The 140,579-nt window shown below is 35.7% G+C and overlaps 16 protein-coding genes, 1 non-coding gene and 1 pseudogene across 26 annotated transcripts; 8 read left to right on the forward strand and 10 right to left on the reverse strand.

Annotated features, from left to right (window-relative positions):
* Positions 1–4,485: 4,485 nt before the first annotated feature.
* Positions 4,486–8,229, reverse strand: LOC117620074 (vesicle-associated protein 1-3-like). Its single transcript, XM_034350166.1, has 8 exons — positions 8,028–8,229; positions 7,539–7,609; positions 7,356–7,437; positions 6,942–7,057; positions 6,683–6,844; positions 6,536–6,577; positions 5,161–5,238; positions 4,486–4,850 (listed from the first exon to the last, which is right to left on the reverse strand). Exons 1-8 carry the CDS (start codon positions 8,077–8,079, stop codon positions 4,737–4,739), a joined length of 717 nt encoding a protein of 238 aa, XP_034206057.1. The 5' UTR covers positions 8,080–8,229; the 3' UTR covers positions 4,486–4,736.
* A 5,323-nt stretch (positions 8,230–13,552) lies between these two features.
* On the reverse strand, positions 13,553–15,628 carry LOC117619308. Its single transcript, XM_034349228.1, has 5 exons — positions 15,409–15,628; positions 15,071–15,250; positions 14,866–14,940; positions 14,329–14,469; positions 13,553–14,185 (listed from the first exon to the last, which is right to left on the reverse strand). Exons 1-5 carry the CDS (start codon positions 15,409–15,411, stop codon positions 13,844–13,846), a joined length of 741 nt encoding a protein of 246 aa, XP_034205119.1. The 5' UTR covers positions 15,412–15,628; the 3' UTR covers positions 13,553–13,843.
* Positions 15,629–28,030: 12,402 nt separating this feature from the next.
* Positions 28,031–30,213, forward strand: LOC117620361 (protein GRAVITROPIC IN THE LIGHT 1). Its single transcript, XM_034350540.1, has one exon. The coding sequence runs from the start codon at positions 28,262–28,264 to the stop codon at positions 29,759–29,761; it is 1,500 nt and encodes a 499-aa protein (XP_034206431.1). The 5' UTR covers positions 28,031–28,261; the 3' UTR covers positions 29,762–30,213.
* Positions 30,214–42,649: 12,436 nt separating this feature from the next.
* Positions 42,650–45,374, reverse strand: LOC117620184 (axial regulator YABBY 1). Of its 2 annotated transcripts, none has more exons than XM_034350321.1 (7): positions 44,912–45,374; positions 44,624–44,779; positions 44,242–44,383; positions 43,568–43,616; positions 43,385–43,460; positions 43,040–43,114; positions 42,650–42,941 (listed from the first exon to the last, which is right to left on the reverse strand). In XM_034350321.1, exons 1-7 carry the CDS (start codon positions 45,035–45,037, stop codon positions 42,870–42,872), a joined length of 696 nt encoding a protein of 231 aa, XP_034206212.1. In that variant the 5' UTR covers positions 45,038–45,374; the 3' UTR covers positions 42,650–42,869. The 2 variants fall into 2 exon arrangements, with proteins under 2 accessions (XP_034206212.1, XP_034206213.1); XM_034350322.1 differs by having other exon boundaries at positions 44,242–44,380; positions 44,912–45,368.
* A 7,951-nt stretch (positions 45,375–53,325) lies between these two features.
* LOC117620108 (Golgi SNAP receptor complex member 1-2) lies at positions 53,326–57,922 on the reverse strand. Its single transcript, XM_034350219.1, has 6 exons — positions 57,530–57,922; positions 56,201–56,397; positions 54,659–54,748; positions 54,480–54,551; positions 53,622–53,751; positions 53,326–53,544 (listed from the first exon to the last, which is right to left on the reverse strand). Exons 1-6 carry the CDS (start codon positions 57,663–57,665, stop codon positions 53,447–53,449), a joined length of 723 nt encoding a protein of 240 aa, XP_034206110.1. The 5' UTR covers positions 57,666–57,922; the 3' UTR covers positions 53,326–53,446.
* Positions 57,923–65,892: 7,970 nt separating this feature from the next.
* LOC117618796 (auxin-responsive protein SAUR36) lies at positions 65,893–67,135 on the forward strand. Its single transcript, XM_034348528.1, has one exon. The coding sequence runs from the start codon at positions 66,323–66,325 to the stop codon at positions 66,839–66,841; it is 519 nt and encodes a 172-aa protein (XP_034204419.1). The 5' UTR covers positions 65,893–66,322; the 3' UTR covers positions 66,842–67,135.
* Positions 67,136–71,155: 4,020 nt separating this feature from the next.
* Positions 71,156–73,491, reverse strand: LOC117617122. Its single transcript, XM_034346383.1, has 3 exons — positions 73,329–73,491; positions 71,922–72,309; positions 71,156–71,850 (listed from the first exon to the last, which is right to left on the reverse strand). The coding sequence occupies exons 2-3, from the start codon at positions 72,237–72,239 to the stop codon at positions 71,383–71,385; spliced, it is 786 nt and encodes a 261-aa protein (XP_034202274.1). The 5' UTR covers positions 72,240–72,309; positions 73,329–73,491; the 3' UTR covers positions 71,156–71,382.
* Positions 71,322–71,403, reverse strand: LOC117620450. The gene has a single exon (XR_004584786.1). It is a non-coding gene; the product is annotated as a small nucleolar RNA snoR8a (small nucleolar RNA).
* Positions 73,492–74,831: 1,340 nt separating the features above from the next.
* Positions 74,832–76,928, forward strand: LOC117619214 (plasmodesmata-located protein 8). Its single transcript, XM_034349108.1, has 3 exons — positions 74,832–75,702; positions 76,371–76,478; positions 76,573–76,928. Exons 1-3 carry the CDS (start codon positions 74,934–74,936, stop codon positions 76,575–76,577), a joined length of 882 nt encoding a protein of 293 aa, XP_034204999.1. The 5' UTR covers positions 74,832–74,933; the 3' UTR covers positions 76,578–76,928.
* Positions 76,929–78,328: 1,400 nt separating this feature from the next.
* On the reverse strand, positions 78,329–81,349 carry LOC117618998 (pectinesterase 2). Its single transcript, XM_034348815.1, has 2 exons — positions 80,393–81,349; positions 78,329–79,209 (listed from the first exon to the last, which is right to left on the reverse strand). Exons 1-2 carry the CDS (start codon positions 81,243–81,245, stop codon positions 78,527–78,529), a joined length of 1,536 nt encoding a protein of 511 aa, XP_034204706.1. The 5' UTR covers positions 81,246–81,349; the 3' UTR covers positions 78,329–78,526.
* A 5,496-nt stretch (positions 81,350–86,845) lies between these two features.
* Positions 86,846–87,974, forward strand: LOC117619003 (50S ribosomal protein L18-like). The gene is made up of 2 exons (XM_034348819.1): positions 86,846–87,046; positions 87,368–87,974. The coding sequence occupies exon 2, from the start codon at positions 87,374–87,376 to the stop codon at positions 87,713–87,715; it is 342 nt and encodes a 113-aa protein (XP_034204710.1). The 5' UTR covers positions 86,846–87,046; positions 87,368–87,373; the 3' UTR covers positions 87,716–87,974.
* Positions 87,975–89,274: 1,300 nt separating this feature from the next.
* Positions 89,275–92,052, forward strand: LOC117618999 (probable pectinesterase/pectinesterase inhibitor 36). Its single transcript, XM_034348816.1, has 3 exons — positions 89,275–89,862; positions 90,779–91,117; positions 91,248–92,052. Exons 1-3 carry the CDS (start codon positions 89,421–89,423, stop codon positions 91,937–91,939), a joined length of 1,473 nt encoding a protein of 490 aa, XP_034204707.1. The 5' UTR covers positions 89,275–89,420; the 3' UTR covers positions 91,940–92,052.
* A 691-nt stretch (positions 92,053–92,743) lies between these two features.
* LOC117619000 (methionine aminopeptidase 1A) lies at positions 92,744–98,570 on the forward strand. Its single transcript, XM_034348817.1, has 16 exons — positions 92,744–92,989; positions 93,279–93,329; positions 93,569–93,733; positions 94,016–94,091; positions 94,230–94,277; positions 94,421–94,465; positions 94,782–94,881; positions 95,189–95,240; positions 95,335–95,376; positions 95,861–95,922; positions 96,000–96,098; positions 96,918–96,991; positions 97,083–97,152; positions 97,240–97,305; positions 97,396–97,484; positions 98,056–98,570. The coding sequence occupies exons 1-16, from the start codon at positions 92,916–92,918 to the stop codon at positions 98,131–98,133; spliced, it is 1,191 nt and encodes a 396-aa protein (XP_034204708.1). The 5' UTR covers positions 92,744–92,915; the 3' UTR covers positions 98,134–98,570.
* Positions 98,571–114,883: 16,313 nt separating this feature from the next.
* On the reverse strand, positions 114,884–124,605 carry LOC117618997 (tubulin-folding cofactor D). 5 transcript variants are annotated; one of them, XR_004584517.1, is made up of 17 exons: positions 124,283–124,605; positions 123,250–123,797; positions 122,517–122,619; positions 121,952–122,128; positions 121,340–121,531; positions 120,774–120,890; positions 120,468–120,572; positions 119,742–119,912; positions 119,438–119,653; positions 118,407–118,605; positions 117,881–118,086; positions 117,559–117,783; positions 116,906–117,466; positions 116,553–116,760; positions 115,876–115,920; positions 115,575–115,760; positions 114,884–115,441 (listed from the first exon to the last, which is right to left on the reverse strand). XR_004584517.1 is itself a non-coding variant. In XM_034348811.1 (17 exons), exons 1-17 carry the CDS (start codon positions 124,502–124,504, stop codon positions 115,154–115,156), a joined length of 3,828 nt encoding a protein of 1,275 aa, XP_034204702.1. In that variant the 5' UTR covers positions 124,505–124,601; the 3' UTR covers positions 114,884–115,153. The 5 variants fall into 5 exon arrangements, 4 of the variants coding, with proteins under 4 accessions (XP_034204702.1, XP_034204704.1, XP_034204703.1 ...); XM_034348811.1 differs by having other exon boundaries at positions 116,553–116,819; positions 124,283–124,601; XM_034348813.1 differs by lacking the exon at positions 121,952–122,128 and having other exon boundaries at positions 116,553–116,819; positions 124,283–124,601.
* Positions 124,606–126,491: 1,886 nt separating this feature from the next.
* LOC117619002 (pectinesterase inhibitor 9-like) lies at positions 126,492–127,341 on the reverse strand. Its single transcript, XM_034348818.1, has one exon. It carries the CDS (start codon positions 127,295–127,297, stop codon positions 126,656–126,658), a length of 642 nt encoding a protein of 213 aa, XP_034204709.1. The 5' UTR covers positions 127,298–127,341; the 3' UTR covers positions 126,492–126,655.
* Positions 127,342–129,019: 1,678 nt separating this feature from the next.
* On the reverse strand, positions 129,020–132,626 carry LOC117617920 (protein GRAVITROPIC IN THE LIGHT 1). Of its 3 annotated transcripts, none has more exons than XM_034347542.1 (3): positions 132,398–132,626; positions 132,217–132,277; positions 129,020–130,600 (listed from the first exon to the last, which is right to left on the reverse strand). In XM_034347542.1, exon 3 carries the CDS (start codon positions 130,596–130,598, stop codon positions 129,336–129,338), a length of 1,263 nt encoding a protein of 420 aa, XP_034203433.1. In that variant the 5' UTR covers positions 130,599–130,600; positions 132,217–132,277; positions 132,398–132,626; the 3' UTR covers positions 129,020–129,335. The 3 variants fall into 3 exon arrangements, with proteins under 3 accessions (XP_034203433.1, XP_034203431.1, XP_034203432.1); XM_034347540.1 differs by having other exon boundaries at positions 129,020–130,661; XM_034347541.1 differs by having other exon boundaries at positions 129,020–130,668.
* A 929-nt stretch (positions 132,627–133,555) lies between these two features.
* On the forward strand, positions 133,556–138,364 carry LOC117620004 (ycf20-like protein). 3 transcript variants are annotated; one of them, XM_034350087.1, is made up of 6 exons: positions 133,556–133,760; positions 133,891–134,268; positions 134,716–134,782; positions 135,156–135,379; positions 135,683–136,392; positions 136,534–138,364. In XM_034350087.1, exons 4-5 carry the CDS (start codon positions 135,159–135,161, stop codon positions 136,152–136,154), a joined length of 693 nt encoding a protein of 230 aa, XP_034205978.1. In that variant the 5' UTR covers positions 133,556–133,760; positions 133,891–134,268; positions 134,716–134,782; positions 135,156–135,158; the 3' UTR covers positions 136,155–136,392; positions 136,534–138,364. The 3 variants fall into 3 exon arrangements, with proteins under 3 accessions (XP_034205978.1, XP_034205977.1, XP_034205976.1); XM_034350086.1 differs by lacking the exon at positions 134,716–134,782; XM_034350085.1 differs by lacking the exon at positions 134,716–134,782 and having other exon boundaries at positions 135,173–135,379.
* On the forward strand, positions 136,316–138,396 carry LOC117618244 (annotated as a pseudogene).
* Positions 138,397–140,579: the final 2,183 nt, after the last annotated feature.

Consider the following 140,579-nt stretch of genomic DNA (forward strand, 5'->3'; position numbering starts at 1 on the left):
TACCAAAATTATCGAGAAAATTATCGATAAATTGACGATAAATAAATGGAAACATACTAAAATATCGCAGCCCTTAAAAAACGATAATTTTGCCGAAATATTGGCGAAATTATCGATATTTTGTTCACTGGTCAAGACTTATGGGTGAAAACAGGCAATCCACCCATCAAACCTCCTGTGTAAGCAAGTTGGAAGGCCAAATAAATCTAAGGTAAGAGGGACAGAGGAGATTCCAAAAGGTGCCACAAAATTAAGGAGGTATGATATCATAATACACTGCAGAAGATGTGACCAAGAAGGGCACAATGCAACTAATTGTGGTCGAAACGATGGAGAATGGCAAGCTAGCAATTCACAAAGGCCAAGGCAAGCTGCAAATAGGCTAGGTAGAAGGCCAAGGCAAGCTGCAAATAGGCAAGATGCACCTACCGAACTTGCAAGAACCGAAACTGTTGCTAGCCAAACTCCCCACTCCAAACCAATGAGAAAGGCAAAACTAAGGGTATGATGTTGCTTGGTATTGTTTGATTTTATGCTTAGTATTATTTGATGTTGCTTGATATTATTTTATGATGATTGGTATTGATTTTGGTTTTACTTTATAGTTTTATGCTTGGTATTATTTGATGTTGGTGAATACGGATAAGGCATGCAGAGGCAGAGGCAGAGGCACTTCAACCGCAGGAATGGAAGGGAGAGGCACTGCTCCAAATGCAGGACTGGGAGGGAGGGGCATTGCTCCAACTATAGGAATGGGTGGGAGAAGCTCAGTTCCAACTGTACAAGTGGGTGGGACAAACCGCCAACCAAGTGTAACCTTTGTGTTTGCAAGTGGAACACAGGATGAGTCAATGGTTATCTCTTAATTCCCGAAGTTCAAATCACATGCAAAGAAGGCAAAGCCTTAGAGGCCGTGACACTAACCTTGTAATAGTGAAACTGTTTGATAATGCAACTGCGTTGTAAGGCCTTCTCCAACCCATAAAGGGCTAAACTCAAATTTTTCCCCTCCAAAAAGTGATTATTTGGGTTTTGCCCGGACTCAAATTGTTTTTTCTTCCAACCCTCCAGACTCAAATTTTAAGTCCGCAACTTTATTAAATTGTTTAAGAATGGTTTAAGTCTAATTTTTTTTTATGGATAACTTTTCTTCATTCAATCTTTTTAAATAACTTCATAATTAAATTTTTTGAACAATTTGACCTAAAAAAATTAAAATTCCACAAATATAATTTTATTTCAAAAGAAAACACACAACATAGTTCTAAAAGAAAACACACAATACTTCAAATTCACCATACATGAATGCCAATAGGAATGAACTAATAACCACCATCGTGGGGGCTTGGATAATAGTCCCCTGAGTTATCTTCAGGATTAACGGTAGACTGTTGACCCCCTGCATGTTCTTGCATAATTTCATCTTGTTTATCCCCCCAATACTTCTTCTTTCTTAGAGTAAATTTGGACACGTCCATAGACACTATTTTTTGTTCTTGGGCTTCCTTATCTTGTTGCTTCTAATACGCATAAGCATCAGCTTGATCTTGGACAAACTTGTCCAATATGTTGAGCTTTCGTCTCCTATCATCCTTGAAAGCAATACCTTGCTCCACCAATGTTTCCAAGTACTTATCCCTTTTTTGTTGAGAATGGTCAGCCATCTTCCCCTTTTTTCTTTTGCAACCTTTTGTTTATCTCGCCCATCAAGCCTTGGACTAGGCATGGTGATTTCGTCTGCATCGTTATCCAAATTCACCATACTTGCACTAGCTCCAGAAGAACGTTGTGTGGGAGGCTCATTTATATCGTTCCACTTTGGGCAATCTTTTAAGATTTCCTGAGCATGGTACAACTTGAAAGGCCTATTTGGAGGCTTATTATCATTAAGAAATATTGTTTTCGCATACACATCCTACGCTTGAAAAAATAAATTTAAGTTTGGAGTTGAATAAAATTACAAATATAAATTAAAAGCTTTAATAAGAATGGTTACTTACCACATCATGTAAATTTGAGCCACTTCATGGGTTCATATTGGCCTTAGTCAAGCATGCCTTCCAACGAGAACATTGTTAGTTGATAGTCTTGAACCGAGAAGCAATGGCTTGATATGTTCGTCGCTCAGGTCCACTAATGCCCAGATCATTTTCCAGAAACTTTTGATATACATGCTTCCAAAATTTGTCACTTGCTTGATTGGTGCCAATAGCCCCATCTTCACTGACAGAAATCCACCCTTTGCACAATGCCTCATCTTCTTCGGGCCTCCAATTCACAACTCTTTGAGATTTTGTGGACATCTTCAACAAGAATGAAAGGAGATTGATGAGATTGACAAAGGAAAAATAAATTGAGAAATAGATAAAATGTTTTTGGTAGATTATTTGAGAACTTGATGGGTATTTATAGAGTTTTGAGTGAGTTTTTGGGTTGGATCTGATCTAGATTAATTTAAAATATTATTTTGATCGTTGGATTTAAATTTCAGCCATTTGATCTTTTTTTTTAACGTTAAAATAGCTTAGATTTAATCTATATCGTTAATTTAAAGTTACTATTATAATTTATAAAATAATAAAATAAAATAAAAAATTAAAAAAAAAGAAGAGAAGATTTGAATTGCAACGTCTCTTTGAGCTGGAATAAGCCAGCATGTGGGCCCAGTCTCTTTTTAGAGATACTATTTGATTTATAAAATAAATAAATAAAGGAGACAGCCAAATTGCAACGGCTCTCTCACCTAGTGCCGACATGTGGCATGGGCAACAGACAAGCCCATCAAAGCTGATCCCAGCGCGAGTCCCAGTGTTTTTCTCATGCACATGGGCTCTGCTACCTCAGCGTGAGCTCCACTAAATAGTTTTGGGTCAGGGCAATAAGTGGATTGATATTTGGGTCCAAATTTGAATTTTTCCAAATTTTGGGTCCTTCATTTTCTTGGGTTGTGAGATATTTTTGGGGATATTTTGGGTTTAGGTCTTTGGGTTGGAGATGGCCTAATTGTGAACTTATTTGTTTTGGCAAGAATTTTATAATTATGAACTTGTTTGTTTTGGTAAATCTTTTGTAATGCGCTGCACTTGTGGTTTTTAACCAATCCTTTGTAATGCTCAGCACTAGTGATATTTAGCAAGTCTTTTGTAATTGTGCTATGGTTCAATACCAATGAAGAACGCAGTCACTGAGTGCTGGCCTATGATGGAATTGGACCTTGCCATAGAAAGAACGCAAATGCATATTGGACTTGAATGAGCAGCCGCATGCGCCAAAGGGACACGGTTTTCGTGAAGAACGAAGTCAATGAGTGCTGGCCTACTGGAATTAGACCTTGCCACAGCCAAATGCATAACGGAATTGAATGAGCCGCCGTATGCGCCAAGGGACACGCTTTCGTGAAGAACAGTCAATGAGTGCTGGCCCGCTGTGGCCCTTATCGGGTTTCCGTTATACAATTGTTTTGAGTTGTTGACCATTGAAGAAGGGGCTAAAAGGGTCTAGCCAATAGCCATATCCCATATGTGAACCTTACCCAACCAAAGTCTTGCCCAGCACTCAAAGTACCACTCCATACTCCAATATAAAACCCATCAAACTCTTCCGTTTTCCTCACACTTCCAATCCCAAAACTTTCTCACTATACTATTCTATTACCATCTAGCTTTGAGACCAACATAAATCCGAGAAAAAAGATGAGCCAAATGGGTGTTCTAAAACCTGGTGTAACGTTTGTGTTGGGGGCCATGGCTGGAGCTTTTATTACTAGACGTTGTCATCATCATGATCACGAAGGTCGCAAGCCTTGGTCTTGTCCTCGACAAGCCCATGACAAGAAAATTGAGTCAACTTCAAGCCCAGAGACAGTGGAAACTGCAACCACAGCAACAACTGCCAACCTGGCAAACTAGTCCTAAAAACCATCACTGCTTTTGCTTCATCTATGATTTTTTTAATTATGTATGTGTGTTTTATGTTTGTTGTTGTATTAATTACAGTAAGAAAAGATTTATCTCTGAAATTAAGAAGATTATGTATAGTATCATGTTAAGGAAGATTAGCCGCAATTCCTATAAATAATCTCTTATAAATCCGCAGTTTAGTCCATCTAATGACATTTATTCTCCACTTTGTTCAACGACGACCTAAGTTCATAGCATCTGCACCCCCACAACATCTATCTAATTTCCATGTCCGCGGAAATTAGTAAAGAGTTTGAACCATTAGTAATTTGATTGATAATCATTATCAGCAGGGTTTTTTCGGTGACTTGGGGAGCATGGATTTGGTTATTCTGGTAATGTTACATCAACACTTGCATCTGCCTAAAGGACTTATGACTGTCAAGTACCAAACAGAATGCGTATAATTTTGATTCGTGATTATCAAAACACCTCAAGACTTATGGCCCAAGGCAGCCCATAAGATCATTTTGTCAATTAATTTCCACTAGAATTAAAATAATTCAAACCAATGAACACCCAAATATTGGAGAAAAAGACTTGAAGCTGCTAAACCAATCCAATAACATATGTTATGTTTACATGGGTTCATTGAGCCCATCTGTCCAACTTTAACACAACAAAAAAATATTTGCTCAAAACAGAGTGTCAATTAATCAAAGACTAAATTTTTACAATAAGAGTAAGAGAGTCCCTAAAATGTTGAAAATTGTGGAGCACCACAGAATTATGCCGGAATCCAACTAATTAATTGACAAACAGCCTTCACTTCAGCTTCTATGTTTTCCTGATGAAGTAACCAACCAAGATGCCCAAAAGACCAAAGAGCACCACAAACAATAATGAAAATCCACCCCCGCCATTTTTGCTTAGTTCTTTTCTCAACAGGTCCTGATCAATGAAAATTTGTGTTATGCCAAAAAGGAATAGAGAAGAAAAAAAAATAGAAAAGAGAAGTAAATACATCAAGCGCCCATCTATTCAAAGAATAAAATAATACAACCATTAACAAAAGAACAAAACTTTTTCTCTCTCTTTTCTTCTGTTTCTGCTACAACTATTGACAGCTAACCAAGTTCAAAGGGTGGTAATACTATTGGCAGCCTAACTCGATAATCGAAAGCATGATTGGCAAGATGTTTACCAGAAAAAACACAAAAATAGAATGACAAATACCAACAATGCATATCATAAACAATACCAGTTCACGATGTAGTTTCTGACTTTGTTGCAAAGCACAGGTCTTCTCCTCAGTCAACTTGGAAATCATGGACCATGCCTGAGGAATGGATGTACATAAGAAATTGCAATATTGAAAATAAGGTAATCTAACTCAAGTGATCATATCAAATGCAAAGACAACAATAATTAGATAAAATGGATAGCAAAATAAATAAGAAAAATAAGTTTGAAAGAATTATAAATAAAAAATTAAAATTAATGAGTACAATGGGAAAGTTAAGGAAATTGTTAAACTGCTCTGGGCTTGTTAAGCGAAAAATTAAACACGAATAAGCTCCCCCTAGAGAATCGTGCAGACAAGTAGATGAAGTAGCATGGTAGTGAGGCATGGACTAAAAACTTATGTGGCAATTAAAATGTACCGATAAACAGCCCACGTGCTATGCTTTTTTACGAGAAACACGGATTTGAATAATAGGCTGTAATTAAATGTACAAGACATAATTGAGACAAGTTATCCACTGGACTGCATACAAGATCCCTAAACCAGAAAACAAGGTCCTAATAAACTAAGTAAAATTATTATAAAACAGCTAAGCTAACCATACGAGTGTTCAAGAAACCTCCACCTTCCAATCCACATGAATGAGGAAAAATGCTATATCCTCAAACTACGAGGAAATTGCAGCCCACGAAGAATCCCCAAAATGAACTCTATCCCACAATACTTCCATTTCCTTCCTCCTATTAAAATTTATTTTGTTTCATGCACTGTCATTAAAAAATTTCCCATCATGCTGATGATAAATCTCAAAATTGAAATTTATAACAGTGGTTCCACCTAAACAAAAGTGAACTTTACACTAAAGAAAACTAAGCATGCCTCCTGGGAAAGAAAGTCAAAAAATTACTGTTCGGAAACCTAGAAGTTCCTAAAATATTATGGAATTTTAGCTACCACCAAAGGCCTCTTAAGAACTAAGTGGTAGAAACGACATAAAATGACCAAAAACTTAGGTATCAACAATCTCTAATGACTGGTACTGACCCCTATGGTTACTATCATTCAATACATTCATGAACTTAGTACATTATGCTTGGTTATAACATTCTAGAAGCAAATCAAGCACTAAGATAAGAAACCTCCAAATAGACACTATTGGAGAATACCTTTTAGCAATGACATACTTAGTCTAGATGCTTTCTACAGAGAAAAAGAAAACGTTATAAAAGATAAAGTTGTCCCTTCACCATATATTCAAAGTTTAAGCACTCTACAGAATTCACGAAGATTAAATGCAAGAAAATAAACTAGATCTGTCAACTCCAAGGTAAATTCCCATGAAATTTAAAAGAAAGTATATTTGTTAAGGAGAATAGAAAGGACGTCTCACCTCTGATGACTTCTCTTTCGGTTCCTCAAGAGATCTTGATACCTGAGCTTTCCATATAAAATGAAAATGAATAACTATTCCACAAATTCAATTCATTTTCAAACTTTCCTGAAAGCTTGCATTAAAATAAATAAATAAAACCCTCACAGCATCAAACAAGGAAGTGTTTTGATTCCCATTATCAAGCACTGAAGCCCTGGGAGAAGAGCCTTCGTCAGATCCTTCAGGGACAGGTGATGGGGGATTCGCAGGAAAGTAGACTACCCGCAATTTGAACTCTCCCACAACTTTACCATCCTCCTTGTTGAACTATAAACAAGTTAGCATAAAAATCAAATCAACGAAAATAAACCCCAAAACAGAACCTTTACAACGAAAAGAAAATTTGCTGGCAGCATCATCCAACCATTTCAGGCGTTATGTCTTTCGGAGTTACACCATCTGGTGTAACAACACTTTGAAGGAGAAATTTGTCCTTGCACTGCATATCTGGGGGTGCCTCTTTTTGTGCTTGCATTGTAACTACAAAAATCAACTTTAAATCAGGAAACCATTAAGATAAACAAATTAATAGGTTAAACAATTATATCAATGCTTTCTCCCAAAAACAAAAACAAAAAACTAATGGAAGCAACCAGTTATAGCCTAAAAAAAATAGAGAAAAACAATTAAACACATTCTCAGCTAAAGCAGTGAACACTGACATCATTAAGCTCATGAAAGAAAATTCAGATTTCAAAAACTTGAAAATGCAAAAAAAGATGTGATAACTGAGAAATTAATATGAACCATTTATTATTTAAAGTGATTGAATATTCACCTGTAACATCACATGTTGTCCCAGGCAAAACAATTCCAGCATTGGGCCGGACGCAGTATTTTTTTGGATTGGTTGTTTTAACCTATTCAATCACATCATCCAAACAGTACGCATTATGAATCCATAGCTTAAATGTTCAGACCAAGTCAATTACCAATTGTAATGGGAAAACAAAAAAATTACCTTGAACGCCACATATTTATCTGTTTTGTTGGTCAATTGCAAGGAACACGAGCTCTGCTTCTTCACTTCAACTTTTCCACCACAAAAAAAGGAACCCAAAAATTAAATCAAACACTTGGACAATTTTCTCAATGGCAAAATCAAAATTACCATACCATTTAATCATACTGGACCACACACAAATTCATAATGTACCTAACTACAAAAATTTAAAGGCAATGAAAGAAAGGTAATTCATTTTCAAACAGAACGTTTTAGCGCAAGCATTCAAAGTTTAGAACCATAATTGACAGAAGAAATTCAATCCAACTCTACCCGGCCCCATACTTATTTGCAGAATTAAAATGTGTCACCGTAGTCCAGTAAAACCCAACATGGCATTCCAAATGTATATTTTTCTTTAATTTTCTCACCAACCAAACGGAAAATCATCTGACATACAAACGAAGGAAATTTAAATTTAAAGAAAGACGAAAGCAACAGACTTACATGGGAATTTGAGCTCTGTGGGCTGAATGCTAAGAAGATCTCCAGTACTCATGACTGCGAATCAAATTAATTCTTCTTCTTTTTTCACCTAAATTTTTTCAAACAAAAAATTGAAATAAAAATTTAGGGTTTGGGAGAAAATATATGATCCGAGTGAGAAGGAGAAAAGAGAGACGGGAAGAAGAAATAGCAGAAGAAACAGTTTCCGTGATTCAAAAAATATGGAGAGAGATAAACTCACCGAGTGTTTAATTTACGGTGACTAGTTTCAACCGTGAATCTGAATTGAGTTTATCTCAATCCAACGGTGAGAAAGTCACCTGTGATGTTCAATAAGTGAATGGCAGTTATGTTAGGTACTGGAATTAATTTTATTTCTGCTTTTTTCGTTCCATCCTTTTCTGGTTTAATGTTTTCTTCCATGGCCTGATTCAGAGGTTTTTATAATGTTGGGGAGCGTCGATGAAATGCAGTATGACTAAAATGCCCACGTAATTTCAAGCTCTTTACATGGTTTGACGGTAGTGTGAATTCATTTTACAAGGGTGTTTATGGCATGTTGAAAAATTGTGTCATTTTGTGAAACAAAAACGGTAACATATTTACACCAACTTTGCCGTTTCTAATAGAAATATAAGGAAAAATTGCAGCCACCTACCTCCATGTAAAAAAAGAAAACATTACGATATTTTTTCCTTTTTTGTAAAATTATTGAATTGGCAAGCTTTAATTAATTTGACCGAAGGGTTTACCTTAGAGCATTTCCAGCAGCTAAGGCTGGACTCGGGCTGGGGGGGGTTTGGGCAAAAAAATGGTTTCCAGCAACAAAATCCAGCCCGGGCAAATGATGGGACCCAGCAGACTGGGCTGGCCCGAGGGCAAGACTGGCCCGAGTGCTGGCCCGAGGGCAAGGCAGATTTTTTTTTTTCTCTATACCTTATTTCCATTTTCAACATTTAAGTAAATGTCTTTGTCCTTTTACTTTAATTTATTTTTATATTACTCCATTTACTTAAGTTTACAATGTAAATAAGGAAGTACCCCCTATTTGGATTCAAATAAAAATACTAGAAAATCAAATTCCCATCAAATCAAAATATGAAAAATCGGTTTTAGTGCAAAATACGATTTAAGCTAAAAATGATGGCTTATTAAGTCAATATATACTTCATATTAAAATTTCATAAAATCAAGTTTTCTTATTTGATGTGTAAGGAATAAAAGCCGCCAAAAATTATCTTGAGAAAATGATTATTCCAAAAAATCATTTTTCATACTTAGTCAATATTGCACATCTGCTACAAAAATTCTGGGTTCGCCAATGTCTATAAATACCAACCAATACTCTTCACTTTTAACACCAAATCCCCATAATTTTTTTTTCCTATAAATACCAACCAATACAACTAATAAAATAAAATCTTATCCGAAAATCTTATCCAATATGAATAGTATTGACACGTAGAAACCAAAAAATCTTATCCAAAAATATTATCCAAATTAATTGTTTAAGTAAAAAAAGTTGTGAAAAAAACAAAAAAATGAATAGTATTTGCCATGGCAAGCCCCAACTGCTGGAAACACATTTTGCTGGAGGGGGCTAGGGCAGCCACTATTCACGTGAATAGTGTCTGCCCTAAGGCTAATCTTGCCATGGCAAGAGGCAACTGGTGGAAATGCTCTTAGTGGTGAGGTGCCTCCCCCTTCCCCCCCCCCTGTCATCCGTTGGAATCCCAGGAAAAATTTTATCGCTAATTTTAAAATAAAAATAAAATTTATTTAAACCCCACACTTCTCTTAGTTCACCTCAATACTTAAATTATTAAGCTGTAAGTTTTATTATTGTGTAAAAAGACAAAAAAGGGCATCCAACTTAATACTTAACCCTAGTACATCTATATACACACCCCACCACTCTTCATATTAAGTTTTAGAAAAATACAAACTCATCTACATCGTATTGCCAGAGACGTAGAATATTGACGAGCATGCCTCTTTAAAATATGCATGAGAGATGATGGAAAGACTTGTTGATTGTTTGGCTGTAATGATCTTATTCTCTTCCCTTTGTTTGGAGAAGGACCCATACATATGCTCAAGATTTTCATCACTGAGATTCAAAAGAGTTGTCGATTTCGAATGCCAATGAAAATTGAATACCTCATTGTCATTATTAAATACTTACGAGAGAAAATGATAAAATGTCTAGCAATTAGCATTAGAGCTTGCAGAACGTACTTCCTCCTCTAAGGGTAGCTTGTAGGGTTTAAATAGAAAATTTCTTTTATTTCTTATTTTTTTCAGCTTGGGGTGTATTTAAGGGTAGTTTGGGAAGATAATGGGTTTTTTTAGAAATTGTGAAAATTTAAATTAAAAGTTGAGGTGACCTAAGAGAAGTGTGGGATTTAAATAAAAAATCACTTTAAATTAATTTAAAGAAAAACAAGAGCCAGGTTGGTGCCCCATGAATTAATATAAATCTAAACTGATTAATCTATAAAGTTGAATAGGATTCAATGTATGATGCAAAAGTCTATAATTCTATTCAAAAATAAATAAAAAGTCTTTAATTCTATCCATCAAAATATATATATATATATATATATATATATGTTCTGTTAAAATGGAGGTATTTGAAAGAAATTATTTAGATTTGATAACAAAGGGTTTAGGGCCCCCCCAACCTCAATGGGAGGGTAGCAAACCAAAAATATTGGCATTCATGGATTTTTTTTATTTTTTTTATTTTTCAGAACAAGCAAAATTTCATTAATAATAGGTAAATACAAGAGATATACAAGAAGAACACACCCCAAATGGAGGTTCTAATAGTCTAAACAAACAATTTAACCTTATAAGCAATATTTGGTGACTGGGATTGGATTGGATTATGAGGTAGAATGAGATTATATTGGATTACATTGAATTGGAAATAATAACACTAATCCAATAATATGTTTGGTACTACACGTGATTAATGTGTTGGATTAATTGAAATTTGCTATTACATAGCTTAGTAGGATTAGACATACACCAAATATAACTTAATCTCAACATTTTGGTAGGATTCATAACCCTATTATATTTGGCCCTAATAGAATTAGACAATCAATCCATGTTATTTTTAGGCCACCACAAATTTAACTAAGATTATGAATCCTATACAACTCACCAAACGAACAGTCATCTAAATTCCTAAATTTGAAATCGCTCGACCTAGATGTACCGGTACAAACAATTTGACATAATTTGACATGTACATATCCCTGTAGCACAAGAATTCAATACTTTACTATGTTAATTTTCACGTGCTACAAGTCACACAAAACCTTGATAAAAGCTAGTGCTAGGTCAAGAAGCCTATCACTATATAGACTGTAGAGTCTAGAGAGGAGGGAGGGAGGCTTTTATTTTCAGACATATGGAAATACAGATGAAGCCTATCTCTAAATAACCAGTTCATGGATACATGTAATATATTAAGGATCCTCCATGCACGGATGATGGTTCCCAAAAGAAATAGTTTATCTTCTCGAGTTAAGAGGCATTGGGGATGGAGATCTAAATAAGTAAACAATTGATTAGGATGGGTTTTGAAATTTGTCGCTTACTTTTTTTTGTTACATTTTTTGTCACTACTTTGTCATTGGAAGAAAACATAAGGGGGATGAAGAAACAAGAAAAGAAGAGACCATGGGGGCTTGCAAGTCTGGGATCTCTCCATCAAATACTTGATGGGGTCGTGGTGTTATCTATAGTTCTTTATAAGGAAAGATGAAATCGCCCACTTTATACGACTGTTTATTAAAAATAACTATTTTTAATTTAGAACTTTGAGCAATTTTTTGAACGAGACCTTAATACTTTTAAATAATCACACTCATGTAAGATTGAGAGAAACTTATTTACATCGGGATGTCACTCTGATAGTATCTTTTAAGTCAATTATGCATTGTCACGCATTTTAACTTTCTCACATTATAATACGTGATTGATTTATTATACCCTTTTGTGACATTCTCGTTACATAAAAATTCTTCTCATAAATCACGAATTTAGAATTCATGCTAAAAAACCAGAACTAACTCTCACACAATACCATAAAACTTATAAATATCAAAGGCTCATAGTCATATGTTTTTGCAAAAAGACAAAATATGAAAATGTTTTTTAATTTTCTTAGTAGCATAATTTGCTTTGGTTGATGTAACTTAAGTTTGTGGCCAAAATTAGATGAGGAAATGTAATAGCAAACGGAAATTAGACATTGCAAGTCGAACCGGGCCCGGTTTTCAAGAACTGGGAAGAAAGAACTTATCCAGCTGGGTTTCTTTCTTCTTTTGTTTAGTGAATTTGATGCCATATTAACAATTAACAATATAAAAAAAAAATTCCACAATCTATAATTTTAAAACAAATTCAAACAAAAAGAAGCAACAAAATTTGGTAGGCTTGTCGATCTTCTAGGGGCATACCAACTAGTCTACAACTACAAGAACACATGTATAAATTATTAGATGCATTCTCGATCTTGCAACCATTTTGCTCTAGCTCCACATAGCTTCTTCTATAGCTACTCAAAGCCATCTCAACTCAAGGGCTACTTGCTTGCTCATATCATGCATACTGCCACTCATTAGCCTTTTTGAGAGAGGATGTGCAATTTCTGATATATGGCTTCAATTTGTGTAACCTAACCATGCAATGGTAATCTTGTACAAGCTTATTTTCTCTTATTATGAATGTGAATGCATGATGAATGTTATCGAATCGAACCACGTTAAAATTTTAATTTAAACACTAGAATAAAGACAGAGTGATATGTTTGGAATGATAACTAATACAGTAGATATTAAAAAAATTTAACTTCCCGTGCGTTAACTAGCACATACATAATTAAATTTTATGTGAATTATGTATTACAATTCGTAATTCAATATCTGAAAAAAAAAATCAGAAATTAGATTGATTAGGTACTTGATCTCATAGCTATTTTTACTCTTCCCTATTTCTAACTTCGGCCATTAATAACTCCCCCAAATTCTTTTGGAAGGAAATATCAAAATTCATAATCAATCAAACCCAACAAGAAAAAAATTCGAAGGAAGCATTTAATCACACTCTTTCATTTCTGGCAGGTATTTGCACAAGTCCAACACCAAGATTTTTCTACTTTCTGTCGCTGAATTTAAGAAGCTTAAATTCAAATTGAGTCCCCCAAAATGGGAGGAAATAACACAGAGATAGGTATTAACTGATGCTGAACTTTTTCCAACTATTAGTCAGTGTTCACCATTACTCTCTGTAACCGTTCATCATTACTCTCCATGACTGTGTAAGGAAGAAAACGAGACAATTGAACCATTTAAATTAAGCCAACCGACCCACTCAATACAACAGAGAGAGACACACACAGAGCAAACGCCCCTCTACAAAATTGGTACATATTTTTCTTTCTCCACAAGAAAATCTTTCTTTTTCTTTGATACAAACGATATTAAGAGATCGATACATAAAACCTCGAGTACAAAGATAAATGCTCTCGATTCTTATCCCCTTACAAGTGGAGGAAAATCTACAACAACAAAATAAACGACACCTAATTTAATGGAACCATAACAATAATTAGATCCCACTAAATACGATTTATAGTGTCATCTTAATAATTAAATTGGTGACGGTCGTGCGGAAGACTTTCTCTCCAAGACAAAAAGTATGAAAATTACCAACTTTTACAAATTCATACCCCCTAAAATCCCTCTGCATTTAATTTTACTTACTAAAAATATTATCACTAAATCCATCCATGCACATATTCAATACAGCGGAGCCCGATGTGGCGTTCCCTTTCGCCGGTTCATCAACCCGGCCGAAATTTCGGATACTGGCGAAAAAACCGGCCGACAAGCTGTCCGATACGTTGACATGCTACTCCTCTTTTTCCTCACAATCTCGGTCGTGGCAGTACAGGCTAGGGCTAGACACCCCACCTCACCGAACCCGCATGACCCGGAAGATGTTCGGGTTGAACCGGCCGGTTCCAGAACCGAGTCAGGAGTCATCTGACCGTCGTCTAAACCGGATTCGGGTAAGGACATGAATTTGCACTCTAGAAGGTACTTGGACAGGCCACCTTCTGTTCTTAGAACGTAATCAATCTGCAGAGAAACAAAAATGAGCGAGACCCAAGTGAGGAGGTGGAGAATTGAAAAGGGTATTTGGGAAAATTGAGACAGAGTGAGAAATGAGAGAGAGAAAGCAGAAGAATTGAAATTTATTTTGGCTCTGGGCATGAGCAAACCTTGCAGTAGAGGGAGCAAAAGAGATATGGGTCTTGCAGGCTCCTGTCACAGGTGCTGCAGATGTTGCCTGAGCCTCTGCAATTCCTTGTTTGTGGCCTTTGGTTTAAAAACACCACTTTTGCACTGTTGCTTATGTATGACTGTAGAGAGAAAAAGTTCTTGAGAATATGCTCACACAAAGAATATCAGAACAGGGATTTAGAATCAAAGAATTGAATTCAAATATGGGTTCATTTCATGCTATTGTTTCGAGACCTTTTGAGCAAAGGCATAGTCCATCCATTTTTCAGCAAGCAAAAGAGAGAGAGAGAGAGAGAATGAAAGAGAAGCAGATACAGGAAGAAATTAACAGCTTTACTTTTTGGTCATGAAAAACTTTTTCACTTCTCTTTGTCAAGATGACTTTTTTAGGTGCTTGTAAACCAATCAAGGGCATATATACACTACATGATGATATGCATGTAGAATTTGTTTTACTAGGAAAAAAGAACCCAGAAAGTATAATTAAGCTTAGAAAGCTGGGAAATTTCACTTACTTGAACAGAAGAACAGTCAATTAGCTTGGCAGCATCATCCAGTCTTACAACGTCGTGGTAAACATACCTCCTTATCTGAAACATTTCAGAGAAAACAAGCATGATAAATAATCATAAAAAGATCAAAACTTTGATTGAATTTTCCAAAGAAAAGATGAGCTCTTCTGGTAAACTTTAGAATTTTGAAGGGAAATTAGTTAATTACCTGCAAAAGTCGGTGAGGGCGATGAGGATTCAAGCAGTGAGGGCAGAGGCTCATGCAACAGTCCAAGCAGTAGATGTTCTTCTCGTTCTTCTTTGCCTCCTCATGAATTATGCAAGCGTTGTAGAACTTTTCAGACAGCAGGACGTCAAGCCAGTGGGGTAGAAGATTTGAAGGAACAAACTATAATAAACACATGAATTTGAAAAATTAAAACAAAAAACAAATACTTCAAACAGAACATGAACAAAATTCAATTAGTTTTCATCAAAAAATGGCATGGAGAGAAAGAGAAGAGTTTGGAGAGCAAGAATCAGAGAGGAAAATTAAAGAAAACCCACCATTTTGCTTTTCTTAAAAGAGAAAGAGACAGTGGGTATGGGTGAGAATTCTGGTCAGGGCTTAAGAAGATATTGGTGGAGTAGCCATTATCATAGAGAGAGAAAACTTGGACTTTGGAGAGAGAGAGAAACGGCGCCTGGCTAAAACTGATACACTAGTATCACCCTAACCAATGAGAGAACAAAGAAAAATGAGAGAGAGAAGGGCTGGCCTCATTTATTGAGGTGGTACGCTATTTTTATTTTTATTTTCTGGTGTAATTATTGTTTGTGTGTTCTTGTAAGTTGTAAGCAAAGGGTTGGGAAATTTTAAAAAAAAAAAGTTTAGAAAATATAAAAGCTAAAATAAGCTCTTTCAAGCAAAACAAAAATGTAAGATTTTGATGGATATCACAAATCAAAATCTTTCCTTTTCTATTGCTGTTTACTAGGAGCCCATGTCCCGAAAACCCTAAAACCCTAACCAAATGGTTCTTTATTAATGGTCGGATTGTTGGTGCTCTCTCTCTCTCTCCCTCTCTCTCTCACTGAGTCACTGCTGCTAAGTGCTAAATGACAAGACAAGAAACAGTGACTTTTCTCAGTTCTCGGTGGAAAACGGTAAAAAAACAAAGGTGCAAGTGGGATTAGGGCCTTTATAAAAATCACAAATTTCAATATGACAGTTTTACCCACCTTGCTTTCTTTTGTGGACTCTGTTAATTTTGCAATCTTTGGGCAAAGCTGAGTGCATTTTTTTCATGTATTGACAGCACTAACCCATAATTCTTTTCCCCTTTTGTTGGCAGCAAAAGCTGTCCAAGAATATGATATGCTTTGAAAAAAATGGATGCAGGTCCCCCAGATTATATTTGTCCAATGTCAGTTGAAGCAAGTCATGTTTTGTATAAGAATGGGAATAATGTTTTAGAGTATTAATCTATAAAATCAAAATGTGACAACAAATGTAATACATAACAACTTTATTTGGATGGAATATACAATAATCGAGGGAGCGTTAAAATGCTAACCAGTTTTCAAACAACAAGAAACCGCTCATGAAATTATGTTAACGCATAAGCTAAAACGAGTGATTAGTATTATATTAGCTGACTGATTAGCGCTTCAGAGTTGTGGTACAATAGACATATGCGGCTGTATTATTATGCTGTACTGATTTTAGGTGAAGAGTTTTATTTGTTCACCCATACAATTACCATTATGTATGCACTTTGTAAAAGTGCTTTTATTACTGTCAGACAAATTTATGATCACAATCACTACTGTTTCTTTTTCCATAAGAAAATAATATTGCATTGCATTATCATGTCTGATATGGATAGGGTAGGCTAGCTTTGTTACTTGATTATTATGTTGAATTTTCATGTAAGTTAAGGTAACACTCTGAATTGTATTGTTGTTATTGGAATATAATTTCCTAATTTAGAGTGAAAGCAAAATTAAAATTGTGAAAACAATAACATAAGAATAAAATTTGTAAAGATCATATAATATAATCCAAAATTAACTTTCATGTTTTTGAACACACAGTTTTTTGTATGCTACCATTAATAGGGTTTAGGGTCCTAAACCCTAAAAATGGTTCCAAGTGAACATTGAAGCCAACATTGTTGTGCCACGTAGATGAGGTTAGAAATGTAACAAAAAGTGCCTCGCTTTTTTTTTTTCGAGTGGCAATTTCATGTGATGTCACAAATATATTCATCACGATTGAGACGTGTATTTACTTATTACTACTGTACTCTAAGTCGATGATATATGAATTCTGTCGTCACTCATACACGTGACTTTCTGATGATTACGCTATAAATTTCTATAACAAAAGGACATTTATGCTTTCTATGACTTTTGAAATTCACTTATAAATTATTAGTTGTCTTATCTACTGGAGTGACAAATTTTTGATGAAGCAATATATAAAACGTATTGTCACATAGGTTGTCAAATCACACATATGCCATAACTTTATAAAGATGCTATTCACATTATTATCATATAATTTTTTGTTAAATGATGCATTTTCAGATTTTTCCTAACTCGCTGTTTAATTTATTATATAGTCAAATAAAAAGGCCTTGAAGAGTGATGGGAAATTGAATTTTTTTTATTTTTTTTTTGAAATATTGACGAGAGATATGGAAAAAGACAAGAAAAAAGGCTCCAAAGGTACATGGACATGCTGGGCAGCTGCCGCTGCGATTCTGAGCTGCAGACAAAGAGGGATTAGGCAATGCCACAAACAACCGTACGCAATGTCATCAGCAGCCTCTAGGCTCGAGGCCACTGCGCAGCTTCAGATTATATACATATAGCAGCATTTAATAACAGCACCATAGCCATTAGCCATGCATGAGCAATGAGCAGCACATATTGATTTATTGATATCGTATCCCCCAACAACAGGTACATCAAGATCTCCTTCTTTATTACTTAGTTGACTAAAGTGAGTGCCCTTTTACTATGTCTAGCTAACGAAAAATTATTGTATGGGTATTGTACGGTACTGAAACACGGTTATGTGGTTTAATTTGTTTGCATATTATCGTATGAATAAACGATTTGATTGATATTTTTCATTTGTAAGATATAATATCAATAACACGCGAATAAATTATACCACACGACCGTAGTTTGTTAAGTTTGATTTGCAATCAATAGTGATTTTCTATGTATACAATTTTATATGTGTATCTAATATGATATGTATTTTGAAAGATTTTGGGTTTGACAAAAAAGAAAAAATAGATTTTGGGATCAAGCTTTATTGATTTTGATTCGAAATTTGGGATAACATCCCAGGCGTGGTCAAACTGTGATTACTCAGATTGGTGAGTACACAGAGTCTAATTCGAAAAGGGCCTTGTGTTTAGGACAGAAAAGGGCCAAAAGGGTATTTCCGAGATAGTGAAAGGTCAAAGATACCCCTTATGATCACCTACCATATATGAAAGGAACTTCTACTTTAGTACAAATCATTATTTGATATGTGTGTGGAGATTTTTCTTTTTATATTTTTTATAAATTATTTTTATATAAGTGTCAAGACTTGGTTTGAAGAAAGTAGCCTACTTCCAAGGAAGAAGAAAAGCATTGTCCTTTGCCAAATAAGTGTTGTATACATACCCATTAGTCTAATTTGATTAGGGGCCGGATTTTCTCTATCTAATTGATTCAAGTAGGTACTTGATGTTGGATTCATCCCTCCTTATGAGTAGCTTATGAAATATGTTGATCAATTCCTACATTGCTTTTAAGAATTTCTATGCTAGTATTTAATATGACTTTAGTAAGTCTAAAGTATAATCGTTGTGACTAGTTATTAGTCTCTTCCAAATGTTGAATAATGAAACTATTTCGAATACATGATGTGTATAATTTATGCGGATCAATTGAGTTTTTGAATTTCTACGCTAGTACTTATTATTGTTTGTTTCATGTATGACTTTAACGATCGTAACCAACTAGATAATTAAGTATAATCATCATAAATCTAGTTGCATTTCTCTTCTTAATGTTGAATAATGAAACTATTTTCAATACATTTGTATAATTTACGTGGGTTAATTGGCTTTTAGAATTTCTATGCTAGTACTTATTATGGTTGTTGCATGTGTAACTTTAACTATAATAATCAACTAGCTCTTGATCTAGCGATATCTACCGTCCTAATATTTAAAGAGATTCCAAGTTCAAAAGAAAAATATCAAATATCATGTGAGCCTGTAAAAGGAGAGAGATCTGGTCTCTAGCCATTGGAATTAAGGAAAGAAATAAATTTATGTAGACGATTTCATCTTCATTTTATTATCTTCTCCCCTTTTAATATATATATTCACTATATACATTCCAGCTGTTCATGGCAAACCGACCAAGCAAAATATCTGTCGCAAATTCCATTCCTTTTCTGTCATGTACAAACCAGATTATAATGAACTGAGATGATATGTTGGTATTGCAGCAGAGTTCAATAAGATAGGACTTCTCCTCTCTTGAAGAGCCTAAGCCTAAAATCTTAACTTTTTTAATACAAAAAATGTTTACGGTAGAAAACGCTTTTAACCACTTAGACTACAGTCCCCTTACAAATAGCGGTGGATCTACTTGTGGGGTAGTGAAGGTTGCTGCCTCTATTCGCCATTCTTGCTACATGTGAAGCTCTTGAGCAAAGTATGCTACGGGGGCGAACCATTTGATAAAAGTCCTCTAAGAGGCTAAGGCAGAGCTGAGAGGGGAAAAGTGACAAGGAATACAACTAGAGCCATAATGATTGCAGACTTGTATTTAGTACTCGCATTCTTTGTTACTTGATCAATATTTGAATAGTATGTGAGATGTTGAGTAAATTAATTCGGGCATAATCTATTATTTCTCGATTATATACCTATATATCTTTTGACTTACAATGGAGTACCAAAATATACTTGGGCTTACTTTCTTATTGCGATTTGGTTTTCATCTTGCCCAAAATAAGAAAAATTCATGGATTCACCGCCACTGTTTACAAATGCTTTTATATGCAATTTTTGTAATTTACATCACCCTAAACCTCAACCATCCACCCAAGAAGAAAAAGAAAATTTTACCTAAACCCAATTGAGGACCATTTAACATTCACCCCAAAGGTGAGTTGTAATTTTAGACACCCTGCCTGGGACCAGTTACGACCAGTACTTAGCCCCTTCACTTGGACTTGGACAAATCAAGCGAGAGAGGAAAAATACAAACAAATCATTGCATAATTGCATTTGCAAGATTTAGATGGTCCTAGAAGCAAAACAAATAGAAGGACAATAGGACATCAAAAACACACAACAGCTGCAGCTGCAGCACAAGCAACAACAGACAATACAAAAGTCCCAAGTTGCAGAGCCAAAACCAAATCCCAATTGCATACAACAGGTGCCTCAGGATATATCTAATTTTTTTCAAGTGTCATCACGGAAACATATAAAGACAAAAAGATATTGCTCAGGGAAGATATTCAAATGTTGTTATCTCATGCAAAAGTAAACATCAACCTGAATGCTGTGGTTAGGTTCATAAATGTTTTGGGGATACCAGACAACTTTAACCCCCAAATCTCCGGCAGTCCACAAGATCTCAAACCCATCCTAGTTTCTTGATCAAGACCAATTATTACTGCATGCCTGCGGCCTACTCATATTGCACTCAAATTGTCTCTTTCATGTGGCAATATATGTACCACAAATGCATGTGCCCTCATAAAATTTATGTCGTCCCATTGCAAATTTGAAGTATTAGGACTGTGACAGCTGACAGAGATAATTGGAGAATTTGGAATGTGTTATGTTATCGGATTGTCAATTTAAGTTATCGGATTGTCAATTTAAGTTTGGAACGTTGCATTTTAAGACATGTCAAACTATTTAGAGCTTATTTAGGATTGCTTCTAGATAAACTGAAGTGATTTCTTACAACTAAAAGCGATTTTCATAACATTTGGCAACGCACTTTGATTTTCAATAAATTTTTTGACATTCTAATATAAGCACTTCCAGAAAAAACACTTACGGGCATAAATGCTTGCTACATCAATATTTTCCGATCGAGCTCTTTTAATGTAGGCAAAAGTCTACACAGAACTAGCTTGATTAGCTGCACTTTCTCATGGACATCAAACTCATTGGTTGCGTTCTCTTAAAATTGAAAAGCTTTGCCGGGGGCTTCTTTACCTTGAGAGGATCTCTCTTTTCCTTTGTTGTTAAGAAGGCTTGCCTTCCAAGCTTTATGATGAGCGTTTGACGGAATGCAAGGGATTCTCTGTCCTCGTCCTGGCAGATCGACAGTGCCTCGGACATCTCGCTAAAGTCATAAGCACATGAGGCACTCTCGTCCTGCATAACAATGGAGCCTCTGCAATGATCCACTGCCTCTTGATTTAGGGAGTTTTGTGCTGAAGGTAGTGCCTCTGATATCTTGGTGAAGTCGAAACAGGAACCAGAAGCATGCTGCCTAGAGGATTGATCAATATTATTAGACTTTAGTCGTCCTTTAGATTGTGGCTTCATGGTATCAAGCAGTCAATAAACTGCACAACTGTCAACCTACATCAAGAAAAAAGAATAAACCAAATCACTCAATTAAAATTACCGAACATGAAAAATCCAATACCTTGATCACAAAATTTAGTGTGCCTAGCTACGCCTTGTAGCTACAGTGATTGTGAACTAGATAGGCACAAGAGTGTATGTCACCCGTGACACCGAAGTTATCTTCCACCCTCAATAGAAACAACTTCCGAAAACGAAAGGGGATAAACAGGAACAAGAGGGATTGACTAAACTATCTCATCCTTCAATGCCCTTAAATAAATAGGTACAAATTACATGATAAGTTGTTCTGCTTTTTTTTTTTTTTTTCCTGGTTTGTCTAAATTATGCCATGATTAAATTAGAGGTGTTATCGACATAATTTCAGGAATGAAAATAAAGAATCAAGAACCAAGAAAACGAGAATACCTGAGTTGTAAAATCTACGTGCAGGCAGGTGATTTTGGAAAGACGACTCAAAGTCCAGAAGATCACAAGCCTCCAACTCAATGATGGCTGCTGTCCCCTTTATATATACTACTACAAAATTAGGGCAACAAGTAAAAGCGTACAAAAATGCCTTGTAATAAAAAAACAGGTATGTTTGCATCAGAAAAAAGAAAACAGGTATGTTATTCCTGCGGTTTGAGCAAAAAAAACAAGAAAGAAAAAGAAAAGCAGGTATGTTATTCCTGCGGTTTGAACCAAAAAAAGAAAGAAGGAAAGCAAGTAAGTTGCTTAATGGTTAAGAAGCAAATACTTCTACGATTTTTGCGTGTACAAATTCTTGAAATTTGAGATTCCTAAATGGACAAACTTAGAGCTCGTTTTGGAGTGATTTTTGTGCTTCTCCATATAATCACTTTATATGGAGAAGTGATTCTCCATAGAAATACTTTTTGGCATATACCTTTTTATCCAGCATGTTATGATTAGCGAATCTTCACCATATATTATAATTGAAACTGTTCATTTTCTAAATCAAATGCAATCTAGGTTTTTTTTTAAGGTTACCTTTGACCCAATCTCTCAATAAAAATTTTAAAAAATAAAAGTTTTGTTTGAACCCAAATTGTGGGCAAGGCACAAGTTGGGCCATAGAAGTACCCATACTGAACCCTCTCGACCACAGTATGGACAGACTGAGAACAGTAATAGTATGGATCCAACCTCTCCAATATTTATCCCCATCTTGTAATCTTATAAGACTTTGCACTACTCCATGCCCAAAGTTCACTTTCTTGAGTGGCTTTGTGCCAAAAAAATAATGGTGTTTTCCTTTTTGCCAATCAAGAATTCATTAGATAGAGAAAAATTACAATAGAAAAAGTCTAGCAAGCTAGAATCGGCTGCACGGAGAGACTGTAATGGGGGTTTGTAGCTGCTAGATACACAATCTAATTTCAGAATACACACTTCTCTGGGCTCAGAAAGGGCCCCAAAAAAAAAAACCCACACACACGAAATACAACAGAGGCCCAACAAAAACAACTAAACGAGAGAGTCCAGTATATATATATATATATATATATATATATATTTTAATGTCCAAATGAAACAGGTTTGAGTCGTGTTCCTTTTGTTTCCAATATGAAAAAGCATGATCACTAAAATTATAATAATAATAATAATAATAATAATAATAATAATAATAATAAATAGTTATTATTATTGGGCTTTTCATTAATAGGTCATTCTAACATGACATATTATACAAGAGTGCTGCTAAACGAACTCTAAAATTAACTGAGTACACCATACTACCAAATTATTTATTAAATTACTAATTTATCCTAATATAAAATGACAAAAATGGATATATTGAATTATAAAACAAATGATTTTAATAAGTGCACTCTACTCACCATATTCAACCCTAATAAAGGCAAGGGAATGCCATGAAGTTGTTTGTTTGATACAGATCTTGGTCATTGGTGGTAGATAACACTCTAGCGGATACATGCTCCATAGAGTCCACTCCGACAGGTTCTTTAAGGGGTTGTGGATGATTCATAAGAGGAGGAAAAATAAATAAATAATTTATTGGATGAAAGTTGAGTCCTTCAAACTTAGAACATTCTCTTGTTTTCTTGTTTCTTTTTTTTTTCTATTTATTATTTGGTTCTTGAACTAAAAAAGGAAGAAGGAAGAGTAATTAAAAATAGGGACCTACGGAACAGATTTAGACGACTAGTATGATAGTATGAGCATTGGCTGCCTATGTAGAAATTTCAAAGGGTAGTAGGTTAATTTTAAATTCATCTAGTAATAACTAGAGATCGAAAAATAAATCCAAAACAACTTACAATGGCTGTAATATCTTCAACAAAATCATCTCCAGCTACAGAGGAGGCATTAGGTTTGGTGTTGTGTGATAGAGTGTATAGGTGTATTTTTGGTAATGAAATAAGGTGTGCTTAGTTAATTTTATATTTTGATTTAAATATTAGGGTGTACTTAGATTATAGAGTGTACTTATTTAATTTTAGGGTTCGTTTAGCAATACTCTTATACAAATACCCATATAAAACCTATTTGGAGAGAAAGCCCAAAACTCGCCACTGATGATTTTCTAATTGGTTCTTAGAAAATTTTAACACACCAGTTTGACATTGCTGTGCTGTGAAAATAATCTTTGTCAGATTTCCTTGAAAGAAATCAGCTCTGGGAGAAAGTAGTTGGGCGTTTGGTAAACTTTTTGTTAAAACTGTTGTTGGTACAATAATCAGTTTCTAAGTGTTTGGTAAATTTTTTTGTGAAAGTGCTGTGAGCTGGCATTATGTTGAAATGGCATTTTTGTTAAAGTGTTTGATAAAAGGGAAAACACTTTCACTTATATATATATATATATATATATATATATCAGTCCCGATCTCTTGGACCACAGGAGTCCAAGAGATTGTGGTCACCCACCGTTGGATATTAATCCAATGGTTCAAAATGATATATATAAATGCAATATGACATAAATGATTATTACCCGATTCAAGTCATAAATGAGTGAACCGTTGAATTTACATCCAACGGTGAGTGACCATAAATCTCTTGGACTACAGGGGTCCAAGAGATCAGGACTGATATATATATATATATATATTATATTAAATATGTTTCCATCACACCCTAAAAATTATTTTAATTACAAAATAAATAAAGTATTATGTTGAAAATTAAATATTTGTATCCAAATGCTCTAAACTAATGTTCCAAATCCAATATATCCCATTGAAAATAAATATTATGTCAAAGTAACAAAGAAACAAAAACAAGAACATAAGAAAAAAAAAAAAATTAAGAACAACAACAACAACTATTGAAGTTAATCCTAGAAATTAAAGAGAAAGAGGGAAGAATGAAATTGAGAAGAAATAAACGTAATATGCCTCTTACTTGAGTCTTGTGGCTTCTCATGAGTGTGCTTCAATTGATTCAACGAAAAAAAAAAAGAATAAAAGAGATTTAAGAGAAGGAGAACTTTGTGAAAGAGATGACATGAAGAGGCAAAGGGATGCGAAGGAGAAAATGCGCAAAGAGAAGAGATTGCGTGAAATAGATTGAGGTATTTTTAGAAGTTCGTAAATTTCATTAAACCCAATACCCATTCGAAACTGATTCTCACATAATCAGAAAATGAAAGTACCTTATTAGGTGTTTTTCCTTATAGCTTTCTCTCACGGCAATTTTTAATAATACGTTATTTTCTCATAGTTTACCAAACAAGTTGGGTTTCCCAAATTTTTTTTAAAATCACTTATCACCCTAAATAAGCAACGTCAAACGAACACTAAGAACTAATTAAAAAAATAACAATTGACTATTTTGAGTTTTTCTCTTCAATTTCGCCATTATTAATAAAATTGTCCAAATATTATAATGGTCAAATTGTTATTATTATATGAAAAAGCATGAGATGAGAGTCCTTGCACACCATTTGGCCATTATAATATTAGGACAGACGGAGACAGGCAGACTGCCCCGCATGCAAACAAACAAGTGGAGAGGGAGAGAGAGAGCATCATCATCTGTTGAGACAAGTTGAACAAAATCTCGGTCGCATGCTAAGTGCTGCTAATATTAATCACGACTTTTAGTTTAATAAAACTTTAAACTAAGTTTTGTATTAACACCAAAATGTCAAACACTCTACTACTTTCTAACTGCAAGGATTTAGACAGGATTAAGACAATTTTTTATTATTAAATGTGAGAAAATTGCTAAAATAATTAGAAAACCTTGTTAGGGAGGGTGATAAGTAAATTTTTCCTCTGACATTGACTTAATGCAATGACTGGCATAATCACAAATTATAGATTTAAAAAAAACATAAAAATCTTGTTGTTGGGGTTCTTGTCTGTTTGACCAGAAGTGGTGGAATATTTAGCACCAGCTAACTGTTTTATGGGTCATGCAGGAGCCAGCAGGCACCACCTATTCTTTTCTAATTGTCCGGTTAATCATGTTTTAGATAGAATTTAAGGAATCCATCAACTATAAAACATGACAATTAGGAAAAGAACAAAATAATCCTATTTTATTTTGTTTGAATATGGTTGTCATTTTCTGTAATATTACTAAAGTCGAGTGGTGGATTTTGATGCTTAATGATTTCCATCACTTTGCATATATGTTGATTTTCTTTTTCTTAATATATAAGAACTAAATTTGTTTTTTTTTTTGTTTTTTATTTTTGTTTTTGTTTTCAAAGCAAGGCCGACAGAGTAAGAAGATCAAGGATGGTAATCATTGTAGTGGAAAAGCAAGTCTTCAGTGCTTTGCTATTTCTCAGGTTTTTAATTAGGGCTCACTTTGACCAAGTTTAACAACCCATTACCTACCCTACCATACATTGCCCAAGTTTTCACCAAACAAAAGGGATCCCATTTTGGTTAAGTCAAAGGCTTTTTGACCCACTACTACTCTACTAAAGGGATCTCTTGGATGGTATTTGCAAGGTTGCACAAAATTGATCAAACTCACATCTCATACACAATTGGAAATTCTATATTTATGCCATTCGGGTATAGTCTAGTGGTCTCAGATTCGAACCTTTATAACATCATAGTAGTGTGTGAGTGAGAAACCCTCCGTCCCTCTAGTTTATACTATCGCTTGTACTAAAAAAAACTATTTATTTATGCTTGTTCTATAACCTTGAGCTTCCACTCATTCATTGGTTAGGCTACTTGGGTAGGACCAAATCCAACTTCTCACTTGAATTAGGGTTTATGGGGATTTTCTTTTTCATTTTGACAACTGAATTATGAATCTATATATTCCAAATCTATACTATAATCCATTTTGTACCTGAGTTTGGGAAGGTGAAGCCCACTACAAAGTGTCTGCCTAAAGAACAGCAGACACATTAAGGGTCCATAAAGCTATAATGATTGCTTTCCTGAACAGAGACTCAGAGGAGAGGGAAACTTGCAAGACATGCAAAGCCACTTTTGTAGTTTAGTTCACTCTTGTTCATCATCACACCAGTGAAAGTTTTGGTCCTCTACATTGTACAAGATACCATCACAATGACAGCAAGACTAAAGCCAGAATACTACTTTTTTTTTTTTTCTTTTCTTTCTTACTTTCTTTCTTCTTTTAATATAATAAAGCATTCACCTAGATGCTGAGAGAGTAAAGTGAAAGACCCAAAACATGGAAGCCAGAATTTCTGCTGCCTAATCTTTATCAATGATGGGGTCATGTCGCATAGCAAGGAAGATCCAAGATTGCATTTCATTTTCTTTTCTCTTTTATATTTAAGACAGGTAAGAAATAAATTTCCAACTCACTCCACACCCCACAAATCTATGAACTCAATCTTCTCTTTCAAACCATATCAACACATGTTGTGAATCAGAAGATTTTTCATACAGTTATTTTACTTGCTCAGAATTTGATATTCTTTCAGTTTAGTTAGAATAGCGACAGCGAAGGACAGGCAGCAAATGGCTCGCATAACATTCATAAATTCCTGCTATAAGTTACACTGTATCAACTGACCGCGCAGAAATTAAGTGCACCATTTAATCCAATAGAAAAATAATAAACACTGCGTCCTCTTTGATTCAACTGTAGCTGTCATTGTTAGTGATGGTTAGAAAATCAAACGTAAATATATCAATAGTTTTGAAATTCTCATAATGTAATATGTTCATTATTTTGTGAAATCGTTCTATTTTCTGGTGATAAAACATAAAGAAAGTAAGTAATTTGTAATTCAAATTATTAAAAATAGTTATTCTTATATTCGAGATTCTGTGTTCGAATCCCCCTCTTAATCTCTGGCTTGCATAAAAACGAAAAAATCACATAAAGAAAATGCATCTCACCAAAGAGCCTATGGTCTCCAACATTTCCAGCTAAACAAAATTAGCAATTGGTCTGTCACTGACCAAGGGTACCCATCATATTATTCTAGTCGTCATACTTATTACCGTTACCCAAATCTGGAAAAAGTCAGCATAACTAAGAGTCTAGGGAGGAGAGAAATTTGTTCTTCTTGTGAGGAAATAAAAAATAAAAAATAAAAAATGTGATTGATATACAGATAAATTGAATAGAAAAATGAAAATAAAAATACAAAGAAAGAAAAAGAGAAGCGCAAGCTTCCAGCACCAGCAAGCCAAACCCACACACAAATAATACCTTCCTTCCAAGACATTCAAAGCACCTCCGCGAGAAAAAGAGTAGAGCTCAAGAATTCTCGCTTCTTTGTACGGAGAGAAAGGAAAAGAAAGATTGAAACTTTCAATTCAATTCCATTTCAAAGCAAACTCAAGGCTGAAGGTGAGAAAGAAAAGAAAATGACAGAAATGGATGATGGCTCTTCGAGACCTCCACAAATCTCTGAAATGTTTCAGAAATTCGCTCTCGCTTTCAAGACCAAAACTTTCGAGTTCTTTGCTGAAGAGGAAGCTGAGGACTCCGATAGCTTAGCACTTCTCGACTCTGCTGAAGAGGTCATCACAGACCAGAAGGTCGTCGTCATCAAACCAGACGGAGCAGCGGCGGACCACATGGACTCACAGCTACAAATTACACCGAAGAAGCCTAATTTGAGCGAAACCCAAGTGAAGAAACCAGAGCTTGCGGCGGTTACAAGGTCTTTGAGCAGAACCCAGATCAGACCTATCAATACCCAGATGACCCAGACTCTGCTTTCGTCGATTTTTGCTACGGTTTCGTCGTTTGAAGCTTCGTACCTTCAATTACAGACTGCCCATGTGCCTTTTGTTGAAGAAAATCTCAAGGCAGCTGATCGAGCTCTGATCTCTCACCTTCAGAGGCTCTCAGAATTCAAGCATTTTTATAGAGATTTTTGTACAAGTTCTAATTTTGGTTCTGATATTCCAATTGGGTCTTGCTTGGAAGCTCAGGTGCAAGAGAATCAGAGCAAGCTTAGGACTTTGGGAACCATGTCCAACAGGTTACAGACAGAGATTGATCAAAAAGACAATGAAGTTATGGCTCTGAGGAAAAAATTGGGTGAGATTCAAAAGTCTAATTTGAAACTATCTAAGAGGTTATCTGCTACTTTGAATTCTCCTTGTGAAGTTTTGTTGTCCGTTAGAGTCTTTGATTCGGTTCTACATGATGCTTGTAGATTAACACACAGATTTACTAAAATTTTGGTAACTTTGATGGAGAAAGCTGGGTGGGATTTAGATTTGGCTGCTAATTTAGTTCATCCTGATATTGAGTATGTTAAAAAAGCGCATAACCGGTATGCTTTCTTGTCATATGTTTGTTTGGGAATGTTCAAAGGTTTTGATTCAAAAGGTTTTGGTTTAGATGAGAGTGAAATGTTGTGTAATGGGCATGGTCCGGAGTTGGATAAGAATAAGGCTTCTTTGAAGCAATTACTTGAGCACGCGTCAAGCAATCCAATGGAGTTGTTAAGTAGGAATCAAAACTGTGAATTTTCAAGATTTTGTGAGAGCAAGTATCAAGAGATTATCCACCCCACCGTGGAATCTTCAATTTTTAGTAATTTGGATAGAAACCAAGTTGTGTTGAGTTCATGGAGGTCTTTGAGTGTATTCTATGATTCATTCGTTAGCATGGCTAGCTCGATATGGATGCTCCAAAAGTTGGCCTACTCCTTTGATCCAGCGGTTGAGATATTCCAAGTGGAAAGAGGCATAGATTTTTCGATGGTATATATGGAAGATGTCACTAGGAGATTGTTGTTGCCAGGTACAACCAGGATGAAAGTTGGGTTTACAGTGGTTCCGGGTTTTAAGATTGGAAGGACAGTAATTCAATCCCAGGTTTATTTAAGTGGCCTGAAATGTACAGAGTAGTGGCAAGTCATTTTCTGCTGGTTAACATGTTAGTGGCAATGACATAGGCAAAGACAGGAGGTGATCAAGATTAGGCTGTTGATCTTTTGATCTTACATGCTTGGTTTCTTGTTCAATGCCAGATGGAATTCAGCGTATTTGTGTTGGAATATGTAAGTTAAAGGATGCATCAATTACTATGCTCAAGAAGGAAGCTCTGTAATATGCACTCAAAGAGATGCTGCTGAACCTCTTTTGACAGATACATGCTACCTGGTTTGTGACTTTGGTTTTTCTTTGTATATGGTTTTCTGTTGAGACCTATGTAGACTGAACTGTATAGAACCCTTTCTCTTCCATTTTTTGGTTTTTATCTGACACAATACACTTGCCAAGTTGTGTAGCCTAGTTTGTTTGTATGGACTTTGAAAAAAGCCACTAATGGATACTAACAATTGACATTTTTTTCTTTTCTTGTACATGGTCTAATGAATGTTGTAGATCCACCCTCACCTAGTAACAAAGCCCAACAGATCTATCTTTTAGTGGTTTTGCTAGTAAATAGATGTTAAAGACCTTGTGTTGTCTGGTCTGTTGGGTAGGAAAAACATCCCCTTATATACAACTGGTGAGGTACTTGTCCCAAACAGTCTACGTTTTGGCTCTCAGGTAAGAGTTTTTATGTGATCAAGTTTGTATATCAGCCTCCAAATGGGTGTTGCAAAGAAAGTCTCTTTTGATTGATTTAAATTCTGGTCAGGCCTGAGAAAGTCGCTACCTGAATAGAGAATCTCCATTAGAACCATTTGAATTTTTTTGTTCTAAAAGAGAATGCTAGGCTTTGGGCTTTTTTGCCTCCATTGTCCGGTCCACTGACTCTTGGGAAACCATTTTGCAGAGATAAAATAACAAAATAAAATACACTTGGGTCCAGGATGTAACTTTTTTCAAGCACTTCTCAACTTTTTCTTTTCAGTCAACAAAAGCTGCCACACCAGCCGGGAACTTCTCAAGTTTGGTCCAAAACCCATCATTAGACTGCATGGTTATTTTGTATTAGGCTATCACCAGCATGGGCTAAAAAAAAAAATTAGGAAACATTTATCTCTTTAGTCCTTCTTCAGGGCCACATGTAGCCTAACTGTAGCTCAGGTCAAATATATATTTTTTTTTTGGGGCTCAATACATGTGCTGCCCAACAGGAAGCAGACTGCGTGGGTGTGATTAGTGGATCATTTTGCGCAACTGGAAACTAACGGACAGATTCAAGGGCTGCTATTAAAAGTGTGATGACGTCAGCTAGTACTTAAATTTTTTTTCTTAATATTTTAAAAATAAGTTTATTTGAGAGATATATTTGTAGGGCTCACTATGTATTGTATTTCACTAATCCAAACCGTCTATTTTGTAGATATTCATTCAAATATCATATCTACGGAAAAAAAAAAAAACTTGAATCCGATATTATTTAACCACTCAATTGAAATATTAAAATTTTAGTACTTTCTTGAAGTACCGTGTTAATTGATTTTGTAGGACATAATTGAATGTCGAAACGGTTTCCAATTTGTCTAATTTTTTTGCTAGGATGATATATGAATGTAGAATTAAAAATAGATAGTTTGGATAGTTGAAAAAAAATTCATAGGGGACCCTAAATGGTGTCCCTCAATATTTGAGGTATCCCTTAATAAAAGGGAACTATATATATATATATATATATATATATATATAGATGAAGCTTCAGTTGAGGGATTCCTTAAATAAGCTTATTTGAGGGATACCCTTGTAGGGCTCATTCTACTGTATTTCACTAATATAAATTGTCTATTTTGTAGATATTCAAAGATCATCTGTACAAAAAAAAAAAAAAAAAAAAAAACACAATTGAATCTGATATCATTTGACCACTCAATTGAAATATTGAAATTTTAGTACTTTCTTGAAGTACCGTGTTCATTGATTTTGTATGACACAATTGGATGTTGAAACGTATATAATTTTTTGCTAGGATGATCTATAAATGTAGACTTAAAAATAGATGGTTTGGATCGTTGAAAAAAAATTCATAGGGGACCCTAAATGGTGTCCCTCAAATAAAATTATTTTAGAGATTCCTTAATATAAGGGGACTGTAGGAAGGTTCAGTTGAGGGATTCCTCAAATAAGCTATTTGAGAGACATTCTTGTAGGGCCCACTATATATTGTATTCACTAATCCAAATCGTCTATTTTGTAGATATTCATTCAAAGATAACCTCAACAAAAAAATCACTTGAATCCGATATCATTTGACCACTCAATTGAAATATTGAAAATTTTGTACTTTTAAAGCATCTTGTTCATTGATTTTGTAGGATGCAATTGGATGTTGACACGGTTTCGATTCGAGGGACACCTTTTAGGTACTCTAAATCCTAAATAATTTTATTTGAGGGATACCCTTTAGGGTACCCTACGAAATTTTTTTCCAACAATCCAAACCATCTATTTTTTAAGTTTTCATTCATAGATCATTCCTGCAAATAACTAGACAAATCGGAAACCGTTTAGATATCTAATTGTGTTATAAATGAACAAGGTGCTTCAAGAAAGTACTAAAATTTCAATAATTCTATTGAGTGGTCAAATGATATCGGATTTAAATAATTTTTTGTAAAGTGGTTGTGACTGTTAGAGTTGGAGATAAGAAGCACTTTGTGAGTGAGTGCTTCCTACTTTATGAAACAATTATTTTAACTATAGAGCATTATCTTAAGTTAAAATCCTAAATATTTTGACAATTTATGTAAACTCCCCAATAGATGCTTTTACATTCTTAATAGGGAAAACAAAAAGGATGAACTTGCTTTTGTGAAATTTGATGAAAAGGAGGTAAGGCCTGGAAAAAGGGAGAATGAGAGTCCAAATCTGACCTTGGGTCTAGGACTAATTATCTTATTTATTGCTCACATTGCTTGGTTATCTTCTTTAAATACTACTGATAACCAACATGGTCTTAATGATTTTTGCAAAGGTCTCCTTATTTGCCGGCAGATATGGGAAGCTCGCAACAACCTCATTTTTAAGGATATAGCACCCTATCCTGCGCGAGTTCTCTCCATTGCCAATCTCATTCACCTGGACTACTGGAAGGCGAATCACAAGCTCAAGAAACCCAAGCAGGTTGTTCCCTATATCAAATGGAAGCCTCCTCCCTTTGCTTGGATCAAGCTCAACTTCGATGGATTAGTCAAAAATGGTGTTGCTACCATTTGTTATTAGAAATGACAACACCCACGCCCTTCTCGCTGGAGCTAAAAATATTGGAGTCAATTCCATTACTGTGGTTGAATGCCTTGCTCTGAGGGATGGTCTAGCTCATGTAGTTCATCATGGCTGGCGTAATATCATAATTGAAGGTGACTCTAAAGTGGTCATTGATGTTGTGAACAAGAAATGCTCTACCCCTGGAGTATTCTGCAACTTCTACAAGATGTCTCACACTTGGCCTCTTTTTGTAATTTGATTAAATTAAAGCATGCTTTCAGAGAGGCTAACTCAGTTGCTGATGCTTTAGCTTCCTTGAGTCACTCTATGACCCCTTCCAAGCTTTGGGTCGATAGTCTCCCTCTTTCTGTTTTTAATTCCTTTTACCTTGACCTTTTCGGGCCTGCGTTCCCCTTTGGGTCTAGGTTTGTGTAATTTTCCTTTTTCCTCATAAAAAAAGAAAAAAGAAAAAAAGTAAAAGTAAAAGCACAAGAGCTTGTGTTTTAGTTTTGAGCTTATAGTGGATCCATGTTTGGATCGATCATGTTCGAAAGTCATTATTTTTTGGTCAATCTTATATTGAAGTCATATTTGTTATGTAATGAAACCCTTCATTTAGTTGGTGAGCTACCTGGTGCCTCAAGAGCAGGGGTTTGAAACCCGTTAGAAGCACTTTGTGGTTAAGGACGAGCCGAACTCCGAACGAAATTTAATCCCACCCTTCGAGTGTGGGAACACCTCGTGATATTTACCTTTATTAAAAAAATAAACAATAAAAAAACCTTCATTTTGGCATTAATAATTCTTATGCTAATTTTGACTACTTCGGTTCGGAATGACAAAATATTTGTGCTCTTGCAATTGTCCTCTTCGAATAACATTTTTATTTGATGGATCATAACTCTTGTGGCAGAGAACCCCACCCCAACAAAGAAATCTTAAAACTCTAGGCTCCTAGCTGAAGAAATAAATAAACCAGGCAGATGCAGATGAAGTTAGGGGCAATTATTGTACTTGAAAATCATATAACGCCTGTTCTCCTTCTACTTACCTGATTTACTCCCATGTGAATCCGATGGGCATGGGCATGGGCGTGCGCTCTCTCTCTCTCTCTCTCTCTCTCTCTCTCTCTCTCTCTCTCTCTCTCTCTCTCTCACACACACACATATAAAGCATGTTCTCCTTCAATTCATTCATTATTAAGTTTTCTTCCTAATTTGGAGAAGCAGAGACCCAAGCTTGGGTTTCTTCTTTTGTGAAAGAATCAAACGTGCATCGATTGAGAAAGTGCTAGAAAATTTAGAATGTTGTTAAATGAACCTTAAAATTAACTGAGTGCACTTTACCAAACTATTTATTGAATTACTAATTTACCCAAATATAAAATGACCAAAAAAGATATATTGAATTGTGAAACAAATATAATTTTAATAAGTACACCTTACTCATCATATCCAACCCTAATCAAACGTAGAGAAGTTTTCATTTTTGCTTGATGTCAACGGCAAAAAACGCAATGAGCATTGACGGTAGTGCAAAGAGGTGTCATTGAATGTTTGTTTGCTTGCCCCTTCCTTTGCCAACCAACAGCCCTCCATTGCTGCCCAACAACTCCTCCATTAGACATGAAGGTTAAAGGAACTATTAAGAGACGAAATCTGGAAGTGGAAGACCATCTAACTATTCATAACAATCATTGAAGATATTAGTTGGATCTAAAGTTCAAATATAAGAAGGCATTTGGGAATTAGTTTTCAAGTTTTCATTTGAATCAAGTTTGCAATAGCTATTAGACCCATATGGCGTGTTGTCGAACCAGTTTGAACAAATTCATTATTTGAAGACTAAATCAAAAAACCCCATTAAGATGATTATAAAAAAAAAAAGAAAAAAAAGAAGAAGGAATTTGCAGAAATAATAAAAACCCAAATTTGTTCAAATTGACACATTTTAATATGAAGAGCAAAAGCTTTATAATAAATTAAAATATGACATGGCAAATTAGATGTGATATAGTGTATTAGGGTGTACCAAAGGTATTTTTGGTCGTTAAATAGGGTGTACTTAGCTAATTTTACATTTTGTAAATGTTAGGGTGTACTCAGTTAATTTTAGAGTTCGTTTAGCCTCACTCAAAATTTATTAGAATTTTCTGAAATTAAATGAAAATTAAAATTGAAGAGATATGTACCTCTTCAAGTTTGAAATAATGCATCTTCTAAGTTAACAGATGCATCATTTGACTTTTCAAATAAAGTAACATATTTTGGGAAGACTCATCAACATATATAAGTAGGCAAGACCTACACGTGTTAGATAGACTAAGATATAACTTTTACATATACATATATATTCATTACATAAAGATCTTTGTAGAGTCTCATATATGAGTTCATATGAGAGAGTTCAACACCATCGTGGTTCGCTAGGGCCTTATGATTGGAATTGCTACTATTGTAAGGACGGGATCATTGAATTTAAGGAGACAAGCGTCGATCAACCATGAGCATTCTAATGGGGCGTAAATTGTCTTAAAGACAGAGTGTCTAGCACTTGTCTCGACCATTATTTCCAAATTTTTCTAATCCATATCATGTTAAGTTAGCATTGTGTGTGCTTGTAAGCATGCATGGTTTTTTTTAGCAAGAATTCGTTAAAATTATTTCTGAATTTTGTACGCATTGAATATAGCAATTAGACCCTGTTTTCAAATAGAAAGAAATATGATGTTGTTGACAAGAGTAAGAGTGATTCATCAATTATTAGAGCCTTTCCAGCGGCACAGCCCAGCCCGAGGCTAGGGGAGGAAAAAAAAAAAAAAGGTGTTCCAGCGCACAGCCCAGGCCCGAGGGCAAGGTGGGACCCAGCAACCTGGGCTGGCCCGAGGGCAAGGTTGGCCCGAACTCCAGCCCTCGTTTTGGTGCTACAGTGCCGAAGTGCTACAGTGATGCTACAGTACCACTAAAAGTCCACGTGTCGCACTCTGGGCTCTCCGATCAGATTTTTTTCTCCAATCCAACGGCAGCCAATTTTTGTGCAATAAAAAAATGAAAAAAATTGAATTTTTTTTTAAAAAAAAGAACCAAAAAAATACTCTTTTTTTTCTATAAATACCAAAATTTTATCTGATTGAGATATGAATTTTATAATAAATATTGATATGTACGAACCCAAAAATATTATCCGAAAATATTATATAAATTAATTTTTTTAATTAAAAAATTTGTGAAAAAAAAAAAGAATAGTAATTGCCCTTAGCCATGGCAATGGGTGGAAACACAAAATACTATTTGCAAGGGCAGCCACTATTCACGTGAATAGTGGTTGCCCTAGCTCCACCTTTACCATGGCTAAGGGCAAATGGGTGGAGTTGCTCTTATAGCATGCAATCGAGGAGAATTTGAACGATCACAACAGAGAATCTCTGAAACCTTAATGCAATGGCATTTCAGCCTTGTGAATGATGGAAATCCTGTCTCAAGAATATTCCTAGTTGGTATTTGGTTCCTGAGATTTGTTTAGTTGGCGAGGAATGTGAGAAAATTATATTCAAAAAATGGAAAATGAAATATAAAGAAAGTGACCCAATTCAATCGGGATTTAGATAATGGGGGATTTTGATTGGCAAGCTCAAGAATAGTGTTAGAGATAGTGTTGAATACTGAATTTCTCTAGTACTTTGACCCAATTCATCTAAGATTTGGGTCTTAGCGTTGGAGATCATCCAAAACACCTCAACAATGTTTCTGTTTCATATATTAATAAATACAATCCTTTCAACCATGCTGAAGTCACAAGAGATTAGTCATACAAATGCTTGAATGTATAGAACAAAACTTGTGCAAGTATAATAAAATTAATATTAGGAGGATTTTCCAAAGTAGATTAATTTCCTCATTCCAAAAAAACAAAACAAAAAACAAAAAACAAAAAAAAAACCAACAAATATCTATAATAGAGAAAAGAATAATTCCTCTCTAGCCAAAGATATTTGAAAGAAAATATTTGAATTTGACATCGAAGTTAAATTTGTTAAAAAAAAGTAGAAAACATTGATTGTATGAATTTGAAATAACTGGACATTATTTTATTTAATTTATTGGGCTATGGCAGAAACTGGACATAGTACATGTGGAATAAATTTCAAATTCCAAATGGCTCCTTGTAATGAGTCATTTGAAATTAATTTATTTTCTTCATTTCATTCTTATTCAAATTTAGCATGTATTGATTGTAGTAGTTTATATAAATGATTTAACCTTATAATATCATCTAAATCTCCTCATTTGAAATCACCAATTCTCATTTTGGGATTGTGGGATTTTAAGTAAAAGAAAATTTGAACAGTAAACAATGCATGTTTTAAGAAGTTTATGCTTTCTAATTAAGAAGTGCAAACTACATGATTAAAAATAAATAAATGCAAACGCAAGGCCACCAAGACTTCAACTCTAAATCAAAGATATGGCACCCTCATTATAGAATTTCGCATGGCTGGTCATGAAGCAAAGAAGAGCAAAGGTATCAGCCCAGTCCATACTGCTTGGGCCTTATTAAGCTTTTTCATTGGGCTTTTGCATATGTAACTCATTTGGATCTAACCCGTGACTTGCACGTGTCTTATTATGTCTGATTTGGGGCCCATCTCAATATATGCAGTTTTTGTTTTTGCCAAACATCTTTCATATACATAGTCGAATAATCGGAATAAGTTACAAAAGTTTTTAAGTGTATCTATGGGTATCTATTATAGGTATAATATTTATTATTCATAGTATCACGGTATAATGTGATTGATAATGATGTTGTAGATTGAGAAAAAAGTATATAATATTGGCAGGGAGCTGATTTTCCCACTCCCTTTTGTTTTTTAAATAATTTTTAATCAATTTAATTCTTTTTTGTTCTTTCTCTTTCCTATTCTACCCTTACCATATTCGCTGTTTCTCTTTCTTCTCCACTCTCCCTATTTCGATAGTGAGCCAAGAGCCCCATTTTGCATCATATTTGAATATGTGGACCTTGGCTGACATGCCTCCTCCATCCAGCACCACCCACCTCCGCCTCTAAAGTCACTGGCTCCTCCTCAAATCCTTCGATGATTTCAAACCATCGTCCCAACCCCCATAGTTCTCGGAATTACCACCCTTGCTGCCGCCTGCTCCATGGGCCGAAGGCGACTTCGATTTCCCGAACCCTGGGCTCTCCTTCACGACTGGTGGGTTGTTTTGTCGATTTCCCAAATCCGACGACAAAACAAGAAAATGTCGCACTTCCAATGCGACATTGTTTCACTCCACTTATTCTTCCACAAATACATCCATGAGACCGAAAACCTAATCAACCCAACGTGCAATCTCGCCTTATGATAATCCATGGGGTTGTGGGTTTTCTGGGTTCTAATCTCACCGGCGTCCACGAGATTGAATAATATGTTTTCTAGTTTATTATATAACCTTCATGAATACATTATTGGGAGAGAACAAAAGGGGTGAGAATTGGGAAATTCTCAACATTTAAGGTTGATGATTTTAACTTAATTGAATTTTCATTATCTGGGCTTGCTTAGGCTTTCAACTTCTTCTGCCTTGGCCATGTTATCACTTGTATAAGGATCATTGAATGATTGCTCTTGTTGTTCATGGTTATTAATTTGTTTCTTTGGGTAAGTCGAAGAGAGATATGGGGCAAGAGGGATTTCATGAGATTTTATAGGATAAGAGTAGAATAGGAAAGAGAAAGAGCAAAATTGATTAAAAAGTATTAAAAAGAAAAATTAAGTATAAGTGGAGAAAAGGGGAGTGGGAAAATCAGTTCCCTATTGGTGACAAATGTGTTTGCCAATGACGGATCCAGGATTTTTACCCTAAGCACTCATGATGCAAAAGTTTTGAAATTTTTTTTTATCGAAAATAACACTGTAATATTGACCTTAATTGCTAATAAAAAAAGTAGACAACCCAAATATTAACCTTTGATCAAGGTAAAAGAAGAAAAAAAAATATGAGAGAGAGAGAGAGAGAGAGAGAGAGAGAAGACATAAATTATCTAAACAAGTTTTCTTTTAGTAGAAAAGTTGATATAGATTCAAATTCCCATTAAGCAGTTGGGTTTAATTCTCGAATTTGGTTGACTTTGGAGAAATTATTAGGTAGTACCGTATTACCAAGTGGCATTTGCCATGTGGTAGTACGGACGAATAATAAAACGACACATGCACATCAATTAATGAGAAGGGAAGAATTAGGTTATATTAAGAGTGCTGCTAAATGAACCCTAAAATTAACTGAGTGCACCCTATTACCAAACATAGAGAAGTTTGCGTTTTTGCTTGATGCCGACGGCAAACAATGCAATGAGCATTGACGGTAGTGCAAAGAGGTGTCATTGAATGTTTGTTTGCTTGCCCCTTCCTTTGCCAACCAACAGCCCTCCATTGCTGCCCAACAACCATTAGACATGAAGGTTAAAGAAATTATTAAGAGACCAAATCTGAACGTGGAACACCATCTAACTATTCATAACAATCATTGAAGATATTAGTTGGATCTAAAGTTCAAATATAAGAAGGCATTTGGGAATTAGTTTTCAAGTTTTCATTTGAATCAAGTTTGTAGTAGCTATTAGACCCATATGGCGTGTTGTCGAACCAGTTTGAACAAATTCATTATTTGAAGACTAAATCAAAAAACCCCATTACGATGAGAAAAAATAAAAAAATAAAAAGAAGCAATTTGCAGAACAAATAAAAACCCAAATTTATTCAAATTGACACATTTTAATGTGAAGAACAAAAGCTTTAGAAGAAATTAAAATATGATGTGGCAAATTAGATGTGATATAGTGTATTAGGGTGTACCAATGGTATTTTTGGTAGTTAAATAGGGTGTACTTAGTTAATTTTACATTTTAATTTAAATATTAGGATGTAGTTAGATCAAAGAGATTAAATAGGGTGTACTCAGTTAATTTTAAGATTCGTTTAGCATCACTCTATATTAATGAACGTTAACCAAGAGAAATCTGAGAAGCCATGATCGTCTATTCTACGCGTAGGCATTGGTGTTTTTTTTAATATCCGTAGCCATGGGAGCATGATCAGAATAAGAAGCAATGTCCTCAAATTAACCACCACCACCCCCCACCCCCACCCCACCCCCCTCTCCGAAAATAATAAGAAAATTAATCCATGGTTTTCTTTATTGAAGTACACAAGAAAAGAATTGGGGCCCGATAATAATTTCAATTGAAATCTGTAGAGAGTGAAAAAAAGGAGTAGAATAAGAGGAAGATGCAGATCCAAGGCATCCCCAGCAATCGTACCAATCATCAAGTCAGCTTTTTCCTCATCTTAAAACATATCTCCAGATTTCCTCATCTAAGAAAAGGTAAACAGGGAGATTCGGCAATGTGTAATAGTATTTTATGTATAAAAATTTATAGATAACATAAAATTTTATTTGTCTATTTTTGTATCTGACTTATAGGTAGTATTTTAATTTATGTTTCTAATTTATAGGTAGTCTTGTAATTTATGTTCTTAGCTTATAGGTAACATGATTTATCAAGGAAAGAATTCAAAGTGGAAATAATGCATTAAATTTAGATTTTCAATGTGTTTTCCTTATTTACATCCAAAGGTAAAATTGACACAACAACAAAAAGTAACAAATATCAAAGAATCGACATCTAAAACCAAAAATGTGTGAACTAAGTCAAACAATAGCTAATCATTTTGGACCTAAATCTAAGAAGCCCTTCTTTTAATCTTTTGGAACCATGTGCAGGTATACAAGATGTGAACATTTCACTGGGAAGTTGAAATTGGAAAGTACTTGATCATTACTAGTGATATATGTGTAGTGACTGGTGAGAAGATGTTCTGGGCTTTGCTGTTATATTGATCAGACTACGTAGGTGAAGCCTATATAGCATCTTCAGCTAGCAATTGGCATGCCCAAGGCCTAAGCTCTATGAGTTTGAGCACTCAGTTTACGTGCCCATGGCCCTATGCCCTTGGGACAAAAGCCAATATTTATGTACAAGGTACAACAATATAGATGATATAGAGTGTCTTGGCCTAATATAGCAGACTTCAAATCAAAACTTGAAAGAAAATACTGAAAAGAAATTCAGAAACATTGGGGCGCTGGATAGATTGGGAAAGCATATGCATATGTAAAAAAGAGCTAGCTTCACGACATATGTTAAAAAAGAGGAAGAAGAAGCTGAATTTCATAAGTTTTTCTTGGGGTGAGCGCAGTCCAATTCGGTCTGGTTTCCAATTCACATTGAAATTGGAATCAGTAATATTCAACCGGTGCGACTCGGTCTGATTTTGGTGAAAAAAATGTATGAAACTAGTCTGTTTGATTTAAATTGGTTCTGATGCGGCTTTCGGTTTTTCCGATTTTGACCATGTATATATATATATATATTTTTTTATTTTTTTTTAATTTTTTTTTTTTTATAAATTCCAACTAAAATTTTATTTTTTGGGCTTAAAAATTCACAAATAATCCAATTTCACGCAAAGAGAGATGATTTGGCCTGGAAAAGAAAGGTGTTTTGAAGTTGGACTTGAGGAAATATTAGTTATGGGATTATAAATTTAGCATTGGACTTAAATAATTTTAAAAAAAATACGTAGCCAGTCCCGTATGGTTTTGTAAGATGTGAAACCGATACCGAAATTGGGTTGAACCGGTCCGATCCAGTTCGGTGCTAGTTTGTTCAACAAGGTTTTTTCCCCTTTTTTTCATCTGGTGCTGCTCGGTAGTTTGGTTTTCCAGTCTCGATGCCCACCCTTAAGTTTTTCTGGTGGAGTTGAGTTACAAAGACAAATCTTTCAAGTGTACTTGTATTATTTTTTCTTTTTTTCAAGTAAAAGGGATTCCAATCGGGGACGAATTCAGGATTTTAAAATGGACTGGGCTGGAATTACCTTACAAAGAAATTCGATGGTACAAGTGAATTTTATTGATAACAAAAAATGATACACCTAGTTAGGGAGGACATAAGATAGAAGCTAGCAAAAAAAGAAAATAATAAATAAACATGCAATGCAAATACCAAAAAAAAAAATTAAATAAATAAGTTTCAGAGTCTTTAAATTAAAATCATTAATTATTGATATTATCAACTTTTTTTTTATTTTATGCCAATGTGTTCCCACCACATAGGTGGTGGATTCCCTCTTCTCCCATGACACCCAAGATCGAACCTCAATGAGGTTTCTTTCCTCCAATATAATTATAAAAAATAAAAATAAAAACTAATTTTTTTTATCGAGTGTAAATATTACATCATATTTTTAAAAATTAAAGAAAAAATCCATATGGACTATAGCCCATATAGCCCCCAACATAAATTAGTCCCTAATTCCACTCTGATCTTGGGTGAAAGTATTGGTTAGTGTATCACTAGACCAAGAATTAACTAATGATATTCACATACTTAATAAGTTACTTATCTTGTTGGATGAAAATTGATCAACACTTCATATATTTACCCCAAAAAAACACAACCCTTAAAAATATGCACAAGCTTTTATTTATTAACTATGGGATTTTGGTTAGATAGTTTAGCATGTTAATTAAGTTAAAATGCTACCATAGGTCTTTGAACACGATTGATTCTTGAGATATATATAGATATATCTTCATAATTAAAACCCGTCCATTTTCATATGGGTTCTTCACCATTAGCATGTTCTAGATTCCAAAATGTTCCCCTTCAATAAACAATGACTATCTAGTAAATAACCATGCAACCCAAAGTTTTTAGAATCTAATATTAATTAAGAAAACTTAGGATAGTAATAAGATTATAGGATTCCCTTGTACTACTTAATGTTGAGAAATAAGAGAAACCCTAATCCTTAGTAGGGGGAGACACCCACATTTGCAGGAGTGCTGAAAAAGCCATCTTTCATGAGCATGTCCTCTCCTTCCTGCACAAATCCAATCACAAAAATTCATAAATAAGCCAATCAAAGAGATAACTAGCTAGCTAGTGTTTCCATCTAAGAAACTCGGATCGATTTAGTACCTGCTGGCGCATGTTTGTTTTCTTCACGGGCTGATCAGGCATAAGGCCGAAGTGGATGTGAGGGAAGTGGGCCCACTGAGAGAAAACAAAGCAAATGCAACAATAGCTCCTCATAAAATTAACAAGTAATTTAAATATATAAAAAATCCAAAACCTATAAAAGTCAAACAATAGCTCCTCATAAAATAATCATATAAATATATATGCATATGAATCCAATTTTTTTAAACAGAACCCTAACTAGCTATCTAGCTGGTTATCTGTATGTATGTATGTATGTGCTGGTACGGAAATGAAACCCTAGCTAGCTAAAGTAGAAGAAAGCTTAATTATAAAAGGGATTACATTCTTTGCAGCAGCACTAAAGGCCTCCCTGTGGCTTATATCAGGATTTCCAGCTTTAATACGTTGAATCTCATCCCTGCAGGTTAATTATGTTTATAATCTCATGGTCATGCATATTTGTAGAGAATTAAGAAAGTATAAAGGTAAATTTAATCATGTTAATTAGTTTAATTTGTCACTTACTTGATAAATCGGTTGTAGGCAGATGGCACTCTCTGTCTCTTCTCCGGAGCTGGCCATCGGACATAGACATTTCATAGACAGACAAAAACAGACAGATATACATTATAATCAATTCGCTGGCTTTTTTTTTTTCTTGTCAAAAATATTAATGTGTCTGTGTGGCAATGTTCTTAATTAGTATATCTTTTCTTGATCAGAACCATGATTTGAATACTACTGTTGAAGAATAGCGGAAAGAAGAGAAATGTATGGTTGTAGATCTAAAGTGGGCTTCAATTCTTGCCATTAGACTGAGAACTAAATCTGGAAGAACATGAAAGAAGAAAGCTGCACATGAATAAATGTGTGCTAAAGATTATTGTCTCTCTCTCTCTCTCTCGATCTTATAAACACCAAGCTATAGCTAGAAACCTTGGGAACTGTTCAAGAGTAAGCTCAAATATTCAAAAGTTAGCATGGCTTCTCTTTTCAAACTTTTTTCTGGATTGGCAAAGAGACTGCTGTTTACCAAAAAGGCTAAATAAAGTGATCGGATTCAGAAAGAAAAAAAAAAGAATCCACTACGCCAAAAGAGATATAAACTAAAGCAAACATGAAAAAAGTAGTGTAAACCAAGAAAGCCATTTCCTCAGCTGGGTTGTGGTGTGCTTATAGTACAAAAGAAAAAGACTCACGTCTATTGACAGCAGCAGGAGGCTTAGGTATCTCCTGATGATCAAGGCCTCCTCCCCGAATCGCCATGATTGATTCATTTGTGTAATTAGGCTGTTGATTTATCAATGTGTTTGATGACGGGGCATTTCTCATGTCCTCCTGCTATGTATAATTACACACGATCCCATCAGATCATCAATAGATAATAAATGCGCAAGGTTATTCGCACTCTCAGTTCATCATTTATGTACTTATTTAGTTAGTACATTGATTTTGAAGTGCAGAATGACGATACTTGAGAGTTTGAATAGCAGATTCCAAACAAATTCATACAAACTAAATGTGAGCATGAATGATACACTATTTGTGCATACATTTAATCACCCAGAAAAGAAAACCTACTAGGAGATTGTGAGGAGTATTGAAGAAAGGATGTGGAAGGTGTTGGTTATTTTGGGGAGGAAGAAGAAGGGCACGCATGTTGACTGAGAGAAGGTTGCTGCAGTGGCCACATCGAACAGTCACAGTCTTGAACAAACTGCTGCAAGGAACACTCACCTAATAATAGCAACACTAATATATGTTAACCAAGCAACTTATACATATATATCTGCACATAAATTAATAATAATTAAAACCAAAAAATTACTAATAGATTTTAATGCAAGGCAAGAGTAGTGAGATAAGTACAGCGAGGACAGTGTCACAGAAGTTGCAATGGACATAACAGAGCTGATCGGAGGGAGATAGGAGGTGTTGTTGTTGTTGCTGGTCCGGTGAATTAAAGGCAGTGGATGAGGCTGCAGCTGAAGACATTCTTTCTTTCTAATTTCTAGTGATGATGATACTGATTTGGTGATTTGATTGATGGGATTTTGACTGATCGATCTATCAGTCGGATTTTGATGAAGGGTAGTGGACAGATTTTGGATCTGATCTCTCTGCTTGAGTATTGTTGTTGTTGATGATGAGTTACTATTAAGAAACAAGGAGAGAGAGAGAGAGAGAGAGGGAGAGAGAGAGAGAGAGAGTGTGTGTGTGTGTGTGTGTGTGTGTGTGTGAAAGAGAGAGAAAAGAAAAAGAGAGATTGCACTAATTATATAGTTGGGCTGGGGATCGGATATGATGGAACATGTTCAGACCCAGAAAGTGTTTCTTTTTTATTTTAATTTCTTGCTCTCTTCAATTCAATGAATTATAGGGGAATTCTTGTTAAAATTTTCCCTATTATTTATATATATATATATATATATATATATATATATTGGCTAGATAGATACAGAGATAGATACAGACATAGATATAGCAACTAGCTGATCATGTACATGTATTTGGTTCGTACAAGTTGGTGATGTATCATAAGCAAGTAGGCCGCTGTACCAAGTTCTTTTTCTTTTTCATAATCAAATTTTAAAATAAAAAAGAAATAAATAAGAGAAGAGAAATGTATGGTTATAATTCCCAAAGGATGTGTATGAGAGAGGATGTGTATGAGAGAGAGAGAGAGAGAGAGAGAGAGAGAGAGAGAGGTGTGTGCAGAAGCGGCAGAGGTGGGGGAGAGGAAGAGGGAAAGGGACGTGTGCATGGGAGTGATTAGCTTTGGCTCATTCACCTGTTGTTTTCACACTTCAATATTTAGTCGTAAATATTTAAGAGAGAGAGAGAGAGAGAGAGAGATGAATTTAGAGCCTTTTGTTTTCTCTCATATTCCTCGGTTCTCTACAATTCCATACCGGATTTCCATTCTATCTATCAAATCAAATCTCATATATTTTGCTGATAAAAGTGTACATGTTGTGTTAAGTCTTTAGTGAGCCAGGCACCTATTTTCATTGGCTTTGTTTCTGGGTTTCCCGTTGAAGGTCCAATCTCAATTTGCCACATCAGACTTCTTTGGGATTGCTGTCTTGTCTTTGATAATGATGGAATTTTATTCGGTTCACTGGGTAGAATTCTATTCTATATAAGAATTTCTTACTAAGAAACCGCGTCCCTTTTCTTCAATCTATATAAATATATCCCGTGTATATAATTATGTCAATTTTAAGACTTACAAATTAAACTTGTGTGTGTAGTATCTCTTTTTAATTACCAAATTAATGCTGTACATAATTAAAGTTCAAAAACTTTAATTCAAGTGGCATATAAGAACGTGTGTGAGGAAATTATTGAGAAAGTTGTAAGTAATTATTTATTTATTTTTTTAATCAAAGAAATAAAAAAGTCATCATTCGTTTAATTAGTTTTCAAAAGAATATGATTGGCCGCGTATTGCAAAGACTCCCGACCGATCATATGTTCAATTAGGAGTGACCGATAGATTAAAATTTTAGAAATTATAATGAGTTGCTCAAATTTCTTTTTCCATAAGAGGAATCAAATCTATTATCTCACCCATCTATGTCATTTGAGTTAAAGCTCATGAGCTTTCTTAAACAATGAAAGAAAGCCATGGGTTTTGTCTCAAGTGGTGAAGTCAAGTAATTTAAGTTGAGTCCAAAACTATGTAATCCTTTCAAAATCAATCTTAAATGCTGAACACAAAAATTGAAAATCCACATTTTGTTGGCCATAATAAAAAAAGATGTCATATATTTATAAGTGGTAGCGGATCATAGAGGTGCAAGGAGATGTAATTGTATTTTCTTTGGCTGAAAAATTCTTGAGAGATGCCGAAATACACCCCTCTATTGGTGCTGGTGCCCACCATATGTTCAACTAAATGCCTTAGAGAGACTTTGATGTTCTAAGGGTATTTGGTTGTCTAAATTGTGTTTTTTTTAGCTTTTAACATTATAAATAGTGCCCCTTCCCTGAAAATTCTGAGCTCCGCCACTAGTTATAAGAAGCACTCATATCCACAAATATAATTAATAGCTTGTTAGTTTCATTAAAGTTAATTAACCCTCTTATGGAAATCTAGAATAGTCCCTTTTTGGTGAACATATGGAAATGACTATAAAAAAACAGAAAGAAAATTTAACAGATCTTCTCTTCTAATCTCAAACACACACACTAGCTTGCTCTATTAGGGTGACTTAATTCTTCCTCAAGCAAAACTGGAACAAATTAATTGAAGATGACTTGGTAGTTGGGTTACCAGATGACCTGGTAGTAACGGGAACTAAGACAAACACATATCCATAGGATAGATAGGAACACATATCCACCTCTGTGACTTTGTCTCCCATCCTTGGACGGAAATTCACCACCAAATTATTATCGCAATAATAACACAATCACACAAAAGGCATTAAAGCTTTTACATTTCCGATTTGACCACTCAGTCCCATCTGTTTCTCTCTCATACATATGTGCACAGGGATACGTAGTTGTCAGTGACAATGTCACAGAACACAGAGAGCTCCCCTTTTCATTTTATTGACCTTTTTATTTTAAACCACTTCATTTCACCTTTTCTGTAGGACCTTTTTTACATCAAAAGAACTGAAAAATAAAATAAAAAATGGTTTTTGGGGGGGCATTGTTTGACAATTTAGTTAGGCCTTTTCCTACATTGTAGCCCCTAAGCAGAGGGTTCACATTTTCAGAAAAAGTAAAAAATAAATAAATAAAAACTTAACGTTCCTGAAAAAGATGGCTGTCATTTCTCTTACATGTTTGAAATCCATCACTATCCACCTTCATTTCGAAATTTGCACTTAAAAGGGTAAAATCTCCGGGCATATAGTTAACTTACAAATCACCTCTAGGCCTTTTACCACCAACCAACCTCCCATGCATCTCTGTCTGTCCTCAAGGTTATGTACATAGTACTAGGGATTAATTAAGACTCTGTTTGGTAACCACGCGCAATCAAGAAAATGGCTTTTGGCCACCACAAATAGCATCAATGTGGTTTGCTCATTTCAAGAATCAAGACTGGCTACCTCTTCAAAAGTGTTCAGGATTGCTTTAGATGCCAGTGGTTCCACTTCCACCAAATTCCTTGGCAGCTATACATGTAATTAACTAGGTTTCTAGAGTAGGAGACATTAGCTTACAAACCTATACAATTTGAATGTACAAGACATGTTTTATTTCTTCAGAACTATTTTTGCCCATAAATTTACATACATCTTCTAAACATAAACATCAACATCTATAAGAGAGCTTCAATTGATATGTAATTGTGAGTCGTGATAGTCATTGGTTTAAAATGCGAATTCAAGTTAAAAGTTAAATAATATCGAGCGGAGTGTGTAGAGGATCCAAATCTTTTTGTTTCATGCATTTTAAGATGACCTTGATCAACAAAAATTATAGAAATTAAGTCACTAGCTGTTGTAATTTGATCCCTCATTGTTAATGGAATATGTAACTGAAGGTAATAATATTTGAATTTAATGCAATATGTTTTTGGTTTTAAATTTTGGGTATGTAGTATATATCAATCGTGATATATTTAAGTAACAGTGATGTGAGTGATATATCTAAGTAATGGTGATGTGAGTTGTGTATATTATTTAGGAGTTTTGTTTCCTCTAAAAATAGTATACGATTACCGGTTACTGGCAAATGATTTGTCTCTCCCTTACACAATGTTTTTTGGGATATCTCAAGAGATAATTGAAAATGACAAACAGAAGAGGGGACTGTACTACTTGACATTTCCTACAACTGATGTGCAAGCGAGTTAATTGTCAAGTTTAGAGTGAGAATCTGAAGCAATATATTTGGTCATGGGACCGCCACCTATGACAACCAAATTTGTTTCCTTCTTCGTTTACTCATTGTGATGCATTAGACTATCACCAGCTTATGCTACTATACCCAAAATCTTAGAAAGCCACCAGCTCTTGCAATTTGAGTTCCCAATGTTAATAATATTGAGGCTCAGTAACTAAATAAAAGGTTCTTGTAACATCCAGTGCTGAGTGCTGAGGCTGAATATAGAGGCATTGTGGCCATGATCATATTAAACACGTGAAGATTGACCGACATTTCATCGAGAATAAACTAAAGGCTGAAATAGTTGATTTTCCATTTGTGAAGACGACTGAAGATCAATTGGTTGATATTCTTATCATAGAGTGTTTACAATTCATTTGCCAAGTTCAGACATTTATATTTTTGTACACAAATTTAATTTCATATAGTAAAGCATGAAGATATTGTTGTAATTTTAAGAGTTAACTCGTGATTTGGCCCCTATACTTGTACTTATATTTCGATTCACCCCCTATTCTCTTTATAAATATTTATAAAAAAAAAAAGGATATGAACTTTTTTTTTTGTGTGGCCAATTTCCCCTCTACCGTCTAAATCCTCAACATTTCATCCAATTTGCCATTAAATATGAGGGCATATTGGTCATTTCATACATTAAAAATAATAAATATAGAAATTAAAATTAAAAAAGTTAAAAATTGAAATAATAATGATAAATTCACCCTCTGTTTGACAGCAACCAACATCACCACCCTCTCCTCGATCTCTTTCCCCCTCCTTCTCTTCAACATCCACCAACATCACCATCCTCCACCCTTTGTCTCTTCTCCCCCCATGTGCCCACCCCCTCCTCCTTCTCACTCCCACTTTCTCTCTTTTAGCGTCTCTCTCTCTCCCCCTGCCAAGGTTGCAGATAGGAAAACAAAATTTAATAATAAATATCTTGAGATTTTTTGGGTGGTTGTTTGGGTTTCCTGGGGAGTAAGGTGAGGTTAATAATAAAAATCTTAAAATTTTTTGGGAGGCTATTTAGGGTTTTGATCTTGAATAATTTTTTTTGGGTGGCTATTTGGGTTTTCTGGGAGGTGAGGTTGTGGATAGGGATGGCAAAAATCCCCGCAGGGGCGGGTCCCAGTCGGGTCCTCGACCCTAATGGGGGGAGATTTCGGGGCCAAATGGTTATCGGGTATGGGGATCCCCGAACTTAAAAAATCCCCGACGGGTATGGGGAGAGGATGGTATTGGCGTCCCCATCCCCGAATCCGACCCGAAAATACATATGTTTATATTTAAATAAATATATATATATAATTATAATATTTGTGTTTAACCCTAAGTTAACCTCTCTCTCCTAATTCTTCTTAATCTTTTCTAGAATTTCATATTGATGTGATTTTTAATAGTTGAGTTGAACTTTATAGTTAATTTGGATGTGTTGAATGATAATTTAATATGAAACTTAATGTTAAAATATGTGATAAATATTTTTTGTGCAAAAAAAATAGGGGATTCGGGGCGGGTATGGGGGATAGTCCCCTGACGGGAACGGGGATGGGGATTCCCCGAAACCTATTAAACGATGATTGGTTCGGGGATGGGGGCGGGGATGGAGAGCGGGGACGGGGATGATATTGTCATACCTGGCCCGTACCCGGCACGTACCGGGCCCGTTGCCATCCCTAGTTGTGGATGTCGAAGAAAGAGGGGACAGAATGAGGAGGGGGCAGGTGAAGGGTGGGCGATTTTGATGTCTGTGAAGAGAGAGGGAGACGCACTTTAGAGAGAACAAAAGGAAGAAAAGAAAATATCAAAACCATAAAGCCTAAGGGAATGGGGCGACGAGAGAGAGAGAAGGAGGTCGGGGGAGGTGCGTCGGGGGTGGGGCTGTTTGGCCTTGGGAGAAGCATCGGGCAGAGGATGAGGGGGAAGAAAAAAAACGAAGGAGATGAGGTTTTTATTTTGTGTTATCTTTTTCTTAATTTTTTTTTAATGATTTAACAGAAAATTGGATGAAATGTTGAGGATGTAGATAGCAGAGGGGAAATTGGTGAAAACAAAAAGTTCATATCCTTAATTTTCTATAATTAAAAAAAAAATAGAGGATAAATCGAAAGTTATATAAAAATTCAGGAGGCAAATCACTAGTTAACACTAATTTTAAGTATTGTGGTAAGAATTCGAACCTCTTGCATATATAAGAAATAATCAATCTCATCTCATGGTACTTTTCCATAATTATATCAAGCAAAACTCATACACCACCTCCACATTTTCAAATAGTCACAATCTTGGGGTCATTCCATTTATTTATTTATTTATTTTCTTTTTTTGCGGTCAGAAAAACAAGCCCAACAGCACAAGTACATGCACACTGTCGCACAATGCAAGTAAGTGGCTCCTTTCAATTAAAATCCAGAATAATTCAATTCTCTTTCAGCTTTGTGTGTGGTGAGATGGTGTAGAAATCCAATAAAGATGATATTTATGTACAGCTGTAGTTATATTTTGGCATGTCAATTAGCAGAGACTCTGAGGCAAGGCAGAGAGAGCAGTTTGTGGCAGCTATAGGTGTGCACAGCACAGTTATATAAACTCCGTACTTGACTTTGATCTGTGGAGGAGGAGGAGGAGTTAAATAATAAGCCATAAATCCCACTTTTTCAATACTCCCTCTCTCTCTCTCTCTCCTACTGCTTGCTGTGACCTCTAGGCTTGTTGCAAAAGACACGAAAATAAGATCCTTTTCTTGTTGGCTTGTGCACAGTTCTCGGCCGCGTGTACTGTCTCTACCCACCTAAAATGGTATCGAGCTCTAGCCTCTTCTTTGGTTCATTTCCAGGTTCCACAGAGCTAAGCTATAGCCTTTAGCCCCCCAGTGCGTTTAGCTAGCACGCATCAAAACAACAATATATGGACAAATAATATAACTTAATTAATATCTTTTACCAGTTTTGGCTCTTTCTTTATTAATTCTTCTTTCTACCCTATAGCCATCTTTCCGGAGACATCAATGAGCCTGAACCAGTTTTTTTGGTACCGTTTGATAATCAATTTAATTTTAGGTTTTAGTTTTCATTTTTTATGGTAGAGTATAGAGAAATATGAGAGTGAGAATGGGAGTGAGGATGAGATTGAGTGAGAGAATGAGAAGATGAGAGGAGAGGATGTGAGGGAAGAGTAACAAAAGTGAAAACAATTTCAAATAGATTCAGTTTTTAGTTTTTATTTTCCCTTTTGTTAGTCCTTTCTCTCTCCTCCCCTCTCATCTTCCCTCTCAATCTCATCTTCACTCTCATTCTCACTTCCATTCTCCCTCTTTTTCCTCTATACTCTAACACAAAAAATGAAAACTAAAAACTCAAATTGAAAGGGTTAGCCCTTAGTTAATTTGTTTTTAGGGTTACCAGGATTCTTCTGTTGGTTTAATTGTCCAAGTTTTAGGTTTAATTTAATTACATCTCTGACTGCATTCTCAATTTAATAATAATTATAAAATCTCAATAATCTCGAAAGCAATGGGAAACTATTTTTTTTTCTTCTATAATTTTGTACAATCGCTCTCTATTGTTCTTTGAGAAGAAAAACAAAGAAAGTACAAAAAGCCGAGTTCTAGTTAATTTCTGGAAAAACAATTGCAGTCCATCATTTTCCAGTGCAGTTTGTAAGGCAATGAGATGAAATCTTAGAAGTGGTTTTACGAGTGCAAGATACAGTATGTACGTTGCAAAATTGTAAGTAAATGACCTGCGTCCGTGGAGATACAGTATGTACGTTGACAGAGTTTGGCCTGTTGGAAGTGTTGGCCTAAATGACCCACGTCCCTTCAATTTGCCCTAAATTCGATTTGTTGGTTGGTCATAATACCTTTACCACCAGACTCCCAACATTCTTGTAGATGAACACATGGGCTGCCATTGTTCCTCATCTTGGTGACTAAAATTCCAACTCGACCAAATTACCTGCCCAGCATCCAAACAGGTTTTTGCAACTGTGGGGTTTGGAGGATTAATTTTGTTTTCGTGATTTCTCCCTTCACAAAAGCCAATCAATTCCCACAAAAATTAATACCACGCCTTATCACAATCAGTGTTTCAAAATTATACTATTGACCAACTTTCTCAACAAAAACATGTGCCAGAGCCATTTCAACATTTCGAATATATTCCTGCATGTTTTGCATGTTGTAAAGTTCTTCATGAAAAGAAGATTTGACAGTGGATCAGTTTTGATTTGGATTGTTTCCCACCACTTTGGACCATTCATAAAAGTAAGTACAGTGCCTCATCACTCATTTGCACCACCAAGTCTCATGTTAGGACAGAAATTAGGCAGGAGAAGAAACAAAACGCCAGTGCACTTGCAGCTATGGATTTGATTTACTCAAGATTTTGAGACCCGAAAGACAATTCATTGGAATGGCGCCACAAGAAAAGTACCATAAAAACTTTTCAAACATATAACTATTTGTCCCAAGAAATTACATAATCAAAATTCCCTAGAGAGGCATCATAATTTATAACTTTCTTGTATCAATTCAACAACTCATTTGTATATTTATTTTGAAAGCCAATAGATAATAAGAAACAAGGTACAAGCTGCAATGACTGCAGCGAGAATAAGGGTGTCTCTTGATCGCCGCCTTCTAATTGAACCTGCAAAAAAAGTGAATAGAAGATGAATAATAGGTCACATCAGAAAATGAAAATGCACAGCATAGATTGTTTCCTACCAAGTAGGCCACGGATAATAGGGAACTTGTCACTTAGATTTTTCACTTTCCCTTGAACATCTCCAAACAAAGCCCTTTGAGAGCCCAACACTGCCCTTGTTGTTTGAGCCTGACTAATCACCTCATCTATCTGCAAGGACGTGAACATATGGATCACAGAAGATTCTACTATTAAGGGTTTGAAAAAAGAAACTAACACTAGATTTCCCACGACTGACTTCTAGTTAAAGGAAAAATATGAGTTCATTATTCGCCTCATTGAAATATTAAAACCAAAGTTCAACAAATCAAAACATAGAAATAGAGAGTGCTTCAAGTATTCTGTGCTGTGCGTGGCTCTGAGGCAAGGAAAGCATCATGCCGAACCCGGGCGAGCTTAAAGAATCACTTTTATAGTATGTGGTACAATCCTCCACCATGTATAAACTGCCATAAAAGTGATGATAATACTAAAAATAAACTTCCACCTTCTTAAGAGTTATTAAGGACCTACAACAGTTGATGACTAGCTAGCAAATTATAATATCCTAAACCAAAACTGGATGGACGGGAAAGTTCATCTTTTTATATCATTACAATTTAAATATAAAAGATGGCTACTGAACCATGTGGTCTTTTCTTTCTTTTTATCTTTTTCGGGCCTGAACCATGCAGTCTTCACTGACGTTTGGGAGGGCTTATGAACCAAACGTCAGTGAGCTACCCCCAAATGTGCAGCCCATAGATTGTTTAAGCCTCAATTGAACCCAAATTCAAAAAATTCAAAAATTAACTAAATTGTCAATGAAAAATGCAAAATGGAACTTCCTTGATTCATAATCTGACATTTGATGATAACCAAATAGCACTTAGACTTACATGAGATACGCTTCCATGGATTGCAGCTCTCTCCCGTAGTATCTGCATTCTTGGTGACATACTCCCAGATGCCTGCATGAAGACAGGTAAAACAAACATTATTTTAGAAAGAACACACAGAAGACTAAAGAAGAATGAGAAAAAAAACAATGATAAATCAGAGTTTGAACCATGCTCACCTTGTACTCACTGATATCATCTCTGACTGAAGTCAGAAGCTCTGCATGTTCCCTCAATGAATTTATGTTCCCCTTGATTCTTCTGAACTCCTAAAGAGACATGCATCATTGCACAATGCAAAAAATTCAAAAATCATTTATCACTCAAAGGGTAAAACACTCATGACAGCAGTAACAGATTAAAGTGTAAGTAGAAAGCACCAGACTAGGCAAATCTTATAAAAAATGCACCAGCTGATTCTAAGAAAATAAATACCATATTACAACCTGACCTGCATATGTGCATGTGTGTGCTCTGGTGCGAAAAAAAGCACACAGAAAACAAAATACATAAGATAATTGGTATTCTGTAATAATTAAAAACTGTTGCACGTATGTTTCAAAAAAATTATGTAATAGTAATCCTTCTACAGATCCAAATCTGTTTTGAGTCGCATCTCAGTGATGCAACCAATATAAAGAGGGGGGTAGAACGCTTGAGCAACACATCTAATATTGTTCTTTTTTTGGTAAAGATCTAATATTGTTTTCTGTGCATTCTACATTTCTTACTTCTAGACCACAAGGTTATTGTTATTGTCACACCATAGCAGGAAAAAGACTTACATACGCCACATGTCATAGAAAAAGGAATCCAAATGAGTGATGAGAATATCAACTCAAATGTCTTCCCAAAGCCAGGGTATTAAATCCCCATCCACACTGCCAACTTGTCAAACCTAGTTTAGTTATGGCTAAACGTAAGATTCAACCAAACCAAGCCCTCAAGAACATCCTCTGAGCTAGACTTCCATGCAAATGGCAGTCATCATCACTTCACTCACCAGAGATCAGATGATGTGTACAATTCTCTCAGTTGCAAATGGGGCTAGCTCAACTCACAGAGCGCTCATCCAGTCCAAAAGTAAGATTTTCTTTAAATGTCTATAGACTGGGGTCTGGACCTGGTGAAGCTTAGGACTAGGTTTCACAGCTTGATAATATTTAGGATGAGCCTAAGATAACTTTGGGATTAAGAAGGGATGCTCCAAGGAGACACCTTGTCCATTCAAAATGATATTGGTACAGGAGTTACACAATCCAGGTCAAGCCAGATTAAGGATATAAACTTCAAAACCATCTCTGCTTCAAGTAGCATATCAAATCACCAGTTCACAGGCTGTGCTATTTTTCTTTTAATAATCAAATACCAACCTCAGGTAGGTTGGGGACCATGGATGACATGCAAAATCATTTAGAATATGGTGATACTTAACACCAGTCTTTTCATTTTTCTAATCTTCTGTGTTTAAGGACTTGAGTGATTTTGGTCATGTATACTTCTTCCCTAGTTTATCAAATTCATGTAGTTATATATAATAGTTATAAACGATCTTGTATATCCTATCCAAAGTAAAGCAAAGATTACTAATCTCCATCAATAATTGGGCACCAAATAGCATGAACTGTGCAAAGCTAGCTATAAGATGCAGCAGGGGCGGAAAAGAACGATGAAATTATAGAAATATGAAACTTATAAGTAAAAGGTAAAGGAAAGGAAACCTGGGTAAACTCATGAAGTATGTCTCTGTGCCTTGCTAGCTTCTGAGTCACAGACGTAGCTGGTGTAGCAGAAGCAGCACATCGACTCATTGAATCATTTATGTCCAAGAGCTTCTCGAGCAAAGATTGGATTTCCATTTCCATGGACTTCCATGACCTACTGGACCCGACAGAAGGTGACCCAGTTTCCACGTAACCTAATTCCAAAATTTATATCATCATAAAGGTAGACATCCTGACAAATCTATCAAGCATATTAATATTAAATTAGTCCATCAATAATAGTATAGTTTCAACTACAAAAACACATAAAAGTTCCATATTATTTAGCAGAAGATAAAAGTTATAACAGTGGAAGGAAACTTTATTGGGTGCATGTCCTCATTTTTGCGCTTGTCTGCATCTTGCAGAACTTACTTTCACATCATGCAACTAGAAGGAAATCCAAATATTTCCTTTAGTATTAGTTTATTTAATTTTTCAAAGCCAGAAGGTTAAACAGAGAAAACCTTTGAGAAGGGTCCTTTGATAACAAAACTGAAACTGTAAGCTCAAAAGAAGATGGCCTTTGATATATAAATTAATGAAGGCCATAGACGCAAACAGTAACCTACCTTAAAGCTTAACCATCCTTAATATTAACCAAATAATACAATCCCTCCCGTATAAAAAGTATATCTATTTGGTCTTCAAAAATCCCATTTGTCATACGATTCATTTGTCGTTAACAAAATACCAAAGAAACAGCATTGGAAACAATAATGCAATGCAATTTAATTCATAAGAGGAAACAAAAATGAAGCAATTATATATGTAACTTCAAGTAAGATCAGAAAATCTTCTGAAGAAGAACACATGTCAACAGAATTGAAACTCGGACACCCTCAAATGATTACCACAAAACTTACCCTCTAAAATAGTTAAATCTATAACAGAAGATCTCAGTTTGCTCAAAAGGGAAACTGAAGAAATCTCTCACTCAAAAAAGTCAAGAACCTCTGCATTCTCTATACTGAACCTCACAATTGAGAAACTGGTTACACAAGTTTTATCTCTTCAGCACAACAGAAAATGAAAATCATACATTATCTCCCTTTCCTCCAAATTTTAGCAACTGGGCAACCCCCATTTTCTCCTCATGGCACAACAAACAGAGCTTCCTATCAACTCTACCTCTTTCCCAGTCCTACACTATCACAACCCACCAATCCCAATCCTGCACCTTCCATAACCAAAATGCAATGCCCTAATCACAGAATTAACGAAACCCACAAAACATAATTAAGCATTTAAGAACTTTCATTGAAGAAAAGTTAAAAGAAAACGAACCTCCTTGTGTGAACCTAGCACCGAGCTTAGCATAAGAAGAGAGCTTCACATCAAGATCTCCCTCGATCTTCCTGGCCTCTCTCCTCAGCTCCTCCCAACCCGATTCCTGCAACTCTAGATTCGAATCTGTTGTCATTGGATCTCCCAATTCCTGATCCGGATTCAACAACAACCCTTTTTACTAATTTATCTTCTGTGACTGTTGATCCAATTGTTAGTACAGGTTCCGTTATTTACAGTTAAAAACCATTTTCAGGTTTTCAGTTCTTCACACTTAGCTTTGCATTCTCTTATTTCTTCCCGGGAGATAGATGTCGTACGTTCAGTGCTTTGCTCGAAATCGGTTGAATCTGGGTCGTCTATGTCGTAGAGTTCTATGCACTGTCCCACATTGAATTTATGACGTGGGGTCCATGTCGAATAGACTGGGGAAACGTGGCAGTTGGTAAACGGGATGTGTTGTGGGACCAACGTTTATGGGCTTCAAGTTGGGCTGCTTAACAGACCATAGGCTGATGATGCGTAGTTTCTCTTAGAGCAAGTTCACCCATAGCCCTTAGCCCTGGGAGGACAGGGCTCGATCCCAAACAACAGCTTCTAACGGGCCAAGCTTGCCCTGGCAAGCCGTGGGTCCCACGAGATTGGGCCAACCTCAGGCCAAACCAGCCTGACCTCTAACCTGGGTTTGCTGATGTCAAGGATGACGTGAGCAACAAAAAAAGTTTTAAAAAATACTAAAAATTTCAAATTTTTTTAAAAATAAATACTTAGTCATATTCTTCACTTTCCACACCAAAACTCTATACAAGTTCCTCTCCTAATATCTCATGTGAATAGTGATTGCCATGGCAATGGGTGAAAACATCACAACCTTTTGCAATGGATGCCACTATTCACATGAATAGTCGCAGCCCTTGCCTTGCCCTTTATCACGGCAAATGGGTGGAAATGCTCTTAGGTTCGAAACATTGGTAACCTAGTGGAGTTGGATTCGGGGAGAGTTAGGGTTTGGTTCAATTTTGACTCATCACCAACGATATAGTTAAGGGTAATGTTTTTGCAAGAGACTTATAGTTTAAATGGTTAAGAGCATTTAGCCATGCACCTGAGGTCTTAGGTTCAATTCCCTCTCCCCCTAATATCCATTGTTAAAATAAATAAATAAAGATATTGTTTTCTTGTCAAGATTGTTAATCATGATCCTCAATAAGATTGAACCGCGTGCTTGCGTATAATCTTAGACATTCAACAATAAAAGCTTTTGGGGAAACATCTTGCAGTCTTCAAGCAGATTGAATAAGTGAATGGAGTTCAATTATTGTATCATTTTATGGAAGAATTTTATAGTGAAAGCCTTATCTTAGGCTCTTAGATGAGGTCCTATCTCCTAACAGTATCAAATTGCTTAGCTATTGGATCAAATTTGTTAGTTTGATTTAACAATTAAGAGATACAACCTTATCTCATGGCCTTAAATAAGACCCTCACTATAGAATGACTCATCATTTATGATCGACAAAGAGTGTGAACTACACTACAATGTCTCAATTTTAAAATGTCAATTATACACAACAAGTCATAGGTTCATATATAAAGTCCTCACCATATCATTCTTGACAAGTCAGGTGAAAGGGCCATATGACTAGTAATGCACCAATTTTTAAAAGTCGTGTTCACATTTGGGCTTGGAAGGGATTCTTTTATAGCAGAAACATATAAACTTTGCTCAACCTAAACAATTTCATAGGATTATTATTTTTTTCTTTGACTACCAAAACAAATTACAAACCGAAATTTGAAATTGTGTCTTGTCATTGACGTAGAAAAATGAAGTCGAATAGAAAATCTTGTTTTCAAATAATCTGAACACATTCATTGCATTTGTTTTTTTTGTTTAAATTTGTAAATACGATTACCCATTCAATCAACCAAGTAATCATATCCTAGATAATTTTTCGTATGGGGTTGACAAGTCTATCTTGACAGAACACGTGAGACTAACAAGTCTTCTAGAGAGCTTACAATCATTAAATTTGAAGCTAATTAAACATCATTTGTTAATTTCAATCTTCCACCAAGGACTAGATTCAGTGCACAGGTTTTTTGGAATGTAGTTTTTATAGAACAGTGTGGTTGGCCTATTCAAATATTGGACCTCGAATAGGGTAATCATTCTTAGCTCTTGAGCTACAAATCTCTTGTGATTAAATTTTCATTTTAGACTTGATTCCGTACATTATTTTCAATTACCACAAGAGACCTTTGCATTATGAAATTTAAATTACGACAATTGAACTTGTGAGATCCAACATTTGTTTAGGTTTCGACTGACTTGTTTTGTTTACATTAACCTGCAAATTGCATTAGATTCAATTCATCTGCTTTAACATTGTCTTGTATGTCTCAAAACAGGCATTAGAGACACACAGAAGAAGACAGCTGCACGCAGCAGAACCGTAGTTTTCTTTTGATGATGAACAGTCGGCATGCTCCGACAACAATATCTATATGGTGTTTTCATGCCAAGCCAAGTTGTTTTGTGAAAAGAGGTTGATGATTTATATAAGAAGATATGATTAATTAAGAAGAGGTTGATGATTTTATAGAATTGTTTCAGATAATTGATCTCAGCCAATCCATGCATTTTGTTTGCTATAAAGCTTAATGTTTAATTATTTTTTAATACAATATATGTGTCACATCACAGCTCTGGAAGATCTTGAATCCGAAACATTTTTTTGTCCTCTTTGCATAATTATTAAGCATTTTACACATGTAAGAAAGAATAGTATTAACTTGATTTGACATTATTTTTTAACACAATTTGTTTTTTCTTAGCAGAGATTTGATAATTCGTCTGTAAAATACGAGTGAAATTACACTTTTGTTTTTCTTTTGGGTCTTAATAGCTTAAGCTTCTGCAGTTTATTAGTTATTTAGCCGTATAATTAATTTGCTTTGTTAGAGAACCACTAGAGGCTTTTATTAGAAACAATTAAACTGTTTATAAATCAACCTTGCAAAAAAAAAAAAAAAAACCAACAAAAGAAATTGTAACAATTAGATTTAGATAAACAGGCAAACACATTATTTCAATTAATAAATGTTGAAATAGTTGTGATGATAGTCAATGGTTACAAGACTTAAGTTGATTTTTATGCAATTAAGTATAACTTCAAACTAGATGGTTATGATCGTGATATCGCAGTGTGAGATGAGAATGAAGAATGTGAAGGTAGAATGTGAATTTAGTAATAATTTTCTTGTCTTTACAATTGTAGTTGTAGTGCACGTATAAAAGAGAGCCTTTTTTTTACTCATCACTTTAACTAAATGTGTGTCTTTATCATTCTTCTCAATATTTGACACGTGTTCATGAATACAACCATGATTCTATACATACAAAGTAAAAAGTTAATTATTATTAAATTTATAGACACGTGTCAAGTATTGAAAAGAATAATAAATCACACTTTGAATTAAAATAATGAACAAAAATATTTTCCATATACGAGCAGTTAAGAAATGAAAGAAAATGGAAGGGAGCTGTTGGCGTGTGGCCTTTGTTTTTGTCTTGTTGGACGCTAGTTATTATTATATTTAGGTTAAATATTGGAAGTGGAATTCTCTAGAAGGCAGCTAGCTACCTCACATGGAAATACATATAAGCCAAAATCTATTGAAAAATCAGAGATTCTCGATTACGACTATATAGGGGAGCCTGATTTACGGATAGAGAAAGGGACCGGGCCCACTATTCCGCCTATTCGACTGTATTGGATTATTCTTCCTAACCCCGGCCCACGATTCTGGAAAAGTCCACGTGCTAGGCTTCATGAGGACGCGTGGCAGGAGGGGTCAAATCCGATTGGCACCGAGGTGGGCCCCTGCTTGATTTGAATAAGCAGCACACGTTGGATACGATAAGGTACCACGTACTGTACGGTCGTCGGACAAGGGCAGCTTCCTGCTCTGTGGTTGTGCATTGGTTACATCGTACTTGGGACTGTGGGTAGATTAGATTGTCGTTAATAAACACACGGATTAAAGTTAACAAGTTAATTAAATAGGTGGGACTCTCATTATTTTATGGCCAACAAATGAACAATCAAACAAAACTGACCAAACAATTGAAAAACATACAAACAGACAAAAATAAGATGGCTTTAAACATATTATTATTAGGCTTAAGTGCTACAGTGACCTCTGAAATATTGGTCAATTTCTACTAAACCCTCTTAAAATTAAAGTGACTCATTTTGCCCTATTAAATGATATTTTGTGTCTCATTTTGTCCCTCATCGTGTTAAAAATACTGACGTGGCACTAATAGGATCCACTTTTTTGCTAAACTAAGTGTCACGTGTGAAGAAAAAAAATTAAAAATTAAAAATTGTCTTTTAAAAAAACTTAATTTAACTATTAAAAATAAAAATAATCCTTTAAAACCAAAAAATCCCCAATTCCCCTTCTCCAACCCTATTATCCCTTCCTACTCTCTCTTTTCCTCTCACGCATACCCAAAACCCAACCCCCTTCCTAAGCCAAAACCACAGCCCTCATCTCCTAACCCAAATCATCATCATCATCACCCTTTGCCAACTCTAAGCCAAAACTAATTTCTTGTATAAATTTTTTATACAAAAAGTTGAACAAGATAAATACAAATTTGGAGAATGCTAGCAACTTTCTCTCTAACCTTCTTCCTTTTTAGCATGACATGTGTCACTTACTTACCCTTAAAACAATATCATTAACGCACTAGACCATTTAGTTTTTATTTTCCAAATTTACCCTTATTATATGTATTAATAAAATAATAATATATTTAATTACACATAATCCATTAAGTCTCTGTATGCCTCATTCCCCGTTAACTCCCTCCCACTTTAATCATCAACCGCCCTCTTCGCACCCCACCCCAAACCAAATCCACCCTACACCCACCCTCTTACCACCTTAGCCACACAACACCCACCGTTAACCCCACCAACAAACCTATTCCTTATTCTCTGCTCCAACTTGTCCTAGCCCTCTTCCCTTCTCCAACCTGTCTCATCCCAAACCCACCCATCCTCAACGCAGTGGAGGCGCGGCCCCATTTTGATTCTCTCTTTGACATAACCTAACCCAAATTCCACTTTGCAATATGAGCCGAACCCGGTGCGTGTTCAACACCTGGTAGGTGCCGGGTACTCTCGACCAAAATACCCTTCTAAGTTTCTTAAATTCTTTTTCCTCAAGTTTGACTTCTGTCGAAAATTCGGCAGAGTCTCCCCTGTAATTCATTCGTTTCCCAAAATTTTCACCTGTACAACAAGAAATTTAAATATCCCCATTCGTTCAATATGTACAAAAATGAAATTCATACAACCAAACATAAGTCACATACCAAAGTCCAAAGATACTGACATGATAACATTCATGACAGGCTAAGCAGAAAAGTAGGTGTATAAAATAAGCTGGGCTGATATATACACCACAACCGCCACTTAATGCAAATAATATCATATTAGGCTCACATGTGAGAATGATAATAAAGAATTTATAAACTTTCCTCAAATTTTGAACTTCTCAATCAAACACTAATAACCTCAACAAGATTTCGAGCATAAAAGAAAGACCTCAATTACTAATATAAATTTTCAAATAATAAACATATAAATTTCATAATCTCATTGGCGTGAAATGAACTTTGCAACCCTATCATGACATCATGCCTCTTTAAATAAGATAAATTGTTCTGCCAACTAAGATTGATCCCAACCTTTAAAACAATATAAGTACATTAACAGATTTCAAAATAACTTAACTGAACAGCTTTTTAATCACTTGGTCTCGTGGCTACACTTAGTAACTCTAGGTTGCCTACGTACCCTTAACAAGGGATCAAGCCACAAGTAGTTCTTTCAATGTTATTGAAAAACAATTCTAGTTCTCATGTTAGTGATATGCTCACCATTATTCACAAGCTCTAAAGTATATACTTTTCAACTTTCCCAATTCTCATAACAGTTCATACTCAGAACATAAATAGGCTACTCACTGAACTTCCTCTAATTCATAAATCAATTTGTATATTATTGGCTTAAATTATATATACAATAAAATTAAAATTAAAATAAATTAAAAATAAAACCAACAAGCTCCGAAGACACTTTTATCCTTTCCTTCGAAACTCACATAAGGCTCATTACATATATATATATATATATATATATCAACAACTTAACTGGAATATATATATTTTCCTCTTTTACTTGTAACAAACTCATCGTTCAAGGAAATAATGGTGAACTGTATAAAATCCTTAAAATTTAGGAAATTCTCCATCCTTGTCTCTTAATCATAACATAGGTATTAAACTTTTACTCCAAAAATACCAAGATAATATCATCAATATTAGTTAAACATCTTATACCCAAATACTCTTCCACCTAGGCATACCCCATTTATATTCCGTCAATTCCATGAGTTTTTATTTAATTCCCACAATATACTGTCAATTCCGATAATATTCCATCAATTCCAGGTATCCTGTCAGCTCTATCTTCGCAGGCCTCAGAAACAAAAAGTTAATTAAGCCGCATTCCTCGCAGGCCTTGGGAACACAAAGTCAGCCCGAGCTGCAATCCTTGCAGGCCTCGGAGACACATAGTCAACCTGAGCCGCAATCCTCACAGGCCTCGGAGACACATAGTCAACTCGAGCAGCAATCCTCACACCACACGGTTCAGGCGTCCCCGAAACTCGTGGGGCATTATAAAAAATAACAAAACTATTTCAAGGCAACTTGGGGGGAGGGTACTCCTGTGGTGGGTTTGAAAACCATATCCAAAACTTATCACAAACTTTCCTTTATTCCACAAATCCATTTTTCAAATCTTTTCTCAACTTTACAAAAATCAGTTCTCAACTACCTATGAATTTACACCACATATTGTTGAGAACTAGAGTCCATAATTCATCATTTCCGAACCACTGAGTATATATATATATATATATATATAGACATGTAATTAGATATTTAGTTAATTTTATTAATCATGTCGAAATCCAATTAACAAACCATTCCATTTCGATACTATAATAATAATCTTAATAGTAATAGATAACTAAATAAATAAATAATAACTAAATAATTAAACAACTATTATTCCTAGAGATTTTGTCACCTCCAATAATGCATATAAATCCATAGTAGATTGTATGATAATTTAATCAATAAAAAGTATTAACCTTTAAAAAAAATCCCTTATCAAATCACTTTCCAATCTAAATTCATTAAGCAAGAAATTTGATACTAAAAGAAGCACGTACTCTTAATAACAAATTGAAATTTTGATTTAGTTTGGTTTAGTCTCATACCACTAGGGCACAGAATATTAAATTGAAATTTGAAACCGTGCAGTGCAGGCTGTACCTTAAGGTACTACAAGACTGACTTGGTCTGCTTTTCTAGGAGCGTGCCGTTTTGTCAAGGGAGCCACGTGTCAAATACAACAGTTTCTTGGAAACCAACGTGTTGATCTTAAATTCTTTTTTATTTTTAAATATAAATTTTGTTTTTACTCAACTTCATAAATATCTTCTGTAGCTGCCCAATCGAAAAGCGACGCTTCAGGGTCAAGTCTTCATATTGTACTACTCTACTCACGCGTAGCTGGTCATTGACGATCCTTCATCAAAGTGAGACCTACGTAAATTATGACAGATTACACGTTGCTTCACTTAAAACACCAATTTCACGGGAAACATCCGAGTCTATTACGAAGACTATACGCTACTTCCTACGCTCTTTCATATTCACCTACCGATGAAGTGAATGTATTATGACTTTTCTTCGAAATAACATTTCTCGTGTCGTATGATTTAACAATGTGATCATTTTCAGATTTTTTACTTATTACATTTAAAGTTGCTCGTATATGTATGGATATTTCACTTTGCGAGACATTGACAGATTCGAATTACGCAAAAGAAGTTACATTTACATCTCCTCCCCCCTGATGATGTATATTCTTATTTCTTTTCTTCGTTTCTTTTTCCATTTTCAAACATCTTGTATAAAAAGATATGAGGCTTTACACTAAAAAAATTATAATAAAACCGTAAATACTTGATAAAAACTCGCTGACTTGTACGCCCCCATTTTAATCACAATCGCCGTGCAACTTTCGCCGCAGCCACTTCTCATCGGACCCTTCTTTTATCTGACTTTTGACTTCCCATCTCATCCCAGTGCCCCCATTTAACTACATTTTATTCTTCTCATATTCGCGTGCCGACCAAATCAAACTCCTTTCTCCACTTGCACTTGCGCTCTTCCTTCCCCTCGTACAATTTTGACTTTAAAAAAAAAAAACACATCTGTCCTCAGTTTCCCCTTTGTATATATAACCCTCTCTTCACCTCCCAAATACTCTTAATTCTTTTTCATCACCCACCTCCCTCTACCACCACCAGATAGTCTTGAACCCACCAACAAAACCCATATCGAATTCAATTCAACACCAAAGACTGAAAATTTAGCTAAATTAACACTTTGGGTATTTCAGATCTTTGATGAAATACCCTCACTGCTATTCTCGGACTTCAAATCCAGGCCATGTCCAATATACCCACCTCTCTCTCTGAAATCTGCTTAACTCTTTCTCGGCTCACCATGTCTGAGGCAGACCCTTGGCCTTTTTCCTGAACCCAGCTCTCTCTCTCTCTCTCTAGCAAAAAACCCAAATCTCAACCCAAACTTCAAAACCCACAAGCCAATTTCCCTCTTTTTTTTACCAATCAATGGCTAAGATCAGAGGATTCAAGCTCGGAAAGCGCCTTTGCCGGGTCACCCGGTGGTTCTTATTCCGTAATACCCGAACCCGAACTGGATACTCCATGCTCAACCCGGCTTCTCCCCCGCCTTGCAGCAACAAACCCATGTCCAAGCTGCTCACTTGGGGCCGGAAGTGGTCCGCCGGAGCCAAATCTCTGTGCTGCCGCAAACCTGGGTCGGGCTACAAACAGTTGGGTCAGAACCCGGTTGAGACAAGCAAGCCTGTGACGGTTCCAAAGGGTCACCTGGCTGTGTACGTGGGCCAAAACGACGGCGACTTTCACCGAGTTTTGGTGCCCGTCATTTACTTTAACCATCCCCTCTTCAGCCGGCTTCTGAGAGAGGCCGAAAAAGAGTACGGGTTTCAGCACGAGGGAGGGATCACCATACCCTGCCCGATCTCGGACTTCGAGAGCGTCAAGACCCGGATCGCCGCCGGGTCGACTCAGCGCAGGCTGACGTGGAAGCGCAGCGCCTCCCATTAAGGCAGGACAATGAAGGATGATGATGATGATGATGACGATAATATTCCAAACTGATAGTGATGTCGTTAGAAATTTTTGTGGAGTTTAGTGGTCTCACTTTGTTTTTACTTTTTTACCCTTTTTAAATTTTTGGAATTTTCTTTTTGTACTTTTTGGTACATGTGTGGTAGCTTTTTAGATGTATATTTATACAAAGAATATGGATGAACTTTTTCTCTTTTAATTCTTGCAAGCGGGGATTTAATGTGGTTGATAATGATCATGAGGTGAAAATGACAGTGATTATTTCTTCGGTTTTGATGTGAATGCATCAAATGGTAATAAAAATGATAATGATGTCAAGACTTTGACTACTTCAATATTTTGTTGTGGGGAGTTTCTTTTTTGTTTCTTTTGTTGTGGTTGTTATTGGTTCTTAATTGGAAACGTAAGAAAGTTGGGGGAAATGCGTTGTTGAGAGGCAATTGATGAAGTTGACTTGGTATTAATGCTCGAATTTTTTATTAAACGGTCGAGTGTTTTAAGCACGTACTTATCCAGAGAACGGTTTTTATAAGATTTTCAATAATAATAGCTACAAACAAGTGGTTAAGCTAAAGCTAATAGAACTAATCTTTGAAGATTACTTGTGAGATTTTATGCTTAGGGAATTGTCCAATTTTCTCAATCCACTTCCATATATCACAGGTTTTGCTTAATGAATTAATTATTAATGTCCAATTTTATTGGAAAATGTTAGAGAATCCAATTTCCCCTAAAAAGGCTTTTGGTCGGTCGCAGCACTGGAGTTTTCTAGAAGAAAAAAATCATCTTTTTTTGACACCATAGACGTGTCCTACTCAAGCATGGTACTGGTGGCATAGTGGGGAATCTAATGAAATTAGAATCAATTGATAAAGGCAGTTTCCCACCTCCCGCAGCTCCACCACCATACATTGGTCTTTTTATTCCATTTTGCTATATGGCCAGTGCAATTATACTTTATTTTTATTATTGTTGATTTATTATGTGCCACACAGAAGCCCCAAAAGGTCTATGAAGCACTTGAATGCAGGCAAGGCACCTTCAAGGTTCCAGTCCATGTTGCTCTGTATCCCATTCTGTTGTAGTTGAGAAAGATCATGAATATGTATCGGATTTGCTGGAGGAATGGCATGGTGAATTGTCTTTGTGGGACTCGAATTTGATGGGGCGCACTCACTGTTCAGGTCAAATGGTGTGTGTGGATTTTATAACTCAAAAAAATAACATTTATAATATAGATTTTGTAATGAAAAAAGAGGTTTAATATGTTAGAATAAGTTATTGAGATTTCAATCGTTTGATCAACCTGATGGTTATGATAAGTTGTCGCTCACATTTGCTTAAAAAGAGGTCCTTATTTTTGGTAGTAGTAATTATTAAGTAAAATTATGGTGGTTTCTTTTATAAAAGTATGCCATAATATTTGTTGTCATCTTAAGACAAGTCAATTTATTTATTTATTTTATGGATAATTAATTTTACCAACATCCGACTAGTATCTTTGTAGGCTTTGGTGGTATGTAACCGATAAATGCTCAAAACGAATGTATTGACTTATTTGTAACGGGAACTTTTTCTAGAATCATTTTAACCACTTGAGAAACCATTATCTGTCAAATGACCCTAAATTTATATGGCCTAGATGGGATTTAATAATAGCTCCCCAACAAAGTCGTGGCATAATTGATAAGGAAATTACCACAACCTAAAATATCAAAATAACCCAAAAAAACCAAAAACGGTTATGTTAGTTTAAGGGAAAGGGTTTTGACCTATCATACTAAACGTGAGGGAGAGACAAAGACAAAGACAGAAAATAAGAAATTGATGAACTATGGGTTCATTGCAAAGATCATCTATGTCATTTAGGAGGCAAGGCTCCTCCGGCCGCATTTGGGAGGATAGGGTTCCAGTATTCGATCAAAAGCCGACTTCCTTCTCTGGTCCTATTTGCCCTACCTTCTCTGGTCCAATTCGCCCTCCCTTCTCTGGTGTCAAAAGTTTCAAACACCATTCAAATTTCGACGAAAAATTTCAGGAACGAGAGTTTGTTGATTCAAATTACGCACGAGGTTCACCTTCGCCTTCTAAGCAAGAAAATAAGGTGGCTCAAAGGTGTTTTCTTTCTTCTTTCTTTGGGCGATGCATGGGTTCTCCTACTGCTGCCTAGCTTGTTAGGATTTTTTATTTTATACGTATTGTCATGTTCATCACGAAATTATACATAATTTCTTTCTCCTACTCAAATTTTTATTTCTGTTAAATTCGTTGGGTTTGTGATCATAATTATAAATGTTATTTTGTCATAAAATTTTCAAATCCATTTATTTGTACAAGACTCATCGATATCCTATGCGTAACAATTTACAGAACACATTCATCACCTTACTAGAAATGAATGATCACATTCACGTTCAAATTCAATATATAGCATTCATTTTCTTTGCATAGTGAATTCAGTAATATTTTTTTTCCCAATCCGTGATCAAAGCTCAAAGTTTCGACATCATACAAATTCGTGCTTTCGGTGGTTTTTACTTTTCTCCAGCCAATATATTTATATTTTCTTTTCTCAATTGAATTGAAGTAAGAATGGGAAAGGAAGAAAGCGACAGATTAAGAACAAACTAGGAAAGAAACAAATATGGGACACCTTAGATGTAAATGCATACCGAACTAAATGGAAAACACATCAATTCGCAATTGTTTGTTTTTCCTTTTTATAAAGCGAAAAAAAAAAAAAAACTAATTATAAGGAATTGCGCAACAGCAATCAAAACAAGAACATAACGTGGTTCAAAGGTGTTTTCTTTCTTTCTTCTTTGGTCAATGTATAGCGTATTCTTCACAACGATTTACAAATCTAATCCATCATATTATTGAAAATTGCAAATATTTTGAGATAAATCATTTACAAATGTTTCTAATAGAAAATACTACATGCTGGTGGAAATTTAAAAGCGATCAAATAACATCTTTATTAGTCCTTGGGAGACCCGATTGCGCGGCTCCCGACTACTAGAGCAGGTCAGCTTGGGAATATCTGCCTTTTCTCAAAGCCACTCAAGAAGCACACTTAGACAATTATTTCTCTTGACTTTCACTCAATCGAATCAAAGATGATGTGGGGTTGAATTATTACCAATCTATTATAAACATGTCAAATGACAATAAAAGTGATCTAATTCATACATAGGCAAGAAAACACGAGCTAAGGAAGAACAAAGAAGATTTGTTATTTATTGAAATGAATTGCATTACTTACCACTACAATGGATACTGGTATTTATACCAGAGTAATTATATCGACCAAAACAACCATAAGCTTCTAAACTGACAAACAATATTAAATTTTAAGACCGGATTAATTTAATACCATCCACTACCACCAAGACCATCATTAAGCAAATCATGATTAGTTTACCCCAATATCCCACAAATAAAATCAAGGAAATGATGAAATAAAACTGTAAAACATAACAAACTTATATATGTTAATGGAGACTAGCAACCATTTAAATTGTAAAACCTGGAAAGATTGGATGACTTTTTTAACATGTAATTAACATGAGAGATGTTACCTTCAACAAAAAAAATGGACAGGGAGTGGGTAAAACATGAATCATGAGTTAACATCATCTCAATCTCATGAGTTGAAATGTAAAACATGTTAATTCTGAATTGCTGATTAGTGATTTCCTCTTCATTTTCCAGTGAATCATTAATTAATATTTTATTCAATTAATAATAGATAAAAGCTCAAATGTTTATAACAATTAAAGATTGGCGCTTTCAATTCTTTTAGCTATGAATATTTTCTTTTCTGAATGGAATTGAAGTAGGAATTGGGGCGAACCAAGAAAGCAAGAAAGAAGAAACCAGCCCAATTAGCCAATTTGGAATTGCACTACAGAACCAGTCCAATTAGCCCAATTTTATACAAGCAAATCAACTTAAAATTTCAAAATTCCACCCAACCGTTCAAACTACGCGCTATTTGATCGAACGGTAGGTGTGCCTCGTTTTTACTTCATTGTTTAGGTTGCATTTGATGTGAATTGAGTTGTTTGATATTTAATCGCGGCAGTCCATTTAATAAAGCCATTAAAATTTAAACACAAATTAGAGCCGTTGGATTTAGAAGCATAGAAAGATAGCTAAGCATCCAAGCTTTGAACACGGTTGTGGTCACGTTGGTGAAAACAAACCATCCACACAAAATAATTCGGCCGGTACCTTACCAAACCGAATTTTATTTAATTTTGTACAAAGGGGAAAATTTCAAGTTCATGAATGAAAGAAAATTAAGGGCTTTAGTCAACTACCTCCAAATCCGACACACACTTAACCGGATAACCATGAGAAAATACACTTAAACTGTAGTAAAGATCAAAATCAAGCAATTATAGCAAAATAGAATGGAAATAAAATTCGATGGATTGAAATACACGCAGGTGGTGCTCATACTCTATGGGTGTAAAAATACGTCGTCTATCGTGCCATGGAAATAGCATCCATCATTTGGCTTTGGCAGCCTCCACTTCTTCCCTGACCTTATGGAAAGTGGAAAGCATCAAAGAACGCATGTTGGCAATCTCTACAAGGGCGTCAAGTGCAGATTCGAATGAGAGTTGTGCTGCCCGTAGCTTTGGCGAAACCAAACCGCCAAACATCAACAGTGACTTAGACCGCTCCTTTTGAAGTTGATGTTGGTGATCAGCTTCAGCTTTAACTGGAGGTGGAGCTCCATCCTTATCCTTTCGTTGTCGTATCTGTGGACTCGTATCCATAAGTGGAGCTCCATTGTCATTGTCAGAGGATGCCCATTTGTGCAATGTAAAATGATGAATTTGCCCAACTCCTGGATTGGATTGCTGGGTTACTTCCAAAAATGTGCTTGCAGGGTGGGATTTCAGGTCCAACACAGCACTGCTCACACGTGACTCACCCATTGAATGTCGAGCACTTGCTAATTGCAGCCACCCCTGTTTTAGTGTTATCCTATTCCCTGTTAGTGTAAGAATATAACCAAAAGAAATATATAGTCGAATTTTACCTGTCGGAGTGTCCAAGACAGTGAATCCAATAGGGTTAAATACCCGTCTATTGAATCCAGGAACTGCAACGAATTTTCATTGATTCCAGGGAATGCAAAACCATCTCGTCCTTCTAAGCTCAGTGATTGAAGGTCTTCTTTCAAGCTCTGTGACTTAGCATCTTCTTCGTCCAAGCTCTGTGACTTAGCGTCTTCTTCGTCCAAGCTCTGTGATTTAGGCTCTTCTTTCAAACTCTGTGATTTAGGCTGTTCTTTAAAGCTCTGTGATTCATTGTCTTCTTCTTTCAAGCTCTGTGATTTAGGCTCTTCTTCTTCCATTGAGAATTTGATATTCAACAGCACAACCCCTTACTTTATTACTCATAAGCCATCACTGTCATTGGGCTTTCTACACACTCGGGTCATTTTAGTCAGTGGCATTACTAAATTCAACTCATCACTGTGATTTAAATCATAAGAAATGCAAAAAGAAAGCAAACAGGATATGGATAAATTGTAACAAGGGCTAAATTCTCCCACATAGAAGAAGACTGGTCTGAGCTAAAATAACACATTACACGGGATCAATCTACATTCTTCTCCTTTCGTCTTTCAACTACAGTCAGTACATACCAGTGCGTATTCTTGGAAGAAAGATGAGCACATGAGAAGGAAGAAAACGAAATATTTAAAGCCACTGTCATTTACATCAAAGCTTGATCACACTTAAACCGTCATCTTTACCCCTAAATTAGATATCAGAAATTGACCCCAAACAACAAAATAAAATAAACAATCTGAAATACCAACCAAGAAGAATCATAGAACACAAAAATCTAAGGAAAAAAAAAACTCATAAATTCATAGACAAACCAGACTATTCTTGAAAACTGAAGCGTTCCTTCAGATTTTCTATTTCTATAGGCAGCACTGACCATGAATCGTTAAGCGAATAAAGCGAATAGAGACGCAAAAAATGGAAATCCTCAGAAGACAAAACTACTGTTTAAGTCTGTGTGCTACCCAAAATTGATAAATTGTTGGAATATGGCAGCATACCAAATCAACAAGTTCAAGCAGATAAAAACATAACAATATACTACATAAAATGAACATAGAAGCAAATGAACAAACACATCCACGGCATACCCAATAAACACATCCAAGCAACAAATGATGTTTTCCTCAATTTATCTAAAACAAGAAAGAATTACCATTACCCAGTAAATAAAACCAATATCATCTCAATAGACATTTAAAAAAGAACAGAAATTTGTGAATGTTCTAAGAACTGGAAGCCATCATCAATCTCAGGCCCCACGAACAACCAAAGAAATGCCTAAATCTGATCCAAATTATATAATTTCCAAACAGTAAATTGAATTCAGATATTTATTCCAAAAAATAAGACATAATTCACGGACTGACCTGAGGAGAGGTGGCGCCACAGGAAAAATGAGAGAGGGAGTGCTGGGCGTTGTGTTAGGGAGAAAAAGATCCAGTCTTTCAGAGGCAGGGAGGGGTGTGGGAAAATGTGGAGCAGCAGTACAAGGGTATTTTTTGGGTCAAATTACGTAAAAGGCAGATTTTTCTCTAAGCTAATGAATTTTGACAATTATGGCCGTTATAAATCTTTTACATCAAGTGTGCACGATGCTAATAATAACTTTTTTTATATGTATTTTATAATAAGACAATCATTTTACGTTTCAGAATGGGAGAAATTTGTGTATGTTATGTGAATTTATATTAAACAATGTGGTTTGGAGTATTCAATTTACTGCACTTCTTTTTAAAATTAAAATAAAATATTTTCATATGTAACATGTCCTATGTATATTGTATACTCGAAACATACAAAATTACTCTAAGAATGAGTGATTACGGTATTGTTTTTACTGATAAACATGATTGAAACTTTACAAAGTCTTCTTATATAACACTGTTGATAAATAAGTCTGATTTACGAATAAATCTGATTTACGATGAAACATTAGCACAACTGAAGATTGTAACCTAGAGATGATTTTTCTATTGAGATTGTAAAGTAGCTTAAAGAATTTAATAGTCGAAATCTTCTAATCACATAGCTTGGCAAGAGAAAAACTTTGCTATTGGGACCTTGAAAGCTTAACATTAAATCACCAAATAAATGACCACCAATAATTAAATGCATTTGGAGTAAAGAAGGATAATGTTTGTGACTCATGTTCTCCTAATATGAGTTAACACATCTGTAATGGAGTTACAATTGATTGATTAGGCAAGGTAATCTATCTGAATTTATTTAAAAAATATAGACTTAGTTTACTCCAATACCCCAAATCAAAAAAGTATAGTAAAATAAAACCGTAGAGTATGATGCCATAATGAACATGTTGATACAAAACAATGGGGATTGGATTTTGTAGTCGAAGTTCATACTTTTTCTTGTCACTTCTTCGTCATGTAATTCACATGAAATATACTTTTTAATAATTAAAAAAAGGAGAATAAATTTGCTCCGTAATCATAAAAATCAAACAATCCAACAAGACATAATGTATAAAGGAAATGTAGCTGCAATGTTACAAGTCATTTTATATAAGGCCATCTCAAGGTGAGTCCACTAATAAAAGAAGCAGTCTGCTTTGCTTGCTCATCTTTATAGAGTCACTCTGTAGCGAGGGTTTTATTTAAGTTGCTATGTCGTAACTGTTGAATCAAATTATCAATTTAATCTAACGGTTAAAAAATAGGGCATCTTCCTACAGAATTCTACTATCTTTATGATTATCTTTTTTTAGGTTAATTATCTTTATGACTATCTATTGGGGTCAAAAGTATAATTTTTGAGCAGATGCTTAAACTAAGAACACACAGGTAGGCCCATGAACAACACATAGAGGCACTTTCCTAATAGGAACATGTCCACATGAGAATTCAAGAACGACCAAAAAGCAGTCAGTCTCCCTCCTTTCTCGCACTACCATCACCAAACCACAATACAAAGGAAAGTGATGCCGAGTTGAAAAAACAAGAAGAAAAAAAGAAATGGTCATGAGCAACCTTCAGCTAGACTACTCTACTCAGAAAACAATCTTAGCCCTGAGAATCATAATCTCTTCTCTGCTTTTCCTTCTCTTTTCTTCACTTAGCATTCATGGCTACCCAATCCAAGCCCATATCTTCATCTATGCAGGCTGCTCTCAAGAAAAGTACCAACCAAGCTCCCCCTTTGAAGCCAACCTCAACTCTTTTCTAACATCAGTGGTTAGCTCATCCTCTCAAGTCTCTTACAACAGTTTTGGAGTTGGAAATGGAAGCTCAACAACACTAGAAGGCACCATATATGGCTTATACCAGTGTAGAGGTGACTTAAAGATTTTCGACTGCGCAAAATGCTTAGAGAGTGCAGTAAATCAAATTACTTTGGTTTGTCCCTACTCTTATGGGGCTTCTTTGCAGCTTGAGGGTTGTCTCATAAGATATGAGCATGTTAATTTCTTGGGGAGGCTTGACACAAGTCTTAGGTACAGAAAATGCAGTAAAAGTAGTGTGAGTGAAGATGTTGAATTCTTTAGGCGCAGAGATGATGTGCTTGCTGAATTGCAAGGAACAAATGGCTTTAGGGTTAGTAGCTCTGGTTTGGTTGAAGGTTTTGCTCAGTGTTTGGGGGATATGAGCCAAAATGACTGCTCTTCTTGCATTGCTGATGCTGTGGGAAAGTTGAAGAGTTTGTGTGGATCAGCAGCAGCTGTTGATGTGTTCTTGGCTCAGTGTTATGCTCGGTATTGGGCATCTGGCTACTATGATATCTCAGGTGAAAATTTCTACTCATTTCCCTGCATATAATCCTAACATCTTAAAAGAAACACCACAACACAAAACATAGATTTTTACTCTGCTTTTGCATTAACTAACACCAAAACAGAGACTTTATTTGGCCATTTCATCATAAATTGTAGCCATTAATTATGTCTTTAACTGTTAAATAAGACGTAGAGGGTTGAAATCCACAGAGTAGATATCATTTTCTTAATTAAAAGACATTTTGCGTAATGTTTTTTTAAATACAGGGAATCGAATCCTAGACCTAACCTAATCTGAACCCATTTCCCTAGTCACTCTCGCCACTTGACTTAACCTAGAGAGCTAAACTTTTATGTAACTTTGTTATGTGGTTTGTAAGAGTAAAATATTTCTAAGCTGAGGGTCAAAATGGTGCTGTTGAATTAAAATAACATATGCAACACTTCAATTCTTGGAAGAGAAAGGGATTAAAATTCATCAAACCCAAGGTCAACAAAGTAAAGGCCAAAGCATAAAGGGCACCAGTAACTTTAGCTTCTTACTTTTGGGAACCTCCATACTTTGAAAAATTCTACACTTTCATCTTTAAATTATACACAATCAAATGCTTGTGAATTATGCATATATAATATAGTACTAATTCCCCTCACTTTTGCTTTTATGTGTTTGTTTGTATAGATTCCTCTAACCAAGACCAAGTGGGGAAGACAGTGGCCATTATTGTTGGGACAGTAGCAGGGCTAGCTATTCTGATTGTTATTCTCTCAGTTTGCAGGAAAACCATGGGTAAGTAAATAAATATATACCCTCTTTCCACTTCAATAAATATTACATAATTAACCAATTATTGATGAAATGATATAATTAATCATGCTTACAGGTTAAGGAGATGTGGAGAGAGAGAGAGAGAGAGAGAGAGAGAGAGAGAGAGAGAGACTACTTTCTTGAAAGATATGGAGGATACATAATCATGACAGAAGTCCACAAATTGATGTTGGCTTCAATATTCTAGTGAAAGCTCTATGTTTTCTACTTTTTGTCTATTTTAATACCAATTGGGTTTTTTTTTTTTTTTCTTTCACAATAGAAGGTGGTGTTATCCTATAGCATAAAGTAGCACTCTAATCTCCATCAACTTCAAAAGGGCTGCTGATTCTCTTAGCTTCATGCTGTCCAACAAAAACCCATCTCTTTTTCAACTTCATTCTTTGGGTTAACCAACCTTTGTTTGGTAAACCCATCTCTTTGCTTTTTCTCTTTTTGAGGTCAAGTTCTCTATGTACGTCTCTTCTCTTTTCCTTTTTATTTTTTATTTTTGACTAACCTCAATTTATGCTTCAATTCAAAATTTAAAGAGAATTAAATGAAAATTTCAAACAATATTTGTGTCCATGAAACTGTATCATCACAAAAATATATATATAAGCAAAGCATCTGAACCCTTTTACATTACCATTCAATTATCTCTCTCTACAAGGCATCAATTCCAAAATCCTCCTTTAAAAAGTGATACCACACTTGATTTAAAACATGAATGAATCTGAAGAAACTCACCTTTTATCAGCATTACCTTATTGGGAATTGATTGGACAAAGCTGAATGCTGTTTTATTTTATAGTTTTGTTGGTGTTTTTCTTTTTGGTTTGCCTAAGCATATGCATGGGTTTCCTTTACAAGTTGCACCACTAGAAACAGTCCAATAGGCCTTTTTTCTCTATACAATAGAGGCCAGAGCCCAAAAAAGGAAGAAGAAACTAACTAGCTACTAAATGCAAACCCAAAGCAGATAGAATGCCTCTAACTGCAAATCTCTCTATAAACATGATGGATCACAAACCAATCAATAGTGAGGGTCTTATCTAAGGTCCTTAAATGAGGTCTTATTTTTTGACCGTTGGATCAAATTAACTAATTTGATTTAATAATTAAGATAATATAATTAACGAGCATCTGTGGTGATCCATTTGTTTCAAATTGAGTTCGTACAAAATGTTTAAGAAAAGATTCAGTCGCTTTTCTCTCTGTTAGAGCAGGCAGAGTTTATTCATTAGATAGAAGCTTCATAATAAAAATATTCAGGCATTGAATCGAAGCAATTTGACCAAGTCTTCTTGTCATTTTGATGTCACCTCAGTGTGCAACTTATTCAATCAGTTTGACAAATCGTTTTAGTATGGTTTGATATATGTCCTCTCTGTTATTTATTAAGTTAAACATCTCGCCAACGGGGTCTAACTCAGTGGAAAAGAGTCTTGATTTGCATATTAGAGAGGTCTCAAGTGCAAACTCCCATGACATCCTGGTTGTTTGTATGTGAGAAATCCCCTCCCATGTAGTTTAGACCATCGCTTGTACTAAAAAAAAGCTAAACATCTCTTTCCCCCTAGGTTTCCTTGAGCAAGTTGTACAATATTTTTAGCGAGGAGTTTTTTTTCCCTTCCATTTGGCAATTGATCAAACAAGCATTAAGGGTACAATTATTCTATATGTTGATGATGTTGTTGATTACTAATTAAGTCACTAATAAATATATGTTTTTGGTCAATTAAGTCACTAATAATATAACCATAAAATAACACCCAAACAAGAAGCAACATATAATGTACAAGATTATCCAAATTGCAGAAGCACAGGCATGAGAAGAACCTTAACAATTATAAATTCTTATAAAACAAATTCACAAAGAATGACAATTGAGTCATTGATACAATTCCATATTAATAATTAAATAAGAAAGCACAATCGTAACCTAACCATTGAATGCCCTAAATTAATTCCTCATTTTTTGGGGGCCAACAATCAATTTATTTATGTTCCAAAAAATAACAGTATAATCACAGACCAGAGGTGAAAGGCACATTGGTGGCTGGCAACCAAGAATTACCCGCAATGAAGTTCCCAACAGTAAATTTGGAAGCCTCCGAGGCACTTGTAATGACATGGTAACCTGCCCATTTCACCCTATTTGAAGTGGATGAACCAGGGCCTGTGTTCATGTACTCACCATAATACAAAGTCTTCAAGGCAAAGTTACCACTCCATTCCATCCAACCAGCTGGGTCAATTAAGCTATCAAGGTATGTCTTCATGAACACGGTTCGAGAATACTCTCTCCATGGCCTCCCTAGGTATGTTTTAACCGAACTTTGAACCGATTTTAAATCCGAAGCAGCTGTAACTCTACAATTGTGAATAGAAATTCCTGTATTTTGGTTTGGATCGGACCGGCCCTGTGCAGTGACGGTGTTGGTTTTGTGGTTGTGAACATAAATGTTACAGTTTTGGAAAACCACAGCAGCATTGCCGAAAATAAAGTCAACAGTTCCATAGATGTCACATTCCCTATAGAATTGTCTGTCAGAGTACACATAGAGGGTGTCTTGGTTCCCCTCAAAGCCACATTTGTAAAAAACAGAGAGATCTGAACCGGACCGGAGTGCCACGGCTTGGCCGCTTGTTGGACCGGCAGTGTTTTGGAATGTAATGTCCTGGGCAATGAACCCATCTCCAACCACAGCTAAAAATGAATCAAAACAAAGAAAAGAATGTCATGAATTTTAATTTAGAGAGTTAACTTTGTAAGACAAGTTGACAATTAACAACATTAAAATTACATGAAATTTGAGGCATTGCTGACTTTGCAAATATTCTTTGACCAATATTATGAAAACAAAGGAAAACAAAATATATTTTCAGGCACAATTAGTTTGTTCAAATCAATAGACACTAGACTATGGACAATTAAGTGATATTGTGGGCAACTTGAGGTTCACAAGTCTTAGTTTAAGACCAAAATAATTGTCAGCATTATGACTTAACCCCTATATCAGTTTATATTTTCAACAATTTTCATAAAATTAGTGTTTATATGAATAACATTTTCCACGTAATAAAGTAATCTAGCCACACATGGGGTGGCACCACAGTGGAAAAGTGGGTCAAACTCTCCCTCTCCCCGAAAAGTATATCTACGAATACGTGAAAGACAATCTTAAAGCAACCCAATATAGCACTCCCTCGTCCCCCTGCCTAATCGAATGACAAAAAAAGAAAAGGTAATCTAGCCACTTTCTCAAAGTGGACCAGCTCTCTAAGAAACAGAGACCTTCAATCCAAGTTTGGTAGAAACTAGATAAAGACAGTTCGGTCCCAAAATGATTAATGAACACGTTTAAATTAGTCGACTTTGCCTTGTCATTATCTAATGGCATGGTCAATCATTTTCGAACACCAGTGAAAGCAAACAAATTGTGTACAAGTCAATGAACTTAATAAGTCGCCTCGATGTTAAAGCCTGCCTAACTAGTAATAAGCTTCTAATCATTCTTTAACTTGTCTCATAGGCATTTAAAAAAAAAAAATTATAAACAACATACTACGTGCAACTCATAATTCGAAACAAAGTTATAAATTGTTTAGTATATTATGTATGAATAAATATAGGGAAAATTTTAACTCGAAGGAGTGCACGATCATCTTTTTGGAGTACGTACCAATAACAGCTCCATAATAGAATTTACGATCCAACAGTACAATTTATTCATATAAAAAGTGAATGGACTAAAGCTATATAAATATCAACTTTAATGAGAGATAACTAAGCTATACATATATTCAGATTAAAGCATGTATATATAAATGAGAGATATAAAAATAAATAAATATAAAAAAACACTTGGAAAATAGCTAATTTTACTTACCAACTGTAGCCGAATTGAAGGTTGTAGAACCCCCACCAACACTTTTGCTTCCTGTGATAATAGTCTTCCCTATACCATCTCCCCTCAACATAATATTCTTCGACTTTATCTGAACATTTTCCTTATATGTCCCTGCCTTCACATATATCACATACCTTGCACTACTTTTTCTCTTTGACGCTGCACTTACTGCCTCACTTATGGTCTTGTAATTCCCAGACCCATCTTTGGCCACCACAACATCAGCCGTCGGGGAAGACGACTGCAAGAGCTTTCGATCACCAGGCTTCACCCAAGTTGGGAAACCATTTTTGTGGTTTGGCTGAGAAGTATATGGAGCTTTGTTTATGGCCAAAGTGTTGCTAATCAAATTAGAAACATTATTTGACACTGAAGGGAAGATATAATTATTTGAGACCCCAAGGTCTGCAAACCCTTCTCGACATGTCTCTAGGTTTGTGAGAGCTGTGCTCAGCCATGTTTGTTTGTCATATTGGGTGCACTTGGTGCTGGGATTTACGGTTTTGTTGAGCTTTTGGATTGTGAAATCAAAGAGCTCAAGGCAATCAGCCCATGCAGTTTTTTCGTGTGCATTTTGGAACTTTGAGCCAAGTGAGTGCATGTTGGTTTGAGCATGGATGGCACGGTCTAGGGCTAGTTGGGTTGATATCTTGAAGAATTGGGATTTTTCTTTGATGGGGGTTGTAGTTGGGTTATGGCTCAGAAAATCCTCACATAGTTTTGGGTGAGGAGTTTGGCTACACCATGTTTTCACATCATTTGGAGAGTAACCAAATATGATTGGAGAGAGATAAAGCACCAAGAAAAGTGTTGAGTGAAATCGAATTGGCATTTTTGGATGGCTTTTGATCAAGAAATGTGTATGAAATATGGGCGATTTGGGAGACTAGAGCTATACGAGCTTTTGTGTTTGAATATGGTGTGCATGGCTTAGCTTAATTGGGTTCTATATATAGAAGGGAAACGGTCGCGGGGGTTGTCGATGTAAAGCGTGTTACACGGCGAACAACTTTGTTGTTATTTTCTCTGAATATTTAATATCCAACATGTTTGTTTATCATTTTGGAATTTTTTTGATGACTGATATATTAGAATACAAATGCAATAATTGGTAGCCGAGGAACTTAATAGTTTTACACGGCACTACAATTAGTAGTGGCAATAATTTTAGAGCACCAACCAATTAAAATCCATTCATATATACGATATGACATGACAAATGATATGGATTGTTCGAAAAATGAAAAAAAGAAGTGACATGAGCTTCCATGTCATATGAGATTAGCTGGTAGTAATAAGTTTGGAAATTATTTGGTATCTTTAGTATTATTGTATATTGAACATCAATTTTGTCATATAGCAAATGTAAGTTAAGCTAGTTGGTCATTAGTCCGTTTGCATCCGAAGTCGATTCTTATCTTTGGCAGTTAAAAGCATTCATCCACACGTTCGAAGTTCAAAATATGATTTTTGTCCCTTTTACCAATAAATTGTCCTTTGAGAGGAAAAAAAAAAAAAAGAAGAAAACAATGGTTGGTAATAGCTAGGCCACTCGATAAGTTAAAAGTTTGTTGGATTTTCCTTTACGGAGGCAAGAAAAAAACGCGTTATTGAAATATATCTAGTAAGCATCATGCATGCAATTACGCATGAAGGAGGCAATAAAGATGAAATGAGTCGGCTGAGATTCGACAGGGAAGAGATATCTTTTTCGTACACAACTTCTTTTTAAGACTTTGATCAAATATTGATTATAGCACGTGTATATATAGGAAATCTTGAAAGAAATTCAGATGTCCGCATATAATTATCGTGTAGATGTTATTGTAAATAAATAAAAAAATAGAGAGGGATAATAAAAAATAGGAGTATATATATATATATATATATATATATATATATATATATCAACGTGCTTGGCTCACAAATTCACAATCTGTCTTTGGCTTAATTATCTGTGGGTTGATATTAGATGGATTATTCGTATTCTTTTCCGACAGCCAAAATTAGTTAATTAAAATACTCGTTTTTAGAAACCCTTACCTGCATAAGATAAGATCACCCCAGAAGTGATTATTTTATGAGTATTCTTTTTCCAACATTCATATTCTTGAATGTGAAAAAAAAAAATTTGTTTTCCATTAATATTAATGGGGTCTATATTAATTACCCGTCAAAAAAAATTATTTTTAATATAAAAATTGTTATTGGCACTTTGAGAAAGTCATCACATACTCATTTAATTACTATTTCTCGATTATATTTTTATAAGGAAGAAGTACATGATGACGGTTTGAGACTGCTAATAATATAGCTCCCAACGTCATGTCCTTCTTCTCTATAGTTAATTAAAAGAAAATAGAAAAAAATACATAAAACATGACCAAGCGTCCCTCATTTATTTATAATTACAAACTTAATATAAACATTATAAGATAACTTTGAGCCATTGGTCAGGTCAGGGCAGGGCCTAGCGGCTAGTAAACTAGTTAAGGGAGACTTTGAATTTTCGTTTAGGTAGCTTATCCTAAACATTGTAGACTTCACATTAATATATCAACCACATTTGGCTCTCTTCATGCCTCTCTTTTTTTCTTTTTAAAAAAAAAATGAAGATGTAACATTTTTCTGCTTAAGTAATGAGATTTCTTCCTACCGAAAAAGGCAAAACAAAAAAAACAAAAAAAAATAAAAAAATAAAAAAAAAGAGAGGAAGAAATAGTTTTTGTCCTACCTATGCTCTTGCTTATGTATAGTTGAACTCAATTAAGAATGTATTATATTGTTCCACACGCAATTGCAAGAGCCTGTATTCTAAAAGCACACGGATAGAGTCTAGGAGTTCACGGTTGGACCAACTACCTTGATGGACACAAGCTGGTCGTTGACAATGTATAAAGTGGTACACTATGAGGTTTTTGCCAATTTTTCAAGGACCCAATGAAATTGTTGAATAATTGTCCAGATTTAATAAACATTGTATTACTATCTCGCTCATCTGGGTTAATAGTTTTGAGTACAAGCGTTAATCTAAATTACAAGAGAAGGGGGAATTTTCAGACACACACACAATCAAGGTGTCATGAGAGTTTGAATCTGAGACAACTAGTTTGTATGTTAAAATTCTTTTTCATTGAACTAGATTCCGTTGGTCCTCGTCTCATATTGATTAATAGTTAAGTTAAATTGTCTTGGTCTTCAATTTATCCAATTTTGACATAGAAAAACTGAATTTAGAATGCAATTACATATTAAAATCATTAGTAATATGTAGAGGCAGTTATCGATACCTATGACGTGAGAACTTTAGTGATTCTAATATTGTCTTTCTAGATATGTTATTGTTGCCAGATTTTCATTTTGGACAAATATATTCAAATAAAAGTCTATACTCATATATATATATATATATATAGTAAATAGTTAGTCAAAATATACATGCAAATATCAATTCAACCTGCTTAATTCTTTGAAGAATAATAGTCCCTCATGCATTCTTTCAAGAAAAACAAACCCCCATTGACAAATATTATGGTCTAATTTGAATTAATGCAATCAAATTATAAATGAAATTATTGTATTGGAAGCTATAATTCTTTAATATCAATTATATTCGTGTCTATCCGGTTAGTGTTGGTTTATTGGGTGATCATGACTAATATCCTATATATAAATTAAAATAAGCTTACCTTGTTGTATACCAAACTTCAAGTCAAGTTGAAATTAAAATATATATATATATAAACATAGATTATATATGTCATTAATTTCAACTTGACTGGAATTTTTGATCGTATATTGTATATTAATGAAAATTATTATGTGATCGTCATTACTGCCATTATATGTGTATATATATATATATATGATATTAAGCTAAATTGTCAATAATATTTTCGTTTTCCGTTCACTTCTCAGAGATACAGAAAGATATCCGTCGATATTATATTCACAGCATATTTTGAAAATTTTGTCAAAGAATATACATATATATTTTATTTATATTTTCCAGTCTCCTGTTTTAATATGTTACCAAGGTTTGACCTACTGCCATCAGAAGTTGCTTTTGAATTTGGTCATTCAAACAATGGCTGCTCTTTAGGCTCAAATCAATGGACAGACGGAAGATCACGAACATCAGATTTCTTGACTTTGACCCCCAATAAATGTGAAACGGCCGGCATAATTCTATAGTTGATTGGCCCAGTCATGAAGTTTCTTCACGTTGGTTTGGATTAGATAGAACCATAACGAACTATTGTCTAAAACCTGTCTATGTAATCAAATTGGTATTTGACTTCCTCCCATTTCTCAATCGGTGTTCCAATTTTGACCACACTTACGAATCATATTGTTGAGTACTTTTCTAATACAACCTATAAGCGAGTCCTACATACACGGATGGATCCCACTTTTATTAGAGCAGTTCCAGCAATGGACTGCAGTCCGGGCTGGATAGAGCCCCGAGTCCAGGGAAGTGCTTCTAGTTGGCGATGCTTGCCAGCTGTGGGACCCATGCAACTAGGCCAACTCGCAGGCCAAATCAGCCCGACCTCTAGTTTGGATTTGCTGATGTCATCGATGACATCATCAACAAAAAAATTCCAAAAAAAATAAAAATTTCAGAATATTTTTAAAATAAAAATTTAGCCATATTCTTCACTTCTCACATCAAAACTCTATACAAATTACTCTCATCATATCTCATGTGAATATTGATTACTATGGTAATAGGTGGAAACACCACAACCTTTTGCTATGGCTGCCACTATTCTCAAATTTCTCATATTCAAATCCAAAACCCTAAATCAAATTCCTCATTTTTTTCCCCAAATCCAAATCCCTCAAATCTAAATTCCTCAAATCGTCTTATCCAAATCCCTAAACACATATCATCAAATCTTATATACATACTTCTTAAATCCAATTCCTACATCAAATTTCTCACATCACCTTCCTCACCTTCTCATATCACATCTTACTTCCGCTGCGATGTCAAGAACCCATATGATTCTCCATCTTATTGCAGACTCACAGAAGCGTGCGGTCAACCCAGACTCCTTCTATCACCACCACCAAAGGTTCTACTCTTCATACGTCCTCTAAGATCAGATATTGCATATGTTGTGAGTGTGGAAGAGTATTTCATGACTCACTTACCAAGTTGGGCATTCGTGACATAAATGCACCAACTTCAGGAGAAGTGTTGACGTGAGTCTCCTAATTAATCAATTAGATTTACTTCCTTGATTAATTAAGGGATTGACTTTCATATTTTTTATATAAGTGATAAATCATTGTACAATTATGAGATACTTTCCTAATTCTTTACTATATCTAATTCCTTGTAAAACCTTCATATGTAAACTCTTATATATATATATATATATATATATATATCTCTCTCTCTTTATGGAGAAGAATAAAGAACAACCTAAGATATTCAAACCATATTCATATTTTAGCAGGTATATCAAAATTTAAACCAAAGATAAAAACACTAGTACATCAAAACTTTTAGATTTTAGTTTTGTCTTTATATATATATTTTTTTTATGAAGGTTTTTTGTGCGTGAAGTTTTGCCATTCAAAGTTTTGTCAATTTCTTTTTGGAACTCTCTGAAGCAACTATATTTTTCCATTAAATATTTTGTTATATTGAGCTTGCAATTCGTATTCTATAGCCCATTGCGTTGTGTTCATACTACGTTTAGGTTCCCGTTGTACTACTACAGTCGGGCATCATCCAATACATGGTAAAGTAAATTCAATTAGCAATAAAAAGAGTGTTACCACCTATTTATCAAGTAATGTAATTTATAAAGTTAATTGAAATATTTAATATTAATTATTAACCAAAATATATTAATTAAAATATAATTGCTAAATAAAAGTGATCAAAGAAGGCCAAGACATTATTTAATTACAAAAAATAAAAAAAAATAAAAAAAATTATTGACCTAAAGATATTAAGTTTATATTTATTTTTTTAAATAAAACCTTTAAAAGTATAGCCGCTCGGCTATACTATTTGAATAGAAATTTTAAGTGTGTAGCCGGACGGCTTTAGTCTTTAAATAGAAATTTTACAGGTATAGCCGGGCGGCTATACTCCATAAATAGGAATTTTAACAGTATAGCAGCGCGGCTAGACTCAGTAAATAGAAATTTTAGAATATAGCCGAACGGCTATAGCCGAGTGGCTACTCTTTAAATAGAAATTTTACAAGTATAGCCGAACGGCTATACTCCATAAATAGGAATTTTAAACTTGTACGCTTGGCTGTACGACGTAAATAGAAATTTTACAAGTATAGCCGCCCGGCTAGACTCCATAAATATGAATTTTAAACGTATAGCCGATCGGCTATACTCTATAAAAAGATCCAGGAGATTTCGAAAAACCTACGCTTTCTTTTTCGGTGCGGCGTCCATCATCACCCTCTCTCATATAATTATTATTATTTTTTTACTTCCATAGCTTTTTCTTCTCTGCATTTCCACCTCTTCCTCTATTCTCGCCGATTATCCATTATCGAGCCGGCGCTTCTCTCCCGATCCTCCTAGCATCTTCTCCGCACCGCCAAACCCAAGCCAATCAAATCCTCATCAAAATCCAAATCCAAATCTGAGGTAATTTCTCCCCCTGTAATATCCTCTTGTTGTGCTGCACTGGTTTCGGCTTCTCTGTCATATTTTTGTGTTTCTGTATTCTTGCTTTCTTGTTGTGTATGGTCTGTCCGTTTTGATGTTATTTTCGGAGAAATTTTAATACCTGGGTTTTCGAGCTGCTGTTGATTTGGTTATATTGTTGTGTTTTTCACATTGAATTACATTGTTTGATATTGATTTTGTTCTTAATCTGTTTTTTTTTATAAATTGGTTTCTTCTTTAGTTTTTCAGGGGCTTCCCTGTTTAATTTTTTTAATGATTAAACTTGTGACTTATTTGCAGAGAGAGATGGGCATTCCTCCGGTGAGGCCACCGCGCATTATAAAGTATCTAAAGCCTTATGTTCTGAAAATGCACTTTACAAACAAATTCGTTACTGCCCAAGTAATCCACACACCAACTGCCACAGTAGCCTCTTCTGCAAGCTCCCAGGAAAAGGCCTTGAGAGAAAGCATGGAGATACGCCGCGACGTTGCTGCTGCTGCAAAGATAGGGAAGATATTAGGGGAGCGCCTCCTGCTCAAGAACATCCCTGCTGTATCCGTCCAGTTGAAGAAAGAACAGAAATATCATGGTAAGGTTAAAGCTGTCGTTGACAGTGTGGTGGAAGCCGGTGTCAAACTCCTCTGATTTCGACTGCGAGTATCAGTTCAGTTTTAGTTTTTCTAATTGTGATCATGAACACCATTGGAAATTCAAATTCTGATTGTTGATGCAATAGAGACTTCTTTTAGAAACCTTCTGGTTGGATTTTGGTTTTGATTTGAATGTTATTGTTCATTCATGCCATGCCAATGCACTTTATAAAACGTGGTCAAAAAATTGATTTATAATCAGCTTGGTTTGATATGTTTATGCTGAAAGCCTCAGCATGTTTGAAGAGATTGAATTATATTTTTGACTTATTTGTAGCAATGGTGCCTCAACTTGAATTTCCAATACCCGTAACTCCAAAAATAGTTGTAGAGGTCCCAATTATGTATCCAGTTACACCATTGATCATTGCCGTCGAGTCTATGACTTTTTTTGTCAAAAATGAGGGTAAATTTTGAATTGTATAAGAAGGCCGGGCCACAAATGAGAAATAGAATCCATACAGGACCACAGAGCAGGCCCAAAAGCTTTGTAATTTTGTCCAAACCGAAGGCCCTTTTAATTTAGATCCGGATGTAGTTGACCGTTGAGGGCATTCTTGTACTTTCGTTCACTTTTGTAATTTTCTATATTTACATATATAGTCACATTTCCAAGCTTGATCCAGAATGCATGTTCTCAGAAAACCCAAATTAAGGTGTAATGAATCCATCACTTTCAGTGCTTTGATTGAAATTTGTTTTCTACCTAAAACTGCCGTCAGCAGAAGGCAGCAAATTTACCAGAGGATGAAATAAAACTTTGCATGCAACTCATAAACATGAATGGAAACGTTACTTAATTATTGCATGGCACGTAGCTCTTCTCTAACATTGCCAAATCAACCTCTACTCACTTGTTTCCTCACCACGTCGTTTCAGGCTCCTTCTCTTCTCTATCGAACACGACTCAACTTCCTAAGAAAATGAATCCGAGAAGGAGGAGCATCATGATTCATAAATGCCCAACCTAAGCCTATCTTTGATTAAAGGCATGGATTAAGATTTAATGATTGACAATCGATAATCGATACACTTCTAATGGTATTTAAAAAGAATATATATTTACATTCGTCGTCAATGCGAACAAAGAATATGTTTTTTAAACGAAAATGCGCACGAAGGATTGATATGTGCATGTCGATGATATACAAAGTATTTATGCACGTGGATCATGCATTAATGACTCACAGTAGTATTCCTTAGTATATAAAAACCTACATCAATTAATGCTTTCTAAACACTCTTACGGGTGTGGACGACTGTAATTAGGATATCTTGTAGTATGTTATTCCAATTACATAATATGAAAAAGTGGCAATATACTTTTTGTCCGTTTGACATTGCTTATTTAAAGTGATAAATGATTTTTTTAAAATTTTAGGAAGTTCAATCCGAGTGAGATATATAATTATAATTATAATAAGATCGTGAACAATCGCATAAAATTCGGGATGAAAGTGCATTTCAAGCTAGTTTCTCTGGCCTTTTGTACAACTGTCACTGCTCTCTTCCAGGACACCTCAAAGTCACTGAGTAAACTCTATTCTCAAAGTCCACCTCACCTCAGCACAAAGACACTTGTCTACAAAAATCCATGTGGTTGCTTCCTCATCCATCTATAAATTAATCAACAGAACAATAAGCTCATGCATTTCATTACCCTTCTTCAATCAATTCCTGTAATTTTCTATTGAGCAAAAATGTCCACTTCTGTAGTCATCACCACCTTCTTCTTCTTATTAGCCATGGTTGCCTCCACCTTCTGCCTCCAACAGCCAAACCCAATTCAGGTTGCCCTAGATAGGGTTCTTCAAGCCACAAATTGGGTCCAGAGTTCAATTAAATTACATGAATTGGGCAGCGATGATACTTCAAATGATGGTGATGTGGCTCTGAGAGACTGTGCTCAACTATATGATGAGAGTGCGGCTAGGCTCATGGAGTTGCTGTCCAACAATGAGAGTTATAGTGGTGATGACGCACGAACATGGCTCAGTGGGTTGCTTGCCAACCAGAGGACTTGTTTGGATGGCTTGGATGAGAAGGGTTTCAATAAGACTGATGTGCATCGTGTGGTGGCAGAAAACTTGACTATGGTGCTTGGTGAAGCTCTTGCTTTCTATGGGAAGGGTATGCATGAGGGTAAGAGTAAGTATCATCAAATTAATATATTTGGCAATGATAACCATTTTCTTATGGCGGCTTGAAATATTTTAAAGACTAAGGCAACACTTTCATGATTTAATGTGTCCTTTACGTGTAGCGTCACTCAAGTTAAAATGGCCAAAGAAGAAGAGAGAAATATTTTTAAAAGAAGTTAAACGGACAAAAATGCCCTAATTATTTTGAGATTTTCTAAGAAATTCTTTATATTTGTATGTCTTTGATTTGAAAGTTGAGGGATTTTTCTGTCTTTTTAAAGAAGTTTTGACTTTTTCTAAAAATGAGTTTTTTTATTACTAAAACCTAAATTTAATAATACTTAAATAACATATATTATTGGATGAAGTTGAGCACGTGTAATCATTAAGCCTAAAATGTGAAAAATGTGATATTTCATACCATATTACAATGTGATTATTAGCTCAAAACCAATAGACAATAGGTGTGGAGATGAGAATTTTTAACTATTAGAATAAAACTTCTATCCTTTGACACCCTAATTAATGTGATTTGAGTTAGAGCATATTGTCTAACATGAATATATATTTTCCGAGGATAAAAAAACATAATTAATCATGTATCATCTTGATTGAATCGATCTAATAGGAATTCCTCTATATAAATCCATCTTTTAGGCTAATACTTTCAGGTAAAGCTTGCTAAAATAGGTGAAAACAGTTGTTTGCAACAGGGTTTTTGTAAGTTTAGCTTCAATTTTGTAGTTAGAACTTAGACGTTTAGTTTATACTCAATGTTCTTGATTTAGCTCCACATAATTTGATTAGGCTTCCTCCACCTGTGCATATTGAATTAAATTCTAGGTTTTGATAAATAAATGATGAATTGAAGAGCAAAATAGTTGGGCTAGGGATGATAATTTGTGATGTCTTTACAGGAGTACCACCAAGGGAACAAGAACCCAAGCCCAAGCAAAATGAAGGTCTTTTAGTATCATGGAGTCCAGGAACATCCAGGGCTGATTTTGTGGTGGCAAAAGATGGTTCAGGAACACATAGAACAATCAATGAGGCTGTAGCTGCACTTGTTCGCATGGGTCACAGGCGACCCCCAAGAGTCATAATCTATGTGAAACCCGGTGTGTATCAAGAGAAGGTGGAGCTTCACAGAAATATAGTAAATGTAATGCTTGTTGGTGCTGGCATTGACAAAACTATCATCACCGGTAGTCACAGCTATCGCGGAGGTTTAACAACTCGAAACTCAGCTACATTCGGTAAGTAATTTAGAGGTTTACGGCTGGCATTATATTTTGATCCTGGTGACCATGAATTTCATGGACAATAATGCAAATAAATAAGTTTAAGAGTTTTGATTATTTGGTTGGCTATGAATACATTTGGCAGGTGTATCAGGGGATGGTTTTTGGGCAAGGGACATAACATTTGAGAACACGGCAGGTCCCGAAATGCACCAGGCAGTGGCACTGAGGGTGAGCTCAGACATCACAGTGTTCTACCGATGCAGCATCAAAGGGTACCAAGACACACTTTATGTCCACGCGAATAGGCAATTTTATCGCGACTGTCAAATATACGGCACGATTGATTTCATATTCGGTAACGCCATTGCGGTGTTACAAAATTGTGACATTTTTGTGAGGAGGCCAATGAACTCCCAATCGAACATGATCACTGCGCAAGGCCGCGACAAGGAATTGGAGACCACAGGGATTGTAATCCATGGTTGTCGCGTTAGACCTGCACCAGAGTTTGCAAGGGTCAAGGGCTCATTTAGGAGCTATTTGGGCAGGCCATGGAAGAGGTTTTCAAGGACTGTGTTTATGAAAACTGACCTGGATGGCTTGATTGATCCAAAGGGGTGGACAGAATGGAGGGGCAGCTATGGACTTTCAACATTGTTCTATGGGGAGTACATGAATACAGGGACTGGGGCATCAACTGAACAGAGGGTTAAGTGGCCTGGATTTCATGTGCTCAATAGTCCTCAGGAGGCTAGCCCTTTCACAGTTAATAAATTCATTCAGGGACAGTTTTGGCTTCCAGCCACTGGTGTGCCATTCTGGCCTGGAATATAATTAAAGGACCACAACCAAAATATATGTATGTCTACAATATTCAAGCCAAAATATATGAGTAGTAGCTGTTTGATCTTGTAAGAGAATTTATGTGGTTTATTTTCCATCAACTCTTAATAAACTTTTGAACTTCTGATGTAAAATGATATGAAGATAATATGGATTGAAAAGCCTTGGCAAAAACAAAAGGATTGAAAAGCCAAAAATATGCTAAAAGTAAGAAACTATTTTCTAAAACTCTTATCTTTTTGCCTTCTTATTTAAGAAATTTTATGGACAATTTGTTGGTAGACCTCACAAGCACATCATCACAACCATAGTATTCAACACAAAAATATACTTTTCAACACAAAAATATACTTTTCAACACAAAAAGCACATCATCACAACCATAGTATTCAACACAAAAATATACTTTTCAACACAAAAATATACTTTTTAAAGGTAAGGGACTTGTAGGTCAAGGATTCAGGGATAATTACTTATATTTAAATATTGTGTTAATTTTGACGAGTATTATAATAAAAAAATATACTTTTTAACGGTAAGAGACTTGTAGCTTAAGTGTTTAAGGATATTTATTCATGTTTAAATATCATATTAATTTTGACAAGTATCATATTATTTTTAGACCGTAATTTATCTTCCGAGATAAAAGTTTTAAAGAAATAACCAATGTATAAAATTATAAATACACAAGTTAATTTTTATGTAGTGATATTTTTCCGGACAATATTAGAATAAATTTCAAGTTTAAATATCCTGCTAGTAGATTTAAAAGAAAAAAAGAAGACTTAAAAAAAGGAGTTGATAAAAAATTTTATAAATACAGAAATCTCCAACTTCTTTCCCTCTCAACTCAAACCCTAGCCCCTCTCTGTGACCACTCTGATCTTGAATAACCAGCAATTGACCTCTCCGGTAATCACATCAGGCGGCTCTCGTGAGGTCATTGCTAAAACCATCGAATGCGATTATGGCCGGTGGTTCAGATGTGGCTGAACCAGCTAGCTTGACCTGTGCTAGCTGCGGCAAACCTGCCCAGCTTCAGTATGTAAAATTTCACTTTCGCTTTTTCAATTTCAGCAAGCCTCTCCTTCTATCTGATAATTTCGGTAAAAAAATTATGATAAATTTATGTACTTTTTCTTTGGTGGGTCGAAGACTCATAGCTATTTGTGTTTGGAAAAAGTGAATATGTTGTTTCAAAACATTTGGAAACCTTTTGGAGCAGAGGGTTCCCATTTCAATTACTAAAACTTCAATCTTTGTTCTACTAATTGTAAAATGCTCGATTCTTAGTTTTACTTAGTTTTGTTACTTTGACTTTTATTTGCAGGTGTCCCAAATGTGTGTTATTGAAGCTTCCTCGTGAAACGGCTGCTTTCTGGTTTGTAACAATTTCCTTCTTTGTACTAATGCTAAATTCTAGTGTCATATAGTTTTATTGGCAAAACTTGGTGGTGTGTAGTGATTGTCAGTGAGTTGAGCATTTCAAGTGTTTAACTTCATTCAGGAGTTTTCACACATTGGCACTTGAGTTTAACAATGTACCTTAGATGTGTTCATAGAAGCTTGAAAGTGATTTATTTGTTTTTTGTGTTGATGAAACTTTGCATCTCTTAACAGCACTCAGGATTGTTTTAAGGCTTCTTGGAGCTCTCATAAGTCAGTGCATCTAAAGGCCAAGCCGTCCGAGCCTGGGACAGGTACCCCAGATAATGAAGGTTGGCTATATTGCTTGAAGAAAGGACAGGCTCGAACACCAAAGCTTCCCTATTTTGATTGGACTGGGTATTTCTATGTGTTTTTCTCCCTTTTATTTCATATTAATTTTTGTCAGAGATTTAAGTTTGATGGTTCTGATGCTTGGAATTATTTGTTTTATATTTGGAAATTTATGTATCATGGATATGGTGTCAGCTAGGCTATTGCTAGCTGATAGCATTGGATAGAACATATATTTTCTTATTTATAACAAACCACAAGTGCTATCAGTTTACTCCTTTTACCTCATTTCATGTCTTGTACATGCGCATTTGAATTTCTTCATGGAAGTTGCTATGTCTTATGCAGGACACTGAGGCCGTATCCTATATCTAGTAAGCGTATGGTACCTGCTCATATTGATCTACCTGATTGGGCAGCTGATGTAAGTTGTAGTTCAAACGACCAAAATTTGAGTAGATATAGTGCTTCATTGGTGATCTAAATGGAAATGAAGTGCTGCATTTTGTTGCCATTTCTACTGTCATTATATTGTTGACCTTATTAAAGAAATCTATTGCAGGGAACTCCAAAAGTTGAGCCCAATAGTGATCTGCAGCATGTTGTCGAGGTAAGCATTTACTAGAAAACCTCATTACCTCATTAAGTCATACATAATGAGTCAGACTTTTTCCTTTCTGGGTTTTCCTTTTCCTTTATATTTTATTCATTTTTCTTTCTTTCCAAATGATGAATGATATATTCTTTTTGCAGATCAAGAAACCGGAACAAATTGAGAGAATGCGAGAAACTTGTCTAGTAAGTGCCAGTTAATTCTTTCCTTTTGTTCCCCTAAAGTTTTGTTTTGATGAAACAGTATTAGCTTGCTGCATCATATATATACTTCTTTTCATAACGTGCTGCAGGCATCTTTTCACTTCAAACATCTGTTGTATGCCTTTAAACTGAAAAACTTGTTAATGTGTTGCTATACAAGTACTGAATGCTAGACAAAGAGTTGACTCTTTCAAGAAGGATTTTCTCTGTTTGGTTTTTATTAATCTTGCTCTTACATTCGATTTTAAGTTCTTAATTTACTGATATCTTGATGTTCTCGTCATAATTGTTTTGCTAGATTGCAAGGAAGGTCTTGGATAAAGCTGCTAGTGTAATCCGACCTGGTATCACAACTGATGAAATTGATCAGGTGGTCCATGAGGCTACTATTGCTGAGGGTATGTCTTTTTGTTTTGTGTAGTATTCCAATAATTATGTTTCCTTGCCCATTATTGTAATGGTTTATATCTTATACTCATTAAGACTTTGGCCATACCTAGTTGACATGGCAATTTTTTATTTTTATTTTTTCTAATTCAAGTTTTATTTTATTTTTATTTTATCCCTATTTATTGCTATTTGTCTCTAATAAGATCAGTTGTGTGCTTTGTAGTGGCCATGTTTTATGTATGCATATTTGCATGGTTTATTGTCCAGAATAGAAAATGGCTGTTGTAATGATGTTTTGGCTTTTAACCACTGCAGGTGGATATCCATCTCCTCTCAATTATCATTTCTTCCCCAAGTCCTGCTGCACGTAGGTACTTTTTTGTGTACAATTTCAACGAACTTTATTCAGATTGTATGGTATTGACTTTGTAATTGCATTTTGCTTTTTATCTTTGTTGCAGGTCAGTCAATGAAGTAATTTGCCATGGGATTCCTGATGCCAGGTATGCGTTGTACCTATTCATTTGAGATTTATTTATTTTCTTTAATTTTGGGAGGGAGGGGACTGAAGGGGGGAAAAAGAATATGGATAAACTGTTTCAGTTAGTATATTTAATATACCTTTGTCTTAAAACACATTATATTGCTGTATATTGTACTTTGCTTCTTTCTTGTTTTGTTTATGATCAGTTCAGATTTGGGTTTTGAAGTACTGTTATAATAAAATTGCACTTTGGTAATGTTACTGGACTGGCATAACTAAGTCTTGTTTTGTGTTAGGGGTACATACCTGAGAAATTAAGCTTTCTAGTATTTGGTTAACCGCTAACGCTTTGTTTTGCCTGCATTTGTTTCTTTCTTCTTTTTAATTCTACTTCAGAATAATTAACTGTTTTTAAAAAACGAAAAAGATTATAGTTGTTAAAATCCCCTGGATAGCATTTTTGACTTCTTTTATGTTGCATCTTATTGAAACTTTTGCTCCAGGAAATTAGAGGATGGTGATATCGTCAATGTTGATGTGACCGTGTATTATAAAGGCGTCCATGGTAATAAGTGTTCTACACATTTAACATGTAGTTCAACTTTGAGCAAGTTCTTTTCATGAACAAATGTTAAACTGCAGGTGATCTAAATGAAACATACTTTGTGGGAAATGTTGATGAAGAGTCTCAACGGCTAGTCCAATCTACTTATGAGTGCTTGGAGAAAGCAATATCAATTGGTATGTGCACCACATATAATATAACAATTCTAAGAGACTGCCATCCCTCTCGTGTCGTTTTTGTAAATTGTCTTGAGACCCTAAACAAGAATTTGGAACTGACATTAAGAACACAATTTAATAACAGCTTCTTTTTAATAGTTCTTTAATGCATCCGTCACCAAGTGTTGCTTTAACAATCTTGCAATTCAATTGCATCGCATCTCTTTGTTTGGAAGCAATTAGTCTTGCCTTTTGGGAGGATGTAAAATTTTCATATGTAATGAAAGGTGTTCGAGTAAAATAGTTTACGTTGATATTTATAAAATCTGAAAGTAGTCACCTGAATCACCAGAATTCACTGATTGTCATTCTTAAAATAAATGGCCAGAAATTGACGAGTGATCTTTGCTTTTGTAAAATTTTCACTTGTTTCCTAGACTTTTTGTTTTGAGGGTTTTATATCCTGGATTTTTCATGGGCCCAAGAATATACAGCTTAAAATCGTTGCACATTTTCTCAGCTATCTTATTCATGTATATGTCATAATAATTGTTTTATCCAATATTGATTTTACATTTTCTTTGGTTCCATGGAAGTTGCAAGTAATCATTCTTGAAATATTTTTGTGGTTATGTTTTTGCTTAATTGTATTAGTAAATTGTGTGAAAATATTTTAGTGATACATGGAATGTTGTCACCTGGTGATAACTGACATGTCGAGAAGTCAGCCTATTTAACCCTGATTTGGACAGTGCACTATAATAATTTCAATTGTTTGCGGATTAAAAGTACAAAAGGAAAAGATTATTCCTGATTGTTTTTTGTTGTCGTGTGCAGTAAAACCTGGAATGCGATTTCGTGAAGTCGGTGAAGTCATTAATCGCCATGCGACAATGTCGGGATTCTCTGTGGTAATTTGTAACTTTGAGCTTTGAATTGTGCTGCATTTTTTATTTTAAGATATGGCATACAGATTATAGTAATTTTGTATTGCACCAACAGGTGAAATCATATTGCGGTCATGGTATTGGGGAGCTTTTTCATTGTGCACCAAATATTCCCCATTATGCAAGTATGTTCGATAAGGAAGCTTCTGTATATATATGAATTATACATTTTCTTGCTTGCACCTGTAATGTTTTTTGCCTTAACCAAGCAGGAAATAAAGCTGTTGGTGTGATGAAAGCTGGACAGACATTTACAATTGAACCTATGATCAATGCAGGTATTTTGAAAGTTTGTTTTATGAGCATATGGGCGATAGGTTTCTTCATTTGCTAGCTACATATTAACAAACAAAATAAAATATGGATAGGGGTTTGGCGTGATCGGATGTGGCCCGATGGATGGACTGCTGTTACAGCAGATGGCAAGCGCAGTGCTCAGTTTGAGCACACACTTCTGGTAACTGTGCAGTTTATGTTTCATATGTAATATGTTTTCAACTTATGTAACTGCCACTGCTCCATCATTATTAGAAGACCTTTTTCTTTATTCTTTTCTTATGTGCATATAGTATTGAAATTCAGTGGAATGATCCGAATTTCAATTTATCATGAAAACCATTTGTGAGACTTGTTCTGGGTTTTAAGGCAGCTCAAGTATTTGTATTCGCTGTAGCATAGCATTATAACTTCCAAGTGGTGTGGATATGATCATTAAATAAAAAAGTTTGATAGATAACACGAATTAGGAAGGAAGATTTGCAGGTTGGACTCAATTGGAGCAGTAAAACAAGTAGCTTAGTAGTTGTCTTGAATCGAATCTGCCATAATTAATCTATCAACATTGGATTGCAATGCCACCCATTGACAAATACAGCACTGAAATTTAATAGGCGAGCTCCTTAGGAACACGGGGACAGTTATTGAATATTGGTGTCAACAAGTTTAATTCCTGGTTAATTGTGTCTGTGCTGAATGCATCTATGTATGCGTCTCTAATTTCATTGTTATTTCTTCCTACATATGTGTAGGTGACAGAGACGGGAGTTGAAGTTCTTACAGCTCGGTTGCCTTCTTCACCCAAAGTGTTCCCTTGGTTAAATGCTTAATGTCTGGTTGCCTCTTGTCTTATTGAAAGTAGCAAAGAGACATAAGGGTGCCCATTCATGGTAATCATACATCGGTATTAACAGAAGAAAATAAAAACTTGTGATAAATGTTGCTTCTTCCATTGCCGCTTATGTTGGGTGAGGATATCATGTTTGTAACTTATTGGGTAATAGTTAGTCGATTTTGAGGTTTGGTTAAAGAGTTCTTATTTGTTTTCCAAATTGTTAGAAGAGCTATATGAAATCATTATTAAACTATCATCGATTAATAGAATCTGGTGTGTACCAACATGTTCGATGTTCAAACAGCTTGAGTTTCTACAGATTTCTTGAACTCAATGAGATCATTGAGTTCTATTAGCATAAATTCATTCTGCTTGGAACAATCGAGGACTTGTGTATTTGGCAAGTAATACAAGTTAATATTTTTTTTAGTGTTTAATGTGTTTCTCACCAAACTTAAAATTCTACTTTTGCCCCTATTACTTCATTGATAGAGCCAAAAGGAGAACAATAGTATCAGCCTCGCACTTTTTTTCTTCTTCTTCTAATTCTGTACTTAAAACACTTTGCGCTTTCCCTAACAATTCTGATTTTTCGATCTCCTTGTATCTATTGTCCAATATTTTTCTTTGAATTCCCATTTCTAAGACTTTTCTTTTCTTTTTCTGTATTAATAACCAATTATCTAGAACAAGGGTAAGTTATGGGAGTAAATTAAGAAGGTAAATCAAGAAACACACAAGGAGGAGGAAATATATAGTGAAAGAACCTGAATTACATAAAGGATTGCATAATAAACAACCAAAATACAATCTGGGCTAAATTAATTGAAATCTTCAAGGTAGACGAAAAAGCCCCCTTGGTCTTGGTGGCACATTGAAGCCGGAGTTGAGGTTTGCTGTTGTAAATAGGAGTTATCAAAGAATCAAACACTTTACTCTTGCAAACAAGACACTCCCTTTGACTCAACAAACAGTACAAACAAGGCCAGCAATATAAATGCCCACAAGAAGTCACAACTGGCTCTCTTGCCATTTTCATGCACATGTTGCAGTCAAAAAATGATGCAGATCTTGGTGGGGACGACAATGGCTCTGACAAATAGTCCTCATCATAATCATCATCTTGATCGTGATCTTGATGAAGGGTTGGATTTGAACCATCCAGAGACAGAGTATAATCATCACTTTCGGGGCTGTCAAACTCATGTTGATCAATTTCATCTTCAAGCAGTGAGCAAACACTGTCATCCTCATCACCATCACCATCATAATCCTCATCATCATCATCGTCATAATAATCATCATCATAATCATGATTATCCCTATGTTCGTACCATTGGTGTGCTGGTTTTGTGACGTGGAAAATCTCATGGGGCAACATGAAACGCATGGGTGGCTTAAGTTGTGTTATACTTTCGTTGTCGGAAGCCATATGAATATAGAAACAAAGCAACGCAAAGAATTGAACAATTAAGAAGCCTTTGAAAAACGAACTCAACAAGAAGAGAAATAGAAGCTATAACTTGTGGTTTCCAGTCTAAAGAGACCTATGTATATATAGGGGAGAGACTTCAGAATTTAAACCGAATCCGACTAGTTTTAGGAGTAGAACGAGGATTTCTTGGTTCACAAGTTTCCAAATCCAACTTACAAGTGACAATCTTTTTGTTTTTTGTTTTTTAAAAAGAAAAAAAAGGAAAAGAAAAATAGAAACCTTATCCTATTAATATTAGGAGTAAGACTATGATTTCTTGGTTCCCAAGCTTCCCAATCTAACTAGATGAGTGACAACCTCATTTCCTTGTAGAATTAGGACTTTGTTGCTTTGTATAAATACGTCCTTGTGGAGAAGGTTAATACAACATGCAGAAGTTGCCATAAACAAACACTCAGGGAGGACATAAAATTGTTGAATAAGAATGGGGAAGAGAAAGTCGTCGAGGGCAAAGCCTGTTGCTAAGAAGCGAATGGAGAAGCTTGATACAGCATTCGAATGCGACATTGACATGAAGAACATGATTGGGAGGCTCTCTGCAGTGTTTGCCAAGAGAGTTTCAGCACAACCATCACACCTTTGACTGAACCCATAGACGTCTACAGTGAATGGATAGACGAATGTGAGCGGGTCAACACCATTGTTGTTGCTGATGATCGTCAACACCATTGTTGTTGCTGATGATCATGATGATCGTGCTTAGGAAGCAGATAGGAGATTTTATTAATATAAATTCATAATCAAAACTCCAAATCTTTTGTGGTCTGTCTGTAAAACTCCATATCTTTAACTTGTTCCCATTATAAATTTATAATTTTGTCTCCACCAGTGTCTTTTAAAATTTGTATAAAATTTAAAAATATATGAAGGATGGGCGCCCTAGAGCCTAGAAGATAACCATTTTAATATATAAAAATGGCTAGTTTGTGATTTGAATGGCATGGTTTGCTGAAACTGACTAGGATATATATCTTGGTTCACAAGTTTCCAAATCCAACAAGCGACAACCTTCGTGTTTAAATAAGAAAAAGACATAAGAAAAATACAAACCTGTGTATTGGGGTGTTACTGCAGCAAGATATTGCATATACTGAAGGCTCACGGTGCGTATTTTCTTGATTTAATGTCCATATTGTGTCTTTTTCCAGAGAAAAAACTACAATTGATTTCTTTTCCTTACTTTTTATGGGGTTAGGTCATGAAATACCTGAAACACATTTTTCCATTTTTGAATCGCACGATTTATAATCTTTGTCTCTCAATATCATGAGAAGTGAACTTGGTGGCGGCCTCTTAGTTCATACTAGCTTGAGCATGTGCCAATCGGTTTTCATTTTTCATTTTCTTTTAAAATTTTTAGAATTAAGAAAAGATAACATGGGTAGTTATGTTCCATACAAATAGGATTCATTATTTGATTTTTCTTTTAATTTTAATTTTTTTAATATGAAAAAGTGTGAATTTACCATATTATCCTAATTTAATTAATAATTTTAATTCTTAATGTTTAGATTAACCAAAGGCATTTTCTGGTATTTTGAATGTTTCACTATTCTCTGCCTTTTACTTTATATATATAGATTTAGAAAAGTGAGATGTTTTAGTAGTCAATGATGAGTAAATAGTACTTGAATTATGCTTATAACTACAAGAAAAAAGAAAAAAGAAAAAAGAAAAAAAACAATTAGTTAACGGGGCATCTTAATATTCAAGCTTACAATCCCCTTACAAATTAAAGAAACCACCTCCAGGCCCCCAATAATTCTAACCTAAAAAGTCCCCCCTCCAAGCCTAATAAAAGTCTCCTTGATTTCCAATGGGATCCAAAAGGGCCACAATACTAGTACTACTAACCTAACAATTCAAAATCCCTTTCAATTGAATTCATATACATTGTGGTTTCCAATTAGGAATAATGCTATTCTTACCACATTTATATACCATATTCTCATACCACCTTACATGACAGATGAGGTGTACAACCACATTAATTAAAAAGTGTCAATAAATCATAAAAGAAAAGAAAATGTTAAATTAGTTTTAATTGATGTGGTTGTACATCTCATTTGCCATATAAGGTGGTATAAGAATGTAGTATACAAATGTGATAAGAGTAGCACTACTCATATAAAAATGTTGTAACTGTGAATAATAACTAAAATAGATATGATGTTGAAAGTGTTATGTGCTAATCATGTGGTGGTAGTGGTGGTGGTGAAAGAGATGGAGGTGAAGGTGGTTGTGAAAGAGGTGATAGTGGAGGTGGAGGTGGTGGTGGTAGTGGTGGTGATGAAGGTGGTGGTGGTTGTGGTAGTGATGGTGGTGGGGATGGCGATTGTTGAGGTGGAGATGGTGGTGGTGGCGGTGTGGTGGTAGTGTTGGTGGTGGAGTTGCATGTGGAGGTAGAGGTAGTGTCATTTAAAAAAATTAATGATGGTATTTTGGGAATTAAAAAAATTCATTAAAGGCTCATCTCTGCTATGGGAGCAAAAATTAAGGCCCAATTAACAAGCTACTTCCCATGAACCCTAAATTTAGGGAGTCGAGGGAATCAAATAACATGATATCCACTACCATTGAGCATGGAGATAAAGAAGGGATATGGGACTTGGGGTCCTAGGGTTCAATGCCTATAAAAGGCTAACTAATCCCCCAGCATAGGGGGAGGGAGTTATGATTGATTTTACTGCAGTATTCATGAACGAACACTGACTTGAGCGTCGGAGTGTTTTCTTGCTGGTAGCCCCCTCCTCACTCAATGGTGATAATCAAAGATAGTGTCCGACTTCTCAACATGGAAATCAAAAATTGTTGGAGGATCTGAAATTTTCCGCTCCAACAGTTGGCGCCGTCTGTGGAAACCGTACAAAAAGCCATATTAAGGAGCAAGGGACACTATATAATTGAAGGCTCACCCGTGCTACAATGGGGGCAAGAGTTGACTCCCCCAATAAGAGAAGAATTTCTAACTCTATATCTCTCACAATTTAATGATTGGATGAAAATATTGCATTATATGATTGCACTTCTCAATACACACTGAAAGTTTTATGTGAGCATTATCAAAGTCTTTTATTAACATTGCTTATTGCATCATGTAAAAAAACAAACGGATTGAATTAGGGGGCACATGCTAAATCCTTCGAACGGGGATATTTCATTCCCACTTGATTATCTACGTAGTGTAATATATTGTGGGTGCCAGATTTTAATCTCTCTGTTATTATCTCAAAAACATTAATCATCACAAGGATATACTCGATTGTCATTCTCACGGTCATACTCATGACAACCCAATTCTTTTGTTGTGATGAGATCGGGGCAGGCGGTTAAATGCTTCAAATGATATCTTTTGTTGTGATGATTTCTAAACTAACAAAGACGCCAGGAGAACAGGGAAACTCAAAGGGAGAGGAATAGCAGCAGACTCTAAACTGCATCTCTTGAAAATGAAGAGCCAGAATGCCAAATTTATACTTGGATGTGGACTACACAGATAAGAAACCATCTCATTCATTTTGATCAGTTTAGAATTAAAATGGACTTGGTCGTTCCACTTTGACAAAAAGAGAAAAACGTTGAACCACTAATTTACATGGTGCATAGAATCTGTTTCTTTGAAATCTGGATGCCCATCGATCCTACAAATAATGCATATCGCATTAGACGTTCAAGCATAATCAATTTTATGTGATTTACTACACTGCATTGGAGTAACCACACCATTTCATTGTGAGAATTGTTTCGTGGACTACGCCACATCATTGATTTTAAGGCATGTGAGTAACAAACTTACATGCCTATCACAAAGTTGCACTGGACTTGCTAGGTAATCCATATAGTTGTATTAGGAGATATGCCCATGTCGCCGCCACACACTAATAGGCCACATAAGTATATATGCTTATGATGGCACACAGTGGGCGTGGGTTGGGGTCTTCTGTGCCTTCGTAGAAATGTCAATATTTGAAATCGCCCGCCTGTCATATCTTTCTTGCTTATGAGAACAGTATGTTCGTATTTGGAATTGCTCAAGTATCGTGACCTCTGAAATCCTTACTTGCACATGATGATTTTGTATACTTACACTTATTGATTGATTGAATGCTCAGAAGAAGACTTTTTCAAAGCTAATGTTTTGCTCAAAAAAGTTATTGACTGAGAAACGCTTTAATCGCACACTAGCAAAGAACTATCAAGAAGACAAACAATGTAAAAGTAATGAGCGTATGAAACACATGCTTGTCGGTGTTCGTTCAAAGCTTCTAAACCAATGAAGATATTCAAAATTTCATTTCGGAATAAAGATACAGATAAGACCTTTCTCATTCCTCTGACGTAGTTTTTTTTTTAAAATGAAATCCGTTCTTTGGCAAAGAAAGTATTAATCATGATGTTACTTCCTGTTCAATATATACCAGCACCTCATCTATCATTTATGGCAGTTGTACACAATGAACTTGCGCTGGGGGCATCTTCTTTTCGGTGGTTGTGGCTATAAAATGGTTTCTAATTGTTACAATGAGTAGAGAGCCAAGAGAACCACGTGTGATGTCTACACTGTACAGAAAGGCGGATTTATCAAGGCCAGCGAAGGTGACTTTGCAAAAAGCAAATAGCGAAGCTATTAGCATATGAGTGATAAAGAATGATGATCCTGGTCATATGACTCAGAGTATTTCCAGCAGTTTGTCTTTTGCCATGGTAAGGGAGTTCTAGGGTAGCTATTATTCACGTGAATAGTGGCTGCCCCAGCCCTCCAGCAAAATGTGTTTTCAGCAGTTGTCCTTTGCCATGACAAATATTATGCATTTTTTTGTTTTTTCCACAACTTTTTTTACTTAAACAATTAATTTGGATAATATTTTCGAATAAGATTTTTGGGTTCCTATGTGTGAATACTATTCATATTGGATAATATTTTTGGATATGATTTTATTTTATTAGTTGTATTGGTTGGTATTTATAGGGAAAAAAAAAGTATGAGGATTTAATGTTAAAAGTGAAGAGTATTGGTTGGTATTTATAGACATTGGCAGACCCAGAATTTTTGTAGCGGAGGTGCAATATTGACGAAGTATGAAAAATAATTTTTTGGAATAAGCATTTTCTCAAGATAATTTTTGGCGGCTTTTATTCCTTACACATCAAATAAGAAAACTTGATTTTATGGAATTTTAATATGAAGTATATATTGACATAATGAGCCATCATTTTTAGCCTAAATCGTATTTTGCACTAAAACCGATTTTTCATATTTTGATTTGGTGGGAATTTGATTTTCTAGTATTTTTATTTGAATCCAAATGGGGGGTATTTCCTTATTTACATTGTAAACTTAAGTAAATGTCTTTATCCTTTTACTTTCATTTATTTTTATATTACTCCATTTACTTAAATGTTGAAAATGGAAATATGGTATAGAGAAAAAAAAAAAAATCAGTAATTTTTTTGGTATTTTTTATACATTTTTTTTCATTTTTTTTATTGCACAAACATTGGCTACCTTTGGATTGCTGGACAAAATATGATCGGAGAGCCTAACGCACGCCACGTGGGCGATTTAAAAAAATTTGGATGCAGGGCTGACGTCGACGTGACGTCAGCACGCTGACATCAGCCTTGCCCCCGAACCAGCCTTGCCCTCGGGCCAGCCCAGTCTGCTGGGTCCCATCATTTGCCCGGGCTTGCTTTTGTTGCTGGAAACCACTTTTTTGCCCAAACCCCCCCAGCCCGAGCTCAGCCTTAGCTGCTGAAAATGCTCTCATGAGCTTACGGTATGTCTAGTGCGATTTTACAACAGCTAATTTTTTATTGTTGGAGAAGCCCATGGCCTGAAAGGCGTATGATCAGAAGCTTTTAAATTGATTATACACATACTAAGGTATTTTACTTATTCCTCTTACATTTGGGAGATGAGAACAGTTTCATGTATGACTCTATAAAATGCTTGAATTTGAATCCAGTCATATGCGGCTCAATAGCTAAATGCTACTAACCCTACGTATTGATTCATACATAGATGAAACTTTAGAGTACATTGAAAATGATTTTTGTTGATGAAATTAACTTTATATTCTTGCATGGTTAGAATTGGTTGACAACCTGTTAAAAACGACCGCATGAAGGCCAGCATGCCCCTCTTGACTGCATATGCTGAATAACTTTGTATGGTGGGGCAGCCATTGCACCACTCAGGATAAAAAAGAAAACTTAAGAGTTTTCTCTATTGCCTATTTCCCTATATGGCAAATTATGAAGTTAGCAAACATGCATTCTAAACTAACGGGGGCATGTCAGTACTCAACTTATGGTCGAAGACCGCTCTTGGCGAAGGCGAAATTCGTGTCGAAGATAAAACATGGCTGAATGCAAAATTCATGTCGAAGACAAAACTTGGCCGAAGGCAAAATCCATGTCGAAGACAAAACTAGGATGAAGGCATAATTCAAAATCATGGTCGAAGACCATTCTCAATGTTGAAAGTCGAATACATGATCGAAGATCATACTTATGGTTATGGTTGAAAACCATACTCACGAAAGTCCACATGCTGGTGATCGAAGATCATACAAGTCAACTCACAAAATTCTACGCACAGTGAATTCCCACAAAGAATATTTTCTCTCTCTACACCCGAGACACATGTTCAGAGAGAGAAAAGGGGTCAGATGTGGGAGCAAAAATTAAGGCCAATTAACAAGCCGCTTCCCATGAACCCTAAATTTAGAGAGTGGAGGGAATCAAATAACATGATATCCACTACCATTGAGCATGAAGATAAATAAGGGATATGGGACTTGGAGTCCAAGGGTTCAATGCCTATAAAAGGCTAACTAATCCCCCAACACAGGGGGAGGAAGTTATGATTGATTTTACTGCAATATTCATGAACGCACACTGACTTGAGGGTCGAAGTGTTTCCTTGCAGGTACCCCCCCTCCTCACTCAATGGTGATAATCAAAGATAGTGTCCGGCTTTTTAACATGGAAATCAAAAATTACTTGTTGGAGGATCCGAAATTTTCCGCTCCAATATCTACTTCTTTTGAAAGCAGCTTTGAAAAGCAACACATAGCCTACTTTTAAAAGCTATTGTCAAAAGGCCATTGCTTTTAAAATAATCGAGATACATTATTTTTTTTTACCAGACATTTGAAACTGCTTAACTTTAAAGTGAAGTGGGTTTTTGGCAACAACAACAAAAAAAACCAATCCCAAAAGGGGCCTAAGTCATCGCCGTTTTGGTTTTAGGTGCAAGATCTTTGATTTTTATTACTTTTTTTGTTATGTTGATTTTACCATTTGAGGTAAATAAGGAAACCCATTGAAAATCCAAATTTAATACATTAATTCATTGTAATTGAATTTTAGAATTTCAAATTTGAATTCTTTCCTTGTGAATATTTACCTAATATATGGATAAAATACAATTTAATCAATAAAAGTAAAGACCCACATATTATACTAATCGATGAGGCAAGCACTTACATGAAATTATGTACCTATGCATTAGGTAAACACCCAAATGTTGAAAACACAATAAGTTTAATACTTATCAAGTTGATTCATGGTGTTTAAGCATAGCAACAAATAAAAAACTTGAGAAAAACAAGATAAACAAGAGAACTATTGATGACGTTTTTATGTACCTAATATATAGGTACTATGAGCTAATGTGCTTTATATATACATATATATATATATATATATATATATATATATATATATAGAGGTAGAACTTTCTAATGGACCTGGTTACTAGGTAAATTTATGTCCCCAATTACTAGGTAAATGTTAGATTATTTACATAACTTACTAGGAAAATATAGGATTGTACTTGATTATCGGGGGAAGTGTGATATTGACAGGACCCGACCCAATTTCCACTTTGGAATTCGAGCCAAGTCCTATGCGTGTCCGACACCTGGCGAATGTCGGGCACAATGACCTTTTTACCCTTCATACTTCAATTTCTTTTTAAAATTTCCTTAGACTTCTGCCGAAAATTCGGCAGAGTCTCCCCTGTATTTTGACTAATCCCAAAAATTTTCACCTGTCAAACAATCTCAAATATTTCACCCAACTGCCAGAATGTTTCCGGTAACCAATTCAACTCTAATCCCTAAACTTTCAACTGGATATCAGAGCGTTTCCTAGGTCCCTCAGGGTTGTGAGGATTTCTTACAACATAATACCTGGTTTGAGACACGGAACCTGAGAATGGCCCGGTGGTGGATCCCGCGTACTTCTACAGCCTGGGGGCGAAAAACAGATTGAAAATGTGAGTGGACAAAAATAATGTTCTTCAAAACAATTTTCATAAACATAATATCCCCCATGAAAAAAAATAGTTAAATAAAACTAAATTGCATCAAGCATATTCAACTCAAGGCATTCTATATCAGTCATATTCAAGCGCGAAAGTTTCATACAAAACCACTGAAATCAAAGCTTTCATAAAAGTGCTGAAATCAAACGTGTATAAAAAAAAACTCTGTACTCGAATCTTGCATAACTGAACAAATACAAAGGTACCTATGCCTGAAAAATCAGAAAAACTGATTTAAAATAACTGAAAATCATAATCAAATAAAAGAAACTCAAAATCCTTCGAAAATACCACCAGTTTGTACCCTTGTCATTTCCGTCAATCCCCTGGCAGGTCTCGGGCGTCACACAGGCTACCCGAGCCGCAAACTGGCGAAATCAGGGAACTATGATCAGCCTGTCCCGCCGGCAGATTCCTCGATGACACCAAGTCAGCTCGAGTCGCTCTGGCAGGATGCAGGGGACCGTAGTCAGCCTGATCCGCAATCCTGGCAGGTCTCGGGGACACAGAGTCAGCCGAGCCGCAATCCTGGCAGGTCTCGGGACACCAAGTCTGCCGAGCCGCAAATTCCTGGCACTCACGGTTCGAGCGTCCCCGAAACTCGTGAGGCAAAGTCAAGTGCACTGACTGAACTATAATCAGACTGGATGTCCGTAGACATCGGTTCGACTCTGGGTAATCACCATAAAGAAAATGGGTACGAGGTGGGTTTAAAATAAAAGCCTTTAGAAAAATTTGAATAACAACTGAAATCACAAATTGTGCTGCTATCTCATCTGATTTCAACCTCAAACTCTGTTTCTATAACTGGTAAATAAGCAGCACAGATTTATAAAACTATTACTGTACTGATCATGTTCAAAATCGTAATAAAACTTACTCAAAGACTAAATAAAGAAACTTATTCAAACGAATTCATTTCTAAAAACTTATTTATATCCAATCAATATAAACTCATTTATAAAACTTATTTATATACAAGCACATCAAATCATTTATGAAATCTGATTTAGGAAAGAAGGTCCACTCACAGATGGTCCGAGCTACTTCGACCCCTCGAAAGTCTCTTTTACAATTCTGTCGGGCGCCTGGTGCCTTACTCGATTAATTTGGTGGAGAAACGGAGGAGAAATCTGCACTGGAAGTTCGAACTGCACCGTCGGCTTCAATGGCGGATTCCGGCCGATTCCGACCACGGCAGCGGCGGCGCTGGGTCGGGGAAGGTTCGCCGTCGACTGCTGGTTCATTTGGGACCGGTCCCGGAGATCGGCCCCAAGTGTGGTGGCCGGAGCAACGGTTTGAAGGCGCGGAGGTCGCGGGCTGGAGGCTTCGAGAGGAGAGAGAAAGAGCTGACGGGGGAGAGGAGAGAGAGAGCTATAAAAATCTGACTTTTTGATCAAATTACCATTTTGCCCCTCGCGGTTTTTAGACCATATCTTCTTCGTTACGGCTCCGATTCGGGTCTACTCCATGTCTACGAACTCCTTTCGCCGCGCTCTACGCAATGGCGTAAGCGAAATCCCCAAATTCTTTCTCGATTAAAAAGTCAAATTTTCCCCCATTAAAATATGCGAGGGCAAATTGGTCTTTTTGCTAAAAGATATTTTCCTTACTTTTTAGATATTTTCTTTCTTTTTGGATATTTTGTTTTGGGTTCTTACAGATATAATATAAAATCTACCTTATAGGTATTTTGTTATTTTCAATATACTTTTTTTTTGGTTTCCTCAATTTACCTAATAAAGAGGTTGTAAACAATAAGAAATAAAGCCACCCATTTTTTTAGGTTAAAAGAAGAAGGGAAAAAAAAGACAATGTTAATATACAAAATCATGAATGCAATTAAAAGAAAAAAGAAAAAAGAAAAAAAAAAAGGGCAACGTAATTAATATACCAAAATCATTATGGTCATAAGCACTTAATTTGTTAATTAATTATGGTCATAAACAATTCTGTCTCGTAATTATCACATAAATTACAGTTACCTGATTCAAGGCATAAGGGGCAACATTGGAATAAAAAATAATTTAAAATACAAATAAAAAGATTACATAAGAAAATATTAAAAAAGGAATGTAATCCTATATGACACAAAAGTCAAAGGACTTGTATCAAAGTCACCAACTCCGTAGATTAAAACCAAGGTGATGCTAGGGAGACCATCTTTAGATACCAACTTGTGTACCATCTCTCTAAAATAGAGGTAGAACCCACCAATATAATGGGTCCCACCCTCTATTAGAGAGATGGTACACAAGTTGGTCTCGTAGCATTTTCCTTAAAACCAACTTTTCAATGGGAATTTGGATCTATATCTATATCAACTTTTCTATATTTATTACAAGGATCATCAAGTCTCTTTCACCAAATAGTTCACCATTATCTTACTTTGTTAGTTTTCTAATTTTTGGGCAAATGGGTCATTTTGCTTAAGATTTGTCTTTGTTAGTCATTTAACACACAAAATCATTATTGGCAAGAAAAAGAAAGAAAAACACACACACACACACACAATCAATGAAGCACTAAATTACGGCCCATTGATGTTTCAATTACTTTATAACGACCCAAAATCTAATGTATAAAATTTTCCTTTGTCATCGAAATCCTAATCAAAGGAGGAAAGAGCCATTACAAATACATGGTTAGAGAAGAGAGCTCAGCTCAATTGAGTTTGCTAAAGGATTCTTGAAAAATCACTTCTTAAAATACAACAAGTCTTGGAATGTGCAAATAGCAAAATCCAAGTATTATATATTTTAGAATTCTATAAGAAAATTGTATGATTGAAACTGGGAGAGAAGTGAGAGTAAGAAACTGAACAATTTCGTCACTTGGAATGGGTTGAGTAATATATAAGTCACTTGGAATGGGTTGAGTAACAAACTGAACAATTTGTGTGAATTATTAATTCAACAATTATATATATATAAGATGAACAACATATCACATCAACAAATATAATCATATTACGAAACATAATCGTACCACCAAATATAATCATGTTTTTCTTGAACACATCACCAAATATTTTCATATTTATTCATACCATCCTTTAAAAAGATATTTTTTGATACTTATTATTTTTTTAAATTATTTCTTAAAACGTATTACGATCTAATTATGTAATAACCTCAAAAATAATACTTGGTTTTATTATTTTTGTGGAAAATTTTACAAGTTGTGTGACTTTATTGGGTGTTTTATGAATTTGGTTTGATGTGAAAATATTGGAATTAAGTGAGTTTAATCTCAAATTTGGACTAAAATGTCTTTATGATTAAGTTTATGAATTTTTTTTTTAATGAAGTAGGGCCCGTTGGGCTTAGCCCAGCCCGGCCCGATGGGCTTTCTCAAGCTCGACTCATGGGTCGGGCTTGGGCTTTGAATTTTCTAAAAAAATCCTGCCTGGCCCAGCCCGATATTTTTTCTCTCCTCTTTAAAGCCCGGCCCGACCCATTGACGAGCCCTATCGGCTACACTTATTATTGACACATGCTGCCTAATCTATAGAGGGTGTTCTTTTAAAAAAAATAGTACAGCCCCATGGCTATGCTCCTTTTGTATTGACACGTGGCGCCTAATCGAAGGGGGTTCCTCTGTTTTTTTATATTGAAAAATAGTATAGCTAGATTTTACGCGAGGGCGCCTAAGCGCTGTGCAGCTGCTAATTTTTTATTTATTTAGTAAATAGTATAGCCGTGCAGCTATACTCGATTTTTTTTTCCTAATTTAAAAAAAATAGTATAGCCGGGTGGCGGTACTGGTTTTTTCTTTTATAAATTGTCTTTAATAAATAATATAAACTAGCGGCTATAGTCTTTTACATACATATACTGTAAGTATTTTTCAATAATACATTCGTGTTCTAACACCTCTCATGTTTTTTTAAAAAGCAATAATACAATAGTCGTATTGTACATGTACGTACGTATTTCTAATGTTTTATTCAAGTATTTTTTACAAAATTTTCAGTAAGACACACAAAAGTCACGTATTATTCTATTCAGTTTAGATTATAAGCACTATCACAATTATAAAAACCTTCAAATTTCCTTTTATTTCAGAGATTGAAAGGTCTTCGTCAGGATGTCAAATTGATGATGCATTCTGTCCTTCAATCTCACAAAGATGACAAAGGCTTAGTAAATAATTATAAATAATTTTTTTTTTTTTTTAAGAAAGGTTTCTCAGAATGGTTACTTTATAGTTAATTTCGTATAGTAGCAACGGTGAAAATTTCCAATTCAGAAAAAAAAGTTCACATGAAATTTTCCCATGGGAAATGATAATGCAAAAGTAACTACCAGACTGTGATCCTACTGTAGTCCGCAATTCTTTGTTGAAGTTGGCCCCAAAATCCAGCCTAGCATTAGCTTGTGACTGCATCCATTCATGACCATACTATCACGATGATCCACCAAAGATGATGCCGGAGCACTTTCACTTGACGATGAACTGTTCCCCACTCCACGCCACCAAGGTTGGGCATAGATAGCTGATTCCAGCACAGTTGGGCACCGTGTTCTGTATGTGGATCTTCATCTTTAGATTTAGCTGGCATCATTCACCACTTTCTCCTAGAAATATATAACCATGAGTTTTAACATAAAACAAAAGTAAGGAAGATGAGGAAAGAAACCAAAACCAACTACTGATCAATAGTCATTGCATAGAAGCAAATGACAGAAAAACACTACGATAAATAAATCTGCTTAGGTGCATCCGAGCTTTGCAAATCCGCTGGCATCGATCCTCCGATTGCTTCTCCATGGACCAGAAAACGCCTTCTCCGCGGGCAATCATGACGCCAGGACGTGCCATGGTCGTCATTCAATTGCTTCTCCGCCAGAAAACGCCTTCTTCGTCATCGATTGCTTCTCCGCCGGAAAACGACGAAAGACGCCTTCTCCGCCCTCGATCCTTCTATTGCTTCTCCGCAGGAAAATGCCTTTCTCTGGCACTTTGCAGTGACTTTCTTAGCCATGGTCGTCATTAGTGGTGAGTGCAACCTCGTGGTCTCCGTTTTGGGATTGAATCTAAAGCTGGGGCGTCATCTGGCTCCCATATAAAATACAAAGTGTAAAAATGTTATTTCAAATACAAATTAAACAAGCTTAAAGAGCACACGGGTAGGACCATTGGCTTTTAACAAAATAAAATTTAAAACTCATCCACCTTATTCAAAACAAAAATAGGTAACCCTTGGTGTACATTTAATATACCTTCATCTTAAAACACATTTAATTGCTGTACATTTGTAACATTGCAGTTTTGTTCTCTCTCGTTTTGTTTTGTACATTTGTAACCCTTGGTTAGCATTTTGACATCTTTTATGTTGCATCTGAATGAAACTTTTGCTCCAATAAATTAGAGAATGGTGATTAGGAGAGTAAATTAGGAGAGTAAACTAAGAGGGTAAATCAAGAAACACACAAATTTGTATCAAAAAATAAAAAATAAAAAAAATTAAACACACAAAACAAAAGGAACTACGATTTCTTCAGAATTTAAACCAAACACGATTAGGATTAGGATTAGGATTAGGATTAGGGCTGGGATTTCTTGGTTTACAAGTTTCCAAATCCAACTGACAATAAGTGACAGCCTTTTTTAAGAAGAAAAATAGAAACCCATATGTAGCAGGGTTTTCTTGGTTCGTAAGTTTCCAAATCCAACCTGATGAGTTTCTTTAAGAAAAATTTATTTCCGTTCATATTACGTAATACTGTTATTTATCCAATCAATTATTGAGTCGGGCCAACCATGGAATTGTTTAAAGAAGAATTAATATTAAGTGTAGTGCCCAAGAAACAAAAATACAAACACTCCTAGTTAGTGTAGTAAACCAATCCTTGTACAATTAGGACTTTATTGCTTTCTATAAATAACTCCTTATTATAGAGAAGTACACAACATACAGAAGTTGCCATATTTCATATTTTAGCATATCTCACTCGGGACAGAGATTTGTTGAAGATCAATGGGGAAGAAAAAGTCGAGGGCCAAGCCTGTTGCTAAGAAGCGAATGGACAAGCTTGACACTGCATTATGTTGCCCCTTCTGCAACCACGGAGGCAGCGTCGAATGAGACATTGACATGAAGAACATGACTGGGGAGGCTCTCTGCAGCGTTTGCCAAGAGAGTTATAGCACAACCATCACAGCTTTGACTGAACCCATAGACGTCTACAGTTAATGGATAGACGAATGTGAGCGGGTCAACACCATTATTGCTGATGATCAATGATTATGATGATGGTGCTGAAGGAAGTTGAGGTTCCACCCCAAAACCAACTGGCAATGAGTTGAGTAGCCTAACTCCTTATAAACCCAGGCTAGGTCCCTTAACATTTCAATATGGGACAAACACTCTCAATACACCCCCGCACGTGTGGCGAACTTTCAAGCCTAACACATGAATAACACATATTGGGTGACATGGGAGCACGTGTGGCCGTTGAGCCCAACACATGAAGCCTTGCTCTGATACTATGAAGGAAGTTGAGATTCCACCCATTGCCAATTGGTTTTGAGATGAGACCTCAACATACTTCAAGTGCTTGCTTAGGATGGGATGTTTGTTATTTTTGTTTTTAAATTTTTTGTGAAGCGATAGAGAGATTAGCAGAATGGGGGTGTTTCAAGTTGAGTCTTGTTCTTGTAAAGGAAGAGAGGGTTGGAAAGTTCGGTGTCTTTTAAAGTTCGTAAAATTTGTATCAATTTTTAATAAATAAATCTGAGGATTGATTGCTAGTTTGTGATTTGAAGAAGTGTGCAAAACATAATTAAATGAAGAGAGGAAATACAAAACTTAATTGAAATTTATTTTCAATAAATAGTTATTTAAAGAGAAACAATTAATTTGTCTGATTTGAGCTCGTGTATCAGTAGGTAAAAAAATTCACACAAAAAAACTTCTGACAATCTCTAATTTGCGCTCAGTTATTTCATCTCAGTGCAACTATTTACAAAGCACTCTTACTAAACGCTTATCATGAACATGATAAACAAGCAGATCAAATTACACAAACAAGCTCTCATATATTCATTCTCGATACGTATTTAGATCTTTGGAGATTCCCGAACAAAATTTCAGCAAGTATCTTGAAGCACACAGATAGAACTAAAGCAAACTACAGGGAAGGACGATACTAGCAGAAATCAGAGCATTAGTTTTTTAGACATTTAGAATCCAGATGACTCAACTAACGAGGAATACGATGCATTTTCATCTGCTGTTGGCTTTCTGCTATCATCCTTATTTGAGACTCTGCTACTAGCCTTCTGAAGTATATCTGTGTCGAGACCAGCCATATCATACAACTCTAGCCTATGGATCTTCGCTGCTTCCAGGTCACCTTCCCAACAGGTTTCTGAAATAATTTCAAGTGCTTTCTCTATCTTGTCCTCGGCCACAAGACCCCCATTTTGCAAGAGGACAAGGTAAACTTGTTCAGCAGAAGCTTTCCGTATCTGTGTTGAGGAAAGAACAAAATATAATCCGTTAAGAGAGAATTCACTCTGAAAGCAAGATGCTTCATGTAAAGGAGGCAATGCAATTAATGAATAGGGTTCATAAATACTTAAACTTCATGGAACCACAAACCTTAGGATAGCGATGACCTAGAAAACTGAGAAGATGAGAGAAGGCCCGAGTGTTTATTGATTCCGAAACTGAAGCAATATATCCAAGTATTGCAATGCCTGCATAAAGTTTGGAGAAGTCCCTTGACCCTTTTAATTCTACTTCCAAAGAATCCAAAACACCGGTAAAGAAAACGAGTGTATGAGCCTGTAAATTGAAATTGAGATCCAAATAAATCACAACTATGTTCACATCATATATAATCGTGAGAGTGGCAAAAGACCACATATAGCTAAAAGTTTCAAGATGATAAAGGGCTAACCTCCATACTCAACAATATCTGTTTGCTAAATAGAATCTCAATGGTCTGCAATACCAAAGAGATTTCATCAAAATCAAGGAACTTGACCAAGCAAGGCAGGAAAATGTTGCACTAGAACTAGATAACAAAAAAATTGTGCAAGCTTAATGTCCAAGTTGAAATATAAGTGGGAAGGAATACAAACAAACAAACATGAGAAAATGAATAAAAAGAAATTAGAGAGCTAATCTAGTTAAGTTTATAGCTATAATTTACTGCGATGATGGGCAAATAGGTTATGAACTTGTTTACACATGGTCGTGACATCCTCTCTCTGAAGCCAGCCAAGGAGGTAAAAGGAAACAAAAAGCTAACTAATTACTTAACTCTGCTTTCTCATATTTTACAACCATGTGGTTACATAATTACATTAACATCAATATCGATATTGATTCCCAAATAAAAAAAGATCTCCAGCACATAAGTTATAGGTATGGGTAAGTAGAAAACAAATAAAGTAATCAAGAAATAAGTACAATAATAAACTAGTCTTGCCCTTTTACTAGAATGAGGGACAGAAAAATTTGGTCACCTAATAGTAGGGCATGCAATCAAGAAAAGAAGGGCCCCCCATTCCTTTAATTGCCATAAAACGATAAGATTCATATTTCTAAGCAATAGGTTTTATCTGGGACTACCTTCAATGCAGGCACAATGACTCTGTCACATCTCCTGTACTCCTGGAGAACCCAAAGCATGTCAGTAGATAGCATATACTCTCTGGACCTTTCCTTCTGGTCTTCACTTTCTACCACTTGAAGATACTCTAATAATGCTGTGAGTGATGCCTTCCTTAAAAAATCTTGCAACCCACCAATAGAGATAACCAACCCAGATAGCACTGATCTGCTAAAACAGCCAAATTGAAGCAATTGTACAAAACGAGGATATGAAAAAGCTGGTACCTACAAGCAAGTACATGATGGGCTCTCCGTCAAAGGACTCCAATTATTTACAAACAAAAGTATAGATTTGGACGGTGTATACTTACCCCCCATTTTAAATCAGCTTTATTAGGAACAATTTCTTCCAACTTTTTCCTGTGTGGTATACGTGGGACATAGGCTATCTTGTTGTACAAAATCCTCTGTAGCACCTTTGCAGCTACTTCTCTCAGTTTATCCATCTTTTCTACCGCTTGCTTACATATTCCTCCAACTATACTGGTAGCAAGATTTGCATCAAACAATGAATACAACTGGTTACTGTCATCACTGTTCTGCAACTCCAGTCCAGAATCGACTTGACCTGATCTTGCAGTGAGACCAACAGAATCTCTCTTGCATAGTATATATGTACATCTCTCAAGGCCATCCATAGCAGCCTCACGCACCCAAGAACCCACATCACCTCTGTTATCAACGGAATAGTCATCAAGAGCTTTCAATAAAGTCGTCATTATTTCGTCCTTGATGAGAAGGAACAAAGACATGTCATCCTCCACATTATCAATACCAGAATGTTCTTTTTCCTGAGCTAATGCTTCACACACTGACACAAGTCCTTTGACAGCATTGACTCGTGCTTCAGCATCTCTATCATCAGGGTTATCCTGCATATGAAGAATAGTCAATAAGGAGATCATCATTTATATTTTGCTCCAAAAGAGGAGAAAGCCGAGGAGATTTAAAACTTCTTTTACACCTCAATTGCACAACAGGTACAAAGCTTCAGGAGCACATCCTTCCACCTATGGGCAAAAAGTTCACATGGCAAAACACCTATCGCTAATGCTGATCCTCTTCTTACAGCTACATTTGGGTCAGTCAAGAGTTCCAAGTACTTTGATGTTATATCACCAGTAATACCAACAGATGCAGCAACCAGATATGCTTGGACGAAGTGCTTCAGAGCATTAACAGCAGCATCCTGCATATCACATTGAAAAACTTGATTCACAATTCAGATATCACAAAGAAATAAAATAAGCAATTAGCTACAAGCCTTCACAATAAGAAATAACCACCTGAATCTGAGAATTAGGATGCCTCAAATTCTCATTAAGTGTATCAAGAAAACTGCGCTTTATCTTTTCTGGCAGTGACACAGAAGATATAGATACACATTCGATGAACCGGGAAACAGCTGAACGCATAATTTCTCCACCTTTTCCACGATAAAGGCGTGCTTTCTCAATAGCAAGTACAACACCAGCAACACGCTTTTGCATATCTGAAGACAAGTTAAACACTATCACAATGGTTTTTGCAATCAAGACCATAACCAGTAAACAAGAACCATTCAGAAAAGGCAAAAATCTTGAATTGATAAAAAAATTAAAAAAATAATGCTTTTATGTACACATTTTTTTCCCTATAATATTGTTTTCATTTCCAGGTATTACTTCTTCCCAAGTTCGGTTCCTAAGTTGGTTTATTTGAAATATACAAAGCTACATACAAAGATTCCTTTTAAATTTTAAATCTAAGAATTTAAATTTAGTGTACTCAGTGAGCTTTTTACTTATATTTCCAAGAGGTAAGAATACCAACCAGTGGAAAGAGCATAATCACATCGATGTAGTGCCAAAACAAGTTCCCCAGCTGCTAGTGTCGCTCCATGGCGCATGCACAAATCAGATGAGAGAGTACAAGGAATTATTTTCTCCAAAGCATAATTTGCAAAATAGTCAGGATCGTATTTAACAAGTGCAGAAAGGGCCTCAGCAGCAAGTTCTCTCAAGCCTTTATCCTGATGACATTGAGTCATTACAAATCTCCATATTTGTCAGCATATTAAACTTGCAATAGCATGCTACAGTAACAAAAGTATTGATGCTGAATGATGAAATACATAGGAATATGGACAAAATTTACAAAAGAAAATCACAATCTATGTGCTACTCAGAGCAAACCATGTATGCCAACAAAAATTTTGTTCTTACAACATTGTTGTGTTTTTTGTTTTTGTTTTTATTTTTTCCTTTTACTGGTAGCAGTCACACTGACAAACACAATTAGTCACTTTTTACAGGTCCTTGGAATCAGGATTCTCACACCCATCAGAGAAACATTCAAAGTTCAGACCTTTTCTTCCTTCTGTATGAATAAAACTACAACCTTCCACTGTTCCACACTACATATAAAAGAATTCATGCTGCATGAATACATGAATTATTCAGTACAGTACACAGAGTCTACCAGTAGCAAACTAAATTAACAACAAAAAAGAGACCTTTGAGAACCAACTTACTACTGACTTAACAACTGTTCTGCCAAAGTAATGGCCCAAGGCCCAAAGACTCGTCGTGTACTAAGAGACCAACCAACAATTTTATGGCTGGTTCAATAACTTATTTTCTTAAGCTAGTTCGTGACACATTTAGTTTTCCGAAGGAGTTACAAACTAGGTGATATCTACAGAACATGCTTTATAAGTTCTATGGTGATATATAAAAACATACTTTCCAGGCACAATTTGGTAGCTATGTTTGTGGAGAAAATAAGCTTAAAGTAACTTAGCAAACAGGTGGAAACTGTACAAGCAGTTGAAATAAATCAAAACAATTCAAGTAAGAGCGTACCCAATGACAAATTTTGCTATACAGCAGCTCATCCACGAATGGATAAAGATAACCCTCATATTGTGCAATAGAGACAGCAACATGAACGTAAGAGTTTACTCGTGAAGAAAGTGAAAAATAGTCAGCAGTATTCACTATGTCAATTCCATGTGGGTAACTACCCTGTCTTCCAACATTCTCCTGAAAAGCGGCTGCAGCTGCTCTTCTACAGTTCACCTAAGCATCATCAAAATAAAATTAAAAAACCTGAATCACACGTTGTATGAAACAATAGTGAAAATAATACTAATAGTAAAGTTAGCACCTCACGATCATAGCAGGCCACTGTTAGAAGATGTGCTGCAAGCTGGTCCAATATATTTCTCATATCCTTGTGATAATATGCACGACCAAAAGCCCAACAAACATAAGCTGCAGCATCCCGTACATGAGATCCAACACTATGCGGACCTCTTCGAATATCATAATGTAGTGCCTGTTTAAAAAATACTCATCATCAGTGCTAATTTCTATCCTCTGCAAGCCAAGCATTTATCTTTCTCGCACTTATGCCCAAAAAGCGATTAAAAAATATATAGATAGGTATTACTAGAAAAGGATTCAAAAGTGATCATGATATATATATATATATATATGCATTAGAAATGTCAAAGTTTTCTAATTCAGCATTTACATTGATCATTAATCTTTCACTAAACTTCAACAGAGCAACAGCACCATGTTAGAACAACCTAGTGCAGAGAAAGTTTCAAGCTCAACATTATCTAAGGCCACAAAACCAAAGTAGAGTTCAAATATGACATACGTACCAAGAAGTATAGTACACCAAGATCATAACATAATGAAAAAAGAAACCAAAGGAAAAGAGAAAAGGCATTCAAGCTATAATGTAAATGTAAAATCATTTCATTATTGAGGGAAAACTTTTGTCATTAATATGGCATACACTTTGATATGGTTGAACAAAAAATTTCAACTAATATACACTAGATTTATAAGTGGGTAAGAGAAATATCAATTTTCAAGACACCTTCACGACAACAGGTACAACTTTAGGAAGGCTGATAGGTAAAAGCAACCCTCTCCGTGCCAATTCAGCCAATGCTAAGCAACCACCATGCCATGACCCATCACCCTGGAAAATATAACATCTCAGCACAAATGTTTGAGCTACAAATTTGGTATAATTTCAACTAATGAATGCACATAAAATGCCATATCTTAGAGGGTTATGGTACACCATTTAAATATGAAAGATTTTCCAACATGAACAGTTTTAACCATTTTAATGGTAGGTGTGTGGAACAATAAGCTAAAGAAAGCACCCACACTATACCTCGCCTGGTGAAAATAGCTCCAAGACAGATGACAGGACCTCCTCTGAAAGAGCAGATGAAAGACATGAAGTAATGCGGCCAATACCTTTTGCAGCAGACCAACGCACAACAGTGTCCTGCATAAACATACTATTAGTAACAAGTAAATATCACATGAGCAAAGGTTCCCGGCGCTTCATGGGGCGGACGTTCGCAGTAAAGATAAGTTTAATAATAAAAGAGAAAAAATAAAAAACTAAAACAAGGTTGAAAAACTGCCAATGTCAGTTTCTCTCTGGTTCAACCTATATCCATGCAAAAGAAACTCACATTTGTGGTTTGATAGGAGACTTAAAACTTATGGAAGAAGATGAAAGACAGGCATATTGAAATTAGTCCATGTCAAAAATAATTGCTCACATCCCAAAAGGGAAGAGGAGATGTGATGAGCATTTATTCCTCAAGGTCCACAAACTAATTTGAGGACAGCACCTCATGGATTAATCAAAAAGGTTGGTGAAAAGGATAAACCAGTTAGCTAAATTAAACAACTGTAATTACCACAAAGACAGATTGTTCCTCATACCGTATCTCTCAACCCAGTGAGTAACATCTCAATAATCTCTTCTACGACTTCTGGAACATCCATTTCTTCATCTTGCAGGCAGCTGGAACTTGGTTCTGAGTTTGAATCCTCAGTATTCAAAGCATAATTGCATTGACCCGTTTTTTCAGATGCAGACAAAGTAATGTTCTCTCCCAATGTTCTTTTCTTTCCCTACATCAAAAGTCCATGGTTAAGGCAAGAGAAAGCCATCAGAGAAAAAAATAATAGTAACCAGAAGAGATCAGGGCTTCTTTCCAAAGGCCACACATCCATTGTAGTCCTGAATTTTAATCAATGTACAGAAAGAAAAAGAGGTTGTGTTTATAAGTCAAATGCAAAGAATCGCTTAATGTGCAACCCCACTCAGAAAATTTATACTTCTAAATACTCCAAAAAGTGCAACAAACAAAACTGAAAATAAAAATACCCAAGGTAGGACATATAACTGGAATTGCAAAGTATATACTTTCCAGTTGAAATGAAATAAAGTTTAAATAAATTTAAGCATCTTAACCATTGATGTTCAAAATTATCCTAACTCAATCGAAGTTCAGAATTTAAAAAAAGGGTAAAGAATTTAGCATTTCTAACCACATAGCGCCATGAAGGTGTATGATGAGGGAGGCAAGTAAGCCCAATCCTCTGAGTTAATTTCATCAGATACTTGCGAAGCAATGGACTTCGAGATGCATTGCTAGAATTGATCAAAAAAGAGGTGTCATTCCAAATAATAGGAACCACATCAAGCAAGAGTTTCCGCCCACCAACCTGTCTATGACAAATAGTATTAAGACATTGAAATATTAAGACCAAGGCAGTATGAATGGCAACCAATTTTGAAAATAGATATCTGATGTAAGTAAATTGTAGCATCCATAAGTGATCCAGCACAATTGAAGCATTTGTATCAGAAGTTAAAGGAAATTTTAATCAAAAATGGATATGGTCAAATATGTTATCAGGTTAAAGCATCAAATGCAATATGCAACATGCAATCCTCTGAAATTTCATTGTACTTGCTAATTTATACTTGAGTGTTTTGTAGGGTCACAGTTATTGCTCTTTAAGACATTATCTTTTTATATAATTAAGATGGAACATTGCAAACTATATTTGGGTTCAGAATAGTACGAACAACAAAGAAGTAAAAGCAGACCTTGAAAACAGCAGCCAGTGCTTCTGTAGCTCCAAGTAACCGGAAGTGATTGATGACATCATCCATCAGAGAAGATAGGACTTCATGTGCCCACTCAACAAAGCTGAGGAAGAAATGGGTAAGAAAAAAACAATAATATGAGTGCTCTTGAATTTCAGCATAATAGCTAAGAAATAAATTACGATAGATGCATGCACATGAGCATGTGTGTGTGTGTACATGAGGTTAAGTATATTCATATGAAACTTATCACGTTCTAAGCCACTGGATGAAAATCTAACAGTTAAAACAACAACCTTTTAGAGCATGTAAGTAATGATATGTTTCCTATTAACCGTTGGATTAAGTAAACTGTTAAATAAGTTGACATCAGGTCCTCTCTATATGTATACACACAAATGTACGCTCATCATGTTTATGGGAATAATAAATATCAGAAGAACAACCTTCTATTAAAATAAAATAAAAATAGCAGTAAAACCAATATCTAGATTTGAAATGTGTTCTTCAAAAAAATCGGACAAACATATGGTGAAGCAGAAAGAAAAACAAGAATGGATCAACTTGTATTCTCTTGGCTACAAGGTTAAATACCAATAAATACAACGTGCCTAATTTCACAGCTAGCACTCATTTACAAGATCGATCAATTATTAAACCCATAAGCATGCAATGTTAAAGTAGAAAGTTGGTAAGCAACAGTTTTATGACCTATATGCATGATAAAAGAAACCTGGAAAAGGCCTTTGGCATGTCTGGACGCGTTAGAAGCTTTGATAGCAGCAAAGCAGCTATCGTACGCATAGGGCCAGCATTTGAAAGGTAATCTTTGGAGAACCCTATTATCCTCAATACCAGAGGAGCTGGCTCAAGTTTTCCAAGGTTACTGTTGTTTGCAATGCTAGTATCAACAGTGGAGATATCGAACGGAACCAACACAAGTATAGAAAGCCACAAAAGCATCACACATTTAGCCTCCATCTCTCCTGTACTTTCCTGTCGCAGTGATGACACTGAACTTGTGTGATGGCACTTCTCTAAGAGAGACACAGCAAGTTCCAAGTCGGATACTTGATGAGGGAAGAACCTGACAACAGCCTTGTATCCGCAAACTGTGACCAGAGAATAGATAATGATACATATAGGTTTAATTACTTTAAGAATTTCATCTGACGCTGCACCCAATTCAACTGTTTTGGAGCGCACAATAAACATCAGCGGGGAAACGATGCTCTCCAGGTAAGGTTCTACTAATTGACCCTGTTCTTGATACTTGTCCATCTACATACACAAAATGAGCAACTTCTTAACATAATACAAAAGCATTCTTTCAAGTTGAACATGCTTTGAAAGACAAATTTAGAAACAAACTTGAATTAGTGTAAATCACAAACTCCATGACCAAACCTAAGTTATATATAATCACTAGATATTGGTTTTACCACAGTCCACCTCCCAATTGCTCCAAATGAGTCCAACTCCAATCACAAAACCCTAGTCTTAATGCCGTGGATCCTAAAAATACAAGAAATTGAGTACAACGAACAAATGCAAAATCAAAACCAATTCATTTCAGTGCCACAAAATGGGTGTCGATCACAAACCTAAATAAGCAAACTTAATTCATATCTTCTTCACCTAAAATTGTCTCTAATCACAAAGTTGATAGAAATGGTCTTATCTAATAGCAATTCCAAATGGGTTCAAACCAAAAATCCAATCTTGCAAATGCAGCAAACAATAAGAGAGATGGAAGAGAGAGTTACAATGGATCGGATCTTGTGGGGAGCGGAGGGATCGGAGACGCGTCCATTGGATACGATGTCGTTCAAGATGGACTTGACGAGCTTCCATTCTTGAAGGAAGTACTTTTGGAGCACTGCCTCCTTGGCACCATGCTCGTCGTCATCTTCCTCACCCATTGGCACTGATAGTGCCAACTCCATCTCATGTTTGTGCTTTGGGTTTTCTTCTGCCATGGCTGCCATTTTCTAGGAAGAGAAATGAGGGAGAAGAAGGTCTTCAGTTCCCGCCTTTGTTACTGAAACTGGGGCTACTGAGCGTTGGGGAGAGTTCAGTCCCTGTCTAGAATGACCAGAAGTGCTCACCTGAGAACCAAATTTTGAGGGACTCCGAGCTCCAAACAGATCTCACCCGTTGGATTAATCCAACGGTGTTTTATATAGTAGCTTTAAAAGTCCAAGAAGAACCCAAAAAAAAAACCTTTTGCGGTTGCAAGGTGTAACCCGTAAAAAAATTTCATTAGATGGAGATGATAGGAAAGAGAAAAAAGAGACAGGAGTTGGGTTTGCGATTCGGGTTCGTGAAGTGGGTTACAGAAACGGGTTGGAAAGTCCATATGGGTCTCACGAGTTGTTTAAGTTACTAAGACTACAAGCCGTTGGATTAATCCAACGGGTGATATGTGTTTGGCGCTCCGAATCCCTCAAAATTTGGTCCCCAGGTTAGCACTTCTGCTAAAATGACATCAATTTTGGTGTCGTTTTTCGATTAAGCATCCAACTTAATTTGATTAGTTTTCGGTATAAATAATAGCAATTTAATTTTGTTATAAAATTAAATAATCAGAGTATGGAAGTACCATTGAATATTGAGAGTAAAATTATATTTGCTCTTTCTGGTGTTTATACTGACATAATTTCTTTTCAGATAGAATTCACTGGCACTCAGGTTTCTCACTCTCACTTCTTTCCTCTCACTCTTCCTTTCTTCTCTTCTCTTCTCCGTTGGTGTATCTTTGCAGGATGTCTATTTATAGGCAAAGCAAATGGCACCTGTGAGTGGTAAGGGAGACATCACGATGCTTCTATCCAACATCATCATTAACCTTTTGACTACTATCTCCTTATTTTCTTAATGTGGGCTTCATCATTTCCTTTACAACAAATTTATCAATCTAATAATAAATCAATTTATTTTTTATATAATAAAACCGATAGTTTAAACTGCTACAATTGATCGAAAGGGATCAAACTCGTGTAAGGAATCAATTGAACTAAGTACATTGGCCTAATAAGGGGTTAATATATTGTATTGCTTGATGGAAATATTACAGGATATGCATAGACAAAACCTCATCCGCACTTCCATTCTTACTCTCATTTTCTTCTTTATCTAAGCATAAAAAATGAAAATAAAAATGAAATTGAAATGATTATCAAAAAAACCCTATAAAATTTAGATTTTAAGTTTTAAATCTTGAGTTTACCCCAAAACTTTGATTCAATCCACCGTGAGTGAAGGTGCTTTGTCTAAGCTCAAAGACTAAAATCATTACTTGCAATGTTGTGTTGCCTTTTGTTTTTGTAGTCAAATTAATGTTAATCTGCGCTAATTAACTTGTACAAGTCTCCAAAAAATAAACGCATTCAAATCATCCGAGGCAAACTTTCGCCGCACTTAAAACATGCAGGTCCCCATATTAATCAACTTCTTCTTTATATAATATGCCAATCAGTGAAGCTGTTATTGAGTTTGAACTTTGAACACATGAGTTAAATTGAACCCAAAGTCTCATCTATAAAGCTAATAGCTTACCATCCTCATGAGTTCGCAGCAATATTGTGGCAATGAATTAGGGTCAGCTAAACCAAAAAATCATTCTATGTACCAAGCCTCACGATTTCCTTTAACAATTGCCCTTTTTTTTTCTCTTATCAACAATAGTCGTCCACAAAATTCAGACTTGTAATTCCCTCTAACAAAGTGAAGAATAAGTGTTATTAGACCAAATGATCATTAACAAGATGCTCCCAGTGACTCATAATTACTGTTGCATATTAACCAATTAATGTACAAAGGCACGTAATCAACCTTATTGATAGGAGTTTAAGGATTCATTTTCTATTACAATCGGATATATGTCACATTATTCTTGTATGAAAAAAGAAAAAAAAAAACATCTTTAAGTAACAACATATAAAAGAACAATATTAAACCATGACACAAAGAAAAACTTGGTATATTCACATCCCTTCATAGGCTTCATTGTGTGTATTTCATACATTGATATTAACATGAACAATTAACATATATAAAAGAACAAGATTAAATTAAACCATGACACAAAACCAAAACGCATGAAATCCTCAAAAGGCTTAGCTACCTAAAGCCATCCCTCAGGGCTTCTTTGCAGCTCGGTACCTTTGAGCAAATCTATGAAACAAAGCCAGAGCATTGCTGGTGACCTCAGCCACATTCAGCACCTTCCCTTTAATGGTGGCCTTCAACTTGCTCATGTTCTTCCCTGGAAGCTCATCCACGCAACTGTATGCATCAGTTAAAGCTGTGCTCACCCAAGTCTCAACATTGCTTATGTGCCAAAACAAGTCATCACCCACAGTTGCTTGCCCTAAACGACGTAGTTCTTTAATGGACTCACTGAGTTGGGCCACACTATCATTGATCTGGTTCAAGCAATCATGCACAACTTGGTATTCTCTGGCCTTCAGTTCCTTGAGCTCTCTTGCCACCTTGAGGACATATGCTCTTGCGTACTGGGCCCGGTACAGGCTCACGGACAAGGCAACTTGGGCCAGCTGCTGTGGGCTTTGGATGGTCATGTTGGGCTTGATGTAGGTGGAGAGGCAGTGAACGCATAACTTTGGGTAACGGGTGGTCCGGCACGAGGCCTCGATGTAGGCCCGGGCCTTGGAACGTCGAGGCTGTTGAGGATGGCTAGCAAAGGAAGGCTCAACACTGCTCAAAAGGCAGAGAATAGAGAGGAGGATGAGCAGCAAGGAGAAGCTGAATTTGGCCATATTCTGGTTGAGAATTGAGATGTTGTGAAATGGAAAGAAGGGTTTTGTTTTGAACTCTGAGTTTGAAGAGAGATGTAATGGGGCAAGAGGATTATATAGGGGTTAAGATGTTAATTAAACTAGGGTTATCACATGGGACACATGGTTAGCTTAACGTGCGCTTTACGTGCATTAAGCACACACAAAATTTTGTGCATGGATTATTGTATTGAGGTCTAGAAGAAATATCTGTATAGAATAAATAAGATTGGATCAACATTATGGGATGACAAAGAGATAAGTATCTGTCCACCATCTGCATTATTTTTGACAATGCAAGCAAGAAGCTCTAACTTTAAGTAATGCCTGGCTGGCTAGGTCGACCTTTGATTGTGTAGTTGTGCTTACCCAACATTTGTAGCACTTCATGGGAAAGACCACGTGTTATATGTTTGTCAAAGTTTCATGTAGTTTACGTTTTCATCATTTTACTTTGTTCACTTAATTTGATACTGTCCGGGTCATCAACTTACATATCTTTTATAATATGAATGTGTTTTTCTTATCGTATTCGTCTATTTTGTTAGTCAATAGAAGGTTATGTGAGAAATCACACAATAGAAGGAGATTCTATCTCAAAATATGATATTAGCTACGTGTCATAACATAAGTGAATTAGTAACATCATGTGACAGTCACAAAAAAATTTCTCTCATGCATCCAAACTTGTGACGTTTTGAGCTTCCACCTTTGATTAACCTCAAATTCGAAAATCTTAACTCAAAACTCCAGCGTGATGTCCAAAAGAAATCAGCAAATAAAACATAAGTAGAGACCCTGTTTTCATTTGATAATCCCCGTCGATCCGTCAACGAAATTCTCTCGAGTATATAATATAGAGAAAATGTTTGATGAATGAAATTAAGAAATTAACGTAAAATTATTGTTTGTATTAAACTAGTGTAAACAAGAACTGTTTAGGGAACATAATCCTTACACAAGGGTTATGAGATACTAGAATAATGCAACAAGGAGACACATCACACCACTGACCAATCAATCACGTGGGTATAGGTGGTTTTCCCGAAGATCAATCAACAAATGGACCTTTTCCTTGGCTACAATCTTGGAATATCTTGCATGCGTTGCATTGAGTGAGATTGTATGTTACTTTTGTCTTTGTTTCACAGACAAAACATAATCACTGCCTGCAAAATAACCTTCAATTGACAGTTATTCCCTTCTATAAAACATGCTTTCTTTTTTTTTCCATTTACCAATGAATGTCAACGAGGCCCAGTTTTCTATCAAGATGAGCATGTGAGAGATACGATAAACTATATTGCATGCTTTGTCCCAAGACTCCCAAATCACAAGGCAAGAGGAAAATAAAAGCCCCATACAAAACACCGTTGACAACCAATTGGCACATTGATGCATATCAGGGGCTCAGGGCCAGGCCATATCAGAAAGAAAATCTTTAAAAAGAACCAAATACCATCACATAATAAAACGGATCTGCTTGACCAAAAAAATAATAAAATAAAATAAAATAAAAAGGATCTGAATCAGTTAAATTTTGATTCAACTCTCCATATGCAATCAGAATATATTCAATGGCAGTTATTTATCACAAACCCTTCATTCTCAATCAGAACTTCGATCTTCATTACATACTACCTTTTACCCTAAGAGATACACAAATACATAAATTTCGGAAACTAAATAAATAAATCATCGCTCTAAATGCTGCATGACCATGAGTATCACATTAAAATTCTGAACTCATTTTCCTCATGGTTTTTTATACACTCAGTTTCTAACAAACAGTGAGAACATATGTGCGTATCAGTTATTACACAAACACTTGCACCAGCACCGAGAGAGAGAGAGAGAGAGAGAGAGAGAGAGATCATTTGAGTAAGTGTTTAATAGCTCATTTCATCTTACAATTATACAAAGGAAAAACCACAAACAACAACAACATATTATGAAAGCAACAGACTATAAAAACACACTGCATACCCATATGAACATTGATTGGCACAGATCTGGCCCGTCATTCAGCAACCTTCATGCCAGAGAGATAAACCCGACTTTGAATCACACTGCCTCCAATCCAGAAACCAGGCATAACCATGAGACCAACCTTAGGCTTTTGATCACTTTCATCCATTATTAAATTCTTCACCACACTGTCCATATAAACCTCCGAGAACTCACTCCCCCTCTTGACCTGAAAGACCTCAACACGAGGATCAAAAGAATAAGCCAACCTATGCAAAAGCCATATTGACTTGGCCAGTTTTAGAAAAGCCTGGTAAAAAGGAGTCCTTGGATGCCCCCCACCCATTACATAATTTCGTTGATCTAAATTCCCGAAAAACGAAGTCTCCATTTTTGGGTGAACCACTACCAGGTACTTGCTCCTACAAAATCTCCCAAAAACAGAATCTGGATTTTGGCCAAGCATGTCCAATGGATCCATGTCCCGTAGTGTAAGAAATTGGTGGAAGAAGCTCTCCTTAGTGACTGTAAGATTGTCTAAGTTAAGGGAGAAGCTTTCCTGCTGAAAGCCACTGAACATTCTTTGGCAAATATGGGACTCAAAGGCATACTTCTTGTGAGGTCTCTTTGCATAAACAACACTGGGTTCAATAGAATTGGCTGCTGCATCAAGGTCCCACCCAGCTGCCTTCATCATGTTAATCAGCGGCTTAGAAAAATCATGAATAGCTTTGTATGCAGCTTCAACAACTGAAGTGAAGAGATCGGAAGTTAGATCCACAGGCGGAAAACCATTTTCATCAGCGGAACCTTCCGATTCTTTGGTAGACATGCCCCTGAGCTTTAGATTCTTTTCCAACTTTGCTTGCTTCTGTTTTGCCTCCTCAATATGCTGCTGAAGCTGAAGGATTTCAGAATCTTTATTCTGGATTTCAGATTGGAATTTCTTAACCATAACCCCATAGGTTTTCAGCAGAATTTGTTGTTCTTGAATCTCTGCAGCTAGGCGGGAGTCCTGTGGAGAAACACAAACTGGGCTGGGATTGTTCTCCCTGTAGAAGTGCTTAAGTTCAGAAAGGTTTTTTAGCTCAGAAATTACAAGTTTATCTGCAGCTTGAATTTTTTCAGGGTCATAGGGAGTATGAGCAGCTTGGAGCTGGATGTAAGCTGACTTCAGGGAAGAGATGTTCGTAAAAACCTTAGATATCAAGGCTTCCACAGCTTCTGGATTCTGATTCATGGCCTCTTCCATGGGTTGTGGATGAACCTTTTGGTTATTGCTGAGTTGAGTATCTCTTGCTCCAGTGGGTAGCATAGCTACTTCCAAAAAGAGTGGTTAAATTGACTTTCTTCAGAAAAAACACCAAAACTACAAAACCTGCAAACTTCAGCATAAGTGTTAATTGCATAATCTGAAATCACGTGATGACACAAAAATAATGTAGGTTATCCGAAAGTACGATATCACTGCTGTGTTCTTCCATCCAGCATACACATATATCAAAAAAAATTAGTCCATAGACATTCAGATTAACAAGTATTCACTTATGAATATGACTCAATAAAGATGTGTGTTCCCAGGTTTATGCATAAAGAATTGAATTCTGAACAAAATTTCCTGACAATGATAGGTTTGCATAAACTGACAGACAAGTCTCATGAACAAATCCATGCTAGAATCCCTAACCAAGACATATGCCATACACTCTTCTTATATTGTCACTTCAAATTCTAACATATACCATTTCTTGTATAAGAGAAAATCCACCATGAATAATACATCTTTGAAGATTACAATTTTATTTTCCAGAATTTGGACACTTCAATGAAGCATTGAAATGTATCAGGTAGTATCAGAAAATAAATTCTACCCAGAAAGGATCCTAAATGGGCATTGCACCCCAGTAGAAGTACTAATGCTACTTAGAAAGCACTTCTTGTATGACTTTATCACAGTACTTCTACTCAATCTTTGTTTTAGTTTTCTTTTCAGAAAGTGACAGGACATTTTATATGGCCAATTGTAAAATCGACAACCACACATTATGTTTAAACTTTATTTCTCATGTTCTAACTTATAGTAACACCCTATAACTTAGATATACAAACTAGATAAACACGCAAATACCTCCACAATCTAAACATTAAAGGTATCAATTCCAGATTGACACCTTATATGTGGACACAGCGAATCTGCTGACCTTATATCTTGGAAAAGCATGGGGAACATGTAACGTATATGCATGTACACTATAAACACAAATAATTCAAAATTGCAGCTCCCATTCTTCTGCATTCGTCAATTGATGGCTTGCAGAATGATAACTATGATAAGATATGATCTTCTTTAGTGCAGGAATCTACTTGAGGCTAATTTTTTTTTTAATGCAGGAATCTAGTTAAGGCTAACCATTACACCTGCCTTTCTATGTGTATGTAATTAAATGTATCACGACTACATGATATGCATTATCTTCACTTTCCTATGCTCAAGATTGTCCTTACACTTAACACTATGATTGACAGAAAAAACGAAAAACACGGAGAGAAGCTTGACTATCACACAGAACAACCGATGCTAAAATATAAGTAACTAATAATTATGACCTGCTCCACCGCATCAACGAATGAATGAATAAGTTCAAATTAATATGAACACCCAAAATACGTAACTAAAACATTAGGAGCAAATTACAAGCAACAGTCCTAAAAAAGTCAGTTAATTTACAGAAATTAGTCATAATCTAATAAAATGGTTCACATAAAAAAGCATTGTACAATTCTCTGTGATTCATGCCCAAAAAAATCAGATAATGGGTACAAATAACAATCTAAGAACAAAACTTGAAATTACAAGACAGATATTTAAAATAGGAAAAAAAGGAAGAACCCAAAACATATATTGCAAAAATGAATGGGCATCAGCTGCTAACCTATTAGGAGCACATATCTGCCACAGACCGCATCTGGCAAACATAATAAACAGCCTTCAACCTAAAACACAGTAGAATATTTTTAATTAACAGCACAAATCATTCAGAGGACATAAAATACATAAAATTTCTGTTTGCTTGTACTGATTTTCAGCTTGTCGTCATAACCAAATACACTTACCCAATACAAGCGCCCTCCTTTCAACCTCAACGGAGATCGCAATCCTGACGCCTCTCGAAGCCCTAACCCTAAGAGTACGATTGCAACTCTTCCAATCGTTCTCTCTTTCTCTCTCTCTCTCTCTCTGCGAGACCAGAATAGTGTGACAGCTGGGTGGGTGTACGATCAGGCTCAGCAAGCCCTAATTGGAAACTTTGGGTTGTTCCAAATTCCAATACTACATCACCATATCGGTAACTATAAAACGCATTTTTTTTGTCCTTTTCTTTTCACTGTTCGATAGAAAAGGAATTTATAATTTATCCTTTTTTTTTTTGGGGGAGTTACATGGGTTGACAAAATTAAGCACAGTGGGCTGGGCAACTCCAGCCCATTCATCTTTAAGTAAAGGGGTCTTATATTTGCACCCATCAATTTTGACAATACACCAAGCACTAAACGGTCGGCCATGCATGGAATTTTTTTTTTCCCATTATAATCATGTCTTAATTGACAATTATAGCCGTTACTTGATTACATCTAACAATCACGTTAACATGATAATTATGAAAATATTTTTTAATATAAGCAATTATCTAAATTATAAGAGTAGAAAAGTTTCTCGCAGTACTGGTATGCAAGTTAAGACCTTTTTTTGGGTTGAATTCCATTTAAATTATAATAACAAAGAGGTTTTTTAAACACTCATGCTACTGGTATGAAAATTAAGACTCTTTTCTGAGTTAAACCCTGTTGGCTATGTAAATGCCCTTTCTACTAACATTACTGTCCTCCCCTTATCCTAGCTTCTTTTGTTTTTGGTTTTTTTTTTTTTTTAACATGCTTCTCCTAGCTTCAGATGTCTAATAATCAGCATGATAAGTTGCCCCACTCTATTGACGCTATTATTATTATTATCATTTTTTGTTTAATATTAATATTAATTTTGGAAAATACTATTATTATTGTTTGTTTTTGTTTTTATTTTGTTTTTATTATTATTTTGAAGGAAATCGATTTTTTTTTTTCCATTCCGTCCTCTCATAATATCGCTTTATATATAAAATAAAAAATACATTTTGCTTATTTACTTCCATATATAATGGCTTTATTTTGAACCAATAGATTTTTGTGCCTTCCAAACCGAAGGCAAGGAGATAAATTGTATTTCCACTGCAACTCCAAATGCTCACTTCCTTGCGCTTCTTCATAGTGACCAAAACCCAATAAGAAAGTAAAAGGAAAAATGCATTAAATATATAAGATAAAGAAACCAAGGTCATTTGATGCGAACGGGAACGGCCGTAGCTGAAGAAGCAAGGAAAAAAGCTCAAAACTTTTCACATCTCAATATCCCAGCTCATTTCACCTAGAATCTCAAACTGTAAGAATAAACTTCTCTTTTTCTTTTACTTTCTTTCTGGGTTCTCTGCAATTTAATCTTTCTCAAATATTACTTTGTCAATCGCAATAGATGCAACATACCTATTTATGTTTTATATTTTCCGATAAAGAATTTGTGGACTTGCGAGATAAAGCCCGGTTCAGAGCCACCATTGTCACAAGTCCCACAAACTCAGCCTCAAAGAAGACGAAAAGGGCCTTGGTGGAGTACAAGAGCTTGGTCACCGAAGACGGCTCGCAGCAGCTCAAAGAGTACGTTGATTCGGCTTACTTGAGGCCTGTACCGCCTCCATTGGGTGACCAAAACTCCAAAACTCCAAAACTTTGAGGAGGGTGATGTGGTCGATGCGGATTATAAAGATGGTGACAACAATTCCAAGTACAGAGTGGTGTTTGAAAACCCTCCAGATTTGATTGAATTTGAGAGAGAGCGTCTCAGATTGCATCAAGATTGGGATGCTGGCAAATGGGTTCGGCCCAATAAGCAGGTATGCTATCTTGGGCATGACCTGGGTTTTTTTTTTCCCTTTCAAAGATTGTTTCTTTCGTTCTTTCTTGGTGGGTTTTTTTTCCTTTTCTTTTCATGCGGTTAATTAGTCTCTTAATCATGAGTATTCATTTCCGTGAAGTCTGAACATGGTAATTTTTTCTCTGCAAATAGAGCTACAGATGAATCAGATACTGCATTTTGTTACTGAAATGGAAATGCAAAATAATTCAGCAAACACGTCTAACCCTAATTGTTCACTCTCAATTACAAATTGAACTGAAATCCGTCAATTGCCTCAACACTAGACAGTCAGTGAGAGAGTTTCAAATTCGAAACCTTATTCAGTTTGAACACCAAAAATCAGTTTCTCGTCATACTAATGAACCAGACGCCTTTTTGTTTCCCATTTTACATTTGAAGTGTGTGTTTTCTTTGTGTGTTTCAGTTTGGTGCTTCCATTAACAAAACCCAGATGATTTTCCAGAAATTATTCGAATCCCTGGCTGAAATTAGTGAGTAAAATCTGTTCAGTTTCATTGATGTTTAATTTCCAAGTTATGAAGTGTTTACTGATCAACAAATAAGGCCACATGAATGAACAAAAGAAAGAAAAACTGCCAGTGAAAATGGCTACTGAAATACTGAAAGTTACTTTAGATGTCGTGTCAATGAAATTGGGCTACAAATTTTGATTGTGAGAGTTTTTGTACCTGTGGGATAATGTGTTTAACATTTCTAGAACTTTGATGTTGGCTGTAATTCTTTACCCCACAACATTCATATATCTGGTCAGTATAGGCAAAATTTTTTATAAGAATACTTGTTGAGGATAAATCTTCCTGTTTTTTATATTATAATTTATCTCCCATACTTAGAATTACACAGTGAATGGATGCTTGTAGGTTGTACATGGTAATGGCGGCTGCAGTTACATCTGGTAACTATCCAAAAAGTGTTAAGCTTCATTCTTCCAAGTTTGTCAGGTCCAGAGTTATAGCTTTGGGTCTTTATCCCATGTTTTACAAACCTCCTCATGCTTTTCGCCTGAAACTCAGTTCTAGCAGCTGTTTCTTCTGCATACCTCAGCCTCTACTAGTGAACAATTTCAAGTAAGTTACCATGCAAATTGATACTGTGTTAGGAATGCGTGGTTTGATGTGCTTATAGGAAATGAGTGACTTGTTATTGCAACATGATGGCTTTTTAAGAATTAGTTTGAAAGCCAGGCTTTCCTTTCTTCTCTTTGGCATTTGAATGTCAAAAACTCTTAGATTTGTGAAAGCTAGCTTTATAAAGTAGTACATAGCACTGAAACATATTAGTATTAGGAAAATCCACAAAGTAGTTTTAAGGCAATCTTATTGAAATTTGCCCTCTGCCTATAATTTGGGGTCTCCTTTTGAATTGTACAGGAGGATGACATGGTCTATCAGAAGCAGTGTGGATAGCAGCGGGTTGGACCCATCTCCAACAAATGGCACTACTGGCACAACACGTTTAATTAGGGCTATCCAAGCTATTCAAACCAAGTTAGGTGGCAAAATTCGAGAGCTAAGGAGAGGTTTCCTATTTAAAGTACTCTTCTTCTTAGTGGGTTTCTATTGTGCAACTGCTTATGCTACTGTGATTGGGCAAACAGGCGACTGGGACATTCTATCTGCTGCCTTTGCTGTGGTTGTTGTGGAGGGGATTGGAGCCCTCATGTACAAGGCTTCTCTTCCTTTACTAATGAAGACTAGGAGCCTGATAACCATGTTTAATTATTGGAAAGCTGGGCTTTCCATGGGTCTCTTCTTGGATTCATTTAAATATGAGTTCAATGACATTTTTGGATTCAGTAGCCCCTTCAATTTTGAATTTGATGCATTTTCAATGTTCTTATAACACGTGGCTCTTTCGAATGCTGTTTACTGAAATGGAGGATTGAGAAATTGTGATTGGTAAACATAGGTCGTGACCTGACTGCAATAGTGGGCATGGGGATAAGAAATGGTGGCATGGGAGGGTGAACTCCGTCCCTCCACTTTTCCATCTCTATTCCCTACATGAAGTTGAAAGCCTCGTACTTTGCAAGGGATTTTCTGTGTACTGTCCATGAAAACCATATTCTTGAACAAATATGGTACTGTACACTATTTCTTCAAGTGTGCTGATTCAATTACATACTCATTTGGTTTTGCTTTAGTGCCAGTTTGTTTTTTCGGTCGAACACTTTAACATCAGTTGAAGGTAGTTGAAATAATAATCTCTTTTTATTTATCAGATTGCGGCTGCACTGGGAAAGAAGAAGACAGAGGAGGTTGGTGCAACCATGAAGTTTAAGTCAACTGGAAAAAAGATGCTCCTAAAGATGGGAAGAAAGGGAAAATTCAGTTTATGCCATGTTGGCAAGCATGGACTAGAAACCCAAATAAGCCCAAGAAACGATCTCCCTTGAGTAGGATGGCAAAAGGTGCTCCAAAACTTTCACCCTATTCTGATGGTATTGATCTCCCTTTCTCGGATGAAGAAGAACAAGAGGAAGAAAATGTAGACAAACAAAATTTTAAGCCACTTGATGCGTCCATAACAGACGAGTTAAAAATGCATGAAAAGGACCTTGCTTCCCATGCTGATGATTAGGCAAAACAGGAGGCCCTTAAAAATGATCATGATGCTTTCACTGTTGTTATTTGAACATGGTCTTTGGTATGTGATGGTGAAGATGGCAATGCTAATGTCAAGGATATAATAACAGAAGATTTTTCTGTGTCGGCTCCAGGAAAGGAACTTCTAAAGAATGCATCAGTGAAGATATCACATGGTAAGAGATATGGCTTGGTTGGGCCTAATGGAATGTGCAAGTGTACCCTCTTGAAGCTTCTTGCTTGGGGGAAGATTCTAGTACCAAAAAGACATTGATGTGCTTTTGTTTGAAGAGGACACAGTTGGTGATGATGATAGAACTGCTCTTGAAGCAGTTGTTTCAACTAATGAAGAACTTTCAAAGCTCCCGAAAGAGGTTGAAACTTTGCAGAATTCGGCTTCTGCTTTCAGCTGTGAAGAAGAGGGCGATCATGACGATGATGACAATGCAGGAAATAAGCTTGAGTTGTACGAAAAATGGCAGTTCATGGGGTCATACGCTGCTGAAGCTCAAGGTTCAAAGTTTTTACTGGGTTGGGCTTCACAAAGGATATACAAGGTTTTCCCACTAAGTCATTTAGTGGTGGTGGGGAGGATGAGAATTTAATTAGCTAGGGCACTTTTTGAGCAAAAACTCTTTTGTTGCTTGATGAACACACAATCCCATCTTGACTTGAGGGCTGTTCTCTGGTTGGCGTACTCGTGCCGCTGGAAGAAAAAAATCATGGGTTGTCTCACGTGATGGATTCCCTTAACTCAGTGTTCACTAAGATTATTCATCTGCATGATCTGAAACTCCACTTCTACTGTGATCTGGATGAGAAGCAGATTAAAGCTGCCAAAAGGAGAGGAAATTGGGTTCAGCCAAAGTTTGTTGCGGCTAAGGAAAAGAACAAGGTCAACGGCAAGGTTGACGATGATGAAAGCCTCAGTTGTGGCCCCTAAGAAGTGGACGGATAACAGTGTGGAGTTCCTGTTTCCTGAACCTACCATCACTAAGCTCACATCTTCACTTTTTGCAACTTGTTGAAGTCAGCTTCAGCTATCCAAATTGGGAAGATTTCAAGCTGTAAAATGTTAACGTCGGTGTTGATGTGGGGTCTCAGTATTGCCATTGCTGGACCTAACAGCGGGGAAGTCTGGGAAAAGTGTGGTTATAATTAGTACAACAGATTCCCCGTTCCTAGTCCAGCGATGCACAATGAAGTTTCCTGAAAGGGTCTTGACAGTTTGGCACAAAAGTTTCTAATTTAAAATGAAATAAGGTACCCTGATCCCTGAAGTGTTCAAATCTGAGGCCTGAAAATTGCATCATACTGCAGGAAGGGTACTTGACATCTAAGCATTTAAAATACGAAATACGCCAGCAAGCAATTGTATTGTGTCATACTGGTAAAGTTTTCAAGGTTTTAAAAGGGATATGACTGCATGTCATGCGCAATGAACATACATTACATGTGGTTGAGAAATATTGGTTGGCATTGCTGTCACAAAAACCCAATTATACTTATAATCATTTTGTGGTTGAGAACTCAAGAGAGATAGAGAGGCTGTGAAAAGAAGTGAGAAAAACTTGAAAATGATCAAAGCAAAGAGAAAATTAACAGGAAAAAATGGCTCAAATTAAACCAAAATATCCCACTCGTGTGTTTTGTGGGTTTCAGTTTGCTTTATAATCAAAACTGAACAAGAGAAGTGGGAGTCGAGAAACTTGAATTACAATGGTACATAAACTGATCGCAATTACAGAATGAATTGAATAAAAAATGTGCTAGCTCTCCTCTCCTAAAAAATCATGTACTTATAATCGTTTTGTGGTTCAAAAACCATGTACTTACATCTGATATCAATTAAAGAATAAACTAGACAATAAGAAACGTGTTCTCCAAGAAATCAGAAGGCTCGGCAATTCCTGGAGCTGGTCAGACTCAGAAACTTGTTCTTTGTCAAAACCCGACCTCGTCCAGGCTTAGACGGCAAAGGCAAGTTCTTGATGTCGATAACTTGAATTTTCTTTCGCTTGTTTTGGAACTCTTGATAGCCTTGGTGAAGCTTTCGAACACTAGTCTCCAACTTCTCTTCATCATCCCAATCTTGCCGATGATGGAGATCATGATAAGTGGATTTTGTGAGCTCCTTAGGGTTTTGTTGGCTCTTCGAAAAATCAGAGGCTCTGGGCGCTTCCTCGAACTGATCAACGGCTTGTTCTCGCTCAAAACCCGGCCTCGCTGAGGCTTAGACGGCAAAGGCAAGTTCTTGACGTCAAGACGTTGAATTTTCTTTCTCTTGTTTTGGAACTCTTGATAGCCTTGGTGAAGCTTTCGCTTGCTATTCTCCAATTTCTCTTCATCATCCCAGTGTTGCCGTTGATGGTGAGCATCAGATTTTGTTGGCCCCGTAGGGTTTTGTTGACAAGAAGATGGAGGTGGTGTGCATAGCACCAAGCGGAGGGTCTCCAACTTCTTCCCTTTGCCGTGGGATGGTGGTTTCTTGGGCTTCTCTTGAATTGCCATGTTGTGGTCATCAAGTTTGACGTTGTCGAACAAGAAGGGATCGAAAGTCGTGGTTTCACTTTCAAGGATGACGACAGCTTCAAGGTCGTCGAGAGGGCAAGCGAGTCCAGCAAAGTCGTCATCGTCAACGTCAACGTGAACGTCAACAGGAGGCTCTCGCTCGCATCGTTGTTCCTTCAAAGCCTTCATCTTGTCTGAAAGAGAAAGTAGCTAGTGAAGTGAAGGGTCTCGATCGTTTGAAAGAGAAAAGATTATAGGGAATTTTGGAAACCCTAAATCACAGTAGCTAGTGCATACAAAAGGCTCAGGCTACATATGTATTTATAGTTTTCTGTTTCCTAATGTCATTGGGAAAACCAATATTTTATTCTGATTAATTATAAAGTACTTTTAAATTTTTATTAGACATGATGAATTAAACCAACCGAACAAATCCTTTCAGTTGCCAGGTCCCCACCGTCAAAAATCACCCAAACACAAATGCTGTTTGTGTTGTGTGCTTCAATTTGCTTTATAACTACAATTATTTTTCTTTTTGTTGGAGAATTCTCTTGTATTACCCCAAACAAAATACAATTATTTTCCTATTATCAAGTTTTTTCTTTTTTGTCAAGCCAACCCAAAATACAATTAAAACCCTAATCAATGCTCGTCTAATTTCACTTGAGTGTTACTACTAAACCAAGTATTACTATTTCTAATAATTACATGTCCTATGAAAATTCATTTTCATATATATATATATATATAGGAAAATATTATCTTACTAGAGAGTTCATAATAGAAAGAAATAATATATAAATATATCTATATAAACAGGAAAGGCTCTGGGCACAAGCAAGCAAAGGAGGCCGCCTAGAGCCTCCAAACTTATAGGACTTCCAGTTTTTATATATACATTGCATGATACTATATATAAAATTAAAAAATTAAAAAATAAATTATAAATAAAAATTATGTTAAGCCCAATTATTCAATCCAAAATTAAGAAGAGCCCACTTATTCGTTAAATTCATAGTCTAAGCCAATTAACTTAGTTGAATAAAATTAAGAAATTAAACACATTGAGCCCCATCTAACATGTTTAAACTCTGTAAAATAAACTTCTTAACGACAAACATTTTTCGCTTTTCCATTTCTCTCTCAATGATACAATGAAGGCTGAAGTCCG

This window comes from Prunus dulcis, chromosome 2, assembly GCF_902201215.1.
Source record: "Prunus dulcis chromosome 2, ALMONDv2, whole genome shotgun sequence".
In the NCBI taxonomy this organism is placed as follows: Eukaryota; Viridiplantae; Streptophyta; class Magnoliopsida; order Rosales; family Rosaceae; genus Prunus; species Prunus dulcis.

What these genes read in the sequence shown, in the direction of transcription:
- LOC117620074 (XM_034350166.1), bottom strand. Translation starts at nt 8,079, where the DNA reads ATGAGTACTGGAGATCTTCTTAGCATTCAGCCCACAGAGCTCAAATTC. An exon ending in CACAGAGCTCAAATTCCCAT is followed by an intron (nt 7,610 to 8,027) that starts GTAAGTCTGTTG and finishes GTGGTGGAAAAG; the next exon opens with TTGAAGTGAAGAAGCAGAGC. An exon ending in ACACTTCCTTGTTTGATGCT is followed by an intron (nt 6,578 to 6,682) that starts GTGAGGGTTTTA and finishes TGGAAAGCTCAG; the next exon opens with GTATCAAGATCTCTTGAGGA.
- LOC117619308 (XM_034349228.1), bottom strand. An exon ending in GCCCTCACCGACTTTTGCAG is followed by an intron (nt 14,941 to 15,070) that starts GTAATTAACTAA and finishes GAAATGTTTCAG; the next exon opens with ATAAGGAGGTATGTTTACCA. An exon ending in TTTGCTCCCTCTACTGCAAG is followed by an intron (nt 14,186 to 14,328) that starts GTTTGCTCATGC and finishes GTTTCTCTGCAG; the next exon opens with ATTGATTACGTTCTAAGAAC.
- LOC117620361 (XM_034350540.1), top strand. Translation starts at nt 28,262, where the DNA reads ATGACAGAAATGGATGATGGCTCTTCGAGACCTCCACAAATCTCTGAA.
- LOC117620184 (XM_034350321.1), bottom strand. Translation starts at nt 45,037, where the DNA reads ATGTCTTCAGCTGCAGCCTCATCCACTGCCTTTAATTCACCGGACCAG. An exon ending in TCTGTGACACTGTCCTCGCT is followed by an intron (nt 44,780 to 44,911) that starts GTACTTATCTCA and finishes TGCTATTATTAG; the next exon opens with GTGAGTGTTCCTTGCAGCAG. An exon ending in GCCTACAACCGATTTATCAA is followed by an intron (nt 43,461 to 43,567) that starts GTAAGTGACAAA and finishes ATTAACCTGCAG; the next exon opens with GGATGAGATTCAACGTATTA.
- LOC117620108 (XM_034350219.1), bottom strand. Translation starts at nt 57,665, where the DNA reads ATGACAACAGATTCGAATCTAGAGTTGCAGGAATCGGGTTGGGAGGAG. An exon ending in ATGATATCAGTGAGTACAAG is followed by an intron (nt 54,552 to 54,658) that starts GTGAGCATGGTT and finishes GTCTTCATGCAG; the next exon opens with GCATCTGGGAGTATGTCACC. An exon ending in TATTATCCGTGGCCTACTTG is followed by an intron (nt 53,545 to 53,621) that starts GTAGGAAACAAT and finishes CTTTTTTTGCAG; the next exon opens with GTTCAATTAGAAGGCGGCGA.
- LOC117618796 (XM_034348528.1), top strand. Translation starts at nt 66,323, where the DNA reads ATGGCTAAGATCAGAGGATTCAAGCTCGGAAAGCGCCTTTGCCGGGTC.
- LOC117617122 (XM_034346383.1), bottom strand. Translation starts at nt 72,239, where the DNA reads ATGGAAGAAGAAGAGCCTAAATCACAGAGCTTGAAAGAAGAAGACAAT. An exon ending in TGTCTTGGACACTCCGACAG is followed by an intron (nt 71,851 to 71,921) that starts GTAAAATTCGAC and finishes ACACTAAAACAG; the next exon opens with GGGTGGCTGCAATTAGCAAG.
- LOC117619214 (XM_034349108.1), top strand. Translation starts at nt 74,934, where the DNA reads ATGGTCATGAGCAACCTTCAGCTAGACTACTCTACTCAGAAAACAATC. An exon ending in TGGCTACTATGATATCTCAG is followed by an intron (nt 75,703 to 76,370) that starts GTGAAAATTTCT and finishes TTGTTTGTATAG; the next exon opens with ATTCCTCTAACCAAGACCAA.
- LOC117618998 (XM_034348815.1), bottom strand. Translation starts at nt 81,245, where the DNA reads ATGCCAATTCGATTTCACTCAACACTTTTCTTGGTGCTTTATCTCTCT. An exon ending in CTTCAATTCGGCTACAGTTG is followed by an intron (nt 79,210 to 80,392) that starts GTAAGTAAAATT and finishes ATTCATTTTTAG; the next exon opens with CTGTGGTTGGAGATGGGTTC.
- LOC117619003 (XM_034348819.1), top strand. Translation starts at nt 87,374, where the DNA reads ATGGGCATTCCTCCGGTGAGGCCACCGCGCATTATAAAGTATCTAAAG.
- LOC117618999 (XM_034348816.1), top strand. Translation starts at nt 89,421, where the DNA reads ATGTCCACTTCTGTAGTCATCACCACCTTCTTCTTCTTATTAGCCATG. An exon ending in TGGGAAGGGTATGCATGAGG is followed by an intron (nt 89,863 to 90,778) that starts GTAAGAGTAAGT and finishes ATGTCTTTACAG; the next exon opens with GAGTACCACCAAGGGAACAA. An exon ending in TCGAAACTCAGCTACATTCG is followed by an intron (nt 91,118 to 91,247) that starts GTAAGTAATTTA and finishes TACATTTGGCAG; the next exon opens with GTGTATCAGGGGATGGTTTT.
- LOC117619000 (XM_034348817.1), top strand. Translation starts at nt 92,916, where the DNA reads ATGGCCGGTGGTTCAGATGTGGCTGAACCAGCTAGCTTGACCTGTGCT. An exon ending in TACCTGATTGGGCAGCTGAT is followed by an intron (nt 94,092 to 94,229) that starts GTAAGTTGTAGT and finishes AATCTATTGCAG; the next exon opens with GGAACTCCAAAAGTTGAGCC. An exon ending in AGTTTGAGCACACACTTCTG is followed by an intron (nt 97,485 to 98,055) that starts GTAACTGTGCAG and finishes ACATATGTGTAG; the next exon opens with GTGACAGAGACGGGAGTTGA.
- LOC117618997 (XM_034348811.1), bottom strand. Translation starts at nt 124,504, where the DNA reads ATGGCAGCCATGGCAGAAGAAAACCCAAAGCACAAACATGAGATGGAG. An exon ending in TTGTACCTGTTGTCGTGAAG is followed by an intron (nt 119,913 to 120,467) that starts GTGTCTTGAAAA and finishes TTTTTTAAACAG; the next exon opens with GCACTACATTATGATATTCG. An exon ending in TGGCCTGCTATGATCGTGAG is followed by an intron (nt 119,654 to 119,741) that starts GTGCTAACTTTA and finishes GATGATGCTTAG; the next exon opens with GTGAACTGTAGAAGAGCAGC.
- LOC117619002 (XM_034348818.1), bottom strand. Translation starts at nt 127,297, where the DNA reads ATGGCCAAATTCAGCTTCTCCTTGCTGCTCATCCTCCTCTCTATTCTC.
- LOC117617920 (XM_034347542.1), bottom strand. Translation starts at nt 130,598, where the DNA reads ATGCTACCCACTGGAGCAAGAGATACTCAACTCAGCAATAACCAAAAG.
- LOC117620004 (XM_034350085.1), top strand. Translation starts at nt 134,237, where the DNA reads ATGCTGGCAAATGGGTTCGGCCCAATAAGCAG. An exon ending in GGGTTCGGCCCAATAAGCAG is followed by an intron (nt 134,269 to 135,172) that starts GTATGCTATCTT and finishes GGATGCTTGTAG; the next exon opens with GTTGTACATGGTAATGGCGG. An exon ending in CTACTAGTGAACAATTTCAA is followed by an intron (nt 135,380 to 135,682) that starts GTAAGTTACCAT and finishes TGAATTGTACAG; the next exon opens with GAGGATGACATGGTCTATCA.